Source organism: Ursus maritimus, unplaced genomic scaffold (assembly GCF_017311325.1).
Source record: "Ursus maritimus isolate PB19 unplaced genomic scaffold, ASM1731132v1 scaffold_8, whole genome shotgun sequence".
Classification (NCBI taxonomy): Eukaryota; Metazoa; Chordata; class Mammalia; order Carnivora; family Ursidae; genus Ursus; species Ursus maritimus.
In genome coordinates this window covers 17,177,664-17,314,276 of record NW_024426996.1, presented here as the reverse complement: position 1 = coordinate 17,314,276, position 136,613 = coordinate 17,177,664, and the positions used below count along the sequence as shown (strand labels likewise).

At 41.6% G+C, this 136,613-nt stretch overlaps 3 protein-coding genes, 1 long non-coding RNA gene and 1 other non-coding gene across 7 annotated transcripts in view; all 5 read right to left on the bottom strand.

Moving 5' to 3' along the window:
• Positions 1-4,332, bottom strand: part of LOC103665369 (placenta-specific gene 8 protein) — a 24,365-nt gene extending 20,033 nt beyond the window's left edge. The window contains exon 1 of the mRNA XM_008693306.2: positions 4,190-4,332. The gene's annotated coding sequence lies outside the window, so the exon portion shown is untranslated. The remainder of the gene's footprint in view (positions 1-4,189) is intronic.
• Positions 4,333-31,872: 27,540 nt separating this feature from the next.
• On the bottom strand, positions 31,873-54,068 carry LOC103665368 (placenta-specific gene 8 protein-like). Its single transcript, XM_008693305.2, has 5 exons — positions 53,911-54,068; positions 39,933-40,062; positions 38,270-38,394; positions 34,138-34,252; positions 31,873-32,021 (listed from the first exon to the last, which is right to left on the bottom strand). The coding sequence occupies exons 2-4, from the start codon at positions 40,030-40,032 to the stop codon at positions 34,148-34,150; spliced, it is 330 nt and encodes a 109-aa protein (XP_008691527.1). The 5' UTR covers positions 40,033-40,062; positions 53,911-54,068; the 3' UTR covers positions 31,873-32,021; positions 34,138-34,147.
• LOC121101574 lies at positions 45,298-45,428 on the bottom strand. The gene has a single exon (XR_005833566.1). It is a non-coding gene; the product is annotated as a small nucleolar RNA SNORA18 (small nucleolar RNA).
• A 2,454-nt stretch (positions 54,069-56,522) lies between the features above and the next one.
• Positions 56,523-91,576, bottom strand: LOC103665370. Of its 2 annotated transcripts, XR_005833549.1 has the most exons (7): positions 91,271-91,576; positions 89,303-89,419; positions 85,913-86,160; positions 81,920-82,392; positions 61,200-61,254; positions 58,079-58,138; positions 56,523-57,528 (listed from the first exon to the last, which is right to left on the bottom strand). It is a non-coding gene; the product is annotated as an uncharacterized LOC103665370 (long non-coding RNA). The 2 variants fall into 2 exon arrangements; XR_005833548.1 differs by lacking the exons at positions 56,523-57,528; positions 81,920-82,392 and having other exon boundaries at positions 58,106-58,138.
• Positions 91,577-109,536: 17,960 nt separating this feature from the next.
• Positions 109,537-128,298, bottom strand: COQ2 (coenzyme Q2, polyprenyltransferase). 2 transcript variants are annotated; one of them, XM_040625252.1, is made up of 7 exons: positions 128,037-128,298; positions 123,001-123,167; positions 116,790-116,911; positions 115,481-115,566; positions 113,951-114,084; positions 112,722-112,910; positions 109,537-109,919 (listed from the first exon to the last, which is right to left on the bottom strand). In XM_040625252.1, exons 1-7 carry the CDS (start codon positions 128,281-128,283, stop codon positions 109,872-109,874), a joined length of 993 nt encoding a protein of 330 aa, XP_040481186.1. In that variant the 5' UTR covers positions 128,284-128,298; the 3' UTR covers positions 109,537-109,871. The 2 variants fall into 2 exon arrangements, with proteins under 2 accessions (XP_040481186.1, XP_008691529.1); XM_008693307.2 differs by lacking the exon at positions 109,537-109,919 and adding an exon at positions 110,175-110,828.
• Between the last annotated feature and the right edge of the window lie 8,315 nt (positions 128,299-136,613).

The following is a 136,613-nucleotide window of genomic DNA, read 5'->3' as shown; positions in this document are numbered from 1 at the left end:
GAGCGCACAAGCAGGGAGGGCAGCAGGCAGAGGGAGAAGCAGCCTCCGCATTGAGCAGGAAGCCCAAAGCCGGAATCGACCCCAGGACCCTGGGATCATGACCTGAGCGGAAGGCAGTCGCCTAAAGGTCTGAGCCACCCAGGCACCCTCAGTTTTTTATCTTAATCGGCAGCAATCACAGCTCTCTGAGCAAATTCCTTCTGTCAATCTCATGAAAAAGGAAGTAAAGGAATTATGATTTCCTTTTTGTTGCTCACCCCTTTCACAATAATTAGCTTGACTTTGGGAAAAGAAAGCCTCCAGTCTGGAATGGCAGCTCCACGAGGGCAGGGAGTCTGTGGGCTATGTTCGCTGACGTAGCTCGGAAGTTTCGTACAGGGCCTGGCACACAGTAGGTGTCCACTAAACTTTCCACTACCGCGTTCTCGTACTCCCATCTTGCTGAGGCAATGCATGAGGCCAGTCGGAGATGGTGTACATCGGACAGCCGCTAGTGCCCACTTAGGCGAGGGCCCTTCTTCACAGGACCGTTTTAGACTACCAGAGTCCTAGGACCCAGGTTTTCTCTGTATCCCAACGATAGAAGCCATATTTTTGGGTGATAGCCTCCTATATTTAGGGCCCGGAAAGAAGGGGCATTTTGCAGGAAATACTAAACAAATTCATGTTTTCTTTTGCATTTCCTTTTAACAATAAAATATTAGGAAAAAAATATGAAAGACTATACAACAAAGTGTTGGCTGGGTATCTCTGGGTTGATTTTTTTTTTAACTTTTATTTTTATAAATTCGTATACTGTCTAAACAATTACAATCAACACATTTCTTTTATAGTCAACACAGGAAATATGCATTTTGGAAACAAAAAATCCACAGTGAGTAAAAAAAAAAAATTGTAAAGGGGTTATGCTGATTATCCTAAACTGTTTCTATTTTTTTTTCTTTAGCCCCAAGCCAATGCCTGGCACACAATTGGCATTCCATAAATACCAGCTTAGTGAATGAATATTTCCACAATCTCTCTCAGAGGAAAAACATGTTCATGTAACTAGCTTATCTTTCTTCATTTTTTTAAAAAAAGGAATATATATTTTTAAAGACTATTAATTTTAGAGAGCGAGCGAGTGTGAGTGGGGGGAGGGGCAGAGTGAGAGGGAGAGAGAGACTCTAAGGCGGGCTCCATGCCCAGCACAGAGCTGGATGGGGTCTTGATCTCAAGACCCTGAGATCATGATCTGAGCAGAAATCAAAAGTTGGTGGTTTAACTCACTGAGCCACCCAGGTGCCCCTTGCTTATCTTTCAAGAAGTCTGCACTGTGATTTTAAATATAAGAACAATTAGAAGATTTCAGAATAAAAACTTGTCTGCAGTTAAAGAATTGTCCTTTCCTTCACCTAACTGTCTTCACTCAGTATATGCTATATGTATTTGTGAATTCAAACTGGCTGCTGTTAGCCTTGAAAGCAGCGGGAGGCACGTTCTCCGAGTGCCTTTGAAGCCCAATCCCTATATTCCTTCCATAGCAAGCAGCTTCATCCAAAATATTCCTACGCTGATGCCGATTCATTTGTACAAAATTTTACTTTCTCAGTTTACTGACCTGAACAGTCTTCAGCCCAACAGTCAAAGTTTTAGGTTTCTGTTTCTTTCACTACTGTTGACTTCCTCTTTTGAATATGGAAATTGTGGGGACCCAGGTGCTTCCGTGGACTTTTTAGCGCAGATAACTGAGCAGAGAGGGCGGGCCCCAAGAGAGTTCTCATGTTATTGGAAGGAAGTTCATCTCTACTGAAGCTTACCTGCAGGAATGGGGAAGGCTGCTCTGCTCAGCACCCCAAGAAGAGCAGTGCTGGAGGCAACCAGTGTCCCAGACTTTCATCTGACCAATTTAGCTTATTTGGAAAAGGGTTTTGTAAACTCCCACATGAGATTTCTTACTCCAGGAAATACCTCTTTGATAGTTATGAAACTGAGAGGAGAAAGCAAATTCACTCATATGCAGCTCTGTGGTTTAAATATCATTTCAAAATTCTAGAGAACTTCAAGTTGCAACAAAATCTAAAATGGTAACAAATGCATAATGTCCAGGGAACTACAAATCTCTCTGCTTCAGCCTTTAAGTATCCAACAGTTTTTAAGCCCAGGTATTCAAGGTAGGAGAGCAACAGTGTTTGGGGGTGTGGGGAGCCAGTGGTGATAACAGAAGACAAGTTTCCTGAAATCTCTGTAGTGCCAGTAAAGATGCTAAGAATTTCTGAGACCTGATCTACAAGCCTGTCTCCCAACGTCAGTGGTCCTCAATGCTTACTTTGCTTAAAAACTACTTGGAGGGGCGCCTTCGGCTCAGGGCATGATCCGGCGTTATGGGATCGAGCCCCACATCAGGCTCCTCCGCTATGAGCCTGCTTCTTCCTCTCCCACTCCCCCTGCTTGTGTTCCCTCTCTCGCTGGCTGTCTCTATCTCTGTCAAATAAATAAATAAAATCTTAAAAAAAAAAACTACTTGGAGAGCTTTTTACGAGGTAGAATCCTGGCATTATCCTCCAAAATTGGTATTTAGATGGGCGGGGCTGGGATCCAGCAATCTGTGCGAGCGCGTCCAGGCTGCTGCTCCTACGCCAGAAGGTGCTGCTGCGTCAAGTAGAGAAAGGTCGCCCTTTTGTGCAGACGCAGCTTGGTGAGAATTAGAAACACCGCACCCTTTTCTCCGGGCAGATACAGCCTTAGCCAGCGCCTCTGGCTTGCCTGAGGAGCACAGGCTGAACAGCCCCGCTCCTTCCTTTGCTGGCTGCCCGTGCAGGACCCTGGCATCCCAGGACATTCCCGTGCGGGTGGCTTTGCAGAGCACACTTTGTCAGCCACGGCCCTGGGCTTTTTCTCTTCTGTTACAAACACTGCAAATCCAGTCCACTTCAGCAAACATTCGTGGGGCAGCCAATGCAAGTAAAAGCGTTGTGTTCGATTTGGTAGGGACTGAGGAGATGTCTGTAGTTCCCTCTCGACGGCCAGCATCTCTGCCTATCACTAAGTGACCACACAGCTATTTTGTTTTGTGCCATCTTTGATCCCGCAGGAGCACAGAGTGATGGTAAATTCCACTCAGGAAAAAGGAAAAAAAAAAGGAGGCAGGAGGAACTGAAATGGGAATCTTGGTGCACAGGTTTTGAAGAGAGACTGCAACTCTTTTCTTTAGAAGGTTCCTTTCATGGAATGTTCCCAACCCTAGGAAACCTTGCAGAATTTGGCTTGCATTTTAAACATCCTAATTTCACCAATCAGTCTTAGTTACAACTAACCTACACCTGTCTCCCCTGCCTTGGAACACCACAGTCTTGAGAAGAACAGCCCATCATCTTATTAATATTTACCAATAGTATTAATATATTACATTAATATTAACCAATCTAGGTACTAAATATATTGCTTAGAGTTTCCTCTTCTTTCTAGTGTTTACTGATGCTAAATTTTGATTTTTTTCACTTTTTTAAAAAAGGTTTTATTTTTAGGGAATCTCTACACCCAATGTGAGGCTTGAGCTCACAACCCGAGATCCAATAGTCCCATGCTCCCCTGACTGAGCCAGCCAGGCACTCCGATTTTTTTCACTTTTATTGAAACATTTTCATTTCATTATCTCCCATCTCCTAAGTTATCAAATGTAAAAATGTAAAGATAGGTGAGAAGGGTAACATCTCTATGCATGTACATGAAGCAGCAGAATTTAATTTTGAAGCACTCTAGTCTGCTTTCTTACTTTCATACTGAAAATTCAAAGATTTTCATGATTCATTAGCTAAATCCAAAAAATTCTGTTTCCTATTTCTGATATTTTACATGGATAGATCAAGTAAAATATTTTCAAAGCACAAAGAAATTAGGTCAGCACAAAAAAACATGCATATGTATTAATACAAGGAATGAAATTACTGATCAAGTTAGTAAACATAATACCTGATGTGTGTTTTCTGCTGGAAACAGTAGTTGATAAAGATTCAAGGCTACACTATGAAAAGCATGGCACCTAACACATGCTTGGCACATACTTGTTGAATTTGACTATATTTAAAGTAATTAGATAAAAAAACATTGGTCTTTCAGCTGAAAATAAGGAAATAAAATACTTAAAAAAGAACCCCCCCCCAGTGCTAAGATAAGCTTTTAAAGAATTGCTTAATTTCAAAGTACTTACAGTTAAGAAATAGATTCCGAGCAGGAAGTGTTTTGTGGCTTGGAAGAGTATCTCACTAGAAGAGAAAGATATGTGAAAACAGAAGTAAGTGTGTTTCACTTGCAGACGTAGTACAAAGACCAGATTCAGAGGTTTTTATTGGCTAGTATAATTCTGCAGCAAGGTGTGTTCTTGTTATCTTGAATGACATGGATAGAACTAGAGGGTATTATGGTAAGCGAAATAAGTCAGAGAAAGACAAATACCATAGGATTTCACTCATGTGTGGAATTTAAGAAACGAAACAGATGAACATAGGGGAAGGGAAGAAAAAAGAAAAGAAAATAAGATGAACATAGGGACGAAAACCCTAGGAGATGCTTAACTCTAGGAAATAAACTGAGGGTTGGTGGAGGGGAGGTGGCTAGAGGAAAGGGCTTTGGGTGATGGGCATAAAGGAGGGCACTTGATGTAATGAGCACTGGGTATTATATGCAACTGATGAATCACAGAATTCTATCCCTGAAACCGATAATACGCTATATGTTAATTTGAATTTAAATAAAGAATTTAAATATTCAATAAAATATTTAATAAATATTCAATAAATAAAAATTCAATAAAGATTGAATTTAAATAAAGAATTTTAAAAAAAGAAACTGAAAATATTTATTGCTAAAAAAAGGTGTGTTCTTTCTCCTATGTTAAGTATAATCATATACCTTTTTGGGGAGGAAAGGATTTGATTCATTATATAATTTGATTGGTTTTACGTGCCTGACAAAGCTTACCAATTTTCAAAACTTCCTTTCTCCCTTTAACACAGTAAATCATTTTGATTGAGTGCATATTTATTGCCATCTTTATATTGGGGAGTTTGTAGGTAGTATTTGGGAGAAAACAGGCGATCTGGAATTCCATACGTAACCAGACACTTCTTTGTTCCTCTCTTTGTCTGCTTCTTTGGCTGTCTTTCTTCGTGTTCTCTAGCATTGATTAAATGCTGTGTGTTAGGCACTGTTTTAAATGCTGTGCCTATGTTGACTTACTGAATCCTCCCCACAATTCTGCGCAGCAGGAATGACTATAACGTCCATTTGACTGACAAGGAAACGGAATCCCAGCAGCGTTCGGCGGCTACTAGGCGGCAGCTGGAACTGGCCGAAATGGACTCTGCTCTGTGTACTCTGTTTTCTGCACTGCGTACTCTGTTTTCTGCACTACGTACTCCCTCCCCTTCTCAAGGTACAGTTGAACATTAGCTTGGCTCTTGTGGGAAATACTTGCCATTTCAAAAACCCCAGAGTGGGTGAGAAGTTCTTAAAGTTCTTAAAGCCTTAATTATGAATCAGAAACCAAAAGGCTATGAATAAGTATTTCCGAAGGAAAAATACAAATGTAAAAAAATGGCATAAACAACTTGGACTTGAGAGTAAAAAAAGCCATAATTTATAGCGGAGCTGACATGGGATAAAATCCCAGTCATGCAGTTTGTTAGCTGCAAGTCAGCTCAGAAACATGAGCCTTGGCTTCCTTACCTCTAAAATTAGAGAAGGCTAACCCTACCGGTCATTAAGGAGTCACTGACAGTGTGCGGCCCATTTTAATGTTCCATATATGTCAGCCGACATCACTGAAAGATGCTTGAGATAAAATACAATCTGACCCAGTGATATTTTTTTTTTTTTTGTCACAGAGATGACACGCAGTCTTGACAAAGTTTTGCAAAATGGATAGACTTGTTGATTTTGGTGGCATTTTAAATTGGTGCTCTCTCTTTTGGAAAGCTGTGTTGGCTATAAAGTATATAGCAGGATAAAAAAATGTACTTTGGCCCTGCAATTTCACTAAGAGCGAGTGTCTTCTTAAATTTTGACCCATAAGCGCTTCGTTGCCTCAGCCTGGTCCCAGCCCTGAATGAATACATTGAAGGAAAAGCTCAAATCATGTCAAGTCTGTGTTGGGGAAAAAGAGCGGGGACTAAGAGTTTAACCACAGCCCATTTCTTTGAGGCATGCTGGAGGCAACTGGGGAAGAAGGCAAGATGACATACTGCAGACACAAAATGTGGGCAGAACACAATGTAATAGGAATTAACTACTAGTGAGGTTCACCGTGGGCTGGGAAAGTAAATTAATTCTGTGGGAAGTGAACCTTGAAGGATAGGGTTTGAATTGGTGCCAATGCGGAGGTGGAATAGAATGAGGCAAGATGAAGAGATAGGAACCATCAGGAAAGTCAAGTGACTACTTTTCTGACCCAATGCCTTGACTTCATGGGGATAATGGGATGCCTTTGAAATAAGGTCCGTGTCAGAAAGACTCTTCACTTCACATATCCCTTGAATGTCTGTCTCATAGGCATCTCAAGTTCAACATGCCTTCATTGAAACTTTGGATTCCCATCCTCAAATGATGCTTTTATCACCTCTATCACTCAGGAAATTGCCAGGGTTGTAGAGGCTCTGCACCAGGAACTGGGGACAAAGACCAGCTACAATTTTTTATTATGTCACAGTGCTCCAGCCTGGGAAGAGCATGGACATGGGATGGCCACCCTACTGAACTCTATCCGTGGTTCAGAGACCGTGATGGAGGGAAGGCTTCATATGGCTCTGCTTGGCTTTCACAAATGGTTAAAATCATTGTATTATTGCATTAAAGCCTACGATTGAGAGAATTGTGTGGAGCCATCGTCCAGCTTCAATCATAATCAACTCATTGCCAACATTGTTTTATTTATATCCACATCCAATTACAACTTCTTTCTCCCCTAGATGATTTTGAAGCAAATTCCAGACACCATATAATTTCATCAGTGAGGATTTTAGTATGTTATCTCTAAAAAATAAAGGTCAGTAAATATTTTAGTAATATCTCTAAAAGAAACTCTTAAAAAAATCATAAACCAAAATGCTATAGCTAGCCCCTCAATTTCTTAACTCAATCAGTGTTCATATTTTTCTGATTATCTCATAAATTTGCTTTTTTAAAGTTAGTTTGTATCAAGATCCAAATAAGGTATATGCATTGCCACTGGTTGATAAATTTCTTACGTTATTTTAAATCTGTGGGTGTCCTCTCCCTCTCTCTGTTCCCTCCTCCCCTTACCCTCCTCTCCACATAAGTTTTTCTAGGAAATCAACCTAGCTGTTTGTCTAGAGTGTGTCCTACAGTCTAGATTTGATAGATTATATCCCCATGATGTCATTTAACATATTCTTCGGTCCCCAGTATTTCCTGCAAAGTGGTTGTAGATCTAGAAGCTTGATCAGATTCAGGTAAAAAATTTTGGGGCTAGAACAACTCACAGTGTTGCTGTCTACTTCCATAACAAAGCACATAATGTTTTTCTTTCTCTGACGTTGGTTGGTGATCATCGCCTAAGTCCATTCTTTCATTAGAGGGTGCAGAACAATGGTATTCTAATTTTATCATTCTGTGGCAGTCTCTTGGAGACTTGCTACCACACGGAGCATAATGAACTAGGGTCCAGCTGCTGTGCTTTGAAATCCAATGCTGCCTTGCTTGGTACTGAGGTCATGCCTCCCACCAACGGCTCCTCCAGTGACTGAGTGCAGTGCGCGTGTTAAGGCAGACATGGGTTCCTCTGTAAGTTCACTTTGGCCAACCTTCCTTAGACTGCATGGCCCCTTAGAATGCTTTCAATCAGCTTTCTTTCCCTCTCCTTCACTCCCAGTGGGATTTGCATCACAGTCTTGTAACAGATATCGCAGCCTTTTCTCACTCCCTCTCTACTTCCTTTCACATAATCATTTTCCCCAAGAAAATGTCCCCTTGTCCCCTCAGGGGACAAGGACTGACACACATTCCTTCTTCCTTTATTAACTGGAATGCTTCTAAAAAGAGAAAATTCTCCTCATCAACTGTTTGTTTACCTTAAGGTATAATTCCTATAAAAGGGCAAATAAATTATTTGTTCCCTTTATTTACCAATTTGCAAAATGATGAACTACTCCCTAGAATTTTTGCAAGTATCCAATGGGTTAAAATGTGTATCATTATGAACCAATAAACATATTTGGTATATTTCAATCCATTGTAGATATTATTCTTTTTTTTAAGATTTTATTTTTAAGCAATCTCTACATCCGACGTGGGGCTCGAACTCACAACCCCAAGAGTCACATACTCTACTGACTGAGCCAGAGAGGTACTCCTATCACAGATGTTCTTCTTATTGATGCTAAAATTGGTTTTTGATAGATTCCTTGTTTTCTTTATAACACGATGTTCCCAGATTATTTTACATATTTTCTGATATCTATCTATCTATCATCTATCTATCTATCTATCTATCTATCATCTATCTATCTATCTCAGTTCTGAAATTGACCATTTCTCCAGGGAGTCCTGGCTTGTGAAAGTATATTGGGGGGTTAACATCTGTGAGAAAAAAAGAGGAAGAAGAATTGGGCAGAGGAACCATCAGGCCACCATCAGACAAAAATCTATCAGCTAACCACATTCTTCACAGCTGGCCAGCCCATCCTTTCTTGAAGGGAATCTAGGTGGGACATTGCAATGCCAGCAACAGCAAGTGACCCAGCCTTAGCTAATCAAAGGGCTCTATATCCTGGGAAACAATGATTGGACAAAAGGTTGGGCAAATGACCTAAGTAGAGCCCATTCAAATTCTTTCTGAAGATTGCTATAAGCAAGCTGGAAAGTAAAAGCTCTGTCTTCTCTGCTGGAATTGATCAACTGGAATGAGAGCCTGGCATTGCCAGTGGCCATCTTCCTTGGCTATCTGAAGGAAGTCTGACTGTAGCAGGAGAGAATGATTCCAGCATTCAGGCCCAGGTGACAGAGGACAGAAGAGAGTGGGGGCAGCACTGAGGTTCTACTCCTTGCTGCAGGCCCTGACTTCTGGTAGCACTCCCTTAGATTGATTCCATCTGAGGCCCCAATACACCTCCCAGCTATGTGAGCCAACAAACACCCATCCTTTCCCTTTTTAATTTGCTTAAAGAAGCTTAAGTGGAATTTAGTAACTGTCACTTTACAGCTAAAAAAACCTCTTGAGTAATAATTTATTTAAAATTATACTGTCTTAGCAGTGGAAAATTACTCTTTGACAGATCAACAAAGAATGGTTCTTGTCTGAGTTGCACTCTCAAGTAAACAGCAAAACTGTCATTGAGGGAAGATTGTTTTTAGCATTATACTTTCAAAGTTTTGGTGGTTACTGGCTAGTAAGGTATATATATGTAGATATATGTTGCAGAGATATGCAGCAGCTCCTGGCCGAGAGCTTATGCTAAGGATATAATAGGAAAACATGTTTGTGACCTTGCGGGCTTTAGCGTAAATGTCAGAGCACAGGGCTGGGAACGCCCGGCTCGCTCAGGGCAGAATGCTGCCCAACCGAAACTTGATTGCTCTTGACAATAGCCTGTGGGGACCATAGAAACATGTTTAAGAACAGGCCTTGGGGCGCCTGGGTGGTGCAGTCGTTAAGCGTCTGCCTTTGGCTCAGGGCGTGATCCCAGCGTTCTGGGATGGAGCCCCACATCAGGCTCCTCTGCTGGAAGCCTGCTTCTTCCTCTCCCACTCCCCCTGCTTGTGTTCCCTCTCTCGCTGGCTTGTCTCTGTCAAATAAATAAATAAAATCTTAAAAAAAAAGAAAAAAAAAAGAATAGGTCTCACTTGCTGAACGTTACATCATCTAATCCTGTGACGTTCCCCATGACGTATTACTATTCACTAGGATGTAATACGGATCATCCCCTTGATTGTCTTTGATTGTTTATTGCCAATAAATACGCGAGGTTGCAGCTGTTCAGGGCGATCGCACTCTTGGTGGTGGCACACCTGGCGGTCGTCCCCTGCACCCACGCTCTCTTTTGCAAGCTAACCTGTCTGTGCCTCGTCCTTCTCCCGAATCAACGCCGCGGCTCTGCGGGCGGTGTCGCAGCAGAGATAAGAGATTTTTTTCTTCCTCTAAATCCCTAAATATTTTTTAAGTTTTGAAATACTTCTTAAAATTTTCAATTCCAGTAACAAAAGAATAATAAAATAAGATAAAATTTCAATTCCAGTATAGTTAACACACAGTATTATATTAGTTTCAGGTGTACAATATAGTGATTCAACAATTCTATACATTACTCAGTGCTTATCAAATGTACTCTTCATCCCCATCACCTATTTCACCCATCCCCCCATGCACCTCCCCTCTGGGAACCATCTGTTTGTTCTCTATATTTAAAAGACTGTTTCTAGTTTTCTCCTTTTTTCTTTGTTCATTTGTTTTGTTTCTTAAATTCCACAGATGAGTGAAGTCATATGGTATTTGTCTTTGTCTGACTGGCTTATTTTGTTTAGCATTATACTCTCTAGATTTATGCAAGTTGTTGCAAATGGCAAGATTTCATTCTTTTTTATGGTGAAGTAATGTAATATATATATAATATATAAGTAATGTTATATATATAAAAAATAAGTAATGTAATATATATAAGTAATGTATTACATTACTAAGTAATGTAATATATATATGTATAATATATCTCACATCTTCTTTATTCATTCACCTATCAATGGACATTTGGGCTGATTCCATAATTTGGCAATTATAAATAATGCTTCAGTAAGCACAGGGATGCATATATCTTCAAATTAATGTTTTTGTATTCTTTGGGTAAATACGGTAGTTCTATTTTTAATTTTTTGAGAAATCTCCAGACTATTTTTCACAGTGGTTGCACCAGTTTGCATTCCCACCAACAGTGTAAGGAGATTCCTTTTTCTCCACATTCTTGTCAACATTTGTTGTTTCTTAGAGCTTTGATTTTAGCCATTCTAACAAGTGTGAGGTAATATCTCATTGTGGTTTTCATTTGCATTTCCCTGATGATGAGTGCTTTTCATATGCCGGTTGGACATCTGGATGTCTTCTTTGGAGAAATATCTGTGCATGTCTTCTGCCCATTTTTTGATTGGATTATTTGGGGTTTTATGTATTGAGTTATATAAGTTCTTTATATATTTTGGATACTAATCCTTTATCATCATTTACAAATATCTTTTCCCATTTAGTGTTGTTAATTGTTTCATTTGCTGTACAGAAGCTTTTTATTTTGATGTAGTCCCAATAGTTCATTTTTGCTTTTCATTTTGCCTCAGGAGACATATCTAGATGTATCTAGAAAAATGTTGCTACAGCTGATGTCAGAGAAATTAGTGCTTGTGTTCTCTCCAAGGATTTTTATGGTTTCAGGTCTCACATTTAGATCTTTAATCCATTCTGAGTTTATTTTTGTGTATGGTGTAAGAAAGTGGTTCAGTTTCATTCTTTTTCATGTTGATGTCTAGTTTTCCCAACACCATTTGTTGAAGAGACTTTTTCCCACTGTGTATTCTTTCCTCCTTTGTCATAGATTAACTGACCATATAATTGTGGGTTTATTTCTGGGTTTTCTACTCTGTTCCATTGATCTATATATCTATCTTTATGCCAGTACCATATTGTTTTGATTACTACATCTTTGTGACATAACTTGAAGTCTGGAATTGCGATACCTCCAGTTTTGTTTTTATTTTTCAAGGTTGCTTTGGCTATTCAGAGTCTTTTATGATTCCATACAGATTTTAAGATGATTTGTTCTAGTTTTGTGGAAAATGCTGTTGGTATTTGATAAGGATTGCATTAAGTCTGTTAGATCTCTTTGATTAGTATGGACATTTTAACAGTATTTGTTCTTCCAATTCATGAGCATGGAATATCTTTCCATTTCTTTGTGTGATCTCCAATTTCTTTCATCAGTGTTTTATAGTTATCAGAGTACAGGTCTTTCACCTCCTTGGTTAAGTGTATTCCTAGGTATTTTATTATTTTTGGTGAAATTGTAAATGAGATTGTTTTCTTAATTTATCTTTCTACTACTTCATTATTAGTGTATGAAAATGCAATATATTTCTCTCTATATATCCTGAAGCCTTACTGAATTCATTTATCAGTTTTAGTAGTTTTTTTGGTGGAGTCTTCAGGGTTCTCTACATAGTATCATATTATCTGCAAATAGTGAGAGTTTGACTTCTTCCTTACCAATTTGAATGCCTTTTATTTCTTTTTCTTGTCTGATTGCTGTGGCTAGGACTTCCAGTACTATGCTGAATGAAAGTGGTGGGAGTAGACATCCCTGTCTTGTTCCTGACCTTAGGGGAAAAGCTCTCAGTTTTTCACCATTAAGGAACATGTTAGCTATAGGTTTTTCACATATGGCTTTATTATGTTGGGGCCTCTAAACCTACTTTATTGAGGATTTTTATCATGAATGGATGTTCTACTTTGTCAGATGCTTTTTCTGCATCTATTGAAATGATCATATGGTTTTTTAATCCTTTCTCTTGTGCATATAATGGATCACATTGATTGATTTGTAATTATTGAACCACCCTTGCAACTCAGGAATAAATCCTACTTGATCGTGGAGAATGATTTTTTTTAATATGTTGTTATATTCAGTTTGCTAATATTTTGTTGAGGATTTTTGCATCTATATTCATCAGGGTATTGGTCTGAGGTTCTCTCTCTCTCTCTCTCTTTTTTTTTGTAATGTCTTTATTTGGTTTTGGTATCAGAGTAATACTGACCTCATAGAATGAATTTGGAAGCTTTCCTTCCTCTTCTATTTTTTGGAATAGTTTTAGAAGAATGGGTAATAACTCCTCCTTAAATATTTGGTAGAATTCACCTGTAAAGCCATCTGGTTCTGAACTTTTGTATGTTGGGAGTTTTTTGATTATTGACTCATTTGTATTGCTGGTAATTGGGCTGTCCAAATTTTCTATTTCTTCTTGATTCAGTTTTGGGAGGTTATATGTTTCTAGGAATTTATTCATTTCTTCTAGGTTGTCTGAGTTTTTGGCATATAATTTTTCATAATATTCACTTACAATCCTTTGTATTTCTGTGGTGTCAGTTGTTATTTCTCCTCTTTCATTACTGATTTTGAGTCCTCTCTCTCTTTCTCTTACTCTCTCTCTCTCTCTTTATTTTTTTTTGGATGAATCTGGATAAAGATTTATCAATTTTGTTGAACTTTTCAAAGAACCAGCTCCTGTCTTTCAGCTTCTGGCTGGTTTCTTTGATCTTTTCTATTAGTTTTTTGTTTTTGTTTTTATTTTTGTTTCTGTTTTGTTATTTCTGCTACAATCTCTATTATTTCCTTCCTTCTACAGGTTTTGAGTTTTTTTTTCTTTCTTTTTCTAGCTCCTTTAGGGTGAAGTTAGGTTGTTCATTTGAGATTTTTCTTCTTTCTTGAGGTAATCCTGTATTGCTATAAATTAAGTTCTGAAATAATTTTTGACTTCACAGAAAAGTTGCAAAAATAGGATAGAATTCTTATATGCCCTTCACCTAGCTTTCCCTAAAATTAACATCTCATATAACCATAGTAAGATTATAAAAAACAGCATAATCTTCTCTGGTCCCCTAATCCCTTGTCCCACCACACCCCTCACACTCTTTTCCTACCCATCCCCTGTAGGTAACCAATCTGTTTACTTTCTGGTTTATCTTCTTTTATTTCTTTTGTACTCACGTGGAGAGGATCTGAGACCCAGCCCACAAGCCCAACTGAACTCCCAACTCACGGTCAGCACCAACTTGTCATTTATCTTGAAAGCAGAGTCTCCGGAGCTGATCCTGTCTGGAAGTAGATGCACTGCCTCCTCTGAGCTTTGCCTACATGGCGGATTTGTGAACAAAATGAGTAATTGCTAGTTTAAGCCACCAAACGTTGGGCTGGTTTGTTTCCAGAAACATATACCTGATGGAGCAGAGGGCAAACAATGTAATGTAGATGCACTTTAAAAATTTTTTACTATGAAGGAGGGAAATTTGGCACTTGAACAGATTTACTTTTGCCCACTCGAGTTCCCCATAGATAGCAACCTTAAGAAATGATATGAAAATTGAAGAGGGAAAAAATTCACCCTGTACCATTACGAATTCATTTCTAAAGAAACAGATATATTCTTCAATCATCTCTGACCTGTGATCTATATTTACACAAAGCATTTTCAAAATAAAATTAACCTTTTCCTGCTCTGGATATGATGCCAGAGTATGGTGGGTAGGTGGCTGCTATATTTCTATGCTCTTTTCTATTGTACTGTTTTCTATTGTTTTTAAATTTCTTGTCTTCCTTCCTCCAATGTGTGTCTTCATATGTGCCCCTACAACTAGCATGCCCTTATGATGAGAAAAGGGATTTGATAAATGATTGTTAAGTGATGAATGAATAGATGAGTAAACATTATGTATGAGTGCTGTTTTTCAGTTTTTCAGCAATTTATTTAATCTCTTGGTTTATAGTTTACTGCTCCCACTACACACATAAAAATATGTAATGTTTAATTTGGTAGTTTATATAGATCAGGAGAAAAGCCAAACAAAAAAACTGTGAGTTGAGACAGAAGGTAGATTAGTGGTTGGCAGAGGTTGGGGAGAGGGAAGGTAGGAAATGACTGCCAATGAGTACAAATTTTCTAAAAAAGAAAACATTCTGGAATTAGATAGTGGTGATAGTTGCATAATTTTGTGACTATACCAAAAATCTCTGAATGATACTTTAAAGGGGGGAATTTTATAGTATGTGAATTATATATCAAAATTTTAAAAGCTGTGAGTTGGAAATCCTTTTCTTTCCATGTTTAAATTTTATTTATTTTTTGTTTGTTTATTTACGTATTTAATTTAATTTAATTTTTTTAAAGTAATCTCTGCACCCTACATGGGGCTCAAACTTACAACCCCAAGATCAAGAGTTGCATACTCTAACAACTGAGCCGGCCAGATGCCCCTCATCTTTTCTCTTTCTATATGAAAAGAAAATTAACAGATGGAGCTAAACTCTTCATTCAATACACTTTTTTTTTTTTTAAAGATTTTTTATTTATTTATGTGACAGAGAGACAGCCAGCGAGAGAGGGAACACAGCAGGGGGAGTGTGAGAAGAAGAAGCAGGCTCATAGCGGAGGAGCCCGATGGGGGACTCGATCCCGGTACGCCGGGATCACGCCCTGAGCCGAAGGCAGACGCTTTAACGACTGCGCTACCCAGGTGCCCCTCAATACACTTTTCTAATCAGCATTTGGAATAACTAGAGCTATCATTCATATCAAACAGAAGGCCAGTTGCTTGTGAAATCATTATTCTTGTGAAATCATTAATATTCTCCTAACCAGAAAGCTGACCATTACATAAATATTTTCATAGAAAAACTAAACATTTGCAGATGTGAATGAGGACAAAGCATTTATATTCCTTGATAGGCTTTTATCAAGTCATGTGTAAATGAATCTGAATTTCATTCACTTATACTCTGGGCCCATTGTTATAAACATTGTTGGAAATCATGGCATTTCTCCAGATGAAGTAATATCCTAAAAGAACTGATGGCAAAGCTCATTTTGGCTTATTGTCCCTTGTTTTTTAGTTAAAGCATGCAGACTAAATACAAATCATAAAACTTACTGGGAATGGAAGACTGAAGAGTCTACACCTTCTAAATGCTGAGGAACTCACTTTAACAATAAGCATGGTGCAGAGTAGTCTGGTTCACATAGTTATTTCCCTAACCAAACATTCTCTCAGTGGGAAGGAATATGAAATGAACAAAGACCAAATGATTTACATTCACTTGCTAAAGGAGAAGATGAATATTATAGTTTCTGTGGATCTGTTTCTGTGGTGAGAGCCTTTTTCACTTCCAGGTTCTGCCGGCATCTAAAGTCAATTAATTTATGTCTGGTGGAAACATAGTCCCAGAAGGTTATAACCAGGAATATGGTTTTATGATAATGAGTAGGTGCTATGGAAGAGGTTGTGAGATTTGTTTCCTTGGGTAAACTATATCTTTATTGTGGGGCTCCTCCCTGCAGACTAAAATACTCGATGAAAGACTCTCCATGGCTTGGGGAACATGGGCTCCATACTCAGTACGTAGGCCCAGCTTTCTTCATGAAATTTGATAACTCTTATTAGGAAGGGACCACGTACAGGCTACAGGTAACAAACAGAATCCACTTACCGGCCCGTCTTCCTCAAATAAAGCAAAACAAGACAAAAAAGAAAAGAAAGAAGAGCCCGAGGGCAGAGATATAAATAGTCGTTAGAAATAACCAGAACCAAGAAGTTGAACAGGGTTGAGATCTCTATTTGTCATTTTTGTTCTTTTTTATTGCAAACTGGCTTTTTCTGAAATAGTGAGTGGTCACATGGCTCTGGATAGACAAAAAATCATATAAAAAGATGGGAGTCCTTGGAGAGCTTGGGTGGAGCAGTCAGTTAAGTGACTGACTCTTGATTTTGGTTCAGGTCATGATCTCAGGGTTGTGAGATTGGTCCCAAGTTGGGCTCTGCTCTCAGCATGGAGTCTACTTGCGATTCTCTCTCCCTCTCCTTCTGCCCCTCCTGCTTGTTCTCTCTCTCTCCCTCTCTCTAAAAATAAATAAATAAATCTTAAAAAAAAAAAAAAGACGGGATTCCTCAATACAGGCTGGAGCAGAAACTGCAAGGATTCTTTGCCTGGCACTTGGGAGAAGCATGGGGAAGAAGGCACAGGTGCCCCAGTGTGTCTCTTGGTCCTTGTGTAATGGCTTAGGAGGAACCTGGGATCTTAGCTGTGTCTTTCTGGTTTCATGCGCACCACACCGCTGTCAGATATTCTAAGATGATTTAACTCAGCTCTGTTATTAAGCCCACAGACCCTCAAGAGATCTTAAACTTCCTCCCCAACATCAAGGAGGCCTCCTGATTCCTCTTAGCTTCCTCCCCATCCCAATAGGAAAGAAAACTAAGGTGTGTATGAGAAATTGTAGCTATGGTGGAAGCTTCTGGAGGCACTAGAAAACTAATGATTGTGCAAAACTGCTAATTTGGGGGAGGAGGGGGAGAATATAGGATTAAAACAGTCCTCAACCAAGGCTTGAGGACTCCCAGGAAGGTGAGTCATTTGTACCCAACTCCTCCCTGTATCATAGGGAAATTTAATCTTTTTTTTTAATTGAAGTATAGTTGACATGCAATATTATATTAGTTTCAGGTGTACAACACAGTGATCTGACAATTCTGTATATTACACAGTGCTCACCACGATAAGTGAAGTTACTACCCCACGCAATGCAAAGTTATTACGTATTGACTATATTCCTTACGCTTTACTTTTCATCCCTGTGACTCATTTATAATTGGAAGTTTGTACCTCTTTATCTCCTTCACCCATTTTGCCTGTCCCTCACCCCTGAAGGTTTCCTTAAGCAAGGAAGTGATGTGAACAGGCCTGTGTGTGTGTGTGTGATTGTAATTATATATAATCACACACACACACACACACACACACACACACATATATAAATGGGACCAAAAATGGAAGCAGTGGGAGCAGTTATGAAACAACTGCAATGGTTGAGGTGAAACATACAACAAAGTTTCAAACCATTGGAGTGGTGGCTCCTACATACCTAAATTTGGTGCTGGATTGGATGGGCTTGGGCAATCAGTGAAATGGTCATCAAAAAGGACTCCCAGGTTTCTAGAACTTAGAGGATTTTAGGGGAGAAACAATTTTGGGGAAACAAAATGCTCAATTTGATAAATGATCCACTAAAGTGCCTACTACCATTAAGGGAAGGTGTCCCATAAACAGCTATAATTAAACTAGAATGAAGCTTTGTGGAGAGATCATAACTTGGAAATGGAAAAGTCTGGGTCACTGTCTCATGTATAAGAGGTAGCTGACACTTTGAAGGTGGATGAAATTACCTGTGGATATGCTCTGCATTACAGAAAAAGAGCGGCAGACTTGATTGACTTATTTCGCTTGACATAATACCCTCTAGTTCTATCCACATCATTGTAAATGGCAAGATTTCCTTTTTTTTTTTTTGATAGCTGAGTAGCATTCCATTGCATGTACACACCACATTTTCTTTATCCATTCATCTGTTAATGGACATCTGGGATCTTTTCATAGTTTGGCTATTGTGGACATTTCTGCTATAAACTTTGGGGTGCAGATGCCCCTTCAGATCACTACATTTGTATCTTTGGGATAAATACCCAGAAGCGCAATCACTGGGTCATAGTATTTTCAACTTTTTGAGTAACCTCCACACCATTTTCCAGGGTGGCTGCACCAGCTTGCATTCCCACCAACAGTGTAAGAGGGTTCCCCTTTCTCCGCATCCTCACCAACATGTGTTGTTTCCTGAGTGATTAATTTTAGCTGTTCTGACCGGTGTGAGGTGGTATCTCATTATGCTTTTGATTTGTGTTTCCCTGATGCCGAGTGATGTTGAGCAGTTTTTCATGTGTCTGTTGGCCATTTGTATGTCTTCTTTGGAGAACTGTCTGTTCATGTCCTCTGCCCATTTCTTGATTGGATTATTTGTTCTTTGCGTCAGAGGGAAGTAATTTTAACTCACTTGTTTCTGTTTCTGTTTCCTGGGGTTTATCTCTGTATTTCTGAATGATATACGGCTGTGTCTTGGTGAATAACTTGAGGCATTTTCTCTGACACTGCACGATAGAGGTGGATTAGGCAATTATAGTTCTCCCTTCCTCCTCTTTCTCAATATAGCACCAGCTCTATTTTTAGTTCCCACTTTAATTCCTTTATAACTTTAAATGCTATATGTAGACATTTATTTTTGGCTCTGTCTACTTTAGGCAGTATCCCTTGACTTCCTATTTTTTAAAAAAAGATTTTATTTATGTATTTGAGAAAGAGTTAGCAAGCGGGGAAGAGAGGGAGAAACAGGCTCCCCGCTGGGCAGGGAGCAGGACACGGGGACTTGATCCCAGGCCCCTGGAGTCATGACCTGAGCCCAAGGCAAATGCTTAACCAACTGAATCACCCAGGTGCCCTTGACTTCCCATTTCTAGGGTGAGAAGAGCAGTGTACTATGCCCTGCTACTCTCCTCCCCATTTCTATCTCCCAACTTCTGTAAATCTCTACTTTTACTTGTATATTTTCAAAGGTGATAAAACTTATCAGAACATTCTGTTCTGTACCCATAATTAAGTAATTTGTACTTTGCTTGATGGTTGAAACTCAATACTTGAAAAGGCGATATTAACATTATCGTGACTATGAGAATATCGCTAAGGGCATAGCTGAGCTTCAATTTTCTTTTCTTTTCTTTTCTTTTTTTAAGATTTTATTTATTTATTTGACAGAGATAGACAGCCAGTGAGAGAGGGAACACAAGCAGGGGGAGTGGGAGAGGAAGAAGCAGGCTCATACCGGAGGAGCCTGATGTGGGGCTCGATCCCATAACGCCGGGATCACGCCCTGAGCCGAAGGCAGATGCTTAACCACTGTGCCACCCAGGCACCCCCAAGCTTCAATTTTCTTTATCCATTTACTAAACCCTTACTTATTGCTAGGCACTTTTCTAATTGCTCTGTAATTGTTAACTAACTTAGTCCTATAAGAGCCCTTTGAGGAAGCACTATTTTTAACCTCATTTATTAGTGATGAAACTGCCAGGCAGAGAGGTTAAGCAAATTGCCAAAGGTCACAGAATTAGCTGGTGAGTCAGGAATGTTTTTTCTTTGAAGCTTCTATTCATTTTTCCTTACAACAGTTTCCCCCCCTTGTGATGAGAACTTTTAAGATTTACCTTCTATTCAACATCCAAAACTGTGATACAATATTAGAGACTATTGTCCCCATGCTGTATATTATATCGCCACGACCTATTTATTTTATAACTGGAAGTTTGTACCTCTTAACCCCCTTCATACATTTCATTCGCACCCCCCCCCCAATTCCTCACCCCTCTGGCAACCACCAGTCTCTGTATCTATGAATTTTGTTTTCTTTGTTCATTTGTTTTGTTTTTTTAATTCCAGATATAAGTGAACTCATCATATTTGTCTTTCTCTGTCTGACTTGTTTCCCTTAGCATAATGTCCTCAAGGTCCATCGATGTTGCAAATGGTAAGATTTCATTCTTTTTTATAGAAGAATAGTATTCCATTTTACATATATATCACATCTTCTTTTTCTTTTCTTTCTTTTCCTTCCTTCCTTCCTTCCTTCCTTCCTTCCTTCCTTCCTTCCTTCCTTCCTTTTTCTTCTTCTTCTTCTTCTTCTTCTTCTTCTTCTTCTTCTTCTTCTTTTCTTTCTTTCTTTCTTTCTTTCTTTCTTTCTTTCTTTCTTTCTTTCCTTTTCTTTCTTTTTTTAAGATTTTTGTTTTTAAGTAATTTCTACACCCAATGTGGGGCTTGAACTTGAACAACCCTGAGATCAAGAGTCACCCGCTCCACCAACTGAGCCAGCCAGGTGCCCCTATGCCACATCTTCTTTATCCATTCATTCACCGGTGGAAACTTAGATTGTTTTCATGACCTGGCTATTGTAAATAATGCCGCAATAAACATAGAGGCACATATATATTTCCAGACTAATGTTTTTATTTTTTTTGGATAAATAACCAGAAGTGGAATTGCTGGATCATATGGTGGTCTTTTTTTTTTTTTTTACAGAAACCTCCATATTGTTTTTTTGAAGGGAAAACGTCATACTGTGTCAATTTACATTCCCACCAACAGTGCAGTGTTCCTTTTTCCACCCTCACCAACTTTTTTTTTTTTTGTCTTTTTGATAAGAGCCATTCTTCCAAGTCTGAAGTGGTACCTCACTGTGGTTTTGACTGGCACTTCCCTGATGGTGAGTGATGTTGAATATCTCTGCATGTACCTGTTGGCCACCTGTGTGTCTTCCTTGGGAAAACGTCTATTCAGTTCCTCTGCCCATCTTTTAATTGGATTGTTTTTTGTTTTTTGCTTTTTTTTTTTTTTTGGTTGTATGCGTTCTTTATATATTTTGGATATTAACCCCTTATTGGATATATGATTTTCAGGTATCTACTCCCATTCCAGTAGATTGCCTTTTAATTTTGTGGATGGTTTACTTCACTGTGGGGAGGTTTTCTAGTTGATGGAATTCCATTTGTTAATTTTTGCTTTTGTTGCTGTTGCTTCTGGAGTTAGATCCAAAAAGATATTGCTAAGGTCAATATGAAGGAATTTACCACCTATATTTTCTTGATGGTTTCTGGTCTTACATTCAAGTCTTTAATCCATTTTGAGTAATTTTTGTGTCTGATGTAAGACAGTGGTCCAAGTTCATTCTTTTGCACGTGACTGTTCAGTTTTCCCAGCACCATTCGTTGAAGAGACCGTCTTTTCCCCATTGTATATTCTTGCTTCCTTTTTTGTAAATTAATTGACCCTATATGCATGGATTTATTTCTGGACTCTCTATTTTGTTCCATTCTTCTATGTGTCTGTTTTTATGCCAATACCATACTATTTTGATTACTGTAGTTTTGTAGTAGTTTGAAATCAAAGAGTTCACTGCCTTCAGCTCTGTACTTTCTCAAGATTGCTTTGGCTTTTCGAGATCTTTTGTAACTCCATACAAATTTTAGAATTGTTTCTTCTATTTCTGTAAAAGTGCCATTAGAATTTTGACAGGGATTGCATTGAATCCACAGATCGCTTTAAGTAATATGGACATTTTAACAATATTAATTCTTCGAATCCGTGAGGACAGAATATTTTCCCATTTATTTGTGTCTTCTTCAGTTTCTTTCATTAATGTCTTGTAGGTTTTAGTGTATAGGTCTTTCGCCTTCTTGGTTAAATTTATTCGTGGGTATTGTATATTTTTTAATGCAATATAAAGGGGATTGTTTTCTCAATTTCTTTTTCTGATAATTTATCATTAGTGTATAAAAACACAATAGATTTTTGTATATTGATTTTATATCCTGCAACTTTACTGAATTTGTTTATTAGTTCTAACAGTTTTCTGGTGGTGTCATTAGCGTTTTCTATATATAAAATCATGTCATTCTCAATAAATGACAGTTCTACTTCTTCCTTTCCAATCTGGATGCCTTTTATTACCTTTTTTTGCCTAATTGCTTTAGGTAGGACTTCCAATACTATGTTAAATAAAAGTGGTGAGAGTGGACATACTTGTCTTGTACCCGATCTTTTTTTTTTTTTTTTTAAGATTTTATTTGTTTGAGAGAGAGTGGGGAGAGGGGCAGGGAGTAAGGAGAGGGAAAGGGAGAGAATCTCAAGCAGACTCCACACTGAGAGCCAAACCTATAGCAAGGTTTGATCATATAACCCCAAGATCATGACCTGAGCCAAAAGCAAGAATTAGATGCTTAACTGACTGAGCCACCAAGGCACCCCTGTCTTGTACCTGATCTTAATGGAAAAGCTTTGAGCTTTTCACCATTGAGTGTGATGTTACTTGTGAGCATGCCTTATATGATCTTTATTATGTTGAGGTATGTTCCATCTATATCCACTTTGTTGAGAGTTTTCATCGGAAATGGTTATTGAATGATTTTTCTGCTTCTATTGAGATGATCACATGATGTTTAGCCTTCATTTTGCTAAGGTGATGTATCATATTGATTGATTTGTAGATGTTGAACCATTTTTGCATCCCTGGAATAAATCTTACTTGATCATGGTGTATGATCCTTTTAATGGATTGTTGAATCCATTAATATTTTGTTGAGGGCTTTTGCATCTATGTTCATCAGGAATACTGGCTTATAATTTTCTTTTTTTTGTGGTGTCCTTGTTTGGTTTTGGTGTCAGGGTAATGCTGGCCTCATAAAACAAGTTTTGAAGCATTCTTTCCCCTTTAATTTTTTGGAATGATTTCAGGAGGATAAGTATTAAATCTTCTTTTTGAATGTTTGGTGGAATTCACCAGTGAAGCTGTTTAGTCCTGAACTTCTGTTCGTTGGGAAGTTTTTTATTACGGATTCAATCTTCTTACTAGTAATTGGTCCATAGATTTTCAATTTTTTCATGATTCAGTCTGGAGGATCTTATATTCCTAGGAATTTATTCATTTCTTCTAGGTTGTCCAGTTTGTTGGCAAGTAATTGTTCATAGTAGTATCTTATAATGTTTTACATTTCTTTGATATCTGTTGTAACTTCTCTTTCTTGGCTGTTTTTTATATTTGAACACTCTCTTTTTTCTTACTAAGTCTAGCTAAAGGTTTGTCAGTTTTGTTAATTTTTTTCTAAGAACGAGCTCTTAGTGTCATTGATCTTTTCTACTGTCTTTTTGTCTGATTTCAATTATTTCTGCTCTGATCTTTATTATTCCCTTGATACTAATTTTGGGCTTTGTTTATTCTTCCTTTTCTAGTTTCTTTAAGTGTAAAGTTAGATTGTGATTTTTTTCCTTGAGGGAGGCCTGTATTGCTATGAACTTGCCTCTTAGAACTGCTTTTGTTGCATCCCATACATTTTGATATATTTTATTTCCATTTTCATTTGTCTCAAAGTATTTTTTAATTTCTTTCCTTATTTCTTCATTAACCCAGTGATTGTTCAGTAGCATGTTGCTTAATTTCTACATATTTGTGGCTTTTCCACTTTTCTTCTTATAATTGACTTCTAGCTTTATACCATTGTGGTTGGGAAAGATGTTTGATATGATTTCAATCTTCTTAAATTTATCAAGACTTGTTTTGTGTTCTAACATGTGATCTATCCTGGAGAATGTTCCATGTGCACTTGAGAAGAATGTGTATCCTTCCTGTTTTGGATGGAATGCTCTATATACATCTATTCAGTCCATCTGGTCCAATGTGCTGTTTAAGATCAACGTTTCCTTATTAATTTTCTATCTGGATGACCTATCTATTGATGTAACTGGGGTATTAAAGTCCCATACTACTATTGTAATGCTGTCAATTTCTCCCTTTAGGTCTGTTAGTATTTGCTTTATGTATTTAGGTGTTTCTATGTTGGGTGCATAAATATTTACAAATGTTTTATCTTCTTGCTGGATTGATCCCTTTATCATTATGTAATGCCCATCTTTTTTTTTTTTATTAAAGTCTTTGTTTTAAAGTCTATTTTATTCTGATATCAGGGTAGCTACCCCAAGCTTTCTTTTGATTTCTACTTGTATGACACATCTTTTTCTTTCCCTTCACTTTCAGTCTATGTGCATCCTTACATCTGAAATGAGTCTCTTGTAGGCAGCATATAGATGAGTCTTGTTTTTATAAGCCATTTAGACATTTTATGTTTTGATTAGGGAACTTAGTCCACTTGCATTTAATTTTTTTTATGTTTAATTATTGATAGGTATGTACTTATTATCATTTTGTTAATTGTGTTTTGTCTGTTTTGTAGCTCCTCTTTCTTCCTTGATTTCTTTTTTGTTTCTTCCTTTGTGATTTGATGACTTTCTATAATGTTTTGCTTAGATTCCTTTCTCTTTATCTTTTGTGTACCTACTATGAGTTTTTGCTTTGGGGTTACCATGAAGCTCATATATAACAGTCTATTAAAAAAATTTTTTTTAATTTATTTGTCAGAGAAAGAGAGAGAGAGAAGAGAGAGCACACAAGTAAGGGGAAGCAACAGGCAGAGGGATAAGCAGGCTCACTGCTGAGCAAGGAGCCTGATGCAGGGCTTGATCCCAGGACCCTGAGATCATGACCGGAGCTGAAGGCAGACACTTAACCAGTTGAGCCACCCAGGTGTCCCTATAACAGTCTATTTTAAATTGATAGTGGGTTAAGTTTAAACACATTCTGAAATTCTACGTTTTTGCTTACCCCTTATAGTGTATGTTTTTGATGTCATGTTTTACATCTTTTTTATTTTGTGTATCTCTCTTTTCTTGAGAGAGAGCTCATGTGCTTGAGGGGCATAAGGGGCAGAGGGAGAGGGAGAGAAAGAGAGAGAATCTTAAGCAGGCTCCACGTTCAGCACAGAGCCCAACATGGGGCTCAGTCTCATGACCCAGAGATCATGACCTGAGCCAAAATCAAGTCGGATGCTTAACTAACTGAGCCACCCAGATGCCTCTATTTTGTGTATCTCTTAACTATTATAGTTATAGTTATTCTTAGTACTTTTTTCTTTTAACCTTTATAAAGTGATTAATCTGCTTCCTCTACTACATATTTACCTCTACTAGTAAGATTTTTATTTTCATATTTTTTCCTAATTACTAATTACTACCCTTTCTTTCCAGGTTGAAGAAGTCCTTTTAATATTTCTTGTAAGGCTAGTTTAGTGTTGGGGAACTCCTTTATTTTTATCTTTTTTGAAGTTTTAATTAATTAATTAATTTGTCAGAGAGAGAGAGAGAGCACAAGTAGGGGGAGCAGCAGGCAGAGGAGAAGCAGGCTCCCTGTTGAGCAAGAAGCCTGATTCAGGACTTGATCCCAGGACCTTGGGATCATAACCTGAGCTGAAGGCAGACACTTAACCGACTGAACCTCCCAGGTACCTTTGGGGGGAACTCCTTTAGCTTTCATTTGTCTTGAAAGCTCTTTATTTCTCCTTTAATTCTGAAGGATAACCTTGCTGGGTAGAATATTCTTGATCGGAAATTTTTTCATTTCAGCACTTTGAATATATCATCTATTTTCTTCTGGCCTACAAAGTTGCTGTTGAGAAATCTCTGATAACCTTATGGGGCCTCCCTTGCATATAACAAGGTGGGTTTTTTGTTTGTTTGTTTCCCCTTGCTGCTTTTAAGATTCTCTCTTTATCCTTAACTTTCAACATTTTAACTGTAATGTGTCTTGGTGTCGGTCTCTTTAGGTTCACCTTGTTTGGACTTTGTGGGTTTCCTGGATCTGGATGTCTGTTTCCTTCTTAGGTTGGGGAAGTTTTCAGCCATTATTTCTTCAAATACATTTTCTGCCTCTTCCTTTCTCTCTTCTTCTGAAACCTCATAATGAAAATGTGATTCTGCTTGATGTTGTCCTGTAGGTCCCTTAAACTATCTTCACTTTTAAAAATTCTTTTTTGTTGTTGTTGTTGCTCTAATGGGTGAGTTCTATTACCCTGTCTTCTTTTTTTTTTTTTTTTTTAAAGATTTTATTTATTTATTCGACAGAGATAGAGACAGCCAGCGAGAGAGGGAACACAAGCAGGGGGAGTGGGAGAGGAAGAAGCAGGCTCATAGCGGAGGAGCCTGACGTGGGGCTCGATCCCACAACGCAGGGATCACGCCCTGAGCCGAAGGCAGACGCTTAACCGCTGTGCCACCCAGGCGCCCCTATTACCCTGTCTTCTAGTTTACTGATTCTTTTTTTTTAAAAGATTTTATTTATTTATTTGACAGAGATAGACAGCCAGCGAGAGAGGGAACACAAGCAGGGGGAGTGGGAGAGGAAGAAGCAGGCTCATAGCGGAGGAGCCTGATGTGGGGCTCGATCCCATAACGCTGGGATCACGCCCTGAGCCGAAGGCAGACACTTAACCGCTGTGCCACCCAGGTGCCCCTAGTTTACTGATTCTATCTTCTGCTTCATTTAGTTTGTTGTTGAACCTCTGTACTATATTTTTCAGTTTGGCTACAGTTCAGTTCTGTGATTTCTTTTTGGTACTTTCTTATATTTTCTATCTCTTTGTTGAAGTTTTTGCTGTGTTCATTCATTTTTCTGCATTTGGTGAGAATGGTTATCACCATTGCTTTGAATACTTTATCAGGTATATTACTTATTTCTCTTTCATTAAGTCGTTTTCTGGGATTTTATTTCACTTGAAACATATTTCTCTGCTTCCTCATTTCGCTTGACTCTCATGTTGCTTCTATGTATAAGGCAAAACAACTCTCTTACTAGTCTTGCAGGAGTGGACTTATGTAGGAGATAAGGTGGTTTAGACTTGCCCTAGCTCTTTGATGTCTCTTAATCTTTTGTGATTACCTAAGCAGTCCAATTTATTCTTGATAAATTCTAGTTGTTGAGAATGTGCTGAGACCTGTGAGTGTTTCAGAGGAAGGGATCTCAGTCAGCACCTATTTTCAGGCTGGTTGGAAACTAGACCCTTAAGGTATGCAAACATATATAGCTGTGAGATTATAATTGTAGACAATGCTAGTCTCCAGACCAAATGATCTAGAAGTGTTCCCTTAGTGACAACTGCAAAATTTGGGGCTCTAAACAAGTAAACACCTTTCTGGGAGAAGCAATAGTAAAGCCAGATGAGAGCTCAAAAGTGGCATTCCCCCAGCCTGCACCCCTGAGAGAACTTCTGTAGACTCTCAGTGTGTGGTAAACCTGAAGCCTGCCCCTCTTCTAAGGCTCCAGCTCAAGTACATAGGCCTTGTTCACAGGAAGTCTAGGGGTGTGTAGCAGTCTTGTCTATTCTTCACAAATGTATTATTATTATTATTTTGTCTAAAAAGTATAAAGGCTGTCTACTTTTGGTCACTTCTTTGAGTCTCACATGTTCAAGAATTCTTGTATATGTAAAATTAAATTTGTTTTTCTTCTGTTGATTTTTATCAATTTAATTATTAGGCCAGCCAAGAAGGGAAAAGTTCCTCCCAACCCCCAAACTAATTCATTACTGTATAATTTTCTTGATTGTGTCTCTCAGAGTTTTGACCTACATACTCTTGAAGACTAGAAACATTTAAAAAAAATAGCTATTGTTTAACTGCCAGAAATTTGTATCTTTCACACTCAGTGAAAATTGCAAATTTGTAGGGAGGATTCTTCTTTTGTTCTAGGAGAAAAAATTTTGCTTTCAGTTTTAGAAAGAAAAGGTAGTTTCTTTCTCTCTTTTTTTAAAAGATTTTATTTATTTATTTGACAGAGAGAGACAGCAAGAGAGGGAACACAGCAAGGGGAGTGTGAGAGGGAGAAGCAGGCTTCCCACTGAGCAGGGAGCTCAGTGAGGGGCTCGATCCCAGGATCCTGGGATCATGACCTGAGCCAAAGGCAGACGCTTAACGGCTGAGCCACCCAGGCACCCCGAAAAAGTAGTTTCTTGATTTGAACTAATCATCAGGTGTTTTAAAAGCAAATCTTTAACATGAAGGTCTAGAGTGCTCAGAAGCACCTAATGAGTTTTTTAAATTCAATTAGCCAAGGTACAGTAAATCATTAATTTTTGATATAATGTTCAGTGACTCATTAGTTGAGTATATCACCCAGTGCTCATCATATCACATGCCTTCTTTAATGCCTATCACCCAGTTACCCCATCTCCCCACCCACCTCCCTTTCCACATCCTTCAGTTTGTTTCCTGGAGTCAAGATAACCAGAGAAACCCAATTATCATATGGTTTCACTCATATGTGGAATATAAGGAACAGTGCAGAGGACAATAGGGGTGTGTGTGGGGGGGGGAACTGAATGGGAAGAAATCAGAGAGGGAGAAACTATATGAGACTCTTGACTCCAGGAAATGAGTTTGGTTTTAAATGTAAATAACTTAATAGTCATATCTGAACCTGAATACACAAAACAGGAAGTACTTCCCTTCACCAGCCATTCCTGGGTTGCTACACGCCAGACTGAAAAGACTTGGTATGCGCTGTATCCTGAGAGTGTGCAGACTGGGATAGTGCTGGGATAGGGACTAAAGGAGCATAAAGAGATAACCATTTAGGGGAAAGCACATTGGTTTCTGTTCTCAAATTTAAAACTAGAGATTGCTCAATTTCAGGGACTCAGATAAATACATCTCTATTTTGTTTTAGTCAATAAAACAAAAAAGATGAACAAGATGAACATTTTTGGGTATACTAATATAAGACCAATCTTTCTGCCAGTGTCCCCCTTTGCTATCCTCCCCTTTGCTATCCACTTCCTGCCACCATTATCTTTGGGAATATCTGGACTTTGATGAAGTTGTCCAAAGGCAAACAGATCAGATTAGGATGTTAAATATACTGCTTGATAATCTAGAAGTTGGTTCCCTAGTGGTGGTCTGGGGGACGTGGTGGGCAGGGGAAGGAGTACAGCAGGGAGATATTTTTCATAAGATGGCATGAAGCAAAGGGAGAGAGAAAGACATATTTTGGAGTTCTCTGAGTTGGGGGGAAGAGCAGGTGGGAAAAAAGGCTCTAAGAGAAGGTTAGGATTGTTGGGAGCCTGCTTCTATTTTTCTCCATTAAACAGTTCTGTATTGAGGTTATTTCTGAAGACAAGAAGTAGCATTGAATGAATTGCTCTTAAGTGTCCTTGTGTATCCTTAAGCTCATACTATGCTGTGTGGCTTTCAGAGCAGGTGCTCCACCACTTGCTGTTTCTGCGGAAATCACATGGTCACCCACCGACGCATGTCCCCAGCTCATGGGTGTGTGATTCTTCTGCCAGGCCTTCTCTGAGGGTTGTGGCTTTGTGATGAAAGGAGCAGTCTGGATTTGCCTCCAGATGCAAATATTCAGCCCTCACTCTGACATCTTGCGCAATCTAATTTTCTTCTCTGGCCAAAAATTCTTGAAACCAATAAAGGAAACAACCCAAGGGATTACTTTGCAGGCAAAGTCCGCCATGCTGCCAGGCTTCACCGCTCCTGAAGATATCCCTTGTCACTCATTTTTATTCCAAATAAGTAGTTCTCTGGCTACATACGTGGCTATGTTATTATTGTTTTCTCTCCCCTCTTGGCAAATGAATAAGGCCAATGCTCAGTGGTGTTTTTGTGGTGTTGTGTTATAATGACTGAATTATGGAGCATAGTTCATTTTCCCATTCACAGCGTTTGTGACTAAACTCAGGTGAGCCCTTGGAGCCCAGAGTAGGAAGCACCAGGAATCTGTCTTCCCACCCAGACAAAGATTACATTGGCAGAAAAAGGCAACCTACAGAATAGGAGGACATATGTGCAAATCATATCTGATAAGAGATTAATATCCAGAATATACAGAGAACAACTCAAACTGAACATTAAAAGAATAAACAACATGATTCAAACATGGGCAAAGAACTTGAAGACATTTCTCCAAAGAAGATATATAAATGGCCAATAAGCCCAGGAAAAGATGCTCAGTATCACTGATCATTAAGGAAAGGCACATCAAAACTACAATGAGATAGTGCTTCACACTCATTAGGATGGCTACTATCAAAGAAAGAGAAAATAGCAAGTGTTGGTGAGTATCTGAAGAAATTAAAACCCTTGCGTGCTGTTGATGGGAGTGTGAAATGGTATACCCACCATGGAAAATAAAAGGGCAGTTTCTCAAAGAATTAAACAAAATTACTGGATGATCTAGAACAACCTTATCTGGGTATATACCCAAAAGAATTGAAAGCAGGGTCTTGAAGAGATTCTTGGACCTCCATGTTCATATAAGTGTTATTCAAAATAGCTAAAATGTGGAAGCAACCCAAGTGTCCACTGACCTAAGAAAGGATAAAGAAAATGTGGTATGCATACAATGGAGTATCATTCAACCCTAAAAAGGAAGAAAATTCTGGAATATGTACAACATGGATGAATCTTGAGGACAGAAAGTATTATGGTGACTGCCTGGGGCTGAGGGACATCGGGATGGGGAGTTAGTGATTAATGGGTGCAGAGTTTCAGTTTTATAAGATGGCTGATAAGGATGGATGTCATGATGGCTACACAACATTATGAATGTAGTTAAAACCCTTGAGCTGCACACTTAAAAGTGGTAATAAATTTTATGTTATGTATATTTTACCACAACAAAACACTTTGGANNGAGTGGTAGTAGGAGCAGACAGAATCTGCTGCTGCATGGAAATTTGTGGCAGAATCGGATTTATCTACCACCTCCAGATGTTACATGAAAGCCAGAGCTGGAATTGAGTTAAGGCAAGGTTTAGGGGGCAGTTGTAGCAGGCTTGAAGATTACCTTGACAATGACTCCCAGTCAGAAGTGTTTGAGGGGCACTGTCCAGTAAGAGGATGCTGCAAAATCACTTTCCCCAGGGGAAGACCCAAAAACTCTAGAGCAGAAAGCAGATGACTTTAGGGAGGATAGAAATGTCTAAGGGCAATTTCAATTAGAAGTTGTGTGGCTTATGACAGAAATCCTCTCTTTGGTCCATATAATCTATGGTAAACTCTGCATTGCTCAGCAAATACTCCTGGAGTGGATTTACTTTATGGGGCTGTAAGCAGTGCTAATGCCATCTTGGCTCCCAAAGGGAGGTCCAAGGTGGACCAAAATACCACCCTTTCTTGGGGTGACGGATTACACAGGGTGATACCTTGCCTACCAGTGGTCGGAAAGTCTAAAATCAGAAAAGCCTTGGCAACATTTAAAATACTTTTTATTCTGGACATTTCCAAACATATACAAAGACAGAAAATTGGAATAAGGAATGTTTCTGTGTCAACTATACTTAAAAAAAAAAAAAAAACCTTTCAAAATTAAAAAAAAAAAAAGAAAGAAAAACTCTCCATGTACCCATCATTCAGCTTTAGCGTTTTGACAACTTTGGGTTCATTAAAAAAATAATAATATTGTAATTTTTCATAAAGTTGTATTTAAAGACACCGATGAATCATTGAACACTACATCTGAAACTAATGATGTACTATATGTTGGCGAATTGAATTTAAATAAAAAATAACGACACAAGAAATGTTGAGGACATTAATTTTTTAATAGCAGCCATGTTAGAGAACAGCACTGGAAATGTATTTCTTTTTTTTTCTTTCTTTTTTTTTTAAAGATTTTATTTATTTATTTGATGGAGAGAGACAGCCAGCGAGAGAGGGAACACAAGCAGGGGGAGTGGGAGAGGAAGAAGCAGGCTCCCAGTGGAGGAGCCTGATGTGGGGCTCGATCCCAGATCGCCGGGATCACGCCCTGAGCCGAAGGCAGATGCTTAACGACTGCGCGACTCAGGCGCCCCTGGAAATGTATTTCTTTTGAAATAAACTAGAAATTAAAAATGTCTTGAAGCCATTGGAAACCATATGATTAGTTGAATTAGTTTCTAAGATTTGGGGTGAGATAGCACTCAACAGATGCAGTATGTGATTCTAGCATTTTTTTCACCACATTGTGAATATGACCTGTAGAGATCAGAAAAAAAAGAGAGAATAAATGAATGAACAAATTAGAATTTATCAGTTTCATCTTTCTTTACATTATCTTGTTCCAAATATCAAAACTTCCATTGCACCCATCCTCTACTGCCAAATTGCTACATATTTAAGATCTACATCAAATCATGGCCCCTGGTTCAGTACAATCTATTAGAAAGAGTCACAATCACCAGTTAAGATTCAGATGAGTCTCCTAAGTTAGGGCCTCATTATGCTTCCTTGCTTGAAAGTTGCATTGATTTATTCTTTCACAATATTTATTAAGTGCCTACTACGTGTCAGGCATTGTTGCTAGGTGGTTGAAGGAACCAAGAGAATGCTCTGCAGACTGCCAGAGTTAACCTCTGTTATCAAATGTCAATGGGTCATCAACCATGCCAAGGTAAGAGTCTCCAACAGGCGGAGAACAGCAAACAATCTTTTTCATGGACTGTACCAGTAAACTGTCACATCCTCCTTCCCTTAGGGCTATTTTGGCCTCAGATTCTGAGCTAAGTTGTTAATATAGGACTTTTAACAAATGTCACTGCTTGGAAAGAGAGACAACAGTCAATTCTCAGGAGGTAGAGTACAAGGAGGAAAAAGAAAGATAAGAAAACTCCTCATCTTGACTCTGCCTGAAACTGAGTAAAGCACTTTAGTCATTCCGGGAAGCCACCGAAACAATCAGAAGACAAATGTTAGGATACAAAAATGCAACATGAAATGAACTAAAATCGTCGTGAAGAAGACATTATTTTGTGGGGCAGGTGGCAAAATAGCTAAGAAAGAGACAGATCGGGCCAGTGACAACTTATCATACACATGAAGGTACCATCCTGGTCAAACATTCTCCAAGACCTCTTGGGAGAAAGATTTTATAGATCATAGTCCTTTCCAGGTGAAAACTAAACTGTGATTGCAAATTCCAATGGGACTGGCAATAAGAGATTGAAAGACAAGACAAGTAAACCATTACCCGCCTGTCTGAGAGAAACAGGTGCTCACTCAGAAGATTAAAAATGTGACTAAGGGACTAGGAAATAGGTAAATGAGCAACTACCCAAATTCGACAACACAGCCACCAAAAGTCAGTAACCCCTCTTCATAGTGGGGGCTTTGGGAATTCTGGATAACTGGGTGAAATGTCCACACTGAATTTATAGAGACTAAAATAGCTTCCCTTCGCTTTGGAGGAAGGATTTTTTTTAATGATTTTTTATTATATTATGTTAGTCACCATACAGTACATCCCCGGTTTCCGATGTAAGGCTCAATGATTCATTAGTTGTGTATAACACCCAGTGCACCATGCAATACGTGCCCTCCTTACTACCCATCACCGGTCTATCCCATTCCCCCACCCCCCTCCCCTCTGAGGCCCTCAGTTTGTTTCTCAGAGTCCATAGTCTCTCATGCTTCATTCCCGCTTCTGATTACCCCCCCTTTCTTTATCCCTTTCTTCCCCTACTGATCATCCTAGTTCTTATGTTCCATAGGTGAGAGAAATCATATGATAGTTGTCTTTCTCTGCTTGACTTATTTCACTTAGCATTATCTCCTCCAGTGCCGTCCATTTTGCAGCAAATGTTGAGAATTTGTTCTTTCTGATAGCTGAGTAATATTGGAGGAAGGATTATTATACGAATATTCTGGTGTTGTCAAGAACACAGAACTAGGCACCTGACACAGTCGCCCTTAGTGTGACACCTTAACTGGTCAGTGTTGGTAGCAGCAGACCTAGGAACTAGACTTAGGGAAGTGAATGTCTTGTCACACACATATCTTGATTACCTCAAATCATGGTCTAGTTAAGACGTGCTTGGTTGGTATGGGGCATGCTCATCTGGTACATCACACGGCTGTCCTCCTGTGGCGGACAACCTAACAAATCTCAGAATTCTTTCCTATCCTTCCAGGGTTAGCCCTCTCAGCCCATGGAAGCTGACTACCAACCGTTGGTGTAGGCTGGCAATTAAAAATCATTTGTCCTCCATTTTGTAAGGGATGTTTCATGTATTTGTGACAGAGGACCAAGGAAATAAAGGATGTTGTTGAGCGTTTGTTTTGATACTCCTAGATCAAAGAATTCCCACCAACTTACCAAGTCCCTTTTAGAAAGCATTCATTGCTCTTCTCTTGTCAATATCTCGCTTGAGTTGACAAAGGCTGCATAGAAGGCAACATCTCAGCCACAGGAAATCACTGCAGATAGATCCCTGTCAAAAAACAAAGAGTGGATCCACATATAGCCCATAAATAGAGTCAAGCAGGTCCTTGCATTTGCATAGCTTTTCAAAACTCTTTAAAAGGTACATTTTATGTTACTGGTTTATCGTGAGAATTCTCATTATCTCCATTTTTCTGATGACCCAAGTGAAGGTAAATGACTTGTTCAGATCACGTAACAAATTGGTAGCAGCACTTGGTCTTTCTTTTCTCAAGCCAGTGCCCTTAACCATATATGACACGATTTCAACCGATCTGCAGGTTGTGACTCTAGCCCTCATCCTCTAGCTCCTCTTCTGAGATGCTTCCCTTCAAAGCATCAGTTGTGAAATGCACCCATTTTTCTGTAGTTTGTGAGCAGAGCCAGATGAGGCCCCACATTGTATCCCTCCAGCCATTTTCATTGACGTCTCTTAAGTTCTGCAATGGAAGAAGTTTGGCGCAAAGAGGAGATACAGAAATAATGGGCAAAAGAAGAAAGAGCAGAATGAATACTGTTTGGAAAGCCATGAAACAGGGGACTTTGCAAGGATTTGAGGGCCCTCTCAACGAAAGGGTCCAACTGGGTTCTCAATGACCTTCTGGGACACATGCCGTTGAAGGGATTCCTGTTCTGAGGCAGGAGGCACTGAGTGAACCAGAGATAACCTGGTTTTATTACTGCGTGTCTTGACAGATTGAAATAATTTTGAGCTGCACTATTTGATAGCACTTATGTTTTTAAATGTTGAATTTAATATAATTCCCGATTTACAGTGGGAGCTCGTGGGGCAGGGTGGGGGTGGTGGTGTATAGTTAGGAGCTTCTAAATGATGAGATTATGAATGATTTATTTTTCATGAAAAAAATTGTTCCCATTGCTACAATGATTTTGATCGTCATCTGACAGAGTAAGCATTTGGGCCAAAGAGGCAATCCATATCTATAAAGGGAGGTAACAATTGCCACACCATAAGAGTTTGCAAGTGGTAAATGAGCGAATATATGTCAGAATGATATCCCAGCTCATGGTAGTACAATCAGCTCTTGTCTCTTTTCTTCCTCCTTCTCTCCTGCATGGGTCATGCCCTGGCCAAAGGGATGCTCTCTTGGCTGTATCCACGAAGGGAGGGGCAGATCAGAGAGGCTGCGTTGTAGCAGCCCCGTAAAGATTTGCAGAGATATGAAAAGGAAACAAAGCAGAGAGCCTGAATGATACGAATCTGTCCTGGGAATTATTTTTAGGGCTGTTCTAAGGAGGAAATAGAGATACACTGTCTATAAATGTACTGTTTCATTGTATGTTGAGGAAACCTACTATATCTAGAATCCTAGACCTAGAAATCATCTTGCACAACTTCCTCGTGACAGATGAGAAAACTGCTGCCACCACATGGCTCATTAGAGACCGTGCTGAGCTGTTCCCAAAGCCTTTTCTCCAGGATCCAGCCCAATGCCCCTTCCTGTAGACCATGTTGGGGTCTGGGGCTGCTTGGAGAATTTTACCATCACGCCATATACATAAGTACACATGCTTGACACTTTGCATACAATCCAGGAAGTTAAAGGTCCAGGCCCAAGGTTTAGACCGGCTGTGTATTATGCTGCCTTAGGAGCAGTGTGAGTGAGACAGCGTTGAGCGCTGAGCAAGTAGGTAGCTGAGCAAGCACACAGGAGGAACGAGGCCAGGGCCCTGCCCACAGCTCTGCCCTGAGGAAATGGCTGAGTAATTCTCTGAGAAAAGAACAAAAATAAAAGTAGGTGTTTACAGAGCACTTACTACTTGCCAGGTCCTGTGCTAAGCCCTTTCCATACATTATCTCACATGACTCTTGCTACCGCATTAAAGGGGAGGTATTGTTGTGACCATTTATCAGTGACGGGGTCGAGGCTTAGGGAAATTAATAACTTGCTCCTCTTCCCATGGGAGCAGTGAGTGGGGCAGAGGCTATGTTTCCGGGAAAAGAATCCATCATGTCACTTCTTTGTTTAAAACATTTCAGTGGCTTCCCTGCTCACTCCGAGTAACAGCTAAAGTTCTTACAATGGTTCTCAAGGCCCTAGTGTTTCTAAATCTTGCTCTAATGTCATCTTTTTCTATGACAGCCTACTCCCACCCTCTCACTCATTCTATTCCTACCTCTCTGGCCCCTTGCAGTTTCTGGAACATTCCAGATAAACTCTACTTTAAAGCCTTCCCCAGATGAGTCATCTTCTCATCCTTTCACTTTTGTACCAAGAGCTTCCCTGATAACCCTATTTAAAAGTAGAACAACCTTTCCAAAAATGTGGATGGGCATTGAACTTTGTTGAATGTTTTTAGTGCATGAACTGAAATGATCATATGGTTTTTCTTTTGGAATCTGTAAATAGAGTATTCTGATATTGAGCCATCTTTGCATTCCTGGGATAAACCTTGCTTGGATAAAAAGATACTTTGTGATGCTGAAAAAAAAATTAGAACCCTTCAACATTCTTTATTCCTCTTCTTTGCTTTATTTTTTTCTGTACCACTTACCAGCATCCTAAGAGGTTTTTACTTAGTTACAGCATTGCAATCTTCTCCAATTAGAGGGTAAGCTCTACCACTGACAACCATCATAGTAGTAATTTATTCATGTGAGAAGCTTCAACAGATGTTAATCCCAGTGGGTGAAGGTTTGACGAGGAATAGGATTTTTACATCTCTCTACAAGGTCCCTACTCATTATAAAGGAGAAAATGGCAACCTTACCAGGGAGAATCCCAGCAGAAACTACCTTAACTAAGTAATGGAAGTAAACAACAACCATAATGGGATACACTGGTGTCATGTGCCTCTTGGTGGGAAGCACAGCGAATATTGCATGAGTTCTAGGGAGGTTCGGCCCAAGTGTAAAAGTGTAGCCATGAGGACACATTTGACGCACCAAATTGAGGGATAGTCTACAAAATAACTGATCTGTATTGAGGGGGGGAAGACAAGGAAAGACTGAGAAACTATTCCTTATTGCAGGAAACTAAAGAGGAACGACAACTGAATAAAATGTGTGATCCCAGATTGATTTTCTTCTCATCCACAGAATGTTATTGGGTGAATTGGTCAAGTTTAAATCGGATCCACGAATTAGCTAATAGTACTGTATCAGAGTTAAACTCCTGATTTTGGTCATTGTGTTATGGTTATATAAATGAATGTCCTTGTTATTCAGAAATACATGATGTCATAGAAGTAATAGGACATCAAGTTTGTCATTTCCTATCGATGTTTCAGAAAAAAAAAGAACAGACAAATAGGTGGAGGAAAGACTAAATAAAACGAAGATGGCAAGATTTTAGTGTTTGGGGAACGTGGGTGAAGGGTATTCAGGAATTCCTTGTATCGTTTCTCCCCCCCCCCCATTTATTATTTCTGCAACTTTTCTTTAAGTTTGAAACTATGTTAAAATAAAGGTCTCCAAAAGTAAGAACAAGGATGTAAGCTACATGCAGACAGGACTTTTGATTTGCTCGGTTCGCTGAGGCACCTCCAGCCTCAGGAATGGTACTGGCCATCCGTCTACCTACAGGACAAATCGCTGCCGAATGAATGAAGACCAGTTAGGACTCAGCCAGAGGCTAGATGCTCAGTAATCCCTTTTGTATGAATGGACACTGACTTATGAGGCAGATGTGCCAGCTCCGAAGGGATCGACCACACACCCATTGTCTCCCCAAGGCTTTCTAACAAACTATCGTCCAGCCTGCAGTTTGCAGGGTCCTGGGTCTGACCGAGTAAAGCGGGCAGAGGCTAAGGGGTCTCCGTGCCTCACCTACTCCCCTCCAGCAACTGTCTCAGAGACACATCTAACTGGAACAACGGAAGGTTTTATGACTAATACGTTCCACGGTATGAGCAGCAGCGCGGCTTTAAAAATTTAGGCTGGGAATGGAGCAAAGATGAGGGTCAAGCCATGAAGGCGAGCAGGGCAGTCACACAGATGTGGTCAGCCTGACGGGAGCCCTCGGGTGTCCGGGCTGGCGATTCACAGTGCGCGCGGGTGACTCACCGGGATGCCGTATCGCGTCCGATACAAGGTCCTCATAGCGACACTCGCTCCGCACAGACAGCATTCGTTCATGTCAGAGGCGATCTGACATGAAAGGCACAGGGGAAAGAAAGTCCCGCAGAGGCCTGAGTGCGAGGGGAAGCCACACAGAAGAGTTAGTGAAAGTCATCTTGCCTTCGACGAAATCACACCTCTTTCAAAAAAATGCTGGCTCAGGAAATGACTTTAATGGGCACTCGGAGAAAACAATGTTTGTCACCTGGCTCTTTCTGTCTTGCTTCTAGAGCCCTCTGTCCAGGAATTGGGGATAATCTGTGAGTCACTATAGCAGGTCCAATTTAAGGGCAGAAGCTCCTGCCTTGCCAATGTGAGCGTGTTCACATGATCTTTCTCCCCTGCCCTCCTTACATTTGGGTCATGCCTGCAGAGGAAGTTTGTGGCGTCAGGATGTCTGAGAAGCCCTCTAAAAACCATGGGAGGGTTTGAGGGTCAGAAAACACTGAGTGAAGAAATCATTAGGGACAAAGAGTGGAAATAGATTCTAGAAGGTCATTCAAGCAAAAGGACTCTATCATCATTATGAGGACTGGAGCAAGCAGAAATTAAGGGATATGGGTATCAGTTGTTTAAAAAGTTGAGCGCAATTTCACTTTAAAGAGTCTCTGCGAGGCAGAGGAAGGGCCCAAGAAAATAACAAGAAACAGGAAACTCTTCTCAAATATGCTTTGAGTAAAAGTCTATTTTGAACAGTGATGGGGTGGAGCTGTGGTATGGCTGTGCCCCCGATGTGATAACAGAGTCAGTGGTTTTTTTGATTGATTGTTTTTAAGTAAAGGCTATCTCCCAAAACCCTGGAACTTCCGTCATGCACAAAAGAAAGGAGGCTGTTTCTCACACACTATGTCAACACGAGCCCCACAGAGAATGTCTGCGCCCATACGGCCTGAGACTGAAATAAGAAAAAACCTTCTCACACCAAAGTAGAAGTCAGCAAAGCTAACAGCCTGCAGTGCTTCCTGAAACAGAACTGTGACAAGAGTCGCAGGAATGGCATTGAAAGCTGGAAGACAGAACGGCATTGTCGGGAAAGGGAGAGGTACGTAGAAGACAAGCTGGAGCCGTGTGTCAAGAGCACGGTGAGACGAAGAGGTGAAAAATGGCAGACGGAGATTGAGCTCGATGAGGATCACACACTCAAGGTCATGCAGGTACAATGAGTGAAATAGATTGGAAAAAAAACCACAAAAGAGCCAATAGCGGGCATAAATAAAGACAGCAAACTGTAGAACGAGAATCTCTTTTAATGGGATTAGCTAATGCCAAGCCACAGCTGAACTCTGCCATGTGTGATGAAGGCTCATCTTTCCAGATTTTCCAATTTTCGAGAGAAGTTGGAAATCTAGACTGGAAAGCCAGGTTTTTACGTGAAATCTGATTTTTATATGTTTCCTTGCATTTTTAGATTACTACACGAAGCGAGTTCATCGTGTACAGGACAAACAAAACACCTCCGGCGGCTAAATCCACCCATGGGCCTTCAGCTTGTGACTTCCGAGCTGGCCAGTAGAGCAGGAGCTCAGTGACAGGAGAAGTAGACGAGTTTCGTTAGGTCGGGAACCTGCATTATGGGAGTCGAGGAGGAGCAGTAATTAGGTGCACTTACAAATCCCCAGGTCATCAAAGCAGTCAAATATGCCAGTTTGCCAGTCACTATTCATCACACCCCCTGAACCGTATCCTGGCTGGGAAACAACTGGATTCATTTTTCAGGCTAAGTTCCAAAAGGGCACTGCCTGTGAAAATAAAACCAAAAAGGTATTAAACACCTACAGGCATTGGTTGGATATCATGTAGATCCCAGTCGAGAAGACATTTCATCACACTTCTCCTGATTAGGGCTGGCCACCCTCAACTGACTTAGCAAGACCTTTCCAGACTATTGTCAATACTTGGTGATGAGAAACATCAAAGAAATGGGGTGAGGGTGCCTTCCGCAGGTTTTCTGGGGGCTTTGTTGCCCCTTTCTCCGGTCCTTTTTTTCTTTTTATCAGCAAGATGATTTTTTTCTTCTACTTCAAGACAACCATCCTGAACGATGTCTTTTTTGCACATGACGTGTTTTATTTAATAGTGATTGTAATAACTTTTATAAAACTATCGCACAGATATTATCTCAATTGCCCCTTCAGAGAACTTTGTGAGATAGAGTTCTTTACTTGTCCAAAAAGTTGTTATTACACCGATGCTTCTAGCTGATGTCAGTCCTCATTGCATAATTGCTAGTGGTATCCTGATAGCTAAAGTTTTAACAGAAGTCCTAGGTTACTTAAAAAACGATTAACTTCTTTTTGTGAAATTGTCAGTCTAGAATCTGAAAAAAAAGAACGGGGGTGGGGGCGCTTCAAGCTTCCACAGAAAAATCCAGTAGTTGCAAAACCACTAAGAAATAGTGTCCCTCAAACCAAGCAGAGCCTGCATACTTCTCAGATTTCATTCAGGGATCAAGTGAAGTTTCCTGGGCTCTATCCAGTCGGAAGCCCCAACGGAGAGAACGTGTTTGGTTTCGCAAGGGCTAATGTTAAAACTTTCTTCTTTACTACTTCATATCTAACCATACGCTGTGCTCTGTAGCCTTCGCCCCCACTCACCTCTAACACGTCCCTTAGCCAGGTGCAAGGAATATCCGGTCCCATTACCCGTCCACCTGCTCCTCCCTGTTGCCAGGGAAGGCCCCAATCAAAGATGCTTCCAGAGTGCATCTCAGGGCTGACTGGTTTGAAAACACACATACTTGATTCTGATTCAGTAGCTGGGGTGGACCCTGGGCAAGTAAATGTTTAAAGAGGCGACTGTGATGCGGACAGCTCTGGCGACCATTGATGACAGGTCATTTCACTCTCGCTCAGCCCTTACCAGTCGGTCTTCTTAGCTCTTCCCCTGCCCTGTTCTTTTTCCTGATTGATTTTGTCTCCACTGAGATCGTGGCTGTGATCAGTTGATTCCCTCAACAGGTGAGCCCCTGCAAAAGGGGTGGAGGTATTACGGAATAACAAAGGCCAGGGCACTGTGACCGCCCTAGAGGGCTGCCTCTCATATTTATTATCAAGAACCTGCTTTACGACACAAGGGGAAAACCACCAGACAGAGAAGGCTCTGTAATTACTGTCACCTCGCACCAGGAATTACGGTGGAAACTATGGGCTAGATAAACATTTCACTGGAGTCCAAAGGTCTTTCTCCTCTCTGATTATTTAGGAAGACTACGCTATCTTTCCTACTATCATCTAATCGGAGTGGGCACATTGTGAACTCAGTCTACTATCTGAGAAATAGTGACAAAAGTTGAATAAATTGCACAGGTAATGTGTTGTTTGATACTGAACGTTATAGATATACCTCTGGCTTCAAGGATGAATGATCCAATACCTTCAAAATATATACTGGGAAAAGCGTGACACATAACGTACACAAAGCTGTTGCTGCTGCGTGTGTATCATTAAAGAAAGAGAAATACACCAGTAAGGCTGTATTCTTAACAGAAAATTACTTCTTAGAAGAAGCAATGCTTTGGGTAGAAAATTCGCGTAACCAAACAAATCAGTTTAGCCAACGTATCAAAATGGAAAATTATGTTCAAGTTCAAGACCCCAACCCTAAAAATTATTCCAGGGCAAAGACTCTATCTTAACTATTCCTTCAGTGAGTCGTTACCCCTTGTACAGCCCTGGAAACATCTATTTGTTGTGCTCAGTAGTTTACAGTAAGTATAAAATTTGCTGTGTTTCATGTAAAAACAAAATGCCAATGAGCAGGGGCGCCTGGGTGGCTCAGTCGGTTAAGTGTCTGCCTTCGGCTCAGGTCATGATCCCGGGGTCCTGGGATCAAGCCCCCCTTAGGGGCTCCCAGCAGGTGGGGAGCCTACTTCTCCCTCTCCCTCTGCCTGCCTGTCCCCCTGCTTGTGTTCTCTTCCTCTATCAAATAAGTAAGTAAGTAAATAAATAAATAAATAAATAAATCTTTAAAAAAAATGCCAGTGAGCAGGCTGAGGAATCCATTCTGAGAGGAATCCTGAAATGGGCATCTGCTGTGATTGCCTACACGCAAATCACATCCATCCTAAATTGTACCGTGGGTGTTAATTCAATTAATTTAATTCCTAATCTAACACAGGGACTCTTGCCACTTGTTTTGCAACCCCTAAATTCCCTTTCTTAAAGTAAGCGGTTTAGAAGTATATTTTTAAAACACACTATCTTGTATGTGCGTATGCATGTGTTGTGTGTCTATTTATAGGTTTCGTGCTTCTCTGTGTGGACGGATCTACGCCGAGCAGCACCTTACGCCACACCATGAGCAGGACTCACTTGGTATCCTTTTAGAGGGTTGAACCTAATTGAGTAGGTCCAGAATGGGACCTGAGGCTTGCCTTTTAACAAGCTCCGTGGGAGTGCCAGTCCTGCTAGTGTCTGGCCCACACTTTGACTCCTCAGGGCCCAGATTGTGATTAGGAACTGGGTTCAAATCTATCTTCCACACTGTGTGTGTTCTTCAGCTAGTAAACTGACTTCTCTGTGCCTCAGTTTTGACATTTTTAATGTGAATAGATAGCACTTTTCTCACGGGTTGTTGTGTCACTGTGATGAGAGTATGTCAATAGGCCATGTCTAGTCAACAATGTGTTTCCTGTATGTCGGTGAGCTGGCATAAGCACCCATATGTCTATTTGAGGCTAAATGTCCTTAAGTAGCAGGTCCTATTCCTGATTCATCGTATGGGGCCATGCCTGGGACCACAGCTCCAGAGAGCTAACACAGTGTGGTGATAGAATGAGCAATGGGGTAGGAATCTGAAAGCCTGGATTATAGTTATTGCTGGTATTTGGCAGGCTCGAGTAAGATCCCGTTATGTGAAGACATTTTGAAAACCGCCAGTCACCATATACAGGAGAGAGAGTCTACAGAGAGGGGTGGAAAATCTGAATGAGGTCTGTTGCCAATATGACGGCTTACGTTTGCAAGGAGCATTCTACTTTGAAGCATGTTGTTGTTTGATCTCTAGTTTAATATTCCTAGCAGACTGAGGCACGCAGGGAATGAAGGCTGATAAGATGCTTTCTACTGCAGACATGAAAACTGAGACAAAGAGTTTACATGCCAGGGCCAAGGAAAAGTCATGATCACTAGTTCAACATCCTGAATTTATGGATGAGGACATGAGGCTTGAGGACATGAGGACAAAGACTGAGTGTTGTCCCACATCCTCTTCCTGGTCTCACCAGGGAAAAGACATGGAGATGCCTCACAGGAAACGTTACAGAAACCTAAAGACGAAAAGGTGGAGCAGGCAGCATGATCTAGTGGTTTCCATCAAGGACACTGGCCACAGACTCCAGCTTTTCAGTCACTAGGTAATGAATGACCTTGTGCCTCAGTGTCCTCATCTGTGAAATGGGAATATACAAAGTATGTAGCTTCTAAAGCTGTCGGGAGCATTAAATAATATTTGAAAAGCCCTTAGAGCGATGTCTGGCACTGGCTAAATTCTTCACGAGTAGCAATTATATAAAAGACAGTACTTGGCCCTAGAGGGAAATCAGCAGAATCCCTGCCCTTCCCTTACACTCTCTTATGTCTTCCACAAGACCACAGATGAAGGGGAAAGAAACAGAAAGTCAGTCACTTGTCCAGTGGCAGGGCTGGGACTTGAATTGAGTTCTTGGGACTCTAAAGCTCTTACGCTATTTCCACAGAGTCTCTCAATCTGGGATTATGAATCTTGGCCAACTAAAGTGAGCAAGACCTCCTCGGGAAGGAAAGGTAAGCATTTCTTAGGGTGTCCCCTCCCAGGTAAATTCTGGAACTATTGGAAGTTGGACAGTTTGTGATTAACTTTGCTTTCTTAAGTCTGTCTGTCGGTCTGTATATATGTGCTCGTGTGTATTTATCTAGGTAGGTATTTTTAGTATCTTGAACCCAGTCACTCAAAAACTTCCTCTAAGTTCCACCCTACACGTTCAGTTAACTGGTTCACAACCAGGATTATTTTGCACCTCCTCCAGGGGACATCTGGCAATGCTTTGAGATATTTTTGGTTGTCACAATTGGGGGTGAGGTGCTATGGTCATTCTAGTGGGGGGAGACCAGAGATGTTGCAAAACACAGCACAGCCCCCACAACAAATACTGTTCTATCCCCAAATGCCAACAACAGTGCTGCGGTGAGAAACCGTGGTTCGAAAACATCAAGGGCATCGTGAAGCATGAGCTTCCGGAGGGGTTCTAATGGTGCCTGATTCATCTCAGGGGGGCAGAAACCAGGTCTACAGTAGCCAGACAAGCAGTCCTTGTGAGGAATGGGACCTAACACGTTGCTTCCTAGTCACACACGTTTCAAAGGCTAGAACTCAGGGATCATTACATGCCTCGGTTTCCCCATAGATTTGTTCATGCCCTGTTCTGAAATCCCTCTTCTGTATGGCACATCCTGCTAGTGGCTCCCCCCGCACCCACCTGCCTCTTTTCTCTTCCTTCTGCTTCTTGTTCCTATGTGGACAGTGAAACTTTCCGGTTCTACTTTTTCTTCCTCTTTCAATAAACTTTTTTAAAAATTTAAAGTCAATAAATTTTTATTTAAGGAATTTTACGTGTGAGTCCTTCCACTGCCAATCACCATAGTTCCTCCAAAGTCAGAATCATAATCTTCAAAGTAGCCCTTTAAAATTTTGTTCAGTACGGTAGAGTTCTTTCTTTCAGTTGGACTTCTTTGATCTCCACTTGAACATGGACATACTTCAAAAATTCCCCACCTGTAATCTTTGGGGTCCAATTTCTTTACTTTAGGACCATGTTTAAGGTCAAGTAGATGGAGCTGCCTGGTTCTCAGTTTCAGACACCCTCTAAACATGAATGAGTTCAAATCATACTCACCCCTAAACTATCACACCCTAGAGCTGTACAGATTATTGGGATACACCAATACCTAAGTTTTTAAAAATGTGACTATTAGGTCTTTCACATAGTTTTAGCAGATAGATGTCTTACAGTTCCTTCCCACAAATTTAACACATAGTTCTGTGAATAAAGGAAACCACACATATACTCTAGGAGGCGTTTCCAACCATGTGGGTCTACAGAAAAAGCCCCATCAGGGTAGACCTCAACTCATTCAGTAAACTTCGAACTGAAGTGCAATATACATTCAGTAAAGTGCAGAAATCATCAGCATGATTGATGAATTTAACAGTGAACAGTTCTTGTAACCACAGCCTGATTCAAGAAGAAGGACATCACCAGCACCACAGAAGTCCCTCTGCTTCTGCCCGTGTTTGAGCCTTACATATATTGAATTATATGCACTATTTATTCTTCTGTGTCTGGCTTCTTTTGCACAAAATTAGGATTGTGAGATGCAACCATGTGCATACAGCAATAATTCATTTATTCTCATTGACATGTGATAAATGATCACATACCTATAATACAACTTATTTATCCATGTTACCATTGTATTGTTTCCAGTTTGGACTATTAGGAATGGTATCCTAGTGTTATGAACATTCTTGTACATATCTTCAGGTGAACTAGGTATGTATTTCTGTTGTGTCTACACCTAAGAGTAGAACTGGTGGGTCCTAGGGTTGGTAGATAGTGCCAAACAGTGTTGTCAGGTGGTAGTATCAATTTACACTCCCATCAGTAATGGATGAAGAGTTCCATTGGCCTCATCCCTGTCAATATCTGGTGATGCCACCATCTTTCTTTTTACCCGTAGGGTGCTACAAGAATCTGGGAAGTGGAAGACTAGGCTTAAGACTGAGAAAAACAGAAATTATGGTTAAATGATTAAATAGAGTTGCCACATTTCGGAAAACAAAAAATAAAGGAGATTCTGTTAAATTTGAATAAGTAAGTCCCAAACAATATTTGAGACATACTTATACCAAAACATTTTCATTCTTTAGTTGAAATCAAATTTAACTGGGCATTCTCCATTTATCTGGAGGGTTTGGGGAATAACTTTAGAATTAGAGAATTTCATGGTGGGTGGGGTAGTTTCTGCCTCCTGATTTACAGGAATGGGATTGGTGTGGGGGAGGTGAAAACAATGGGGCTTTCCTAGGTTGTGCAGGAGGCTGTCTTCCACCCCCCAGGGAGTGAGCAGAGGCCAAAGGACACTACTGGTGGCCATGATTTATGATTTCTATCTAAATTCTTAGACGAGCAGTTCCTCTGGGAATGCAATTGTTTATTCATGGATAAAGGAAGGAAACTGAAATTTCTTGAGCGGTTTTTACTGCCAGTTCCCATGTTAAGCAATCTTAGGTACATGATGGGACTTTAGCCTCATAACAATCTTTTCTCCTAATTTGAAACCAAATTCCTGGAGCAGCCTAGCCAGGTTCCTAGGCAGGTGAGCTGAAGCCAAAGTCCATATTCTTCCATTCTACCAAGTCCTATCTTCCAAGTCCTATCTTTGGAGGAGTCCCACTGACTGGCCTGGGGCCTGCATGGGCTCCATTTCTCTCAACCAGTCTCTGCTATGCTGACAGGACCCACCAAACCACTGAATATTGCTCACCTTGGGTTTCCCCAGGCTCCTCATTCCCTCTATTTCCATCCCTCCTTTTTCCTCTGGCTTTCAGCTTCCTACCAGATCATTCCATGGGTTATAAAGCAACCCATTTCTGGAAAAGCAAAGTAAATAAAGTCAATTGGGAAGGCCCTGCTTTGAGTCACTCTGAGCTTCTCTAGCACCTAAACTGCCCCCAACAGGCCTATCTTTTAGTGCTGGATCTGAGCCTGCATCTGGAACCAGTTGTCCCACTACCCTGCATCTCAAGCAGAATTCTGCGGTCTCCGCATCGTGAGGGGACTCTGTCTTTGTGCCCGTTGTGTGTAGATCAGAAAATGTCACTCCAAAATATGCCTCTTTGGCATAAGAGTTATTTTGAGTCCATTATTTGGAGAAACAGCACACACAGGAGAAGCTCTGAAAACAGAGTCAGAGTTACTCTTCAAGGGAAATTTTCATTCATAAGGGAAAATTTCCATTTGTAAGTGTCCCCCTGTCCTGTCTGGAAGAGAGAGATGACTCTATACCAGAAGAGACTCTCGTCAATGTAAAACTTATGGACTTAAATCTGCATGTCAAACCTTACCCTTATTTTCCTGCTCCCCTCCCCAGAACTGGCTTCCCCCACACCTTCTCTCCAGTGCCTTTAGCCGAAGCTGGTGTTTAAGTCTGAATTCTAAGCCAGCTCTGAAAGTTACTCATTTTCCTGCGTATCTCCCATGTATATGAGATACACGTGTGATCAACTTCTGTTTTTCTCTTCTTAATCTGTCTTCTCTTTCAGGGGCCATAGTTGAGAACGTGGAAGCTTAGAGGGTAAATTATTTTTCTCTCCTACAGAGTCATTTCTGAAATTTTAGGCAAACCATGAAAACTCTCAGTTATGTGGAAATTTAAAAATGATTATGCATAGTCGGAAGGGTGACATTTTTTCATTTAAACTAAATAATATCTGGAAACAAAAAGCCTCTGGTCACTGTCCAGGGTGATGGCGTGGTGGGAGGAGGGCCTCCTGCCCAACTTAGTGAAGCCGCCATGTTGGGCCTTAGCTGAGGGTGTATCCCTTCTCCTTCTAGACCTGGACTGGGGAAAGGAGGGTCCTCACTTACCAGTATCTGGCTTCTAGGCTTCCCTCCCTCCCCAGACACACTCAGATCCCACTCCTCCCAGTAAATCTCCGTCTTTGGGCTTCTCCAGCACCAGGAAGCGCACAGCAGGCCAGCTCCCAGTCTTGGGTCTGATCGGCACCCGCAGCCGATGATCACCTACAGAGCCCTGCACTGCCTGTATCACAATAGCTTCCTTGACTAATGCATCACCAAGCACATCATTTTCTGAAATTTTAGCCAAAACAATGGAAACCATGCTATGTGTAGATTTAAAACCGATCGTGTGTAATTGAAGTTATGGCATTTCCTAATTGAAGCTAAATAATTTCTATAACCAAAAGGCCACTCCAAAACATTTCCCCTTTTGTTAAAAATGGTGCTCATGCTTGGTCATCCTTAAATGAGGAGCCCCCTCAGGAGTATTTGCATATTTGATAGGGCTCGGCTGGGAACTTTTCTGACACCAGCGTCCTCTATCCCACTTTCACTAAGGAAGTAAAGGTTTTTGCTCACTGAAACATTTAACTGGGGTGAGGGTCGGGGATAGAAAGCACAGGATACATTGGATCCTCCAGGTCTCTCATCGTCCCATCATCACTATTCTCTCTGGTGGCCTAATTAATTCAGCTTCTTCACTACTTTTGTCTTAAAATTTGTTAATCTGCTGGCAGGCATACATGGCTGTCAGGGAAGAATGCCTGTTCACTTCTGAACCATTTCAGGGCACCCTCAGAAAAGGACCCACCGTATTTTTTTCAGTCCTTTGATTACCATTTCTTTCCCTTATCCAGTCAGGCCAAGTGCTCACGTCTGCAGGAATTCCCTCCATCCTGCTACCGCCCTGAGCTCCTGCCCCTTGTTTCCCTACTTATCTGTTAATATCTCATCTCAAATGCCACCTCCTCCATGAAGCCAGTCTTAATCCTCCAAGTGGGATTTGTCTGTCTTCCTACTCAACTTTTTCAACGCTCTCATGATGTGGTGCAGAGCCCGCTGGACCTGGGGGTCAGCACGCCGGGCACTAGCTACACTACATACGTGGCTACCTCTGTGCCTTTTTTGTCTAAATGCCAATAACAGTATCTCTACTTCCTTTTCCCAAGGGTCATCGGGAAAGCACTCAGAAGCTACATTAACTTCAGATACGAGATTCAGAGATGTGCAAACTCAACACTTATATTTTATTTTGTTTTCTTTCTTCTTTTCTTTCTTTTTTTTTTTTTGAAGGTTTTTCTGAGGGTGAAAGTGGGCTTCAGTTGTCTGGGTCCCCCCAAAACAGTGACTTGCACATAGCCTAGAAAATACTAAGTACTGGGGTTCAGGACACACTACCCTAAAATATGGTCGCTTGGCATGTTGAATGTTATTAAGCTGAAGGAGTTTGAGAAAATGGCAGGAGCTGGAAGGCCATTTTTACCTCTTTTTCTTGCCCTTCTTCCCTAAAAGCAAGAGATAAATCCGTCATGTGAAAGGTAACTTCCCAGTACCAGGAACTACTATTGACATCTAGCGGATAGAGGCCAAGGACGCACCCCCCATTCTTTCCTCCAAATCCTCTATTTAATCCCCCATTCCTGCCAACAATAAATTATTTGACCCAACAGTGTCAAGGCTGAGAAACTCTGATTCATACTCTCATTTTGTTCTTAAGAAGATTTAAGCAGCTTACAAACTTAAATATAAAACAAGATACAAAATGAAAAATGAAGAAATCGGTCACAGGGAAAATAAAGTCTGGAGCAAATTTAGCACATGCGTTGAGTCCCCTAGAGCACTGGACATGGGCCGTGTATGAGGTTTGGGGCTTCCTGCCAGGCAAAGCAAGATTGAGACCTAGAGAAATTTCTCATCAAGCTCCTCAAAAAGGAGATGGTATACGACACACGGTGGTCAAAGCCTTTAACAGTCTCTCTGCAGTAAAGCGAACGGTGACTTCTGAGAACTTACTTCCTCCTATAGGGTTCAAGTGCAGTGCTGGAGTAGAATCACTGAGAGCAATCTCCAAGCCATTAAATGATCCCAGAATACTACTTACCTCTCGGATCACCTGGATGAGTCAGGATTAAAAATCAGATTTAAAATGTAAATTGTTCAGAGAGATACATGGATGCATATTCTTGGGCAACCCTCCACGAGCAGTATTTTCACCAGCTAGGATGTGATAAAAATTGGGAAGCAATGGGTCTGAATTAGAAGTCTTTGGTGAGAACCCGAGTGCGGATTCCCATGAGGGCTGCTTATTATGCACAGGAACAGGTGTGCAGAAAGAAAGGCAAATGCATGATTATAAAAATTAAATGCTGCAGTCAGGCCACACACCTGAATAGAAGGCGCCCCGTGTAGCGTGGGGGTGAGCTAATGGGCATCCTAAGTCAACGTGGACATAAGCTAAGGGCATATTTGTGAGAAAGCCTGTGTTTTCCTGGGCCTGCTTTAGCAAGTGGCCAGCGGGGAAACTGAGAAAGGAAAAAAGGTCAATACAGGCAACAACTGACATTTAAATGATCATTTAAAAGAAGCAGAAGAGGTACATCTTCCGCATGTGCTAATAATTTAGTATTATTAGTATAATTAGTAATAAATTAGTATCTGCATGTGACCAGAAGAGTAATCAAATTCCCGAAGTTGTGCACCATAGAACCTGGAAAATGCTTTTATCAGGTGTGAGCAAAACCCTCCCACTGTGACAATAAAAGAAGGCAGTAAACCCCCTGGGAGTCCAATTTTAAGTAACTAACTTCCTGGTCAGCGCCATGGAGATCAAAGAATTGCAACATGGAATCGTAGATAGCGTAAAGTGCTGACCTTTTACAAATACCAACCACTTGGCTCCGCCCTGATTCTGACCCATTAGTCTGGGTGAGGGGGTTAGTGGCCTTGGGGCGGACCTGTTTAATGCTTCCCCGGTGACTCCGAGGTGTGGTGAGGGTTGAAAATCAGTGTATTAAAGAAAGTCTAGCAGAAATGATGATTTGAGTACTGAAGTAGTGGAGCTTAAGTCTTTTACACAAAAATAAAGCACACATCCCCCCCCCCAATTTCAAATTTCCCCTACCACTTGAGTTTTTCCTGCAAATGTGTGTAATTAAAAAAATTTAGCCCAAATAATATGTTCGATGAAGATAGTCTAAAAATCACAAAAATATCAAAAGAAAAAGTCTCTCATAAATCCACCACAGAAAGTTAACCTTATAGGAATCTGTGATGTATGTCCTTATGTTTAGCCCAATAAAAAAATATTCACGCACAGGACCATGTTTTAATGAAGATTCTCCTAATATGGCGATAAGTGCATTTCTCCTACAGGGTAGAGAAGGCTGCTGCCCTTGCTGCTTGTTACACTTGGGGAGCAAGCATTCATCTCTTCTAGAAGTGATATCCAGTCATTGTGCTCTCCAGCTCAGAAGTATTATCTGATTAGTTAAGACCCTTACTATGACTCTTGAGTTGGTATAAAAGAGCAGAGAGCGTCTTTCTTTCTAAGGAAGAGTTTACTTGGAGCTCTTCCAGCTCATCCCACAATCTACTTCTGTCTGCAGAATTGAAGGTTGAAATATTATTGAGTGAATCAATCTTTGAGTTAACTTAAAAGTCCCAACTCCTAGGCAAATATCTTGAAATCCCTCAACTAAAACCAGGTCCTTCACTTAACCAATGGTCTATTTCCCCCGACTCATGTCTTGCCTTTATGCTGTTTCTCTCTTCGTGTCCTTCCTGGGACTCTGTCTCCAGTAGGAGCTCGGCAGAGAGGAATCCCAAAAGGAGAAGAGGGCTTGGCTCCCCCATGCTTAGCCTACCTGGTATCTGGTATCTACCACACCCACAGGACAGCAGTCTCAGATCTAATATTTTGGCTAAAAGAACTAGAAGACCTATGAAGCATAGCGCTCTCTTTTAAATCTTGCTGCGACTCAAGTTTGAATTGGAGTTACCTGTCCTTTTTAAATATGCGGGCCAGAGGTCTCTTACCTGAGCCAATAGCTGCATCCACTTCTGGACAGAAACATCTCCAGCAGACTTTATTATTATTTTTTTAAATTTGGCTAAACAGTCCAGTTTGTTAAGTGATTTTAGATTTCATTTTATTGTAAGTGGGTGGAAGCGTCCCTCCCCCCTCCCCCCTCCATTGCCAACCTACTTATACTGGTGATGGAAGTAAAGAGGGCTAAGATAGTGCTGGTCCTTAACCATAAAATCAACCATCAAAACTTGCAGATTGTTGAGTTTGGGTGGTGTCTGTAATCTAAAACTTGAGCAGGACCCATCCAATACTTCATAGGAAAACAACAAAACCATTTTTCGTGCTCTAGTTGGTATAAATAGATCTCAAAACTCCAATGAAAATACAATTACTCACATCCATGAAACACTTAAATGTTGACAAATTTAGCTCAGGGAAAAAGCAGCAGACTCTACAAACACTTGATTATAAAACATTTTTTTTCTGAAAAGCCTCCAGACGTATTCTTCCAGAACATGGTCAATGAGCTAAGAGGGTCATCCATTGAATTCACACATATTTGTCTCCATTTTCACTCCGCCAGGTTAAACCCAAGTGAGCTTTCATGCAATATTCGGTGCTAATGTCCCAGTAAAACCGATGGCTAACCATGGGGTGTCCGCTCAGGCCGCTGGGCTCCCTCTACATTTTGCCAACACTTCAGGTGCTCTTAAGGTTGGTTACCGACCAGGAGGTAAACTAAGCCCAACCTTAGGGCACCAAAAAAGTTGGGGCAATAAAGTAAAATAAATGAGAGAAAGTTTTAGAAAAATATTAGCCTCCCTGCTCAAATAAATGTAACCCTTGAGGGAAAGAATCATAATTATATTGGACTTTACACTTATTTACATATGAAGGGGTGAAGACAGGTAGCGCAGCGTAACTTTTTCAACGCATTAGGATGTCTAAAGATGCCCATCACATCAGCTGATTCCAGGTCCTTCTCTACTGGAGTCAGGGTCACAGCGCCGCTGGTGCTGGCCATTGAACTTTTTATTCTACTATAGAGCCTGGAGCAGAGTGGATGCTCAATGGGTGTGTTTAAAAAAATAAATGAATGAACAAAGGTATGAAGATAGAAAGTGTAAGTTTCATACACACGATTTTAAAGTCTCTAGCCTAGACATCTAGATGTCAGAAATACCACCTCCCGACGCCCCCCGCCCCACACCTTATAACAACCATTTTTAAGAAATGTGCTTGCCTTAGGGGGTCTGGACAAAAGAGGGAGAAAAAGCCCATCCTTTTCCCTCTTCCTTTAACTCATGCAAGTGAGAAAAGCTTATCATTCCCTCAGCAGGCAAACGACTGAGAGCTGCCTTGGTATTATCGCTGGTAATAACAATGTTACAAATTGGGAAAGGTAACAAGTGGCCAGACCATCATGATTTCAAAAAATTTGTTTTTGTTATATAAAAACAGAGACAGAGTGAATTCTGACAATAAGATAATAATAAACCTCAAAATGAAAGCAGAAACCGTGCCTCCCTATCAGCAAAACTAATTCCAACAGCAATTCCTGAAACCAATTATAAAATAAGAAACTTTCTAGTAGCAATTTAAAATATTCTGTTTAAACACACCGGTCATAATGGTAATACAATGATTCTTCTGTAATGATTAAGAACATTTTTTTTCCTCTTAAAAATGTCTCTCTAGTAGCACATTTTAAAGAAAACAGTCTACGATACATCTAGGCTCTTAAGAATCACTATCGCCAAATTTAATTTAAAAGACAACTGCATGTTGCAGACATATGGGTTTTCAAAAAAAAAAAAATTCACTGAGGCAAATAATGAGTGCCTACCACTCAATTCTACCCTGGCTTGTGTTAATTACATGCTAAGGTTATACTGGTTCTATGGTTTATTTTTTAATAATTTGTTTTTCTTTTGAAAGAAGATGGAAAGACAAAAGGTTACACAACTGAAAGCTATTATTTTGTATTGCAGTAATACTTACACACTCTGGTTAACTGGAGGACTGCAGCCCAGGCCAAACAGGAGAAGTCTCAGGAACACAAGTGCTTTGCTGGCTGCGCCTTGGCTGTTACCAGGCAAGGGTGGGGTTAGGGGTGGAGAAAGGAGGTGGGATCTAGTTGTCTCTACTGCCTTGGGTCAGTGTTTTTCTATTTTAGAAAGTGGACACTGCATTTTATCTCATTATATTTATTTTCTGTGACAATTGCCTGATACCCTTGCTCCCTTAGACAGCGAGATTCATTTGTGATTAGGCTGTGACATGTTTTATGAAGCTCCGAGTCTTGTTTATTTATTTAGGGTTTCTCTAATTTATTCACTCCATAAGGCATTTAGGGGGCATGAAATGTGTTTAAAAGTAAGCACTGAGCCGCTGGTCGGAGGTCTCAGAAATGCTAAAGAGATATACAACCTTCCATCTGGCCAGGTGGTTGGGACTTAAGTTCCAAGCTAAGGAGCTGGGTGGCGGGGACAAGAGGGGAGTTTGAAGGATAGGGAGCAGAGTGGGGACGTGGTCAGTGGCATTTCGGGGCCCCCTGTCTGGTGCCTGTGTGGAGCTTGGTTCTCGAAGGCGAGACCGACGTCAAGGAGCCCACGGTGGGAGCAATTTCATAGCGAGTGAACAAGGCAGAGGGCTCTGAGCAGGGATGGAAGGCAAGAGCAGGGACTTAAAAAATCATAATAGGAAAAAGTAGCTCTTTGGAATTGGGTGGAGGAACGGAAGAAGCAATGACTCACCGAGTCATTAGATAGGCACACAGATACCCAATACTGTATATAAAACTTCAATTACTTCCAGGTTGCTAACTAAAAATATGCTTGCGGGGGTTAAAATGTCCTTCATTCCTATCAGTGTGACCCTAACAAGTTGTATTTTCTTTCACGGTGTTTGAACAGAAAGCTTGAATGACTCACATCATTCAAACTGTTTTCTGTTCCCCCAGGTTAGAGGTATGTACAGAGGGAGTTGCTCCTGGAGGCACAAGATAAGTGGAAAAGGGTTCTCGGCTGCTCGGTTCTCCTGAGGGACATTTGCCTAGAGTGTTCGCATTCACACCTACCATTAAGTAGAAAACTCACTATCGGTATAATAAATGTTATCTTTTTTTTTTTTTTTTGAGTTATTTATTTATTTGGGGGGGGGAGGAGGAAGGGCAGAGGGAGGGGGAGCCTGATGCGGGGCTCCATCCCAGGACCATGAGACCATGACCTGAACCGAAATCAGGAGTTGGACGCTTAACCAGCTAGGCCAGCCAGGAGCCCCTATAATAAATGCCATCTTACTTCAGGATCCTGGTATGCGAGCAAGAACCACTGTATACATAGGCCATTTCCCTGTCCTGGAAGAGCGCACAGCCGGGAAGTGAGACGAACTGTACAGCCTGTGTAGAAAATATCGTAGCATCTTACAAAGCACGAGGTCATCATGTTCTAGGCCCCTGACTGTGTGGCTCTTGGACAAATCTCTTGATAAAAAATGCTGTGATTTATTGAGGACTTGGTATGTGCCAAGCACAAAATCGTTTCATTCCAAGGAATGTATCAGTATATGTCTTCACCACTTGATATTCACAGCAACCCCAGTTGTTTTTATCCTCCTAATAAAGACAAAGAAATGTAAGTGCCTTGCCCAAGAGCTCTGGAGTGGGTAATTTGGGAGGGTGAAATTTGAGACCAAGCCTATCGACCTAAAAGCCCATGTTCTGCGCCTACCCTCAACTACGAAATGATGGTAAAAACATTAGCTGTGGGGCCTGTGTGAGCTTGAATGAGATAACATGGGAGAGAGTGTGGATACCAGAAAGGTGGGCAGTAAATAGAGTGCCGTGTCCACCCCTCCCTTGTCATCCCCACTCTTCCTCACGACTCCGCTCCAGTCCCCTAAGTCCCCTCTCCCTCCACAGCAGGAGGCTCACCTGCCCTGAGCCCAGCTCCCCAGCTGGACGCTGAGCCTTTGAGGAAGGTAGGGCTTTGTCATTAGCACCACTTGACAGCTGGGGCCAAGCCAGAGAGAGGCATGAAGTTCAAGGTCTCGTGGGGTAACATGAAAATGTTTTCAGACAATTTGCGGTAAACGTCTTAGCTGCACAGGAACAGAAGAATCCATCTATCAAATGGAGAAGGATCCAGGTCTGGGGGATTTTGCCCATTTCGCCCATCTATACCAATCAAGCAGGTTAAAAGAACCACACCGGGTCATCTGGGATGGAGGTGAAATCAGCCTCCCAGGACTTTTGTCCTAGTCCCTCATCCTTTTTACCGTTCATCCAACAAATACATGTCGAGAATTTGTTATATACACCAGGCCTGCATGAAATACTGGGGACACGAGAGCGACCACCAGTTTCCTGCTGTCGTGATCCCTATTCGGTCTCATTCTAATAAAGGAGAAAGACAAAAGGAAAACATGCAAACACAAAACCTAGGTACACATACAAACAGGCAAAATAGTTGCACATTGTTCTTTTTTTTATTTTAATGTTTTTTTATTATATTATGTTAGTCACCATACAGTACATCCCTGGTTTTTGATGTAAAGTTCAATGATTCATTAGTTGCGTATAACACCCAGTGCACCACGCAATACGTGCCCTCCTTACTACCCATCACCAGTCTATCCCATTCCCCCACCCCCCTCCCCTCTGAAGCCCTCAGTTTGTTTCTCATAGTCATTGTTCTAAGGGTCTCAAAGAAAATTGTCAAGGGGCTGAGATTCGGACTAAGGGGGTGGTGAGACGGGGGCCTTATCGTGGACAGGGTGGGCAGGAAGGGCCTCCAGGAAGCGGCGCCAAGGGGAGAGCAGGTGCTGGCTGGGTGGAGGAGGTGGGAGGAGCATCCTGGTAGACAGCAAAAGTCCCAGCGTGAGCTCAGTGGATTTTAAGGAACTGAGAGGGGGTACCCGCAGGACAAGCAATGAACATTCTCATTCAATATGAGGAGCCCAGGAATGGAACTGGAAATAGTTTTACAGGACTATTCAGGAAAGACTCCATGGAATGCTGTATTTTAAAGACAGATGGGCAGACTGAATTGTCTGAGGCCTGCATGTGTGTACATGCATGTGAATTCATGCTGGGAAAATCCCGGGCCATGTGTTAGTCTTTTCGTGATTGATTAAAGGAAGTGGCACGGCCATCACCTGGCTTCTGTTTCTTCTCTCTCTGCGAACAGGCTCAGCAAGCTTTGGGGCTGAGAATGGGTAGATTCAGCGATGAATGAGCCATTCCCTGAGAAACACAGTCAGGACGGGTGTGACTCCTGACATGAAAAAACTGCGTTAGGGTCATTGCCATTTTCAAAAAGGACTAAGGAGCCCTGGGCCTGTGCCATGTGGGGTAGAGCCTGGAGCGGGTTCTGTGGGACTGCTCCTGGGGGTAGCCGTTCAGCAAATGTTTATCAAGACAGTACAGCAGAGTGGCTAAGTGTGGCCTCTGGAGTTGGAATCACCAACGGCTCACGGGGCGGCCGGGGACTCATCAGTCACTGTCTCTGAGCTTCCGATTCCTCTCAGGGTTGTTGTCAGGATTAAAAAGTGAACATGTCCTCGCAGTCTGTGAGTACGTAATGGGTATTCGCAAATATTGATTTTCTTTCTTCAACCCTGAGTTAGGGAAATGGAGAAAAGGCATCGTAGTGAGAAGAAACCGAGGAAGGAGAATGCTCAGACTTGCCACATAGCATGTGGACGGGAGAGGGGAAAATCGAAACGGCTCCCATGTTTCTAGCCCAGCACACTGCTTGGTAGCTGTATCATTTAAAGCTTTCTGACTCAGTCACAGAATGTTTTTGTTTGTTTGTTTGTTTGTTTGTTTGTTTAATTTATTCAACAGAGATAGAGACAGCCAGCGAGAGGGGGAACACAAGCAGGGGGAGTGAGGGAGGAAGAAGCAGCCTCCCAGCAGAGGAGCCTGATGTGGGGCTCGATCCCAGGACTCCGGGATCACGCCCTGAGCCGAAGGCAGACGCTTAACAACTGAGCCACCCAGGCGCCCCTCAGTCACAGAATGTTAAACAAAAAAGGGACTTATTGTCTGATGTCTGAAAAAACCTGGGCACGATCAGCTTTGGGACCAACTTGTTCCAGGGCTCGAGCCTGTGAAGGCCCTGGGTCTGTCCTCCCCTTGGCTCTCCTTTTCTTCATGTGGACTCACTTCTCCTCAGACTTCACATGCCCTGGGCTGCCAACCGCTCCAGGCTTGTCCTCTCAGGTCCTGGGGCAAGAGAAAATGACAACAGTTAAGACCCATATTTGCACACCATATCATAAGTCCTGTTCTAATTTTTTTTTTTTTAAGTAGGCTCCACACTCAATGTGGGGCTTGAACTCTCAACCCTGAGGTCAGGGGTCACATACTCTACAGACTGAGTCAGGCAGGTGCCCCCTGTTCTAATTTCTTTATATATATTTTTAAAGATTTTATTTATTCATTTGACAGAGATAGAGACAGCCAGCGAGAGAGGGAACACAAGCAGGGGGAGTGGGAGAGGAAGAAGCAGGCTTCCAGCAGAGGAGCCTGATTAGGGACTTGATCCCAGAACGGCTGGATCACGCCCTGAGCCCAAGGCAGATGCTTAACGACTGAGCCACCCAGGCGCCCCTTAATATATATTGATACTTGTAAGTGTCACAGAAATGAGGTAGGTAGGAAAACTGCGACAGATTAAGTAATTAACCCAAAGTTACAAATAAAGGACAGAGCTAGGGTTTGAACTAGTGGTCTAGTTTCAAAGTCTGTGCTCTGAAGAGCCTCTTCTGAACAAAACAGAGGAGCATAGAGGAAAGGAGGGAAAAGTCAAACAAGATGAAATCGGAGAGAGAAACAACCATAAGAGACTCTTAACTCTAGGAAACAAATTAAGGGTTGCTGGAGGGGAGGTGGGTGGGGGGATGGGGTAACTGGGGAATGGGCATTGAGGAGGGCACGTGATATAATGAGCACCGGGTGTTATATAAGACTGATTAATCACTGCCCTCTACCTCTGAAACTAATACTAGATTGTATGTTAATTAACTGAACTTAAATTGAAAAAAATATTATGGTTAAAAAAAAAAGAGAGTCTCTTCTGAAAAACAGCCACCATCTTTTGGGACCCATTTGTACTATGGTAGTTGTGTTTGGGTCCCTAAGGATGGAAAAAGGTGATGTCTACTTGGCCAGTGGCAGTCACATGGCCATCCTGATGTGGGCACAAGGAAACACCAAGCCTGGGCAAGGGGAGGGACTGTGGGGCAGGAGGGGATCTGGATACCCTATTCAGACCAGACAAACAAAACGAGAGCTTTTCATCACGACCGAGATGGAAAAGAAAGAAGAGGAGGGGGCTTTAGGGAGAAAATGACGAGCTCAGTGTTAGAGAGCTAAAGTTTGAAGCGCTCGGAAAGCATTCATGTGGAGATACGACCCATTGGACATACTGATTCATACTTGAAATGAGATGATGATAAAAGGGTGAGCAAAGAGACACCGGACAAATGAAGACAAACAGAAAGCAAGAGTGGTAGCATTAATGTCAGACAAGGTAGAACTTCGGGCTAAAAGCGCTTAGAGTATTAGGAACATCGGTATGTAGTGATAAAGGCACAAATAATAAAGAAGGCATAAGTCAAGATAGGCATCAAAGAACATAGCAACCAAATACGTAACGGCAGGAAGAAGACTTTATATACCATTATAATGAGAGATTCTGAAATACCTTGCTCACAGTTAGCCAGAATTAATAGAAAAAAAAAATCACTCAATTCAACAAGTAACACAATGTTATACCAGTCAAAACTTTATTCAGGTGAACTGAATAATATAATCAAATAACTTGGGATAGCACATATTAAGACTTCTTATATCCCACAGATACAGACACATTTTTCATAAAGACGAAAAATGAGGGGCACCTGGGAGGCTCAGTCGGTTAAGCGTCTGCCTTCTGCACAGGACTTGATCCCAGGACCCTGAGACCTCAGGGTCCTGGGATCAAGTCCTGCTCAGGGGGGAGTCTGCTTCTCCCTCTCCTCCCTGCTCATGTTCTCTCTCGTTATCTTGGTCCCTCTCTCTCTCAAATAAATAAATAATATCTTTAAAAAAAAAGAAAAATGATAGATACATGACAGTGATCTAAAAACTTTAAATAGAAGTGAAGGCACAAACTCTTGGGTAAGTCTTGGATCAAAGAGAAAATAAAAGGGAGTTCATTCAATCTCTAGAAACCAGTGAAAAGCAAACCACTTTCTATTGAGATCTATGGGACCCTGAAAGTAATACTAAGAGGAGCGTTCAGAGTTCCAAAATGCCTCAGCGATTTAAAAGTAAAACCAAAAAATAAAGGAATTAAATATTTATCTTAAAAATTTAGAAAAGTAAATGAGGAAACTGGGAATAATAAAGGTAAGAGTTGAAATGAATGATTTATATAGAAAAAATAAGATAAAAGCAGTAAGAAGATAACTCAGTCAAAATCTACTGAAAATGATTCCAAAAAGTTTACTGAACAGACTCTTCCTTCAGATCTTTGCCTCAGTGACATTCCCTGTCTTCCCAGGCGTGGCCCAGGGTCCCTGTCGTGATCTCGAGCTGTCACTGCAAGTCCATATGCTGTGATGACTTGATCCACACCTGTCTCTCCACCCATGGGGGCAGCCTGCTGAAAGCCACAATTCGACTGAGGACATTTGAAAATCAAATTGCCTTTATTAAGCAATTCATGAATCGGGCAGCATCTCGCCTAATAAGTAGACAGATGCTCGGAGGAGCTGTTAAAAAAAAAAAAAAAAAAGGAAGGTTTTAATAACTTCCTGGGGCAAGGAAGTTTTTAGGAAAAGAAAAGGTAGAATTATTTCAGGCATGGTCCCTTTCAGCTCTTCTGTTACTGTTGCTCTAAAGGGGGAAGAAACGGTGGTTTTATCATGTGGATTACTGCATCTTCCTCTGTGGGATCCAGAGGGCGCATCTGACAGATTGCCTCATTGGGACTTACCAGAAAATTCCCCACTGAGCAGTTAAAATTGCATTTCTGGGGGACTTTGAAACTGCAGTTATATTGAGTATTTAGCCTCAGTTTGATGACTTGGCCTGGCATCAGTGGCTCTGTCTTGGGCCTGTGTTTTTCCTTTTACCAACCCCAACAGTGCAGGCTGAACATCTGTTTTGCTCCCCACTGGGAGTATGGTGCTTGGTACACTGCAGTCCCTCCAGAAATATCGAGTGAATACAGGAGAAACAAGAGAGCAAAGACACCAGGAAGGATGGAGTCAGAGAAGGCAGAAGAGAAAAACCATACCTGGAGACGAGTAGGAACTTTCCATAAAGGAAGTCAGGGCCACGATGCTGAACGCCTGAAGAAGCAAACGTGAGTGAGGGATTACTCGTCTTGTTTTCCACCCTGAAGTTCTTTTATAACCCCAGTGCTAAAATCTTGACCACTTCGCTGATTTTGCCTGATGGGCTTTGAATATCTACAAAGTCCTTTCGAGCCCGCAACCACATTTGCTTCTTAGAAATGCCCCAGAGGAGGACAGTATTATTATCACCCTCATCATGTGCATGCAGATGGAGAAATAAAAGCTCAAAAAGGCCAGGTAACTTCTCCAGAGTCACAGAGGGAGAAAAGGTGGAGTCAAGGATGACACTCAGCTGTTCGGATTAAACATCCCCACAGGTGTTGGTCACAGCTAGAAGGTCGGCAGTGGCTTGGTCCTCAAGACACCCATTTGTTGAGCACGTCCTGTGCCAGGCATCCAGTATAGGGTAGTGAATGCGATGCAAGAGAGCCAGTCCCTTCCCAAGGCAGAAACTCCCAACCCCCACTAATGCTAAGCATCGCAAAGGGGGGGGGGTGGGAAAATAAAACACAGGAACCACCCCTAGGCTGGGGTGGGGTTGGGGGTGGGGGTGTGGAAGGTGTCACGCACTTTGTTTTCCTCAGAAAACAAAGTTTCAGGACCCTGTCCTTGTTTGCTGTTGGCTGCAGCCAGACACAGCCCAGCTCGTTTTGTTCGGGGGAGGGTTCAGTTAGTGCACAGGTGGGTTCAGCAGAATTGTGGGCAGAAACTCTGATCCCCACCCAGACCAGCTGAAACCGGTTTCAGTTTTTCACAGCCTAGGAAATACATACTCTGTGAAGTGTGTCTGTTTAAATACACTCAGTGTGAACCAAAAGTTGGAATTAGGCCCCCTGGGTGGAGAAGTGACCCGGGACCCATCTCCGATTCTGTTAGCCTTACTTTAAGCAAGGGACGGCCATCTCTCACCTCTGTGTGAGGAAAAAAGTGCTGTTTGACTGCATGCAAATCTTGAAAAACTGACTTCTATCTACATTCCTCCCTTTCCCCAAATTGACATGTAGAAAACATTGACAGGAAAGTACTCACAAGACAATCGCAGAAGTTAACATGAACACCAGAAGGAATTCATTTCTGTTAAAGCAAAAAATAGGGGAACAAGTTTGTCTTGTCCCTTGGTTCAGCGTGTTTGCATATTACACGTACTTAATAGATGAATTGTGTGTCTGACAACACAGAAATCAGAGTCACCACAATTTGCAGCAGACGTTTAATTAGGCCAGAGTGTCCGTGGAGAATCGCCGTTCATTCGTTTGCTCGTGTACTGAGAACCGGTTACGGCGTGCCTGCACCGAGCCACACGCTATCGTAGGTGCGAGGGGAGCAGAAGGCAACGAGACAAAATGCCTGTCCTTGTGAAGCTGACGGCCCAGGAAAATAACGTAGGGGAGGGAAATGGGAAGTATAGCAGGGGGGCTCTTAGCAGTTTTCGATAGAACAGTCAGGACACTGGCATTTGAGCAGACATCGGAAGGAGTTTTACAGTGAGCCATCTAGAAACCCAGAAGAACCTTCTGGGCAGAGAGACTGCATATCAAAGCATGAGGCGGGACCACGCTTGACACTTACAAGGAAGGGCAAAGAGGTCAGGGTGGTTTGTGCGGTGATGGAAGCAGGAGATAACTGGGTTCAGCTCCCGTAAGAGTTTCATAGGCCATTGTAAAGACTTTTACTCTGAGTCAGAGGGGAAGGTGCAGATTTTTGATGAGAGGATATTGATGCTGATAACAGTTAACATTCATATAGCATTTCCTAGATGCTGGACACTGTTCTAAGTACCTTATGTATATTAACTCATTATCTCCTGTATCAACCCTATAGGTATCATTCTCATTTATACAGATGAGGAAACTCTGATTCTAAAAAATTAAGGAACTTGTTCAAGGTCACACAACCAGTAAGTAATGGAACCATAATTCAAACCCAGGCAGTTTGGCTATGGCCCATTTCCTCTTTTCCAGGCCACCCAGTGAGACTGCATTTCCCAGCCTCCCTTGCAGCTAGTGTGTGGCCATGTGACTGGGTTGTGGCCCGTGGAACGTGAGCAGAAGTGAAGCACGCTATCTCCAGCTTCTGCATGCAGTCCTTCATCCTCTTACCTCCTCTTCCTGCTGGATATAGAGAACTTCAAGGTCCTAGCGGAAGGTAGACAAGATGAAAGGAGCCTAGGTTTCTAAATGACCAGGTGGAAGCCTTCCTGCTGATCAGTAATTGTCCTTTGAAATTCACAATGAACTTCTATTGTGTAAGCCACTGAGAATCAGGCATTATTTTAAAAGTCCTGAATTTAGGGGCACCTGGGTGGCTCAGTCAGTTAAGCATCTGCCTTCAGCTCAGGTCATGATTCTGGGATCCTGGGATCAAGCCCCACATCGGGCTCTCTGCTCAGCATCAGCGGGGATCCTGCTTCTCCCTCTTCCTCTGCCAGCTGCTCCCCCTGCTTGAGCTTTCTCTCTCTCTCTGTCAAATAAATGAATAAAATCTTAAAAAAAGAAAGTCCCGAATTTAGGGTTGAAGGTGGCATGGCCCTCACATGGAAGAGTGCATAGTCTATTAAGGGAGACAGGCCTGTGAATGATGGCAACGCACTCCTCTAATACAGGCATTAAGAGAGAAGTCTGCTGCTCAGAGGGAGGAGTTCTAAACACTATCTAGGTATGTGGGGGGTATCTCTGGCCTGGTGACATTTGAATAGGGTGATGAAGGATGCCTAGGAGTTTGGGGTGAGGAAGTGTGGGGAACAGTGGTGGGGCCAATTCAGTGACAGCTGGTGCAAAGGGATAAGGAGTCTGGGAAGGATGAGATGTTCAGCCATCCAGTTTATCTCATTTCGTGCTAACTCCTGCTTTCCAGCCTCCTACCTCTGATTCTTCACATCTTCAGCTCTCTGACCCAAGGAGGCAGTATACCCCAGGGGTTAGTTATGTTAAAAATTTATTCTGATACTTGTCAAAATGGTAAAGAGGGCTTTATTCAGGACTATTGTCACAGGTGTCAGGAAAAGAGAAAACAGGGGAAAGAAATTGAGCTTAACTCCAAACACAGCAAGGCAGCTGGGGAATGACAGTCAATGAGCAGACTGTGCGTGGAAAAGTACTAAGAGAAGACATTAAGGATGGGGGTTCCTGCTGAAGACTGGCCAGACTGATGTGATATCAAGGGCGGGGGATGAGGAATTTGATCAGATGTCAAGGGGGGGAGGATTCTCTCAACTGACTTAGCAAGGTTCTTGTTACAACTAGACACAGCAAGGATAGGGTGGGGGCAAGGTTGAGGCCTAGTGGAGAAGGGGGTTCAGAGGAGTTTCAAGTTGGGTTAAAGAGAGCGTCTTTATTAGGTACTTGGGCTCTTGAACAGGAATGACTGGATCTGGATTCTCATTCTGTATCATCTTGAAATAGTTGCTCTGATCTCTGATCTCTTTGTGCCTGTTAAATAGGGATGATAATACCTATTTCATAGGGATACTGTGAGAAATAAGGGAGTTGAATATACAGAGCACTTAGAACAGGGCTGGGCATATGGTAAGTGCTCAATAAATCTTAGCTGCTGATGCTGGTGCTGCTGCTTCTTATAATTATTATTCATTTCTTTGACCATAGAACAAGCATTCAGAAAACACGGAAAGTGCAGTTTGGTCAAAAGACCTTATTTAAGTCTCAACTGGGCCATTAACTTAGGTTATCCAAAGGAACTTGCTTGACCTATGTTGAGTCTTTGGTTTTATCACTTTTAAGTGAGGTCATTGACTGTTAAAGCTCATGCCTCCTCCCTGCAAGCTTCCTGTGAGAGTCACTTTTGCAAAGTTGTAAAGCTCCATTCAAATGGGAGAGATTATAAAAGGTACCACACCTACCGTTGATTCACTTCCTGGCCCAGCCTTGATTCCACAGGCCCCACAGCAACATCTCAACAGCAGCCCCTTCCCTTAACCTCCAAACTTTGCTGGAATCTACCTTGATACTCATTCTATTAGGCCTCACTCTCTGGCCTTCCCTCCATGGAGCTGCTCATTCCATGCCTATCGCTCACAACCCAGTCTAGGTTTCAGGCTGCCCTGATCCCCGTCTCTTATGCTCGAGTTCTGAGCAGCTCAGAGTGAAGGTGTAGGCAGAAAGAATTAGGGGTCCCCAGAAAAAGAAAGACAAGACATAGCTTTCTTGACATAAGAAAATTCATTTAGGGCCCCAGCCATCTTATGAAAGAGTATAAGAACAAATAGGAGATAACCTAATCATACAGGGACAAAAAAATCAGTGGTAAAATTCTCAGTATTGGTTCAAAGATCGATCTGACACACATACTTAAGTCATCTTTGTAAGATCTAAACCCATTTGAGCACTCGGATACTAGACCAACTGAAACCAGAGAATTGATAATACTGACCCTTCCAAGCCCTCGTGACTTCAACCTGGACTCTGTCACCTTAAGATGGCTTCTGCCCCAATTCCATGCTATATTCCCATTGCTCAAGCCCCTTTATGAATATGTATGCACTCTTAGCTTAAAATTTCCCTAATTTTGTTGTTCAGGGAGACTTGGCTATGGAAAATACCCCCAGTGCTCTCCTTTACTTGTTGCAAATAAAACCCTTTATTTTCCTATTCTTTGACTTGGTTGTGTCTTCCAGCTCAGCACCCACCAAGAGTTAGAGCCGGTTTTGGGTAATAAAGGTGCCCTCTGGTACCATTACCAGATGAGATACCGGAAGCCTAGTTAAATTTGAATTTCAGATAAATAATGAATACGTTTTTAGCATAAGTATGTCCCAAATATTGCATGAGACATACTTTAAAAATTCTGATTGTTGAGAGGGAGGAGTTAAGATGGCGGAGGAGTAGGGGACCCCTTTTTCAGCCTGTCCCCCGAGTCGAGCTGGGTAGGTACCAGACCAGCCTAAACAACCACGGAACCAGCCTGGGACGCAGGAAGACGCATCTGGATCTCTACAAATGAACATCTCCAGTGCTGAGTATTGAGGTACGAAGCGGGGAGCCATGAAACCGCGCACAGATATCGGAAGATAAACGGAAGGGGTAGGGAGCCACCGCGTTTGGGCACCGGGAAGCGGCAGCCACTTGCACGGGGGAGCGGGCGGGGCTCGCGGACGGCACCCGCAAAACAGCAGACTGAGACCGTGAGCCGGGTGCGCGCGACACCAGGCATCTCGCGGAACCCCGGAATCCCGGTGCGCTCACTGGATCCAGACTGAGACCGGGAGACCCGGGAGCGCGCGCGGGGCGGCTGGCGGCTGATGGTGTTAGAAACACAAAGGACAGAGACGCGCCGGCCCTGGAGGTGAGGGCTGGGACGCCGGGTGTGGGGCGCACATCCCGGACGCTGCAGGGTCGAGCAGCACCAACAGTAACGGAGTTAAAGTGGCCAGAACATCAGTGGAGAACGGGCCGCAATCCTTCTGTTCCGTGACAGAGGCTGAAATTTGGCCGCTGCTGCTCTGACTCTCAGAAGAGGCACAACAGACCGCCAGGGAAAGCCGCCAGAGAACAAAAGCCTGGAAATACTGGCTCAGGGAGTGCCCATCCCCATCCCCCCTCGCAGGGGACGCGGAGACTCTACCCAAACATGGCTGCCTGAGTATCGGCTCAGCAGGCCCTTCCCCCAGAAGGCAGGCTGAAAAATCAAGAAGCCCACAACCCGGGGCGCCTGGGTGATGCAGTCACCGAGCGCCTGTCTTTGGCTTAGGGCGTGATCCCGGCGTTCTGGAAAGGAGTCCCTCATCGGGCTCCTCCGCTGGGAGCCTGCTTCTTCCTCTCCCACTCCCCTGCTTCTGTTCCCTCTCTCGCTGGTTGGCTGCCACATAAATAAATAAATGAAATCTTTAAAGAAGAAGCCCACATCCCTAAGATCCCTATAAAACAAGGGGCACGGCCTGGGACCCAGTCAATAATTTGGGCTCTGGAAACCCCGCAACCTCTCCTCATCAGAATGACAAGAAGGAGAAGCCCCCCCCAGCAAAGAAAAGACAGTGATTCTGTGGCCTCTGCCACAGAAATAATGGATATGGATGTAACCAAATTATCAGAAATGGAATTCAGAGTAACGATGGTCAAAATGATGAGTAGAATTGAAAAAACTATTAACGAAAAGGTTACTGAGAATATAGAATCCCTAAGGACAGAAATGAGAACGAATCTGACAGAAATTAAAAATTCTATGAGCCAAATGCAGGCAAAACTAGAGGCTCTGACAGCCAGGGTCGCAGAAGCAGAGGAACGGGTTAGTGAATTGGAGGATGGGTTAATAGAGGAAAAAATGAAAATAGAAGATGGTCTTAAAAAAATCCACGCCCACGAATGTAGGTTACGGGAGATTACTGACTCAATGAAACGATCCAATGTTAGAATCATCGGCATCCCCGAGGGGGTGGAGAAAAACAGAGGTCTAGAAGAGATATTTGAACAAATTGTAGCTGAAAACTTCCCTAATCTAGCAAGGGAAACAAACATTCGTGTCCAAGAGGCAGAGAGGACCCCTCCCAAGCTCAACCACGACAAACCTACGCCACGTCACGTCATAGTGCAATTCGCAAATATTAGATGCAAGGATACAGTATTGAAAGCGGCCAGGGCAAAGAAATTTCTCACGTACCAAGGCAAAAGCATCAGAATTACGTCAGACCTGTCTACACAGACCTGGAATGAGAGAAAGGGTTGGGGGAGCATATTTAAAGCTCTTTCAGAGAAAAACATGCAGCCAAGGATCCTTTATCCAGCAAGGCTGTCATTCAGAATTGATGGAGAAATAAAGACATTTCAGAATCGCCAGTCACTAACCAATTTTGTAACTACGAAACCAGCCCTACAGGAGATATTACGGGGGGTTCTATAAAAGTAAAAAGGCCCCAAGAGTGATACAGAACAGAAAGTCACAGCCAATACAAACAAAGACTTTACTGGCAACATGGCAACATTAAAATCATATCTCTCAGTAATCAGTCTTAATGTAAATGGTTTGAACCATCCCATAAAACGCCACAGGGTTGCAGATTGGATAAAAAGAAATGACCCATCCATTTGCTGTCTACAAGAGACTCATTTCGAACCCAAAGATGCATTCAGACTGAGAGTAAGGGGATGGAGTACCATCTTTCACGCAAATGGTCCTCAAAAGAAAGCTGGGGTAGCAATTCTCATATCAGATAAATTGGATTTTAAACTACAGACTATAGTTAGAGACGCAGAAGGGCACTATATTATTCTTAAGGGAAGTATTCAACAAGTGGATATGACAATTATAAATATATATGCAGCAAGATACACAAGATACACAAGCCAACTCTTAACCAGAATAAAGAGACATATAAATAGAAATACATTAATAGTAGGGGACCTCAACACTCCACTATCAGAAATAGACAGAACACCCTGGCAAAAACTAAGCAAAGAATCAAAGGCTTTGAATGCCATACTCGACCAGTTGGACCTCATAGATATATATAGAACACTACACCCCAGAACCAAAGAATACTCATTCTATTCTAATGCCCATGGAACATTCTCAAGAATAGACCATGTTCTGGGACACAAAACAGGTCTCAACTGATACCAAAAGATTGAAATTATCCCCTGCATATTCTCAGGCCACAATGCTCTGAAATTGGAACTCAACCACAAGGAAAAATTTGGAAGAAACTCAAACACTTGGAGACTAAGAACCATCCTGCTCAGGAATGACTCGATAAACCAGGAAATCAAAAATCAAATTAAACAATTTATGGAGACCAATGAGAATGAAAATACAACAGTCCAAAACCTATGGGATACTGCAAAGGCAGTCCTAAGGGGGAAATACATAGCCATCCAAGCCTCACTCAAAAGAATAGAAAAATCTAAAATGCAGTTTTTATATTCTCACCTCAAGAAGCTGGAACAGCAACAGAGGGACAGGCCTAATCCACGCACGAGGAAGCAGTTGACCAAAATTAGAGCTGAAATCAATCAAGCAGAAACCAGAAGTACAGTAGAGCAGATCAACAGGACTAGAAGCTGGTTCTTTGAGAGAATCAATAAAATTGACAGACCACTGGCAAGACTTATCCAAAAGAAAAGAGAAAGGACCCAGATTATTAAAATTATGAATGAAAAAGGAGAGGTCACGACGAACACCATTGAAATTGGAAGGATTATTAGAAATTTTTATCAACAGCTATATGCCAATAAACTAAGCAATCTGGAAGAGATGGAATCCTTCCTGGAAACCTATAAACTACCAAGATTGAAACCGGAAGAAATTGATTCCTTAAACAGGCCAATTAATTATGAAGAAATTGAGTCAGTGATAAACAACCTTCCAAATAACAAAACTCCAGGCCCGGACGGTTTTCCTGGGGAATTCTACCAAACATTCAAAGAAGAAATAATACCTATTCTCCTAAAGCTATTTCAAAAAATAGAAACAGAAGGAAAGCTACCAAACTCATTCTATGAGGCCAATATTACCTTGATCCCCAAACCAGGCAAAGACCCCCTCAAAAAGGAGAATTACAGACCGATTTCCCTAATGAATATGGACGCCAAAATCCTCAACAAGATACTTGCTAATAGAATCCAACAGTACATTAAAAGGATTATCCATCACGATCAAGTGGGATTCATACCTGGGATGCAAGCGTGGTTCAATATTCGCAAATCAATCAGCGTGATACATCATATCAACAAGAAAAGACTCAGGAACCATATGATCCTCTCAATCGATGCCGAAAAAGCATTTGACAAAATACAGCATCCTTTCCTGATTAAAACCCTTCAGAGTGTAGGAATAGAAGGTACATTTCTCAATCTCATAAAAGCCATCTATGAAAAGCCTACTGCAAATATTATTCTCAATGGGGAAAAGCTGGAAGCCTTTCCCTTAAGATCAGGAACTCGACAAGGATGCCCACTCTCGCCACTATTATTCAACATAGTACTAGAAGTCCTTGCAACAGCAATCAGACGACAAAAAGGGATCAAAGGTATTCAAATTGGCAAAGAAGAAGTCAAAATGTCTCTCTTTGCAGATGACATGATACTCTATATGGAAAACCCAAAAGAAGCCACTCCCAAACTATTAGAAGTTATAGAGCAATTCAGTAACGTGGCGGGATACAAAATCAATGCTCAGAAATCAGTTGCATTTCTATACACGAATAACGAGACCGAAGAAAGAGAAATTAGGGAATCCATCCCATTTACAATAGCACCAAAAACCATACGTTACCTTGGAATTAACTTAACCAGAGACGTAAAGGACCTATATTCTAGAAACTATAAATCACTCTTGAAAGACATTGAGGAAGACATAAAAAGATGGAAAGATATTCCATGCTCATGGATTGGAAGAATTAACATAGTTAAAATGTCCATGCTACCCAGAGCAATCTACACTTTCAATGCTATCCCGATCAAAATACCGAGGACATTTTTCAAAGAACTGGAACAAATAGTCCTTAAATTTGTATGGAAACAGAAAAGGCCCCGAATCTCCAAGGAACTGTTGAAAAGGAAAAACAAAGCTGGGGGCATCACAATGCCGGATTTCGAGCTGTACTACAAAGCTGTGATCACAAAGACAGCATGGTACTGGCACAAAAACAGACACATAGACCAATGGAACAGAATAGAGAGCCCAGAAATGGACCCTCGGCTCTTTGGGCAACTAATATTTGATAAAGCAGGAAAAAACATCCGGTGGGAAAAAGACAGTCTCTTCAATAAATGGTGCTGGGAAAATTGGACAGCTACATGCAAAAGAATGAAACTTGACCACTCTCTCACACCATACACAAAAATAAACTCCAAATGGATGAAAGACCTCGATGTGAGACAGGAATCCATCAAAATTCTAGAGGAGAACATAGGCAGCAACCTCTACGACATCGGCCAAAGCAACCTTTTTCATGACACATCCCCAAAGGCAAGAGAAACAAAAGATAAAATGAATTTATGGGACTTCATCAAGATTAAAAGTTTCTGCACAGCCAAGGAAACAGTCAGAAAAACTAAGAGGCAGCCCACGGAATGGGAGAATATATTTGCAAATGACACTACAGATAAAGGACTGGTATCCAAGATCTACAAAGAACTTCTCAAACTCAATACACGAGAAACAAATAAACAAATCAAAAAATGGGCAGAAGATATGAACAGACACTTTTCCAATGAAGACATACAAATGGCTAACAGACACATGAAAAAATGTTCAAAATCATTAGCCATCAAGGAAATTCAAATCAAAACCACACTGAGATACCACCTTACGCCAGTTAGAATGGCAAAAATAGACAAGGCAAGAAACAACAATTGTTGGAGAGGATGTGGAGAAAGGGGATCCCTCCTACATTGTTGGTGGGAATGCAAGTTGGTACAGCCACTCTGGAAAACAGTGTGGAGGTCCCTTAAAAAGTTAAAAATTGAGCTACCCTATGATCCAGCCATTGCACTGCTGGGTATTTACCCCAAAGATACAGACGTAGTGAAGAGAAGGGCCATATGCACCCCAATGTTCATAGCAGCAATGTCCACAAGAGCTAAATCGTGGAAGGAGCCGAGATGCCCTTCAACAGATGACTGGATTAAGAAGTTGTGGTCCATATATACAATGGAATATTACTCAGCTATCAGTAAGAACGAATTCTCAACATTTGCTGCAACATGGACGGCACTGGAAGAGATAATGCTAAGTGAAATAAGTCAAGCAGAGAAAGACAACTATCATATGATTTCTCTCATCTATGGAACATAAGAACTAGGATGATCGGTAGGGGAAGAAAGGGATAAAGAAAGGGGGGGTAATCAGAAGGGGGAATGAAACATGAGAGACTATGGACTATGAGAAACAAACTGAGGACTTCAGAGGGGAGGGGGGTGGGGGAATGAGATAGGCTGGTGATGGGTAGTAAGGAGGGCACGTATTGCATGGTGCACTGGGTGTTATACACAACTAATGAATCATCGAGCCTTACATCGGAAACCGAGGATGTACTGTATGGTGACTAACATAATATAATAAAAAATCATTAAAATAAAAAAAAATTCTTATTGTTTATCTGAAATTTCAATTTAACTGGATATTCTGTATTTTTATTTGCTAAGTCTGGCAAATCTACACCCAAAAGGTGGGGCAGATAAAAGTACATAGAAGGAAATGGAATTGAGACAATGAATAGAATGAAGGAGTGAGAGAGTTGTATGAAAGTTTCCAGACCCATTACTCTCCTCGTCTTACAAAATCCAAAGCCTATGGCCCACCGTGGTGGACATTTCTCTGAGCTACTCCAAGGAGAAGCATAGGGAAGACATAATCTTTCCACTACATTGCCCAGAGTGGTCTTTAGAGAATGAAAATCTGATTACTTCCTGCTTTAATGACCTTTGATTTTTCAGGGGTCTGCAATCTATGGCCTCCAGGCAAAATCCATCTGCCTTCTTGTTTTTGTAAATTAAGTTTTATCAGAACACAGCCACGTTCATCCGTTTATGTTTGTCTGTGTCTGCTTCTGTGCTACAGTGGCAGGGTCGAGTGGCTGCAACAGAGAAGCCTGCAGAGCCTAAAATATTTACTATCTAGCATTTATTTTTCAAAAGTCCCAATGTCCTTCTTCCTCCTCTTTTTTTTTTTCCCTAGTGAAATCCTGCACTAAATGTGAGATTTCTCTCTATTCATACCCTAGGATCCCTATTTCTCTGTGCCCCCATAATATTTACACCACTTTAACATTAAAAAAAAATCTTTGTAATTACAGGTTTGGTATCTGTCCTCTCTACTAGCAGTGTTTCCTTGGATGCCAGGAGCCATCTCTTGTTTTCCTTTGTAGCTCCCTGAGATCCTAGCACAGGGCAAGTACATAGGAGATATTTGTTGAATGAATGGGAAAGGTAGCTGCAATGGAAAGAGTCTGGGTGTTAGATCCAAAAGCACCTATTTTGAGGTCCAATCACTTCCTCTTACTGTCTGCTTATTTAACTGTGATTGAACACGTTACTTAACTGAGCCTCAGTTTTCTCAACTATAAAATGGGAAGAGTAATACTTAGTGAGGCTTCAATGAGACAATTCATATTAAGTGCATGGTATATTATTTCCTCTCTTTCTTCCCCCTTTGAATGAAGGAAGGGAGTAGAGAGAAGAAAGGGGAGCAGTGGTTTCCAAGGAAGGGGTAGGTAGAGGAAGTAATAAGGAGACCAAATGGACTATCTCCCTATCTGTGGCTAGTTCTCTCTGAACTTGGGGACAAGTTTAGGTACAGATACATCTGTGCTATGCAAGGGACAGTCATTGCACTACAAACCAAAGCTCTGTCTGGACAGAACCACAAATAGACACAAAGCCTCCCATGGAGATAAGCATCATGGTTTCCATAGCTGGTTCTGATGACACTTCTTCAAACTGGGCATTTCACAGCCTGCATCTTCTGAGTCTATACTGTGCAAGAGAAGAGCTCTGACATGTTTGCACCTGGTCTTCTAATCATTTGGATAGAAATGTCCCCCCAACCCCAAATTGGGAAGTTAGCTCTTGAACCAATGGGTCAAAGAATAAATCACAAGGGAAATTGGAAAATATTTTGAGAGAAATGAAAATAAAACACAACATACTGAAAACTTGTGGGATGCAGCAAAACATAAGAGATAAGTTTTACAGTGAAAAATGCCTATATTTAAAAAAAAAAAAAAGAAAGACCTCAAATCAACAACCTAATTTTACACTTCAAGGAACTAGAAAAAGAACAAACTAAACCAAAGTTACCAAAAGGAGGGAATAATCAAGATTAGAGCAGAGATAAACAAAATAGAGAATAGAAAAACAATAGAAAAAATCAGCAAAACTAAGAGTTTTTTAAAGATCAATAAAATTGACAAACCCTTAACTAGACTAAGAAGAAAAAGAAATAGGACTCAAATAACAAAAATCAGAACGAAAGAGGAGACATTACAACTGATAACCACAGAAATACAAAGGATCGTAAGAGACTAAGACTACCATCAACAGTTATATGCTAACAAATTTGATAACCTAAAAGAAATGGATGAATGTCTACCAATATACAACCTAACAAGACTGAGTCATGAAGAGTTAAAAAATATGAAAAGACCTATTATTAGTAAGGGGATAGAATCAGCAATCAAAAACCTTCCAACTGGGGCGCCTGGGTGGCTCAGTCATTAAGTGTCTGCCTTCGGCTCAGGTCACAATCCCAGCATCCTGGGAATGAGCCCTGCATCTGGCTCCCTGCTCCGCGAGGAGCCTGCTTCTCCCTCTCCAGCTCCCCCTGCTTGTGTTCCCTCTCTCACTATCTCTTGCTGTCAAATAAATAAATAATAAAAATCTTAACAAAAACAAAAAACCTTCCAACAAAGAAAAACTCAGGACTAAATGGCTTCATTGGAGAATTCTACCAAATATTTAAAGAATTAACACCAGCCTTTTTCAAAATCTTCCCAAAAATTAAAGTAAAGGGAACTTGTCCAAATTCATTTTATGACTCCAACATTACTCTGAGATTAAAATCAGACAACAATACTAAAGGAAAAGTGCAGACCAATATCCTTGATGAATATTGCTGTAAAAATCTTCAACCAAATACTAGCAAACTGAATTCAATAACACATTAAAAAGATTAAACATGATAACTAAGTGGGATTTATCTCTGAAATGCAAGGATGGTTTAACCTACAAAAATTAGTCAAGGTAATATACCGTATTAGCAGAACGAAGGAAAAAACCCACATGTCTGCCTCAGCTGATGTAGAAAAATATTTGACAAAATTCAATACTCTTTCATTTACTCAACAAATTAAGGTTAGAAGGAAATTACCTGACCATAATAAAGGCTATATGTGAAAAGCCCACAGCTAACATCATAGTCAATGGTGAAAAACTGAAAGTTTTCTTTTTAAGATCAGGAACAAGGGAAGGATGCCCATTCTCACCACTTCTATTCAACATAGTACTAGATTCAGAGTAATTAGGCAAGAAAAAGAAATAAAAGGCATTCAAATCAGAAAAGAAGAAGTAAAATTATCACCATTTAAGATGACATGATCTTATGTGTAGAAAAATGTAAAGACACCACCAAAAACTGTTAGATCTGAGAAACCAATTCAGCAAAGTTGCAGGATACAAAGTTAACATGCAGAAATCAGTTGCATTTCTATACACTAACAATGAATAACCTGAAAAGGACATTAAGAAAATGATATCATTTACAATAGCATCAAAAGTAATAAAATACTTAGAAATAAACTTAACCAAGGAGTCAAAGGACTTGTACATTGAAAACTACAAAACATTGTTGAAAGAAATTTAAAAAGACACAAATAAAATGGAAAGAAATTCACATTCATGGATCAGAAAACTTAATATTGTTAAAATGTTAATACTACCCAAACCAATCCACAGATTCAATGTAATCCCTATAAAAATACCAATGGCACTTTTTCTTTGTTTGCAGAAATAGGAAAATCTATCCTAAAATTCATATGGAATCTCAAAGCACCCTGAATAGCTAAGACAATCTTGAAAAAGAAAAACAAAGCTGTAGGCCTTACACTTTCTCATTTCAAAACATATTACAAACCTACAGTAATCAAAACAGTATGGAACTGTCATAAACACAGATATATAGACCAGCAGAACAGAATAGAGACCTCAGAAATAAACCCTTACAAATGTGGTTTAACTTATCTTCAACATGAGCGTCAAGACATCGCAATGGGGAAAGCATAGTCTTTTCAATAATTGGTGCTGGGAAACCTGGATATTCACTTGCAAAAAAAAAAAAAAAGAACTTGGACCCTTACCTTACACTATATATAAAAATTAACTCAAAATGGATTAAAAACCTAAATGTGAGACCTGAACCATAAAAAATTCCTAGAAGAAAACATGCCATACATTACAATACTGTATTTGGAATGATTTCTTGATAAGATGCCAAAAGCACAGGCAACAAAAATAAAAATAGACAAATATGAACACATCAAACTTTGAAACTTCTGTGCAGCAAAGGAAACAATCAATAGAGTAAAAAGGCAACATAGAATTGGGAGAAAATATTTACAAATCACATATCTGATGAGGGTGTCATATCCAGGGTATGTAAAGAACTCCTACAACTCAACAACAAAAGCCAAACAACCTAATTCAAAAATGGACAAAGGACCCGAATAGACATTTCTCCAAAGAAGACATACAAATGGCCAACAGACACATGAAAAGATGCTCAGCGTCACTAACATCAGGAAAACGCAAACATAAACCACAATGAGATGTCACTTCACATCTAACAGGATGTCAAAACAATAGAAAATAGCAAGGATGTGGAGAAACCGGAACCCTTGCACACTGTTGGTGGGAATGTAAATTGGTGCAGCAACTCTGGAAAACAGCATGGAGTCGCCTTAAAAAATAAAAAATAGAATTACCATATGATCCAACTATTCCACTTCTGGATATGTATATGTATAAAAAAAATCCTGAAAACAGGATCTCAAAGAGATATTTGCACATCCATGTTCACTGTAGATTATTCACAATAGTCAAGAAGTGGAAGCAACCTAGATGTCCTTTGATGGATGAATGCATACAAAAATGAGGCATATACATAAACTGAAATATTTTTCAGTCTTAAAAAATAAGGAAATCCTGGGGCACCTGGGTGGCACAGTCCGTTAAATGTCTGACTCTCAATTTCAGTTCAGGTCACAATCTCAGGGTCCTGGGATTGAGCCTCGAGTTGGGCTGCTCACTCAGTGGGGAATCTGCTTGAGATTCTCTCTCTCTCTCTCCCCCTGCCCCTCCCCCTGCTCATGCTCTCTCTCTCTCTCTAAAATAAATAAATAAATCTAAAAAAAAAAGGGAACTCTTGTCCTATGATACAAAGGATGAACCTTGAAGACATTAAGATAAGTGAAATAAACCAGTCACAAAAAGAAATACGGGGTGATGTCACTTACATGAGGTATCAAATATGGTCAAATCCACAGAGACGGAAAGAATGGTGGTTGTCAGGGGCTGGGGGAGAAAGGACTGGGGAGTTCTTGTTTAATGGGTACAGAGTTCAGTTTGGGAAGATGAAAAAGTCCAGGAGATGGAGAGTGATGCCAGTGACACAGCGATGTGAGCTTAATGGCACTGCGCTGTAGAGCTGAAAATGGTTAAGATGGTGAATTTCATGTTATGTATATTTTACCACACACACGCACGCACACACACAGTTATTCCCGACTATCATCTCCAGAGATCCTGCTTCTGTAATCCGGGGCCCTGGAATCTGCATTTGGAACAAGCAGCGGAGGGGATTTGTCTAGGGGTAAACAAGCGGTTAGGCGTACAGGGAGGTGAACCTTTGCTCACCATCTGGGAGCCCTGCGTGGGGGGCGAGCCGCGGGGTGGAGCTCTGGGTGACTGAGACGCTTCCCGCTGTGCTGATCACTTGCTGTCAAACACCATCTATGCATGAGGTGCTGTGCTAGAATATGGGTGGGGAGCAGAGAATCTAGTTTTAATCTCAGGGGAGCTGGTCAAAGTATGGAGCCCCAAAGCCCAAAGGGACCCTTTGTGACTTATGGCGTTTCAACACTCCCTTTCCTCTTCTGGGCAGTGAGGCCATGATGCGGAGTTCACAGGGCGGTTTTGCAGACAAAATGAGATCAAAGATGTGAAAGTGGTTTTTTATTTATTTATTTTTATTTCTGTAGTCGCTTATTCAGTGTTTACTTACAGGGTGCGTGCTGGGATCTGGACACCGTAAAATGCCAGGGCAGAAGTTCTTAATCCTGAGTCCATATTTAATGCTACTGGGGAATTTTTTTTTTTTTTTAAACGTCCCTGTTGATCTCCTCCCCTCTGAGATACTCATTTCGTCGGTCTGGGGAAGGGCCTGAGCAGGGGTATTTTTTTTAAAAAAGCTCTCCGTTGGGACGCCTGGGGTGGCTCAGCTGTTAAGTGTCTGCCTTTGGCTCAGGTCTTGATCCCTGGGTCTTGGAATGGAGCCCTGCATCGGGCTCCCTGCTCCGCTGGGAGCCTGCTTCTTCCTCTCCCACTCCCCCTGCTTGTGTTCCCTCTCTCGCTGGCTGTCTCTATCTCTGTCAAATAAATAAATAAAATCTTTAAAAAAAATAAAAAGCTCTCCGTTTTTTCAACAGGCAGTCAGGGTTGAGAACCATCGCACTACAGAACACACAGGAAAGACGGGTGCACTCAAACTGCAGGACGAGACGCACTCACAGAGAAGGCTGTGTTTGTGCTAGACAGTTAAAGGACATGTAAAATTTGGGGAATCATGTTTTGGACCAGGCAACATGGACACATAAGATAAAATTCCGAAGTTCTAAAGTATCTATCATGAAAGGCGTATCTTCCTCTCTCTCTCCGCCTCCTCCTCTGTTCTCTCTGGAGCAAACATGACTTACCAGTTCTTGTTTATACTACCAGAATATTCTTTCAGTTGCTATTAAGAAACTTGTTAGTTTGGTAAGGGGAAAGGAGAAAAAAGGAACGGGTGTCATTTTCTCTTGCACCACCTTCCACTAGGCACAGAATGGCAATTATGTGGGAATAGTGTGATTGAGGAAGTTCATCTAATAAAAAACCAAAAAGTTGATTTTCAGAATGGGGCTTTTGGAGAGGGGGGAAAGATGGCTGAGGAGTAGGGGACCCTATTTCAACCAGTCCCCTGAGTCGAGCTGGATATCTACCAGACCATCCTGAACACCCACAAAATCTGCCTGAGACGTAAGAAGATCTGTCTGGATCTCTACAAACAGAACATCTCGGTGCTGGGTCCCGAGGTACGAACCGGGGAGCCGTGAATCCGCGCACAGATATCGGAAGATAAACGGAAGGGGGAGGGAGCCACCGCTCGGGCGCGGGGAAGCAGTAGCCACCTGCACTGGGGAGCGGGCTGGACTCGTGGACTGGTAGCCACGGGGAAAGGTCTTTAGGACGCTGCACCGGACTGAAACCTTGAACTCGGGTGCATGCGCGGGAACCGGAGGCGGCTGGCGGTGTTAGAAGCACAAAGGACAGAGACGGGCCAGCCCTGGAAGCGAGGGCTGGGGGGCGCACAACCTGGGACGCTGAGGGGTTTTAGCAGCACCGACAGAAACAGAGTCCGTGTGGCCTGGAGAGCTCAGTGGAGAGCGGACTGCGATCTCTCTGTTCTGAGACAGAGGCTAGGATATGGCCATTGCTGCTCTGACTCTCAGAAAAGTCACAGAAAACTGTCAGGGAAAGCCACCAGAGAACAAAAGCCCCCCAAAACCGGTTCTCACTGTGTGCATCCCCCCCCCACAGGGGGCAGGGCAACCCTGTGGGCAGCAGACCCCTCCCCCAGAAGGCAGGCTGAAACAACAAGAAGCCCACATCCCTAAGGTCCCTATAAAACAGGTACATCTTGCTTGGGTCCTGGTCAATAATTTGGGCTCTCTGCATCCCCGCAACCTCTCCTCATCAGAATGACACAGAGGAGGAACCCCCAACAAAGGAAAGAAACAGAGGCTGCGCCCTCTGCCTCAGAACTAATGGATATGGATATAACCAAGATGTCAGAAATGGACTTCAGAGTAACAAGTATGAAGTCGATATCTAGGCTTGAGAAAAATATTATTGACAATATAGAACCTCTAAGGGCAGAAACAAGATCTAATCCGGCGGAACTTAAAAATGCTATGAATGAGATACGGTCTAAACTGGATGCTCTGACGGCCAGGGTAAACGAGGCAGAAGGACGAACTAGTGAGTTAGAGGATGAGATGATAGAAAAGAAGGAAAGAGAGATAACGTGGGGGAAAAAACTCCATCTTCATGAAAAAAGCTATGGTAGATTACTGACTCAATGAAATGTTCCAAATGTCAGAATCATCAGCATCCCCGAGGGGGTGGAGAAAGAGAGAGATCTAGAAGAGATATTTGAGCAAATTGTAGCTGAGAACTTCCCTACTCTGGGGAAGGAAACAAGCATTCATGTCTCAGAGGCAGAGAGGACCCTTCCCAAAATCAATGAGAACAGACCGACACCACGTCATATAATAGTACAATTTGCAAATCTTAGATCCAAGGAAACAATCTTGAAAGCAGCCAGGGTGAAGAGATTTCTTATGTACAGAGAGAGGAACATCAGAATAACGTCAGACCTGTCCACAGAGACCTGGCAAGCCAGAAAGGGCTGGCAAGACATATTCAGAGCACTAAGTGAGAAAGCACGCAGCCAAGGATACTGTGTCCAGCAAGGCTGTCATTCAGAATGGATGGAGAGACAAGGAGCTTCCAAGACCGGCAGAAACTAAAGGAATTTGTGACCACCAAGACAGCCCTACATGAGCTATTAAGGGGGGGGGGGTTCTATAAAAGTAAAAAGGCCCCAAGAGTGATACAGAACAGAAATTTACAATCTATAGAAACAGACTTCACAGGCAACATAACATCATTAAAATCATGTCTCTCAATAATCACTCTCAATGTGAATCGCCTAAATGCTCCCATAAAATACCACAGGGTTGCAGATTAGATAAAAAGACATGACCCATCCATATACTGTCTGCAAGAGACTCACTTTGAACCTAAAGATACATCCAGACTGAAAGTAAGGGGTGGAGAACCATTTTTCCTGCCAACGGACTTCAAAAGAAAGCTGGGGTAGCAATTCTCATATCAGACAGATGAGATTTTAAGTTAAGGACTGTAGTTAGAGATACAGAAGGACACTATATTATTTTTAAAGGGTGTATCCAACAAGAGGCTGTAACAATTATAAATATCTATGCCCCCAACACCGGAGCAGCCAACTACATAAGCCAACTATTAACCAAAATAAAAAGGCATGTAGCTAATAATATGTTAATAGTAGGCAACCTCAACACTCCACTCTCAGCAATAGACAGATCATCTAAGCAGAAAATCAACAAAGAAACAAGAGTTTTGAATGACACACTGGACCAGATGGACCTCATAGATACATACAGAACATTCCACCCTAAAACAACAGAATACTCATTCTTTTCAAACGCACGTGGAACTTTCTCCAGAATATACCATATACTGGGTCACAAAACAGGTCTCAACCAATACCAAAAGACTGAGATTATTCCCTGCATATTCTCAGACCACAATGCTCTGAGACTGAAACTCAATCACAAGAAAAAACTTGGCAGAATGGGGCTTTTTTTTTTTTTTTTGGAGGAGTGAGTGGGGTTGCTATTTCTTTCTTCCTGTTGTAGGTCATTCTGAGAAGCCTGATGTTTAAAATTGCACTTTTTATTTTGAGAAAACTGTAGATTCACATGCAGTGGTAACAAACAACACCGAGAGAGCCCATGTACCCTTTGCCTGTGGGACTTAATTCTAATTCTGGTACTAATCAAGGTATTTCAAATCCAATTCTCTGGTACACCAGGTTTTGAAAAACTGTGGCTGGGAACTGGGAGCGAACTTGCAGGGAAGGGGTGGGGAGTGGAGGGGAACAAAGTGTTTCGGTTTCCCTGCGTGGTTGCTGGGAAATCAAAACTAACATGTGAACTTGCTTACTTCTTCACAGTGACAGGTGCTGCCCCTCTTTGATACCATTTCCCTGTGTGTGCTGTGAGTCATGGCCACACCGGGCGACAGACGCCAGCTGGAACAGAGGCTTTCTCTAGTGGAGCCGAACCAGCAATTTCTACCTGTGTCCAGGCTCGAGGTCAGGAAGCGAGCCCTGCTCTTGCGAATCCCATCTTTCTGATTTCCAGACACGCGGGAACAAACAGGTGTAGGCAGAAAGCCATTCCCGACTCTCAGTTTTCCACTTTCTTTCTGAACTGTTAATGGATTCCTAAACAATGCAGCCGCTCTGTTAGAAGAATCATAAAGGAATCACAAAATGATAACAGGGTAGCCCTGGTCCCTTCGCTGCCTCCTCCTTTTTGAACTGATTTGGCAGGAAGGGACACTGCTTGGAAAGCTTAAAAGGGGGTCGATCTTCCCTATTTACCTGTGTCCTGCATGGCTGGTGTCTTACTGATTGAAAATGCAGATTTCCAGGGTTGAGATTCTGTCAGTTGTATGAGATTTCTTGAGTTATATGTCCCCTCGCCGTGGCTGATCTCGGCCCAGCGTCTGGTTCTTACGCTGACCTCGTTTGCGTTAATTCTTCCGGCTGCAATAATATTTAGTATTTTTGTGGTGCATTTTGGTGAGGAGACAGGCACAGACACATTGGGTTTCATCATCTCTATTCCTCAAGATATTTAAGGTATACAACAGGGGGAAAGAGTGGACCCCAACCATTAATAAACGTGATCCCTGGACTTTGTAACCATGTGAAATAAAAAGCGTGCGTATGTGTGAAATTCGGGCACATTCTTTTCTCTATGGATAAAAGCTACCATTTACTGGGTGCTTAATACAATCCAGCAGAATGTTAATGTTTTATACGCACGAGCTCATTTAATCCCTACAGCAGGTCCTGGAGACGGGCTGTTATCATCTCCATTTCACCGTTGGAGCCGCCAGTGCTGGCAAAGGTGAAGGGATTGCTCAGGGACCACATGGCTGGGAGGCGAGGCAGGGTTTCAATCCAGATCTGTCTAGCATAGAGCCGGGACTCTTAACCTCGTCACGCTACGTGTAGCTAGAGAAGCCCTTGGACCTCTTCGTAGACTAATGTGTTTAAATTCAAAAAATAAAATACAAAGAATCGCAAAGAAAAGCAATTATATTGAAACATAGTTGTCAATTGTGATATGCGGCCTTGGAGGTGACCCTCAGTGGTCCTGCTTTTGGTATTTGTACCCTCGATGAATTCCCTCCTTTCGGGAATGAGCTGGACCCAGTATAATGACTCACTTCTAATGACAAAACATGACGGAAATGATGGGATGTCACCTCTGAGATTAGGTTATAAAAAGGCTGGCTTCTCAGGTGTGTTCGCTTGCTCTCCCTCGGGTCACTCTGTACAGCGGGGAGCCAACCGCTCTGTCCTGGGGCAGCTCCGTGCAGAGGCCCGTGTGGCAAGGGACTCAGACTTGCCCACGACCACACGCGTGCGCTTGGAAGCAGATTCTGCCCCGTTCAGCCTCAAGAAGTCTGAGACCCTGGCTGATACCTCGAATCTGTCGCCGTGAGAGAACCTGATCCAGAACCGCCTGGCTAAGCTGCACCCGAATTCCTGACCACACACACCGTGAAATAGTAAGTGTTTGTGGTTTTCGATCACTAGTTTTGGAGTAACTTGTTACGCAGCAGTGAGTAGCTAAGAGGTCAACACATTAAAATAAAGCAAATTTGGGATACATGTGTGGTATTTAGTGATGAGAAAGTATGTTTCCGATATAGGCAAATTAAAGGTAAGATTGTATATTTTATAGGACACATCAGTATGAAGGCTGTTGTTCTTCAGCTTGAATAAGAACAGTAAAAACTGGGACAAACGTTGACATGTGTAATAACCACATTTTCTAGTTTCTGTATTTGATGCTATGCTATCTGGGCCTTGCTGACCACGGAGAGGCTGCCCCTCCCGGGCTTAGCCACTTCCTAGAGATGGTAAATGACAAGCTTTTCATGTGCAAACCAATCACTCCAGATCCCGTACACACCCTCTCCCACTCCACTATCTTCTATCCACTGGCCCTAATCACCCCGGGCCAGGCACCAGACAGCTAGGGACGGCTGCTATGCCCAGGGACCACTGAATGGACTCAAACTAACCAATCCTTTTTTTTTTTTTTTAATATTTTATTTATTTATTCGTCAGAGATAGAGACAGCCAGTGAGAGAGGGAACACAAGCAGGGGGAGTGGGAGAGGAAGAAGCAGGCTCATAGCGGAGGAGCCTGATGTGGGGCTCGATCCCAGAACGCCGGGATCACGCCCTGAGCCGAAGGCAGACGCTTAACCGCTGTGCCACCCAGGCGCCCCCCTCTCTTTTTGCTTCTTGTTCACATGCACCGAGGAAAGGCCCTGGGAGCCTACAGGGAGAAGGGGACTGACTGTCTCCACCCCAAGGGGAGAGATTGCACCAGTGCTAACTCTGCTGAAAACTTGACTGGGGACTTCTACCTTCTCAAACTGAGAGAAATAAATTTTCTGTTGCTTAAGCCACCCAGACTGTGGTGTTTTGTTACAGTAGCCTGAGCAGATAAATATAATAAACAGCTATCTTGTCAAGGGCAATGGTCTCTGATGTACTGGCCAGCCATACCTGAATAATAATAAAACCTATGTTTTAAAGCAACAAGGCAATATGCATGTCATACTAGACTTTCAGTGCATTTTAATTTTATGATTTGATATTCAAGGGCTAAGAACACTGTTTCACAAACATATTATTTCAAAGGAAATGAAACCTCCCCTATCTCATTTTACAAAGCAAACACAGGAGGCTTCTTGCAAGGAACAACAGAATCATCCAAGACTTAAGTACAACTCTACTTGAAATAAGCATTTTGTCAAAGATCAATAGATGAATGTCAATAGATTATCAATAGATCAATAGAGCGACTTATATTAAAAAGAAAATGATTGTAAATTCATGGTCACCTTTGATGCCATTATGACAGAAATACGTTTTGAAAGATTCTAAGTGTTTGTAGATGTTCTCAGCTCAGTTCAGATATTCTTTCTTTTTAAAGAAATCGAGAATTTTGTAGATGTGAAGAGCCAAGAAGCACTGTATATCTCTGACAACCAATGTAGAATGCGGGACATCTGGGCTCATATGGCTCAATGGCAATGACACACGAGAATACTGCACCACACAGGATCTGTTAGGGATCTGAACACCTCCGCACATTGAAGCAGTGATGAGTGGAGTGATATTTCAAGATATTTCTTTTTTTTTTTAAGACTTTATTTATTTATTTGACAGAGATAGAGACAGGCAGCGAGAGAGGGAACACAAGCAGGGGGAGTGGGAGAGGAAGAAGCAGGCTCATAGCAGAGGAGCCTGATGTGGGGCTCGATCCCAGAACACCGGGATCACGCCCTGAGCCGAAGGCAGATGCTTAACTGCTGTGCCACCCAGGCGCCCCTCAAGATATTTCTAACAACTGAATTGGATATGAGAATATCTTGATTTCTAACTGGTGAAAATGTCCTGGGTTCTGTTAAAATGGCTGGAGTGTGTTGCCTACATTCATAATTGAAATACATGCTAAATTTCATTTTAAGGCTAGTGAGAAAAAAGATGTATTTGTCCCTCATCCATGTTCCAGGACCCCAGTTGAGAACCTTGCCTTCAAGCCGTGGTGTTCATACTTCCTTTTCCAGGGTTAGGGACTAGGGTGGCAGTGAACTTACCCATAAGCTTGGTTCTCATGGTCAGAAGTACCCAACCATGGTAGCTTCAAGGGTAATGGACCACAAGTGTATTTTCAACAGGGTTACAGAGAAGGGAACTGTAGCTATGCTCCGAACCTGTGGCTTTTCTAATAGTATGCAGAAGAGTGATCACACAGGATTAACCTGAGCTGGGCCAGTGAGGGAAGGGTGGTTGGTGTGTTCTAGAGGCCTTCACAGCCGGAGCCCTATTAAGACCAGCAGAGACCTTGAGACAGAAGAGATGATTTCTCCTTTCTTCCCCTTCTATGTAATTAAAATTTAAAACCATGCCAAATCATAAAATAATTATTAGGCAGTCAAAATTTTATTTTGGAAGGAAATATCTCATTATCTTACCCAAAGCATTGTTTGGAGGCCTCTGCTTTAGTCGTCTGTTGGGTAATTCAGCTCTGGTTAGGGTATGGCAAAGCAGGGAGATCCATTTTCATCTTGGATCCAATCAAGCTCCCAGCCCAAAGGAGCAGAGGGCGCCAGTGACGGCGCCTGGCTGTAACGTGTCCGCTCCCTGGATCGGTGATCTGCTGGGCTGCCTGGACAGGGAGGGCTGATCCAGGAAGAGCACGCATTAGCGTGAGGTGCCATTCCTGACATAAGAAAGACACAGGAGAGGTTAGAATTGGAATAACTCACATAGGAACAAGGGTGATTCTTTCAGATGCCCTAGAAGACTAGAAGAAAGGTTCCCACCAGTTCCTCATGGGCAAAATACAAATACAGACTCTAAAGCCAACCGTTCTCAGACTTCTGCACTGACATACCATTACGGATAGAGAATTGGAAAAGCACCTCTGGGAGTTTGGAAGAAATAGGCCAAAGCAGCCTATTTTGAACTCCCTAAGTTCAAAATTTCTTTGAAGTTTCACGCTTGATTTAAAAAATATGTGTAGACACTGCATTTTACCCACGGATACAGATCTACAGTTGTTTCGGGATAAAAATGCTTTCACATTGCATACCACCACATAAAGTCGCTCCTGTAAGATCCGACCCTGCCTGTGCCCTTGCCCCCCTGAGCCTTCCACCGCATCTCCCTGCGAATACGGGTCCCCTAATTTGAGAAGTAGGACCTTGAGTTATGTATAATAAAATGGAGATGTCTACATGTAAAAATTCTCAATAAAGCCTTTGTTATTTTCATAAAGAAAATAAAGAGCTCCTCCAGGGATCAATCTATCTATCTATAAACATACTCATTACGTATGTATATGTCTATATATGCCCATATATAATACAATATACATAATAATATACCATATTATTACATTGTTTCCAGAGCTAAGTGAACACTACTCGACCATCGTAATGAAAATATTACATTACTTTACACACAAGGTAAATAGTGTTCTGTACAGAATGTTCCCTTAATGAGGTTCATGGAGGTTTTAACATATGGCCACAAATTCTTTGATACATTTCCCTTCAAAAGGTGGAGCCCAATTCACCTTCCTTTGAATGTGGGCCAGACTTAGTGACTTGCTTTTAACAAATGGAATGTTCTGGAAGGGATAGTATGTGACCAAGCTAAGTTGTAAGAGCCATTGATGTTTCTATCCAGCTATCTGGATTAGGTGCTGGGGGCGGGGGAGGTGGCATTGAGTTGCCATGTTGCAGGGAAGCTCTAGCAGCCTGGGGATGAGGCCTGTGGAGACGATCTTGTCAACAATCAGCACCAATGGGGGAGGTCTGGGAGTGAGTCATCTTTAAGTGGCTCAGCAGGCCCCAGTCAAATCTGCAGATGAGTGCAGCCTCAGCCAACATACTGACTGCAGGAGACTTTGTAGCTGTTTGAAGAGAATGAGAAAGAGCTCTATGAAATCATATAGAATAATTTCCAGGTTATATTGTTACATGAAAAAAGCAAGTTCAGGTGGGTGCATCTCCTACGCTACATCTTGTGAAGGAAAAAGTGGAGATTACGTAAAGCACTCATACATACGTAACACACTGTTGGGCTAGTCTAAGCCTATCCACAGCGGTGCTCTCAGCGAGGAGTGCCCCGGGCCCTTTTACCTGTAGTGAGCCTTCGTAGACTTTCCCTGACTACAGCCAACGTTGGCATTGACCAGTCTTTGTGGGTCTTTGACTGCAAGATGCACCCCTCAGCAACGACCAGCAGAGGATTCTGAATAACAAGATTTATTCTCACAGGTTGTGAGGGGTACACGGCTCGGCTCGCCTGGGGCCCGCACAAGTTTGCAGGTGAAGGGAAGGGGAGGGATCTGGGGCTCTGCTCCAGGGGTGTGTGCCCAGGGTCTCATGGGTTCACTCTTTACTGCCGAATGTATAACATAAAGAGCGGGAATTAGGGAGTGGGAAGGGAAAAGCAGGTCACTCAAGTGTCAGCTCTCTAGGTTACCAGGGGCTTTCTCAAAGGGCAACTTCATGGGTGGGAGCAGCCTGGTCGGTTTGCTAGTAGCTGCCATACAGTTAGCAATGTGCTTATTCAAGGTGGGTATCTTTGAAATGGATGCCTGGACAATCAAGAGCTTAATGTCAGGCTCTTACCCTACAAACACTTATTTATGAAAAGAAAAAAAAATTAGAGGGGCGCCTGGGTGGCACAGCGGTTAAAGCGTCTGCCTTCGGCTCAGGGCGTGATCCCGGTGTTACGGGATCGAGCCCCACATCAGGCTCCTCCGCTATGAGCCTGCTTCTTCCTCTCCCACTCCCCTGCTTGTGTTCCCTCTCTCGCTGGCTGTCTCTATCTCTGTCGAATAAATAAATAAAAATCTTTAAAAAAAAAAAATTAGAGAGACCAGAAACTAATGAAAATGGCTACCCACAGGGGATGGAGGAGGGAGTGGGGAGCGGGAAAGAGGAAGGGGGTGCAGATGTTTCTACACAGACTTTATATAGTTGTGACTTTTGAACCATGTAAATGTTTTATATATTCAAAAACACAATTGAATGAAAGTAACAAAAAAATAAACTCTAAAATTGAGCACACACAGGAGCATATAAACTCTAACTCTGTATCCAATGGATAGCATAATCACACAAAGAAAAGTATTATTTCAAGCAAATTTTAATAGAGTATTCTGATTGTATATATTTAGTGGGATATATTCGAAGGGTATAAAGAACTGCAAGGAAATTTTAGACTTCTCCCACTGGAGACTTGTTAGTAGTGATATTGGTATCATAATTTTCAAATAATTTTATGTATAATATAAAATTAAAAAATAAGTAAACACATTAACATCTTTAGGATCGTGATTTTCAGTGCAAGAGGAAATAAATATAAATATGAAATAAGCTCAGTTAAGAAAAAATTCTTTAAATATAAATTTGAATTGAAAATATCCATATGAGCTTATTAATTAAAAGAAATAGTCCATAGGTCTGTCCACTGAAAGGGTCTAGAAATGATGACACTCTAGTAGCAAGAAGTATGGCTAGCACCCAGATCTTGGTTTCTAAAAAACATCCCTCTCAGTAAAAAGAAGCAGGACTTCAGGAAATAGCCGATTCCATGTTCAGGGCCAGGAAAGGACAATGTGAACCTGGAACATTTTGTTGTGTTAGAAAGTAAGGAAAGAAAAATAGAATTCAAAAGTCATTTTGTGCTCCAATGCAGTAATAAATTTAGGCAATGACCATCAGTGAATTAGGCGAAGCTTTCTTAGGGAATGCAATATCCCCATGATGCCAAAGGATCACTCCATAGTTTGTTTACTAACTGCGAAGGGGCGAAGCGCTGCTACCGTAGACAGACCCGGCACTCACCATCTTAGCCAAGGGACCAAACACAGCATCATTAATAATGCAGCGTTTTCTGCTTCTGGATGAAGTGCAGGATGAAGCACGTGGCATCGCTGATGGAGTACAGGTTTCTCCCACTATCTGAAAGGAGAATGTTCCTATGAAACCTTTTGTAAACTGAAATGGCATAAAGCGAGAAGTATCTCTTACTTTCTGAAAGTCTGCCTCATGCCGCTTCACCTTTTCGAAAGACCTACACAATTGGCACGGTAGCAACTTTTTTTTTTTTTAAGATTTTATTTATTTGAGAGAGAGAGAGAGCATGAGCGAGGGGTGGGGCAGAGGGAGAGGGAGAAGCAGACTCCCCACTGAGCAGGGAGCCCGATGTGGGGCTCGATCCCAGGCCCCTGGGATCATGACCTGAGTGGAAGGAAGATGCTTAACCCACTGAGCCACCCAGGCACCTCCTCATGGTAACAACTTTTTTCATAAAAGCAAAAATCCTCTTTGGATTTCTTTTGGTTAGCAAAAACAGGTGCTACCGGAGGTCTGTTGTGAAGCGGCATAACGTGGACTTTTAGAAAGTGGGGGATACTTGTATTTCACCCCAATTAACATGGATCAAATTAAATTAAGCTTTAAGACCGAACTTCTAGTTTGACTGTGATTCCATTTTAAAATGGTAAAGGGAGGGGTGCCTGGGTGGCTCAGTTGGTTAAAGGTCTGCTTTTGGCTCAGGTCATGATCTCGGGGTCCTGGGATTGAGCCCCACATCTGGCTCCCTGCTCAGTGGAGAGTCTGCTTTTCTCTCTCTCTCTGCCTCTCTGTCTGCTTGTGCTCTCTCCCTCTCTCTCAAATAAATAAATAAAATCTTGAAAAAATAAAATAAAATGTCAAAGAGTGTAATTATTTACACTTTTAAGTCAGATTCTTATTAACTTTCTTAATTTAAAAATCACCATGTTTATAAATTTGATTTATTAGATTTGTGTTCATTATTTAGATTCCCAGGAAAGTTTTAATATTAATCAAATAGTTCTATATTTATGAGGAAAATAAAATATTAGATTTCTAAAGGTACTTTAAAAGGTTTGGGGGAGTTTATTTAATAACATTTATAAATGGCAACAGATAATATTTAAGGGCCTTAAAAGTGGTTTTTAAATTTTTCTCTATTTATAAAAGAACAATAAAAATTCTAAGTTGAACTTAAAATCAAGCTAAGTTTTTAAATTGTAACACTAGTAAATTAAATAGTAATTTCTAAAGCTAACCTCTGAATAATCTTTTTCTATGCACAAAAGCTACGCTCAAGGGCACCAAAGACTCACACTGACAATTTATATTTGAACTCTGTGACCCCTGGTTAATGTGTACAGCATGCCTTCTGGAACTGGAAGGACCATGTATAATGGGTAAACTGCACTCAAAGGTCGAAAAAATGCAGCATTCTTCTTTTCTGTAATATGCTCTGGTTCTGAAAGTGCCATTTCCTCTTATGGGGAGCTGGGATGGTAGAGTGACGATAGATCACTGAGCACACACTTTTCAGTTAAAGATAATATCAGAGACAAATTTTGGGTTAACCCAATGTCTTTTGTGTAAGTGCTTTCAGGTGTTTTCCTCTTTCCCCCTCCCCCCAGCCAAAATGGTGTCTGGGAGGCGAAAAGTTTATCCACCCACATGGCACTGGGTGGAGTGAATACTGGTCACAGCGGGACTTTGTTTTACCCAGTGGGCCCTTACTGGGGGCTCTTGGTTGCAGTGCCTTATCCCATGTAGGCCGGGACATTGGTCTCTGCTTTTATTGAATCCTCTTGGATTCCAGTACCAACTTTGCATTGACTTGGGTCTCTGCAGGTCCACTAGGCCTTTCTACTTTTGCCCACTCATCCAAGGCACAGAGGAGGCACCCTACAAAAAGACATCTCCCGTTGTCTCAAGGAGCCTTTCCAGGCTCTGCCTCTCAACTGCTCTCTCTGTTCTGCTCACCTCCTACTCCAGACCTTTCCCTTGGGATTAAGTTCTTGTCTCCTTGGACCACGTCCTTTATATCAGACTGAAAGCTGAGTTATGGGTGGCTGAGGCTTAAGCCTTCCTTTGCTCCTGCCCCAGAGTCCTGGGACAAATCTCATTCCAAGCGGAGTCCCTGGCCCGGCTCTGCAGAAATAAAGTATATCAAATCTATGAATGTCCTGGATTGCTTAAGAACTCACAAAACAAGTGTGCCTGGGTGGCTCAGTTGTTTAGGTGTCCAGCTCTTGATATCGGCTCAGGTTATGATCTCAACGTTGTGGGATGGAGCCCCACGTAAGCGAGGAGCCTGCTTAAGGCTCTCTCTCTCCTCTCCCTCTGCCCCTCCTCCCTGCAGCATGCACTTGTGCTCTCTCTTGCTCCCTCTCTCTCTTAAAAAAAAAAAAAAAGAATTCACAAAACAGCATTTGAAAAAGATATAATAAAAATTGTTAAGATCTATGAATGTTATAGGATATTCTTTTAAAATAAAAGTGCTACTGTATGGTGACTAATATAACAAAATAAATATTACTAATAAATAAGTAAATAAATTCTACCTTTAGGAAATAGCATATGAGCTGCAATAAATAAATAAATAAATAAATAAATAAATAAATAAATAATAAAAAATAAAAAGATAAAATAAAAGTGCTAAATTTCTTCCTGATAAAATTTTAAAAAATAAACGTTTACATTTGAAATAATTTGGAAGAGAAGTTTGAGGATAGATCACAGCCACTATTGGCCAAATGGTGCTTTTATGAAAATTAGAGGGAGGCTGTCCCTGTGAGGCGGGGGAGAGCCTCCAGCAGGGCCCAAGCTTGGCGAAGGAAGCGGGGCCCACACTAACTTCAGTTCCCACTCAGCCCTCGGCTGGTTGCCCCCCGGGCAATAAACATCCGGCCCAACAGTACACAGTGGTCTGATGAAAATGAGGGTTCAGCGTAGAGTTTTATTCACTATCTGACTTTGGGCAAACACCTCCAACCCTTAAGGACCTTAGATGTCTCATATAACACAGTAAAGCAGCGGTTACTGACCTCAAAAGTCTTTTTTATCTAAAAACTATCATGCCCTAGGGAGCCAGCACTTTTTTTTTTTTAACGTGGAAGTTTTCTCAGAACGTAGAGGAAGTAAGTACCAAGAGCTCACCACAAAAGGAACTGGTCAGAGAAGTAGAAGTGACACGAACTCATGGGAAAAAAAGTAACCCGGTGACTCTAGGGTTCATGGTGGTCAAGAAGGATTGGACATGATTGGACACATAGCCTAGACTTCAGGAAACAGACCTGAAATTTTTTTTTAAGATTTTATTTACTTTTTTATTTTAGAGAGACAGAGAGCGGGGGAGAGAGAAAAAGTGGGGGAAGGAGCAGAGGGAGAGGGACAAGCAGACTCCTTGCTGGGTGCGGAGCCCGATGCAGGGCTCCATCTCACGACCCTGAGATCAGGACCTGAGCTGAAATCAACAGTCGGACGCTCAACCGACTGAGCCACCCAGACGCCCCCAGACCTGAAATTTTTTAATAAATGGGAGGAGTCGCTAGACAGACCCTCAAACGGAAGATGACGAGTGTCTAGAAGTGCTTCAGAATTGAATTCTAAATCTTGCAGGGGCGCCTGGGTGGCACAGCGGTTAAGCGTCTGCCTTAGGCTCAGGGCGTGATCCCGGCGTTATGGGATTGAGCCCCACATCAGGCTCTTCCGCTATGAGCCTGCTTCTCCCTCTCCCACTCCCCCTGCTTGTGTTCCCTCTCTCGCTGGCTGTCTCTCTCTGTCAAATAAATAAATAAAATCTTTAAAAAAAAAATAAATCTTGCAAACAAGGATGATCTTGGATAGGAAGAAAAGGGAGAATTATCTAAAGTGACACACTGGCAGCCTAGCAAATTCTCTAGAAAACTCAGCTATCAGAGGACATACACAAAAGATGGATGAGGGTTAGCTTCAATTGGTCCTGAACTGAAAGACAATTGTTAGGAAGCTCAATCCTTAGAATGATGTGATGCCTGTGAAAAATGTCCAAGGCAATAAAATGGACTTAAAAATCAAATTTATTGAGATATAATTTACATACAATAAAACACATACATTTAAGTGGGCAGTCTGATGACTTTGACAAATGACAAAATACACAACATTTGCAACAACCTCAAAGTTCCCTGGGTTCCGTTGCAGTGAGTCCTCCCCCCAGTCCCCCAGGAGACCACTGACCTGGCTTCTGTCACTATAGATTAGTTTTGCCTATTCCAGAACTTCTATACATAGAATCATACAGTCGCATGCCTCCCTTTGTTTTCTTAGAAAAGACCTAGAGCAAAGAAAGGGTTTGCCCTTAAAGCTAAGGATTCTTTTTTTTTTTTTTAAGATTTTATTTATTTATTCGACAGAGATAGAGACAGCCAGCGAGAGAGGGAACACAAGCAGGGGGAGTGGGAGAGGGAGAAGCAGGCTCACAGCAGAGGAGCCTGATGTGGGGCTCGATCCCATAACGCTGGGATCACGCCCTGAGCCGAAGGCAGACGCTTAACCGCTGTGCCACCCAGGCGCCCCGTAGAGCTAAGGATTCTGAGTTAATAAAAAATGAGGAAGCATGGGATTCCTTTATGCTGAGCTAGGATACTCTGAGATGAAGGCGGACTTTGAGACCACACGTGTAAAGTCTATAGAGCTTAAAATTGAAGCCTCATAAAACTCACCAGCGTAGGGCTCCTGCCTCACAAACTCCCGCCATTTCCCCATTGACAAGGAGGAAGGAGGAGGCAGTAGAAGATTATTTAGAGACCGTGGGGGACCAAGGCTGGCTGTTGAAGGCTGGTTTCAGAGTTTTGACTATAGACATCATGTAAGGCAGATGACTGCCTCCAATCTAGAAGAGGAGTTGACCTGTTTTATCTGTTCATGCTATTGGACCAGACCAATCACAACTGAATGTGACTGCTATGAGTGCCTCCTAAGAATGTCCCCTGCCCTGAGTGCGAGGACACTTCGAGTTGAGAAATCCTAGGTATCTCAGATGGGGATGATGACTCAGGTAGCAAAGGATCTGGGACCTCACTTAATGGATTTCCAGATTACCAATGTGAGATACGGCACAATCCAATGCTAATGCCCTGTGTGGTAGAGCAGGGGCCCCGTGTGAGACCTGGCTTTGATCCCAGGACCGCAAGCTTCACGTAGGATTTGCCGCTGAGAAAGCCAAAGAAATCTCTGTATGATCCAATAATTCCACTGTGGGATATCTACCCAAAGAAAATGAAAACACTAATTCAAAGGGATACATGCATCCAGCCCTATGTTTACTGCAGCATTCTTTACAATAGCCAAGGTATAGAAGCAGCCCAACCCTTTTTATCCATAAAAGGATAAAAAAGATGTGGTATATAAAAACAATGGAATATTATTGAACCATAAAAAAGAATGAGATCGGACACCTGGGTGGCTCCGTTGGTTGAGTGTCTGCCTTCGGCTCAGGTCATGATCCCAGGGGTCCTGGGATTGAGGCCCCCATCAGGCTCCCTGCTCAGCCTCTCTCTCTGCCTCTCTCTCTCATGAATAAATAAATAAAATCTTTAATAAAAAAAAAAGAATGAGATCTTGCCATTTGCAACAACAGGATGCAGCTAGAGTGTATAATGCTAAGTGAAATGTCAGTCAGAGAAACACAAACGCCATGATTTCACTCATATGTGGAATTTAAAGAAAAAAACAAATGAACAAAGAAGAAAAGAGATAAACAAAAACCCCCAGCCTCTTAACTACTTGGAACAAACCAGTGGTTTCCAAAGGGGAGGTGGGGGCGGGGGGATGGATGAAACAGGTGATGGGGATTAAGAGCACACTTAACATGGTGAGCACTGAGAAATGTAGAGAATTGTTGAGTCACTCTATTGTCCACCTGAAACTAATATAACACCGTATGTTAATTATACTTCAATATTAAAAACCTCAAAACTGTAAAAAAAAAAAAAAAAAAAGGAAAGAAAGAACGAACGAACGAACGACTGAATCCACTCTGCACTTTACACAATTCTAAAGGTCCTGATGTCAATTTCCAGTTCCTCTCCTCTGAGAAACTGGCCGTAACAGTTAACCTCTGTGGCCGGGGGAATATTTCCGGGATGGCCTGGATCCTCTTTTTGGCCTTTTACACTGCTCTCACTGCACAGTTTAGGGATGCCAACTTCCTCGTTCTGGGTCTTTATTATACATAAAAGTGGTTCTTGCTTTTTGTTTCAACTCTTGCTCAAGATAGTCTGTGACCACTGAGTCCTTCTCCATCCGCTGGTGTGTGATCGCATGAATGCCTGTGAAGGGGCAACGTGACTAACATGTACAGCAAGGACTCTGGACTCTCTGGTCACGGGGACAGAATCCCAGCATCACCACTTACCACCTGGACGGCCTGGTCCCTCTTCCTCCATTTCCTACTGATAAAATCAATTAATAAGTGGCAACTGTTTGTGCCCTGAGTCCTGGCACACGGTGGCACTATGGTTTGGGGTTCTTATCATCAGTTTCTCCCGTAGGGGTGAGAACTTAAGTCTTCTCTTTTTTATTTTATTTTATTTTATTTTATTTTATTTTATTTTATTTTATTTTATTTTATTAAGAAGGAAACCAGTAACAAGTACTTCTATACTTTAATTATCACTCTTAGTATGTCCCATGACCTACCTCTCCGTTAGGTAACTCGGCAGCCAGATCAGATGGCTGCTAGGGTTGTTTTGTGGTTTCATGTGCTTGAACCTGTGATTCCAGCATGAAAGAAAATTGCTTCTTTATTGTCCTTTATCTGTGGCCTGCCTTCTAAACATTTACATGATTATTAGTCTTTCTATAGGAAGAATAAAAGGGTAAAAAAATATGAAAACTGCAATAATCTTTTGTATTATTTTTTTAAAGATTTTTTATTTATTTATTTGACAGACAGCGAGCGAGCACAAGCAGGGGGAGCTGCAGGCAGAGGGAGAGGGAGAAGCAGGCTCCCCACCGATGCCAAGCAGGGAGCCCGATGCTAGACTCAATGCCAGGACCCTGGGACCGTGACCTGAGCCGAAGGCAGATGCTTAACCAACTGAGCCCCCAGGTGTCCTTGAAATAATTTTTTAAAGAAAAAAAGGCTCAGTGGGCAGGTGTTGAAAAAAGTCTGAAAGAGTTTCCACATTGTCCGTGCATTAAGTTTATCTATAGACGATTTGTTCCCATGAAAAGCTGTAGATTTTTTAATTGGTGTTAAGATACGCTGAACATTCTGAGGAAACTATTTTGAAGTCAAGTTTGTTTATGACGGACTTTATGTAACGTGGGGCCACGAGGCTGCTTCACATGAACTATTCATCCGTTGCGTTTATGGTAAATATTTTACCATCAGACTGGAATCAATACTAGTGGCTAAGATATATATAAAATTTAGAGTGTATTTTATCAAAAACATTACACATAGATTGACATACTTCATTCAATCCTCAAGGAGAATCCAAATCAGGTAAGATCTGAGCGACTCATTGTTCTGTGTCCTTGGCCTCCTAGGCAATGCAGCTGCTGGATGGGGGCAGGACACCGGGATGATAAGGGAGATAAGAGATAACAGTGGTTAAGAGTAGCGGCTGGCATTCAAATCCCTGCCTTTCCCCTTACTAGGTGGGGGGGCCCAGAATTCCACTCCGTGTACAGCTCTGGTTCGTGTGGGCCACAAGATCCTCACCCTCTTCATTCGAGGACCTCTGACTCTGTAAATTCACTTAGCTCGAAAAACTGCGTACATGGCAGTGAGATGCCAGCAAAATAACTCAAGCCTGCTACCAGGGTTGGAGTTTTCCCGGCGGTACGGATCAAGCCACATGGCAGCCTGCCCAGCTATTCCGATCACTTAGCTGCTGCCAGATCCGTGTGAGCCAAGGCATTCTGATTACTGATACGTCCCTGCCGTCCTTTACGGTGATTATGCCCCCACAGCAAGTTCTTGCATTTGGGGACACTGGGGTGGCTCAGTCAGTTAAGCATCTGCCTTCTGCTCAGGTCCTGATTCCAGGGTCCTGGGATCAAATCCTGCATCGGGCTCCTTGCTCAGTGGGGAGCCTGCTTCTCCCTCTCCCTCTCCCACTCTCCCTGCCTGTGCTCTCTCTCTCTCTGACAAATAAACAAATAAAATCTTAAAAACAATAAATGCTGCCAGTTGGCCTCTGATTCTCTGGGATCCCATCCATCATCCCATCCCGTTGAAATCAGCTAGCCCCTCTCCATGCTGACGCCCCCTAGTCACACCCAGCCTAAAGAAGACGGTAACCGCAGAGTTTCCAAGGGCGCAGACGCCTTAGTGCAGACAGCTGTCTTCTGGGCCTTTTCCTGCAACGTAGATGGCAGGGGGATGCGCAGCTTGCACGTGATAAACCCAGTCCAGTGTCCCTAACTCCCTAAGGTTTGGACTCCCTCCCCCTCGCCATGCCGGGAAGGCTCTTAGGAAGCACACTCCCAGCGGTGAATTTGGCCTGGCCCAGTGTTGTAGTTCCCACTTCTTGTTCTCACATCTTTAAAATGAACTCCCACACATGTTCCCCAGGTTTCTACGATACATATTAGAGAAGGGTGGCCGTTCTTTGGGCACGTAAACTCTCTCTTCCTGGGTCAGAGGGCTCCCCTGGCCTCTGGGAACACACTGATTTCACCCGAGCGGATGCATCTAGTGTAAAGGGGGGTGGCTGGGCTGGGCTGGGCCTTGAGGAGAATCAAAGTCCCCTTCCAAGAAATCGGCGCCGGACGAGGTTTTCACGGGTATTTAAGCAAAGGAAGGCTAGTTTGCTTGGACTTAGTTTGCGAGCTGCTTCCACAGCAAAGAAAGGCTCAGAAACAGTAACTTCAACCATTGTTGTAATTCAGCAACCAAGACAATTGCAAGTTATGTTTAGTTTTCAGCAATATCAGCCCTCTGGGTAAAAAGAAAAGAGTGTTTTAGGGCTATCATGGAAGCTTTCTGGCTTGAGAAACCTGAGGGTTCAAAGAGTCGCGTTTGTCATTTTATGAGCGTTCAGGTGCCCTCCCCACACTCGATCTCACACCACACTCCTCGTTGTCCTCATCAGCTGCCTCAACAGTCAGATGCAGTGACCACTTGGGCTGCTAAGACCCTTGCTTCCGTTTCCATCACAATCAAACACGGGTGATGGTGTGGCCGTGATGTCCCCGCATGCCAGGGATTCCTCGCTTACCGTTTCTCACTGGCAAGGAGCTCGGCGCTGATCTCTAACCAAACAGCATGACCAAGCCAACCCCCAAATCCCCATTGCAGGCCTCCCTCCTGGGGCTGCCCCCAGTGCCAAATCCGTATCTGTCCGAGTGTACCAGGAGAGTCCAAGCAACATCTGAACAGGGAAAGCTTAATATAAAAATTATTTACTAGGGGCGCCTGGGTGGCTCAGTCAGTTAAGCGTCCTACTCTTGGTTTCTGCTCAGGTCACAAGCTCAGGGTCGTGAGACCGAGCCTTGCTCGTGTGGGGCTCCGTGCTCAGCACAACGTCTGCTTGAGATTCTCTCTCTCCCTCTTCCTCTGCCCCTTCCCCTGCTAGTGCCCTCTATAAATAAATAAATAAATAAATAAATAAATAAATAAATAAAATCTTTAAAAAAAAAGAATTATCAAAGATAATAGGGTAATAACTCTAAGGAATAGAGAGTGCTGAAGAATGTCCTAGTGTGGAGAAAAGTACCCAAGGAAGAAATAAACTTGGAAGGGGTCCCTCTCCCGGAGCTGGGACACGAACCTGGTTGGAGGAGTGGTTTCAGCCCACTAGATGGTGACCAAGTTGCTGGGTAGCCCTTGGCCAGAGCTGGTCTATAGACACTAGGCAAGCAGGGAACACTCTTCTGGAGGGTAGGAGGGCTGAGCCTGGCTCGGAAATCATGGGCCAGGACTCGCGAGCAGGAAACAACCTCTGGGGTACATGTGGGCAAGGCCGGCGAACCACTCCAGAGTGCAGTAAAATGAACGCTGGTGGACGGGACTGTGCAGGCATTTGGGGCATCGAGAAGCCCATTTTCCAGCTGAGAGTCAGGGTGGCTGCAGCTAGGTGGTGGCTGGGCTGCAATGGGGCTAGGGCTTGCCCTAATGTGCACTAATGGTATATTCGTTTACTACAGCTGCTGTAACAAAGCACCAAACTGGTGGATGGAACAACAGGAATTTATTTCCCCATAGTCCTGAAGGCTAGAAGTCCAAGGAAAAGGTGTTGTCAGCGTTGATTTCTTCTGAGACAATTCTCCTGGGCTGGTGGATGGCTTCTTCTGATGTCTTCACATGGTCTTCCCTCTGTGTGGTCTCTTCTTCTTATAAGGACACTAGTTATATTGGATTAGGGCCCATCCTAATGACTTCATTTAACCTTAATCACCCTTCTAAAGACCCTATCTCCAATACAGTCACATTCTAAGGTACTGGGGGTTAGGACATCAACCGGGGAATTTGAGGGGTTCACAATTCAGTTCTTAACACCTAGGAAGGAGCATTACTGGATGTCCCCATCACATGCTGCTGACAGCCACACGTAGAAACAAGAAGCAAAGGGAAACACACCTGAATCAGGAAGAGGAGCCCTTCCTCATGCAGGGTCCCTCCAGCGCCCTCTACTGACAAAGCTTCGTATCATGCTCATTGCCAAGGAGAACTGCTTACAGGGTCCACCTCCATTATTGCAGAGCAGATAATGAAGACTGAATTTAGAGCTGAGCGGCAATAAATTAATAATCAGCATACTGGTTCTTCATTTCTGGGAACTTCCTGATATTCTCTTGATAAATCGTCAGCCTAGTTTGCAAGTAGGAACACTGATAAATTTGTTACAGCTTCCCAGTTTTCTTTTGACAGTAGTTGTGCATATCTTCAAGTAATCATTTTGAAAGAGAGAGACCGAATTTTTCTCAATATTTTATAATTTTGATAAGTGTTAATTGGTGCTCCAGTTGTTACACAGCTTCCCCCATCACATCACGGAAACTTCTGTCCAGCTGTCATTCAGGATAGTCTCCCTGGCATCCTATTAAATATCCTCCCTTCTTGTAACTCTTTCCATTTACCAAGCTTTGTTTTTCTTCATAATAACTTACCACTATGTCAGATTATATTATTTTAAATAGTATATTTACTTATGTACCCATGCATACTTATTTCCCTATTCACTTCTTTATTTCTTATTAAAATGCCAGGTTTAGGAAGGTAGGTCTCAGGAAAGGGGTAGTTCTTCTGGAACATAAATCCATATGCAGACAGACTTACAGCAACAGAAGTTTAGCTCCTAACTGAATGAGCACAGCAACAATGTGTTTGCATTTGGGCTCTTCTCACCCCAACTTGATGAAAATGAGTCCCGTTCACTTTGTGTGTGGTATAATTAACATACCGTAAAATTTACTTTTGTGTGTGTGTGTGTGTGTGTGTGTGTGAGTGTGCAGTTCTGAGTTTTGACAAATGCGTACAACTTTGTAAAATCACTGAAATCAAGATACAGAACAGTTTCATCACGTCCCAAATTCCCTCGTGCTCTTTTGTATTCAACTCTTCTCCTGACCCCGTTTCTGGCAACCACTGCCTGGTCTTCCGTCCTCATAGTTTTGCCTTTTCCAGGAATCCTCCAGTACGTTGCTTTGGGAAGCCTGGCTTCTTTCACTTAGCATTTGAGATCGATGCAGGTGGCTGCATGTATCATCAGTTTGCTCCTTTTTATTGATGAGTAATATTCCATTTCCTATCTATATATGTACACAGCCACACCCACCCACACACACCAGTTTGCTCACCCTGCACCCATTGAAGGACCTTTGGTTTTTTCCAGTTTGGACTGATTATGAATCAAGCTACTGTAAACATTCATGTGCAGGTCTGTGTGCGAACCAAGTTTTATTTTCTCTAGTATGTAGGTGTGAGATTGCTGGATCATATGGTAAATGCATGGTTAACTGCAAGAAACTATTTTCCAAAGTAACAGCACCATTTTGTCTTCCACAAGCGTTCTCACTACTGCTTTTTATAGTGTAGCAAAGCTATGGAAATATGATCAGAAATTTGACCTTTTTGTTCTGCTTGATCTGTCCCTATTGTAAGGCTTCACACTTGTGGTTCCTTCTTTCTAGAACACATTTACATGTGTTACTGTAACTTTCACTGACATTGACTTTAGAGGAGGGCTTGTCTACACACATGAGAAAGACCAGCCAGAAACAAAAGGAAGAAACCAGAAACACGAATGGGGAAAGATGATGAAGCCATATGCCTTTTTCCTACATTCTTCTGCATATCCTGAGACCTCAACAATTTTCAAGGAATAGTTGATTAGTTTGTGCTAAAAACTTTCTTATTTGTAATGTTTTCAAGTGAGTTTAAAGTATTTATGGAGTGTTTATTTTTAGTACTAAAATACTGGTGATCACAGACATAAACTCACTCTTGATTCTAAAGTGTTAATGTTGTTCTTATCTCTCGTGGAGGAAATAACATAAACGGAAAGCAATTTGTGTTTATGAAGCATTCCTGAAACAGGACCTGACCTCGGATCCCAGTAATTCTCTCACAGATAGTGTCATATTTCTACTGCCTAAGTATAAAGGAAGGAAGGGTCATGATAACTTACTTTTGTTGCAATGCTCTATGTTGCCTAAGGAAAAAAATTAATACATTTTATTTTATTTTTTTTTTTTAAGATTTTATTTATTTATTTGACAGACAGCCAGCGAGAGAGGGAACACAAGCAGGGGGAGTGGGAGAGGAAGAAGCAGGCTCATAGCGGAGGAGCCTGATGTGGGGCTCGATCCCATAACGCCGGGATCACACCCCGAGCCGAAGGCAGATGCTTAACCTCTGTGCCACCCAGGTGCCCCATAAATTTTATTTTTAAAAGAAGATTCTTAGAGTTTTAAACTAAGTAATCAAATAGAAATCCAATTAGCATTTTGCATCGCTTTCGAGTTCTTCACACTGAATTTATACTTTATTAATGGGTAGGATATCCCTTTGAGAATTCATCCATAATTTTAACAAGTTCTCCATTCTTTGTTCCATATTCCCCACCCCTAATAAATCAAAACCATTTAAGAAACTCAGGCTTAGGAACTGAATATTAAAATTGTTCTCCTAATAGCACCTTAGGGGCGCCTGGGTGGCTCAGTCGGTTAAGCATCTGCGTTTGGCTCAGGTCGTGGTCCCACGGTCCTGGGATCGAGCCTGGTGTTGGGCTTCCTGCTCAGGGGGGAGTCTGCTTCTCCCTCTCCCCCCCTATTTGTGCTCTCTCTCTCTCAAATAAAGAAATAAAATCTTAAAAAAAATAACACCTTAAAATCAGCTGTCTCTTAAGTGAGTAGTTCCTCCTAGATGGCTTTTAGAAAGCAAGAGCGTTTGGAGAGGGAAACCAGTGCTGAAAATGGTTGCAAATGATGACAGTATTTAATGAGCGCATAGCGTGCTGTTAAAAGCTCTCCATATATGATTCATTCAACAAGTATTTAGGGAGTGCTTACTCTGTGCCAGGCACTATTCCAACATTGCAGATAAAGTATTGATCACAGCAGAAAACATCTACGCCCTCATGCAGCTTAGGTTCTAGACAATGACGACATAAAACTATACCGTGTGTTTTACCACGGAGGAAAATAAAGAAGACAAGGAGAAAAGGGCATCTGTCTGTGCAGACCGTGCCGATTTAGAGGGGAGACCAGGCTGCGCTGCGGTAGTGCTCTTTGGGCAAGGACGGCAGGAGGTGAGGGCGGCCTGGACGACCCCCGGAAGATGCCTTCCAGGAGCTATTGTGAGGCCGGTGAAGGCTGGAGCCACTTTGCAAGGGAGAGGGCAGTGGGAGAGCCAGGAGGTGACAGGCAGCTGGGTCAGACAGCACCTGAGGGCCATGCTTGGGACTTTGGCTTGACACTGACAGAACGAGCAGCCGCTGAGAGGTTCCGAGCTGAGGCATGGCAGGTGCTGGCTTATGTCTTAACAGGATCACCCTGGCTCTTGTGGTGAGAGTGGAATGAAAGGGGAAGGGAAGAGGAGGGAGACCAGCTAGGAAGCACTAATCTGGGGAGAGAAGCTGGTACTTGGACCAGGGTGGTACAGTGGAGGTGGTAAGAAAAGGTGGGGTTCTGCATACATTTTGAGGGTACAGCCAAGAAGCTCTTCTAACGTCTTGGACATGGAATGTGAGAGAAAGGGGGCATCGTGGACAAACCCAAGGTTCTGGGCAGAGCAACAGGACAAGGAGATGCCATTAGTGAGATGGTGCGGAGGGTGAGAGGAGGTTTGAAGGGGAAGGTCGGGAGCTCAGTTTCAAACAGTTAAGTTAGAGATGTCTGTTTGGCACTCAGAGAGAAATATCGAGTAGGCAGTTCAATATCCAATTCTGCGCAGTTCAAGTCCAAGGGGGAAGTTAGTCTGGAGGTACAAATTTGGGAGTAATCAATATACAGAGGACATTTAGTCATGAGACTGGAGATTATTTTATTTTCTCATGCAATCCTTACACTGCCACCATAAGGTAGATGTTATTTTAATCCTCATATCAAACAAACTGAACCCAGAAAAGTTTAAATATTTTGTTCTAAGTCATACAGTTAATAACTGTATGAATTTAAATGTTCATTCTTTTTTTTTTTTTTAAGATTTTATTTATTTATTTGACAGAGAGAAAGATAGCCAGCGAGAGAGGAAATACAGGCAGGGGGAGTGGGAGAGGGAGAAGCAGGTTCATAGCAGAGCAGGGAGCCTGATGCGGGGCTCGATCCCAGGACCCTGGGATCACGCCCTGAGCCGAAGGCAGACTCTTAACCCAGGCGCCCCTAAATGTTCATTCTTATCTCAATTCTCATATGACAATAACTTATGATTATAAGTAAATTATTTCTCTAGGTCTTGGTTTCCTCACAAGCAAAATTAGGGGATGAACAGTTTTCAAGCGGGGTTGTGTGAGAATCCCAAGGCTCCCCGGAAGTCCAGCAGGGGCTCTCTTCAACAAGAAAGGGATGGTCAGAAGGGAGGATTCAGGCCTCTTCACTCAGGTTAAAGTGACATGTCTCTGCTTTCCTGTGTTTATATATTGGGGCCTATGTCAGATTTTATTTGAAAAATGTATTTCTGTTGCCTATTTAACAAAAGAGAAATTCACGGGTCTAGGTACTCTCTATGACCCCTACCTACTCCAATTGTTCCATTTATTCACCCAAAAAGCAATTAGCGCCCACTCATGCTCTTCTAGTCACGGTGCTCTCTGCTCTTACGATTCTAGCTCATCCTGAGATTTCGGATTAAAATGTCCATAGATGAGGAAGAGTAACTAAATATCTCTGTACCTAAGTGGAACAATGTATTATCTTGCCTTGTAATTGACAGGGATTAAAAAATGACTTAGTATTTCTAGACTCCGAGGAAAGACGTCCTCATGTTCTGCAGATAAAAATATAGACCTTTCTTTAAAATGTGCATACCGCCATGTCTAACCTTCTCATCCCACACCACGTTCCCTGGAAATATGCACACAGAGACATTCTGCTTCTAGTAATTTACCCCGTGGAAATAATCAGAGATGTGCCCAAAGATATGAATCTATTCGTAGCACTACTGTTTGTGAGGGAGGAAAAAAGTAAAAACCCTATGTAATCAATAATAGGATTAAAAAATAGTACAGGCATATGTGATAACCTATGCAACCAATAAATGCTCATATTTTGAAAGAAAGTTTAGTGACATGGGAAAATATTAAGTAAATAGAAGTAGATTTTGAAAAAGAAGTGCAACGCAACTCCAATTTTATTAAAAATGTTTATATGCCTATTAAAAATATAGAAAACTATCAATCTGGTAATAGTGCGTACCTTTGGACAATGATATTAAAATCAATTCTATGTTCCCCTTTGTGCTTTTCTGTATTTCTAGACTTCCCACACGTACATGTTACTTTTGCACTAGAAAAAAAATGTGGTTAATATTATTTTTAAAAGATAGAAGAAAAGAGGGCTATCAGCAACATTTCATTTCATGCCGTTTGTCAGTTATTCCCAAGGACAAAAAGGTGGTGTTGCTTTTCCTGGCCATATGTTTCTGATAACGAGGAAGGTGTGGCGACTCATTGCCCAACATTACAAGAAGCCTTTGGACATCACTGATTAAGAAACTACGTTGACTCCATAGGGAGATGGGGAAGTGACAGTTTTACAGTGTGACTTACTGGTAGCCAAAAGGATGTTACAACTTGGGTACTCTGTTGGGGTTTATTTTCTTTGTTAGAACCGTAATTCTTTTTCAGCTGTGGGTAACGATGATCACTTAAATGAAGGCATGAAAGTCCGAGACTGCAGTTCTAGACCTTCCAATAGTCTGTAATCCTATCCTTTATTTTGGAAAGAAGTTATTAACATAATGATAATAATCTTCTTTTGTTTTTATAGGGACTACATAGAGGTTGTGTTGAAGTCTATTTTTTAAATGTAAATATTAGTGAGTAAAAATACTACTGGAAGAACTGAATGTTACATTCATAAATTAGCTTAAAACATGAAATTTAGGGCCAATGCCCCCTTAATTTTGTTATAAAGCAAAATTATAATGATTTACTACCCATGACATAGCTTTCTATTTTTGTTCCTTTAATCTCTATTATATATATCTTTACAGTTTTAATCACATGTACATGAAAATGTGTATTTTTATTATGGTGCCTCGCGTGGTGAATTTTTTATATGTTGTTGTATGGCATTGATAATTTGTAATGGTTGCACCTAACGGATGTGGCAGGTACTCAAACGTTAGCACACTAGCATTGCATAATGTATAGAACTGTTGAAACAACTATGTTGTACACTTGAAACTAATGTAACATTGCATGTCAACCATAGTTCCATAATAAAGACGAAAAAAAGCACACTGACGTACGATAAATTACAAATATTTATCGAGTGTCTATGGTATGGTGTATGGGGGCTATTTTAGTGACTAAGACAAAGTCCCAGTTACCATGGACTCTGCATTCTAGTAGATGGAGACTGACGATTTCCATGAGAAGGGCACCATCGTTAGTCCCATTTGAAGAACTGAACCCCATAGAGATCGCGTAACTGGCTCAAGTTCATCCAACCAGCAGGTGTGAGAGCAGAGATCCCAATCCACAAGATGTTTCCTGGACTTGCGTTCTTAGTGACTGCCCCGCTGGTACTGAGCACACGCTCGGGCAGTTCAGAGGACAGGTCACTCAGAGCTTGACTGGTTCTTGTATTAGTTTACTTGTTGCTGCTATAACGAATTACCGCAGATTTAGTGGCTTACAACAACACACACTTACAATCTTACAGTTCTGGACTCAGAAGTCCAAACTCAGTTCCACTGGGAGGAAGTCAAGATGTCAGCTGGTTGGTTCCCTCTAGAGGCTCTGAGGAGAGAATCTGCGTCCTTGTCTCTCTGGGCTTCTAAAAGCCATCTGCATTCCTTGGCTCGTGACCCGCCCCTTGCGTCACTTTTACCTCGTTCTTCCATTGTTCCACCTCTTGCTACTGACTTTGGTCTCCTTGCCTCCCTCTTACAAAGAGCCTAGTGATTACAATGTGCACACCTAGATAACCATGATAATCTGTCTCAAGATTGTTCTCAATCACATCTGCAAAGCCACTTTTGTATATATCCTATATATTTAGTATAAAAGGTAATACACAAACTGCTTCTGGAGGTTAGGACATGGACATCTTTGGAGGATTTTATTCAGTACACCACTGTTGTAATTACTAGAAGGGCTAAAACTTGTGTTTTAGGACAAAAAGGTAGGATTGGGTAGAAAAGAAGAGCTTTCTAGTGAACTGCATTTGAAGAGTGTCTTTTTCTGTGCTAAGTTAGGTACTGGGGCTTTGCATTAAGTTTGCTAGGGCTGCCATCACAAAATATCAGATTCAATGGCTTAAAAAAGAGAAACTTACTTTTCTCAGTTCTGGATGCCAGAAGTGTGAGATCAAGGTGTGGGCAAGGTTGGTTTCTTCTGAGGCCAATCTCCTTGGCTTATAAGTGGTCATCTTCTCTCTGTGCCTTCACACAGTCATCTCGGGATGCAAGTGTCTGTGTGTCCAGACTTCCTCTTATAAGGACACCCATCACAGTGGATTAGGGCCTACTCTTATGGCCTCTTTTTAACTAAATAACCTCTTTATAGACTTTATCACCAAACATGGTTCCAGTCTGTTACTAGCGGGGGTAGAATCTCGATATATGAATTTGGGGGCAATACAATTCAATCTACAACAGGCTTGAACACATGCTACCTCGGTCTCATGCTCCCAACAGCCCAGCTTGGGCAGATGAGAATGCGGTGGCTGAGGGCAGTTCATCACTTGCCAGAGTCTCCAGCTGACAAGTACAACAGGGAGGACTCACACATGGGGCTGCCTGCTCCAAAGACCAAGCCCTCACCATGTCCCAGCTGCCAGGACAGTTATAATGGCAGAGCTGGGCAGATGAGCATGGCCTGGGGCTAGTGAAGAGACTAGCCTAAGGGGGAGAGTGTATGTTGATTTGGGGGAGATAGCAGGTTGTGACCCGAGGAGGGCTTTACCATCTGGAAGAGGCATTGAGTGATTTAGCAAAGAAGTCCAGGAAGGGGAGAGACAGCACTCGTGATGGGTTATTTTCCGACTCTGTGGTCAGATTTCCTGTAGCTCCCAAGCCACGTACACCCTCACCATGAACTTCTACTAGGTAACTGTTCAGTCTACAAAGTTCTTTCACATGCTCTTGACCTCACAGTGATTCTACAGCAGCAACTTAGGGCAAGGGCCCTCTCCATGGAATGGATCTCCCCAAAACAAGATGTAATTTCACTATCTGAAGCTACGACACCCCTCATGGCCATGCAGGAAGGAGACCCCCTGGCACTAGATGATTGGATGGATGACAGCTGCACCTCTTTCCATCTCTGAATTGTTTAAAGTCCATGATTTAGAGGCTAAAAATCTACTTCATCTCTCCCAATAATCTGCCCCTTATGTATTTATACTACTTTTTCAGCTTTTCTACCTGGCAGAAGAAAGAAGAAATTAAATGTAAAGGAACTAAAATAATTAAGTTTAAGCAACTTTTTGAAGGCAAGACAATCTCTGAATTTTAATCTATATTCTCTCCTGTTCCTGTTTATCATTAATGGCTGCAATTTTGCTGATTCTAGGATTTGTCCCATATTAATGTTCATCAACCAACTTAGGAAAATAAAATTGAAATACATTGTACTTATCTTCCTCTAATTGGAATTAGTGCTAATGGGTTAAGATTTTAAGCATTTTAAAATACAGGGTGATCTGCAAATTATGCAGCCAGTCTAGAACAGCTTATGTAGACTTTGGCAAATCATACAGTCAGTCCTCAACAGAGTTATTGCTCTTTTAGACACTGGAACGTTTTCCTAAATGGAAAGGGATTCTGCTCTCAGGTGTCCTTCAGGGTACGATGTAGGGGATGCCATACCAGGCCTCGCTGCGCTAAGCACAGATTCCCACCGGCCGTGCTCCTCCACCATTTAACCTGGCCAATGTTCTTCTAGAGCCCATGCCTGGAAAAAGGCATTTAGAAATCAACATTTTTTGCTACGAGAAACAGTATTTTTTTAAGAGGCATAACCCTTTTCTACGTTCAATTTTTTCTGTTTCTTCATTTCTTTCATTATTGAAGACATCCCTCCATCTGTTTAAACTCAGTATTTTTACTATTACTGAATTTTTTAGAAAACTGTATATTTCCCTAAATAATTTTTTTCCGAAGGATAAAATATATGTATTTGTAAAACAAACAAAAACCAACCCAGAAATCAACAGATTTAAAGTTTATCTATCCTGATACAACGTGAGAATTAAATAGAAGCCGATCATATTTCCCTTAAAGTAGGATACATTTCTATTCTCCCCTTCGACTCATTGCTGCTATAGTAGAGTAGAATTATGGCCGCTACTACTGCTGTAAATCTAAACACTCACTTTTGGTGATTCAGTATTTGCTGAATAAACAGTTCACTACATTTTCCTGTGCTTATTTATCGGGGCTTGGCACACGTAAGTGCTCTGTCAGCTGCATAATCACCACTAACATTATCACCATTACACAACTGAGTGTTTCCTGCCACCCACAATCCACATACACAAACAACGGCCTCCCCTGCACCCCACTATCCACGAGAGCCACTTAAATCAAGCAAAACATATTTTAGGTTAATAGTGTTAAGTTCTGAAGAGAAAAAACAGTAAAGGAAGCATAGGTAGCATTTATTATGTAATTTTATAAACAGTGGCCAGAAAAAGCCTCTGGCAAGGTAACATTTAAGAAAAGACCTGCTGTGAAGGACTGACATAATTCAAGGACAGCATTCCAGGAAAGAGGAAGTGTACATGCAAAGGCCCTGGGGCAGAAGTCCACCAGCCTGCTGAGCAGCAGTGAGGAAGCCAGCGGGGCTGGAGAGGGGTGTGGGAAAGTACCTGCAGATAAAGCCAGATCACAAAGGGCCTGGCAGGTGACAGGACTTTTGGTCTGTACTGAGGAACCTGGGAGATCCTGGAGGGTTCTTAATAGAGGAATGACGGAATCTCACATAGATTTTAAGGAAATCACTCTGGCTGCTGTGTTGAGAACATTCTGAAGGGGGCAAGGGAAGAAATTTTTAGGACACTTAACCAACATGCCATTATTCTATATATCACAATCTGAGAAGATAAAAAAAGAAAAGAAATCAACAGAAATTAAAATAGTCCCTGGGACTATGTTGATCAATTTGCTTTCGGAGCAATTCAACTCAACCCACAACCTCTGGTCACCATGGCTATACACAGAGACCGGATGTGCGAAGTAAACGTCGGGACTGGTAACAACAGAAGTACGTATGGATGCAAATTTTTATTTGTATAAATTTTTATTTACTTATTTAAATTCTCCTAAGATATAAAAAACAGAATGGTTTCCTCAATTACAACTTTTGGTAGTGAGTAAAGGCCACAACAAAGAACAATAAACCCCAACTTTCTACAGCAGCTTTTATTTTTCCCTAAAAATAAAGTCCGTTTTCCTACATTCATTCATTTAGATGAGATACAAATCAGGCGTCTTGTAAAGTGCCCAAAGTCATATCATTCCCGTCATAATGAGCAGAAGACTCAAGGTCACTCAAATCCTAAAGAGTTCCTGGTTTCTGAGACAGGGGAAGGATTTTGCTAATAAATACTTGAACTAAATCCAGGCAAATATGGTCTACGTCTTCATCTTCTGGTTCTTAATTCATTAACATATTGCAAGACTGCTTGTTCAAATCTAACTATGTGCTAACAAGACCTGAGAGTGTTTTGCCAAAGTCTGTTTTAAAGATTCCCAGATCAACGTCATTTGCTACTTTTTTATTTTACTATCTATACTTTTCTTTGCTTCATCTGTCTTCTTTTCCTTCTGCAAATTCCCAAGGACAATCCCTAACAGAAATATTAGTCCTAGTGTTCGGTTGGAGGTAAATTTATCCCAACAATCCTCAGGTCTGTGGATGTCTAGAGTGTAAATCTGTAAGAGAAGATATCAATGCTGCATCAGCACTTAGTATAAACTTCTCGCATCGCCAATAAACACATCAGTACGGAGAAGATAACAGCACTTTGTTACAGGATCTTAAGCAATGGGAAGCCCTTAATGTACCCTAAGCTGTTTCCCTGTGTAGAAAAATCTACCATATCTCTACTGGGTAACATCCAAACCGTGTCCTAACACCTTCCACTTGAGCGGTGCATGAATGCTCGGAGAGGCAACCCCTGCTATTTGTACTTCTCTTTAGAAAGCTCTGAACTAGTTACACTGACTGATCTAAAATCTGCCTCCTACCAGTCCTACCCTCCAGTTCTAGCTTTACTCCTTGCAGCCATGTTTCTTAACAGGTGGACAAGTCACCTTTGGGAAGGACAGCTCCCTACTGTGAAGGGCTGTCTAGTGCATTGAAAGATATTTAACATATCTGGCCCCACTCACTAAATGGCTGCAGTGACTTCTGCCCAGTTTATGTATGATAACCAAAATACCCCTATGCAAGTGTAAATCTCCCTCCCATCCCCACATAGAGAAAGGAATCCAGCAACCTAGATCTGCTACTAGTCACCTAGAGCAAACATATTCCTTCTTCTCCATAGTAGTCCTGTAAAAATATCAAGAAAGTCCCATGTCCCTGTCTTAGTCATTCCTAGGCTTATTAAGCATTAGCATCCCTCATTTTCCCAACTATTCTTTATTATATGGCCTGTGAACTTAAATCATGATTATTTCCTTTTTTTCCAAATCTGAGAAGGCTATGTCCATCTTAAAGTATTGTGTCAAGGACTAGATAAAAGACCACAAATGCCATTTAGAATTATAAGGTGGGTTCCAAATGTTTCTTATGGTATTTGTAATTTTCCTTGTAATTTCTGCCTTCCTCCACTAATATCCAGGTGCTTAAATATGGCTACACATCCATTATCCTGATCAGACAATCAATTGATGGTGACAACCCCCGCAGAGCTGAGTTATGAGTAAGAGAGGGCTACAAAATTTTGAGGAGGAAAATGGTGAAATCTAGAGAATGCTGGAGAATCACCAGTTTCTGTCTTTTAGTTTTCCTTGTGAGGAAAACAATGAAGATGATACAGCATGGGGTTTACTTTATGGACACTGGAGTTTAGTTTCCGTCATACTGCTATGCAAGTCTGGCTTATACTGGTAAGTAATCTGCAATAATCTGTATAAAACAGATCATCTACATACAGGCTAACATCTTTTTGGATCCATCTGAAGAAAATTAAAGTAACACTGATACAGAACTAGAGTCCAATTTCAAGCAATCTATTTCATTAAGATTAGATTTAGTTCATTCATTTTACAAAAGTCACTAAAGTAGATTCACAATATAAGCTTGTGGGTGCTGGCTGGATATCTTGAAATGACAGCTTCCCTCTATCTAGGCAGAACTCTGACAAGTTAGCACTTCATGTCTTATCTGGCCTTGGTTGCTAATGCCAGGGGACCCAAACTTATGAATGATTAGTTTCCAAACTACCATATCCATCACTGAAGACCACATAGTAAAAATACAGTTATGTTGATCAGAGTTTGCTTTCAGAGCAATTCAACTCAACCCACAACCTTCAGACATTGCTGAAATTTTTCCAGACATGAATCAGAAGAAATTCCAGAAACATCAGAGGGGAAAAAAAAAGTCTAGGTTTTGTTTTAGAGTATTTCTCTAAAATAATACAGGTAGCTTTGTTAGATGACATGTTGGGAGCAGGGAAGGGATGGTTCAAGGTAGCATAAGCCAAAGTTGTTTTAAGAAGTACCTTGCTTGGTAAACACAGAGGCTGTTTTGGTTAAACAACTTTTACAATTTATACCAAGGAAAAATGAGGGGGAAAAGTAAGAAAAAGGTCTAACCTGGTGTGCCAGATGGGCTCCTACAGCGGCCAGAGCAGTGTAGTAGGGCGCCGTCTGACCACTGTTCACTCCCACCAGGCTCAGAGCCCCCAGCATCGCCACACCAAAGCCACTGAGCCACTGCTTCGTGTTTTCACGGAACCGCAGCGCCGTGGACTTGAGGCCAATCAGAGCATCATCTCTTTTGTCCTAACATCAGAAAGCAGTAAGACACTGTCCGGTTTTTATTGACATGCTATAAAATTCACCATTGTCGTATAACCATCACCACTATCTGATCCCAGAAAAAAAAAAGAGTCTTTCAAAGGACAGAAGCTATGAAAGCCGACAGAAACCGAGACACAGGCTGGTTAGCAACGAATGTGCAGGCCGAATCGAAGGTGTCACTGCTAAGATGTCTTCCAGCTCCATTCCCACATGTCGTATTTCTTATAACCCTATTAGTGACTCTTAACTACACAGTGACTACATTCAAAGTAAAACGCAAGTCTGTTTGCAAAGCTTCTTCTTACCTCAGAGTTCTCAAATCTCAACAATTTCCTATACATTTTAGTTTCAATGTTGCTAAAATCACAGATGTAGAAAAATGCTCAACTGCCACCTAACCAAATCCATTCACGTTTCACTTCTAGCTCAATTTATTCCTTGCCTCTCCCATCAAATCCTTTCTGTGTATGCAGAGCTGGGTTTTGGTGATACACTCACATCTGACTGATCTCCTCCAGCAATTTAATTTCCAAGCATTTCCACATACTGTTGGAATTCTGGTCATGTGTTATCAGAGGCTGCACGCTGAACTCTGCACCCACCTACAGGCAGACGGCTATCCAATACACTATCTTCTGGACACCAGATCCAATAACGAACATGGGCTTAGTGTATGTGTTTCTTTTCATACTGTGAGCTCAGAGAGGAGTGTGCTTCTCTCCCTTTGCCTCCCCCCGCCCGCACCACTCTCACACTCTCTCTCAATCTTTAAAAGAAAAAACAACAACAAACGTATTTATATGCCTGGCACATACTGTTTGAGTGCTTGTAAATAAGAGTAGATTTCTTTAGTAAACATATATTACACATGAAACAAAAATATTTTGCTGGTATCAAGGAAGCGTGAATGATTTTCTTTTCAGAAAAAATACTTTCCCCTTAATGTGGTTCATAAAGTCCTTAAATGGCAACAATAACTAAACCAAAGTTAAGAAAAAAGTGTTGTTGTTGTTTTTTTTTACCTGGTGGGCGTAGATAGTATCATATATTAGAGTCCACATAATTCCAGAAAAATAAAGAGGCAGGCAAACAGATGGATCGCAGGAGCCCTTGACAGCAGACCATCCAAGTAATGCTCCCCAATTAAAAGTCAGCCCTACAGATGGTGAGACAGAGGACAAGTCTAAATGCACTTTCGACTCCCCAGAAGAGGAGGGGGCATCAGCATGTAGTAAGTGCTTCTATGCATTAGGCTCTGTGCACTGTTTTCTACTATGTCTCTTCCTGAAATTCTCTTGGCTCTCGTGGTGGTGACTAACTACACTGAACAAAAATGGAGACAGGCTCAGAAAGGTGAAAGGACAATTAAAATAACAAAGGTAACAGAAGGAATAATATCACCCTGATAAACAGGAGGTTTCGTGAGAACAACATTTACCCTCCCTAGTATGGTGCCTGGCACAGTCAATGAGTAGTAGAAGCTAGGGTTTCAACTTAGACCTACCTGAGTCAAAACCTTGTGTTCTTTCCTTTATGACTCAATTTCCCCCCTAAACTACAGAAATAAGAGTACAGGCAGGTACACTTATTTATTCTGTAAGCATCTTCTCTGAGGACTATAAACAAATATCCTCATGTGAACAGCTCCTAAATCTCCTTGTGCAACCTGATCCCTTCCCTCCACTTCAGACTAGACACTGAACTGTCTGCTGACATCTCTACCTGCAAGTCCCTCAGGTACCTCATACTCAGTGGGTCCCACATGTCTTTTCTCAGAAACCCCTTTTCTTCTTTTATTCACTAAAAAAATAGTTCGAACAACTAGAATAGTTCTAGGAATATTCTTATTCTAGGAGTAGGTGTTTCTGCAATAGATTGTGATTTCCCTACCTATCTACCTTTTGCTCCCATTGCCAACAAATATTTATGGAATACCCGTGATATACCAAGTGCTATGCCAGACCCTGGGCCATCCCCATGCAAAGAGAGCTTTATCTGTTAGGCATTTACAATTTACAACTGGCGGGACAGAGGCAGCCCTCAGCATCTTCTCTTGTAGTTACTGCCGGTGAAACGAGTACGTGCCACACTAGAGCACCTTGGGAGCCGGAGGCAAGACTGGCTTACTTTCTCCTGGGACGTCTAAGGAAGGCCTCACAGAGATAGGCTAGCTAAGCTTTCACATACTAGCCCTGGTTCTCTTGTCTGACTCTGCTTTCTACCCCACTCCCCCAAGTCCTCAGGGCATCCAGGTTGGTGACCTAAAGAGAAGGGTAGGGTCCAATCAGTTAATTTTTTCTTCATGACATACCTCGATTTTTAAAAGAGAATTTCAGAAAATAATAATGATGAGAATCTTAATAATACGCAAAATTCCTTAGCCAATAAATATGGCTAATTGTCCTCCCTTAAAATATGAAAATCTACTCTTGGTTTAGAAAATTTCATGACTGACTTGACATTTTATCTCTACCACATTACACACATACACACACACAAAAGTACAAGTTTGAGGGTATCGAAGGAAACACTTGTAGTTATTTCAAGCTCACCCAGGGCTAATTGAGGCCAGTATGTAATTCTTTTCATTAGTGGGTAGGTGATGACAAGAAGGAGGGACGCTGCTCCCAGAGCTATACTGAAACCAAGAAAAACCATTGAAGATTAGTATCCCCATCTCTTAGAAATCACTAAAGAAGACAACAGTAGTAATACTAACTGGAAAATGACTTAAGTTATCTTTTTTGTTATGTAAAATTATTTTCTTACACTTTAATTAGGATAAAAGGTGATTAGAAAATATTTTAGGTGTTACAAAACAACTGAACAAAACAGTAACACATATAGTGCTTTCATGTATTAGGCGCTATTCTAACTGCTTCACATATGTTAACTCATTATCTTCACCACAAACCTAAGAGGCAGACAGTTTTATTCTATTTGTTTTTTGCAGATGAAGACACTAAAGCACAAAGCGATTAAGTACTCTGTTGACTGTCGGTAGCAGGGCCAGGATTCAAACCTAAGGCAGGATGGCTCCAGAGTCCAAGTTAAGAGCCACCATATGCTACTGCCTCTCTAAGTGCTGTTTTCCAACAGAACCGGCGTCAGGATCCCCCTCCCGATATGCACGATGGGTGTTACTTCTCGAGGAGAGGGCAGAGCAGCTATAAAAGCATGACAGCATAAGGTGTTCCTAGGTATTGCACGGCTCACCTAACACCGTCCTTCCAGGAAATACCTTCCAAAAGCATTTTCACGTGAAGCTATCAGGGCAAAGAATGCAATTAAGTCTAGTCTCTATAAAGTGACACTTATTTTTTATCTTTTTTCTTTCTCATTTCTATACTTTGCAAGCAGCCATCTGATAACCAGAAGTTTAAACCTGTCTCTATTGAAGAGATCTAGGAATGAATCCCTCCACTTTTCCCCTCTGTCATCAATTATGAGTGTGACTCTGGGAAAGACCTGGTTAATCTTTTTGCAAAATGAGTCAAATCACTTCTATCTACTTTAGAGACACTGTCAGGATAAATAAAATTATACATAAGGGCATATACACACATCCATGTATGCATCTGGAAAGGCTACGAAAGTGCCATGCGTTTCTTCGGGAACACGTAACCGAAGTACAATGGTGGTGCAGAATAAATGAAATGCTCATCTTCTCATTCCTTTGGGTGAAAGCATTCTTGATTTTAGGACATGTGGTGATTTCTTTATACTTGCTAATTTACAGATGCTCCATAAGTAGTCAATAAACAATTTTGTGATAAAGATATCTCAACTTTATTTATTTCTACTTTCTCCATTTCAAAAGAGAGCTTTTATACGTGATTCTGAAAAACACATTTACTATACCTGTAGTAATTCAGACACAGAAGAACACCCAGTGCCAAGGTCAGCTGTCCCCCGAGGAAAATAAAGGATCGAAAAATGGAAATGTCTCCAGCAGCTATTGGGCGACTTGCTGTTCTTATAACCTTAATACATAAAAACACATACCTTAGCCGCATGTAATGGTTCAATCATGGATTTAAACATGCAATCAAGAGAATGGCCCAAGGCAGGCACGAAGGCAAAAATACAAATAAAAAGTGAAATCAACATTGGAAGCACTGCCAAATATCAAATCCTCATATTTAAAACAGCTTTGAAAAGCACTAAAAATTCCCACCACTCATTCCCCTTTCTTTTTATTTCCCATCTCCGACCACACAAAACGAAGCAACTTCCTTATCTGGCTAGTTAGCTACACAGCTTATTAGCAAGTATATGTTTAATTTCCACAGAGAAAAAGGAGACAATAATACTGGTAATTCTCAGGAAAGAGGAAATTGCAGTGAATGTTTTGATTACAGGAAGCACTGCAATCAGCAAACAAATGTAAATAAAGAAAGAAGACAGATTATCTGGGTTTGAAAAGGGAGTGCTATTGCCAGGCCATTTAAAGATGGATCTGTAATCTAATATTAGTTGTACCCAAATATAAAGGGCAGACTCAATGTAAGAATATGAACAGACAGAGCTATTATGTGGACAAATAAGATATATTAGTTGTTCTTTTCCTGTCTAAAGATCATGAAATGTGATTATTCTAAACTGAAGCATAAAAAAAAGAGCATAACCAAAATTTTCAACATGGTTAGAAGAACTCAGGATCTGCGATCCAAGAGCCCAGCGTGTGAGTCCAGTTCCATCACCTACCAGTTGGGTGAATTTTGGCAAATTACCTAACCTCTCTCAGACTCAGGTTACTTACCTGTTAAAAGAAAAACAGAGAGGAAGAAGAAGAGAAAGAGGTAATAAGAGTACTACCTCACAGAGTAAATGCAGTGTCTAATGCACGTAAGTATGCAATAAATGTTATTGCTATTAATATAACATATTTCCATTTTGATTTTGATTTATATCAAGGGTTAGCAAGCTATGGTCTTTGGGCCAAATCCAGCCTACTGCCTATTTTTATATGGCCCGTGAGCTAACAAGAATGGTTTTTGCTTTTTTAAGCAGTTGAAAAACAGTTAAAAAGAGAGTACTAGTATTTTGACACATGAAAATAATATAAAAGTCAAGTTTCAGTATTCATAAATAAAATTCTTTTGAAACAGAGATATCCCCATTTGTTGACCTATTGTATATGGCCACTTTCATGCTCCAACATAATCAAATAGTTGCAACAAAGATGGTACGGCCCACAAAGACTAAATATTTACTATCTGTTCCTTTACAGAAAAAATTTGCTGACCCATTTTATAGCATGCTTCACTGTGCAATAAAACAGTTTGTCAAAAATTATAATGACTCACCTTGGTTAGAGTGCCAGACTTGGATCTTTTATCTTTGATTTGATCCCTATACTTTTAGTTAGAAATACAGTCATGTCCTGTATTTGTTTTAGAATATTATGATTATTCCAGCTAGTACGTGAGTGCTCACAATGTACCACTATTCTAAAAGCTATGTATGCATCACACCATTGAGCCCTCATAACAACCCTGACTTTTAGCCACTCACAAGTTCCTGCCATTTCTGTTTTAGGAAACTGAAGCAGAGGGTCAGTAACTTTCCAAGGTCACGGATGGTAGGCAGCACCGTCTGTCTAGTCCCCCTGACCACACTACTAACCACAGATTACACTGTCCCTTCAGTAGTGATAATTACCTGGCTACATTCAAAAGCTGAAATTAACAAGCACTCCATCAAAAGACTAAAAATGTTGTAATACGATGATCAAAACATACTCTATGAGGTTTTTAATAAAACCATTTGCTCATAGCTTATAAAACTAAATCACTGGGGCGCCGGGGTGGCTCAGTCGGTTAAGCATCTGACTTCAGCTCAGGTCATGATCTCGGGGTCCTGGGATCTTTGGACTCCCTGCTCAGTGGGGAGTCTGCTTATCCCTCTCCCTCTGCCCCTCCCCCTCGCTCATGTTCTCTCTCCGAAATAAAATATTTTTAAAAAATAAAATAAAACTAAATTATTAATACCTGTATGTTGAGATTATTTCAATGTTTATGGGCCTAATGCTTATGACATGGTTGGGAGAGTATACAGAACATCAACAGAACACACTTAACTCATATACCCGAATAACAATTCACTTATCATTTAATATATTAACAATTTACTTATTATCTAACATACTAAGCAAAACCCTGAGCCACAAACATATCCTTAATGATATACAGTCTTTAAGAAACTGTGAAATAAGCATTACAACTTGGCCAAGCTTTTTAACTCATCCTTTAAAAATCTGTTGTGTTCCTTTACACTGATAATGAACTATCGGAAAGAGAAATTAAGAAAACAATCTCATTTACAATTGCAATAAAGAATAAAATACCTAGAGACAAACTTAACCAAGGAGGTGAAAGACCTGTATACTGAAAACTACAAGACATTAATGAAAGAAATTAAAGAAACAAATAAATGGAAAGATATTTCATGCTCATACACTGGAAGAATTCATATTGCTATAATGTCCATACCTCTCAAAGCAATATATAGATTCAATGTAATCCCTATCAAAATTCTAATGGCATTTTTCACAGAAATAGAATGATCCTAAAGTTCCTATGGAACCACAAAAGACCCCAAGTAGCCAAAGCAGTCTTGAGAAAGAACAAGCCTGGAGGCATCACACTTCCTGATTTCAAACTATACTACAAAGCTACAGTAATTAAAACAGTATGATTTTGGCATAAAATAGACACATAGATCAATGAAACAGAATAGAGAGCCCAGAAATAAACCCACACGTTTATGGTCAACTGATTTATGACAAAGGAGCTAAGACTATAGAATAGAAAAAGAACAGTCTCTTCAATAAATGGTGCTGGGAAAACTGGACAGCTACATACAAAAAGAATAAATCTGGACTCCTATCTTACAGTATACACAAAATTAACTCAAAACGGTCTAAAGACTTGCACGTAAGACAAGAAACCATAAAACTCTTAGAAGAAAACATAGCAATAAGCTCCTTGACACAGGTCTTGGCTACAATTTTTTGGATCTGACACCAAAAGTAAAAGCAACAAAAGCAAAAAAAAAAGTGGGACTCCATCAAACTAAAAATCTTCTGCACAGCAATGGGAACCATCAACAAAATGAAATCAACCTACTGAATGGGGGAAAATATATGCACATCATATATTCAATAAGGGGTTAATATCCAAATATATAAAGAACTCCTATAACTCAAAAAAAAAAAAAAAAAAAAAAAAAAACCCAAAAATCCGAATAAAAAATTGGCAGAAGACATGAATGGACATTTTTCCAAAGAAGACATATAGATAGCCAGGAGATGCATGAAAAGATGTTCAACATCGCTAATCATCAGAGAAATGCAAACAAAACCACAATGAGGTATCATCTCACACCTGTTAGAATGGCTATTATCAAAAAGACAAGTAAAGTTTTGGTGAGGATGTGGAGAAAAAGGAACTCTTGTGCATTACTGGTGGAATGTAAATTGTTGCAACCCCTGTGGAAAACAGTATGGTGGTTCCTCAAAAAATTAAAAATAGAACTACCATATGATCGAGAATTCCATGTCTGGGTATTTATCCAAGGAAAACAAATACATGAATTTGAAAAGATATATGTACCCCCATGTTCACTGCAGCATTATTTACAATAGCCAAGAAATGGAAACAATCTAAATGTCCACTGACGGATAAATGGATTAAAAAAACGGTGGTACACACATACATCCACAGAATGGATGGATCTCAAGGGCATTATGCTCAGGGAAATAAGTCAGACAGAAGACAAATACTAAATACTGTACGATCTCTCTTACACGTGGAATCTAAAACAAAAACTCAGCTTGTAGAAAGAGAACCAGGTTGGTGGTTGCCAGAGGCAGGGGCTGGGGAGGGGATGGTGGTTGGGAGAAACTGATTTTTTTTTCCTTCTGTTTAAATACATTGAACAAAAATTGGCAAAAAAAAAAAAAAAAGAAAGAAAGAAATTAGGTTAAAAAAAGATGAACATAACATTTTAAGTCATGTTAACAAAACCTCCTCAATAGCTATAAAACACTCATTTAAGAGCTCTGTTGTATGTGTATACAGAATCTGGACTCTTCTAATCAGAGAAAAATGTCATAGGGGAGATAAAAGGTAACATTTTACCTAAGGAGAAAAAAAAATCACTCAAGGGGAAACTAAAATGATCATATTTTGTTAATTAAAAGTTGGTTGGTCTGAATATATTATTTTTTAATTAACCTTTTTCTTTTGAGATAACTGTAGATTCACAAGCAGTTTTTAAAAAATGTAAAGATCCCACGTACCCTTTATCCAGTTTCCCCCAAGAGTAACATCTGCGAAACTTTACAGTTTATTTTTTTTTTAATATTTATTTATTTTTAAAGATTTTATTTATTTGACAGAGAGAGAGACAGCCAGTGAGAGAGGGTACACAAGCAGGGGGAGTGGGAGAGGAAGAAGCAGGCTCCCAGCGGAGGAGCCTGATGTGGGGCTTGATCCCAGATCACCAGGATCACGCCCTGACCCAAAGTTAGATGCTTAACGACTGAGCCACCCAGGTGCCCCGAAACTTTACACTTTAATAAAATATTACAACCAGGATTTTGACATTAGCTGCTCCAAACATGTTCAAGACTTAACTAGAAGCCTCAATCATATGGTTATGAACCCCAGATCAAGAAAGTATGCATCTCCTGGCATGAACTGACTTATCCTAGCTGGGTCAGCGGGGCAGAGAGATGTGTTCACCATACAGTTCCTGCCACAATCCTATCCTCCAGCCACACACAAACCCCATCGCTGCGGTGGTTAAGCTTCACACTTTATCTCACAGCCATGCCTCTATATCTGTTTCCTCTGACCTTCCCTCGCAAGCCCACCCTTTTTTTGCCATCTTATTCTGACACAGTTCAAAGGTCACCCCCCTGGAAAGTTCTCTTTGCTCCCTTCGGCAGAGGTAGGGGGGTCTTCAGCAAGTTCCCCTGTGGGTACGACTCTGACAACAGTGCTGCTGGAGTGTAACCAGGAAACTGTGAGGTCAGGAATACTGTCTTTCATCCACGCACTCCTCCTAACACCTGCCACTGTGTCTCACACACGGCAAGTATCAATCAATATTTTTTTGAATTAAAAAAGACATTGTGATACTGTTCTTATAAACTAAAAATTATTACAGGTGTGTCTTGCTAAAGGAAAATTCAGACCAGTATGAAAGACAAACTAGGGATGATTATTCACTTTACATAAGTGTATACAAGATCATTCATTTTATATAATTCACCATGGGTTTCTTTTAAACTGAAAGTTTACTTGATTATTTACTCAAGCATTTAATGAATGATCTTATACTTGTTTATGGCAGAGTCGCTAGGATAAAAGGCAAACAAGATGGACGCTTCCCTTGAGAAAACAGCTGTCTGTTGACGAAGAAATAATTATACACATGCATTAGAATACGCATAGAAAATAATCCAGAGAAACAAAATGCAACAAACTGTTAAGTGAAGCTTCTCTGAGGGTCTGGCAGAGGAGATAAGAAAGACTCGCACTTTCTATACTTTCTGTTTCTGTACTGTCTGAATTTTTCAGATTAAACACGTACTATTTTTCTAAGAAAAAAAAAGAATAAAATTACATTTTTTAAAAAAACAATTATAGCAAATGCTAATAGGGGCTTCCCTGGCTTATTTAAATTAAGATTTGATTTACAGAAGAATAGTTACAACTCCAGTATGTATCTCAAAGGAAAGAACGAAAGTTCTTTTGGATAGACAAAGGTTCAGGATGAACTTTTCACTTTGCTCCTAACATCCTTACCTTGGCCTTCTAAATTCTAATTCATTTTGTAAACATGAAGTACACACCCTGTCTGCATGGCCGCTCTTGTGTTGAGAAAGGAACTACACTGCACTTTGCAATACTAGCTACTCAACTGAAAAACGGCACTTCTCAGGCTGGATTTCAGTAAGTCCACTAAGTGATCCTCTGCCTTCTGTACCTCAAAAGCGATGCCACATGTCACTCTGCAGACTTGAGAAGAGCCTCCCTATTTCTTTCCAGGAAAAAACTACCTTTTTATCATAGTCCCGGTCCCACATGTCATTAATAGTACAGCCTGCTCCGCGCATCAGCACAGCTCCAGTGCCAAAGAGGGATAACATGTACCAATCTGGAAAACAACCTGGTTCAGCTGCTAACCCAATGCTCCAAGTACATGGCAGATACAGCAGCCAGGTGCCTAAGCAAAAATAAAAAGACAAGAAAGGTACACATTCAAGTTAGTTAACTGTCTTCATTTGTTCAAACACTACACCCCAAAGAAGTAAAGAACACAAAATCAAAAACACAAGATAAAACTAGGAAAATAAATGAACAACTCATATCACAAAGGACTCTTTTGCCCAATACATAGGGTTCCTAGAAACTGAAAAGAGATCAATAGTCCAGTGGAAAAACAGACTAAAAAGACTATAGAAGTTCACAGGAAAAGAAATACAAATGACTCTTATTTATATGAAAGATCAACTTTCAGAAATACACATCAAAATTACATTGAGATAACATTTTTCACATGTTAGACTGGCAAAACCCCATCTGACAACACACCCTGGGGAGTCAGATACTCATACATTTCTCATGAGGTTACAAAGCAGTCCACCCCTATGGAGGGCAACCAAACTATTTTTACCGTGCGTGTGCACCCCCACACACCAAATACATACATTTGAATGTCAGTGTGTTCACAGGCCATGTCAGGGAGGATACAGTAGAAACTGATAATGATTTTTGCCTCTGGGGAGGGGAACTGGGTGGCTGGGAGACAGGGGAGGAAGCCTTCGTTTTCCACTCTACACCTTTGCACATTCTGAATTTTGCATTATATGCATGGATTACCTGCTCAAAAAGAGTTAGCAAAACTTTCTTCTGTTGTTAGCACAATAAAATAAAATGGTCTTGAAGCAAGGAGGTCATTAACCTACTGTTTTTTAAACATTTTGCAGCTACATGCACAAATGGCATTAGTTCTTGGTACTCAGCCCATAAACTAGATGAAATTAAGCTAAAACCAAATAGATTGTACAGAAAAGAGATTTTACATGTAAATTTTGATATTCTACTTTCAAAAGAAAGTCTTTCAACAAATGTTTGGAGATGGTGCCTATTATGATAAATTCTGACCTTTACTTCCCAATTTAGACACATAAGAGAAAAAGGAGATGTGGCTAAATAAAGAAGAGATCCTATACAAAAACGGCCGAGTGCCAAAGTGCCTATAATCATATTTAGGGGCAGCCGGGTGGCTCACTCGGTTAAGTGCTCATCTGCTTTCGGCTCAGGTCATGATCCCAAGGTCCTGGGATCAAGCCCTGCATCAGGCTCCCTCCTCAGCGGGGAGTCTGCTTCTCCCTCTGCCTGCTGCTTCCCCTGCTTGTGCTCTTTCTCTCTGTCAAGTAAATAAATAAAATCTTAATAAAAAAAAACAAACAGGGGCGCCTGGGTGGTTCAGTCGTTAAGTGTCTGCCTTTGGCTCAGGGCGTGATCCTGGCGTTCTGGGATCGAGCCCCATGTCAGGCTCCTCCACTGGGAGCCTGCTGCTTCTTCTCCCACTCCCCCTGCCTGTGTTCCCTCTCTCACTGGCTGTCTCTCTGTCAAATAAATAAATAAAATCTTTAAAAAAAAAAAAAAACAAAGTGCCTATAATCATATTTAAACTTTTTAAGTTTAAGCTTTTTTCATTTATAGATATTTATAAAGTCCATACAGGAACTGAGAATACAATAGTGACTAAGGGAGAGAGGCTTATAAATGAAAAGGAAGAAACACAGTTAAACAAACAAAAACAACAAAATCGATCAATTACAGGGTCCTACAGAGGCATAAAACAGTGCCACCCAAGTCACTGGGGAAGGGACCAGGGAGGACACAGCAGAAAAGGCAAGGAGACGCTGAAAACAAGCAAAGGCCAGTTCAGACTCGAATTCAGGCTCAGGTTGTCCTGGACAGAATCCTATTTGGTGTGTCCCACATAAAACAAAAGCAACAAGAGCTAACATTTACTGAAATGTTAGCTACTGTTCTAAATGCCTTATACACACAAACTCACTCAATCCTCCACCACACCCTTACAGAGTGGGAACTACTACTGTTCCTATTTGACAGAGGAGGAAACAAACACACAGAGAGGTTAAGCTTTAACTACTTCTTTTTTCCTGGATCTACCAGTATAGCTCAGAGGGACAGAGGGACCCTGCCCTGACAAAAACAAAAGAACACCACTTCAAAGGCATGATTTTCCTGGTGCAATTAGAACTGAAGGGTCTATTTAAAAAACAATTCTGGAGAGAAAAGATGTATAGTCACCTACAGCATTTTTGTGTCAGCAACAAAATTTCCTTTGCCATTACTCTACATTATAGGTACTATATTCACTTACCTATAGGAATCTGTAGGGCACCCTTATGGATGGGGGGGGGCTTCCTATAACAAAGGGGAAAGTCAGACATTTGGTCTGATGTCTGCTACTAATAAATGGAATGATGCTAGACACTAAAATATATTAAACTTTAAGGTTCAGTCTTCTTCATGTATACATGAGGGGAAAGACTATCTACCTCTCAGAACTGTTATGAGAAAACAGTGCTGGTGATGATGAAAATAAAAAACAGTAAGAGCAAACATGTAACTGTTACTATGTCCCAGGTGCTGTCATGCAACACTTTTGGTTCTCGTGACAAACCTAAAAGACAGGCAGTGTTTTTATGATACCCACTTAACAAATACAAAACTGAAGCACAGAGGAAGTAATTTGCCCAAGGTCACAAAGGCCAAGAGTGGCAGAAGAGAAATTTAAACGCAGGTAGCCTGGCGCGAGTCGTCTAAGGCCAATGTTATCACTCAGTATACCTAAATCTCTACATACGCTGAAGTTCTTACTGCTCCTCTGCGCTCCCGATTCTCAGCCACGGTTCTTGCCACTCTTCCCTATGGCACTTTCATTATTCTCTCTTCCCTGAAGAAGGATGCAGACGTGACAAGGATGCAAACAGGTTACAGTAAGAAATGTCTATTGTAGAAAAAGGAAAAAATCCTCTGGGAGATGAAATAAAATGAACAAGTTCTGAGAGGTGGTGGGCAGACCAAAAAGCCTGTGAAAATGGAACCTAAGATTCTTTACTAATCACATATCATCTTCAAGACAACAATAATCACCCATAAATGCAGTAAAACAAAAATTACACCACCAATTTAGTGTAAAGAGTGCCACCTCCTGGAACTTTCTGAAATACCGTCGTTTGTGACACTGGAAGTTGTAATCTGCTCTGAAAAACAAGGAATTCCACTTTGGTTTACAAAAACAAGACCTAACTTCAACAAAGTAAAACAACAAACATAAAACTGCCCCATGAAAGAATAATTTAAATAAAAAAATATCAAACTTGCGATTCTACTGTCAATTTATTGTCCCTGGCATATAGGAGGGGCTCAAAAATGTTTGTTGAATGAATCGTAACATAGTACCATTAGTAAATTGTCTAAAAAACCCTGCAATCATCATCTTCCTCAGAAATAAAGCATGCAGGCTGGTATCTTCTTAACATACATAACTATTAACCCAGTCTTCTTCAATTCCCTCTTCTTGAGTACTAATGCCTAACTTTCTTGAGCACTTATTATGGCAGGCACTGTTCTAAGGACTTCACACACACATATATAAATGAATTCTCATGACAACCTTATAAAGTCAGTACTATTAGTATCTTCATTTTATAGGTGAGAAATGTAGAGGGCTGGTTCCAGAGCTTTACTCATAACCTCTTAGTAGCTACACCCTCGTTATGTGGTGCAGTGGTTTAGCCACTAATGTAAAAGCCAGAGGTTTATGGAAATGGGAGTAACGGCAGCTGTTGATCTGTCCTGGATATTTGTAGGCCTATACTGCTGCTCTGTGACACAGACACCAGGACAGAATCATAGTCATGCTTCAGATTAGAACTGGGCTTGGAAATTTATGCCTATCAACTTTTATCGGGCCCCAAAATGCAAGGAGTTGTGATGGCAGGACTGTGCTTTTAATTTGCTTTTATACTTTAATAGCTAATTGTTATAATATTTAGTGCTCTGATCCCAAATAAGTAGTGCATAAACCTAGAATACCATAAGCAAGACCTAATTTGGGGTCTTGCCTGGGCAGAGGTAGAGTGACTATATCTAGGGATTTCCATGCACTGCCACGGCAAATGTCATCATCTAGATTACCTGGAGTTCAGGCTCCGCCCCTCCCTCCCCACTGTCCATCCTTCTTCTGTCCAGCTCTTATCCAGACTTGCCTCCCAGTGTTTTCTACACCCACCTGCCATTCCAGATCAGCTCATATCCTTGGTGTTTCAACTCTCCACCCTTGAGTCTTTACAAAAACATGTCCCCCACCCATTAAGTTTTCTTCTCTCTTCTGTAAAATCTACCTGCCCTTTGAGATCCAATTTGTTCTTGACACTTTCTAGCAATGGAGATCCATGGTAACTACTCTTTTAACTGTAGCACTAGCCATCTGTACCACTAACATTTGATCTCCTACTTTCCTAGCTCACCCAATAATTTTTCTTGTTCAACTAGGCCACGAGTTCTTGAAAGCGGGGAGTTTCCAAAGATCTTTCTGTTCCTGAGACTAGGCGATGTGGTAGGAATTCGTCTGATACTACTGCCAGGCTTTATAGTAGGCCCTAGATAGAAATGTCCCATATATAGTTCACCCGGTCTGGCTCTGCTTTCCTCAACGTCATTACAGTTTTAGTTCTTTGCTTTGGGAGCCTTACAGAATTATGGGGAGGATCAAACAATAATGAATGTGGAAGTGCTTCAATGCTGTAAATCTGTGCAAATAAAGGGACACGAGAACGGAATTTCCGCTAGATGCACTGTTTAAACAAGGACTGTGGAATGAGCCAAGTTTTCGCTCGGAGCCCTCCGGATTAAGGGGGATGGGAAAGCCGGAGGGCCACTTCGGAGTCCGGGTGTCCCGAGAGCACGGGGCACCTTGGTTTCCACTACACCCGCAATCCCCCTTACCTGCGGCGCCGCGCGCCACGGCCCGTCCGCCCACACTCACCAATAGGCTTGTCCAACCGCATGAGGCGCAAGTAGGGCTGCAGAGGGCGGGGCGCCGAGTTCACGACCGCCGCGGCCGACAGGCTGAGCCGACGCCTGCGCGGTCCCGGCCCGGCAGAAGGCTGCCAGTGCCCCGCGCGGGGCGCGCTCACAGCGCGCGCCAGGGCCAGGGCGCGGGAGTCCCGCCGCCATGAGTGCGTCAGGACCTGCAGGCCCCGCGCGAGGGCCGCGCCACGAGCGCCCAGCATGGCGCTTGGGAGGGCGTGGCCCCGCACCGGCCTGAGGTCATTCCCTGGCGTCAGGTCGCGCCAGGCCTGCGCAGTGACGTCAGTGGATGACGGTCCACGCCAGCCTGGTCTGAGTGGCGGAGTGGTCCGAGCCTTTCTAGTAACGGTAAAGGAGGGTTATCGTGGTCGCTTTAACCTTAGGGGGCGGGGTTCCCCGAGGTACTTAGCGTTAGGAGGAATTCCTATTATCAGCTTTCCCAATAAATGAACAAGGAAAAAGAAAAAAGAAACAGAACAAGAAAAAGAGAAAACCTCGAAAAACCTACCAAAATACTGGTCTGCGGGCAGGTGTTTCCTTTTTAAAGCTAAAAGGGCACCAAGCGCCAAATATAAGAATGCAAATTAAAACCGTGCTCAGAGGTAAGGGACATTCATTACACAAGTGAAAACCTTAAATTTGACAGTCAATTCAGAAGAGTTTGTGTTATCAAGCTTGTGGGATGGTAGAAGCCTGCAGCTAAAACATCTGGTCGTGCTCATAATTATAGCCAGTTCTTGGATAGCGCTGGCCACCAGGCACTGTTACAGGCGCTGCGCATGTATTATCTCGTTTAACCACTTACTTAGTAACCATGGGTAAGTCACTCATTTGCATTGTAGTGTTCTAGAGAATTGGGTTTGTCTTTAAGCTCCTTTCCTTAAAACCAGAACAGTGATTCTGTGCTATCTTGAGGCTCCGATGGTGGTGAGGAGGGGGTGGCCCTTCATAATTCTCCAAAACTAGCTCACCACTTGTGCTCTGATTGTAGACAGAGGGATCAAGGCATCAGGATATTTTGCTATATAACTGTAAAGGAGAAAACACACTCCCTCCGGTATATGTTACCTCTACTCTCAGTACTCCGCTACAATGTTTCTTCACTTCTGAAACCAGATGGATGGGTTTTCCACATATTAAGCAATTCTGTGACAACTTGTGGTATCCTCTAATTTAACCCAGTGCTGGTACTAACTACCTGGAGACACCATCAGACCCCACAGCTTAAGGGCCTGGGCCCACAAGACAGCCCCTTGTGCCACTTCAGATGCTGAATGCAAGTCCAGATCATTACCCGTGCTTCGGACCTATTGGCCATAGATTGGACGTTCCGAAGACCCCTTCTGGCATTTGATTAATAAACTAGAGTGGCTCACAGAACTTAGGAAAACATTTTACTTACTATATTCCTGGTTTATTATAAAAGGGTGTAACTCAGGAACAACCGGATGGAAGAGATGCATAGGGCAAGGTGTATGGGAAAGGGCACAGAGCTTCCATGCTCCACTCTCCCCAAACCCCTGTGTGTTCACCAACCCTAAAGCTCTCTGAACCTTGTGGTTTTGGGTTTTTCGTGGACACTTCATTACATAGGCATGGTTGGTGAAATCCCTGGCCATTGGTGACTGAACTCAATCTCTAGTCCCTTTCCCTTCCTTGGATGTTGGGTGTTGGGCTGAAAGTTCCAATCCTCTAATAACACATGGGTTAGTTCCTCTGGCAACCAGCCCCCACCCTTCAGGATTTTCCAAAAGTCCCCTTGTTAACACGACTGAGGTGTGCTCAAAAGGGGCTCCTTACGAATGACAAAATACATTCCTATCACTCAGGAAGTTCTAAGGGTTTTTGAAACTTTGTGCCAGGGATTTGAGACAAAGTATATGTCTTATATAAATTTTCAATATATTCTATAAATATTTATTTATTTAGAGAGAGCTGAGTGGCATCTGGAAATTTACTTGTTCCTGCTAGCTTTGCAACTTGCTCTCAGAAGTTGAAAACTGATGAGCTCACTTTTAAGGACAGATAACTGGAGGACATTGATAAACAGTAACCTAGAGACTCCCAGTCTTTTGCAGCCAAAATAAATAGATCAACCTCAGGTAAAACACTTCAATTAATAATTTATAAACTCACCTCTAGGGGTGAGGAAAGCTCTAAAGTGACAGCCTTTGCTGATTCGGACATGTGGCATGGACTTTTCCTGCTTATCCTCACCCAGTTATAAAAGTTACAATATTTTGCTGGATTGGACTTGCTATAGAGGGACAGAAGGTCTTGCAACCCTGGTTATTGGAGAACAGTGAAGAACTTCTGAGGCTGCATTAGCTCTGGATAAGGGTACTTTTTGGGGATCGCACCTTCAGGGGATGTCACTGCAGTTGGAGGACAGGTAAGATGTTTAGGCAGAGGGCCGCCTTGCTGGAGGGGAACTCCTGTCCTTCCAGCCATCCTCAGTCATGTGTTTGGCTAAATTAATTAAACAAGGAGGCCATTAAACTGATGTGGCTTGAATGCTGTGACAGGCAAAAATCCAAGCTATAAATGCTACAGGATTATGAATTCAAAATGCTAAGAACAACCAATCACAAGTAGCCAATTAGGCTTTAAACTGTAGCCAATCAAATAATTTGCTTCTGCACTTTTTCCATGTAAAAGTGGCTCCTGTCCAGGGAGCATTCCTAACCACTTCCATTTGGAGCTGCCTGATTCAAACCAGTAAAGGCTCAAGTAAACTCTTAAAATTTTTAATACGTGTCAAGTTTCTCTTTTAACAGTTTCAATGCCTTCTTCATCTGAATTCTCAAACTCAAACCCAACAAAGACATTGCCTTGGCCTTTGGAAAGATGGGTTTCTGTAGGCATATCAAGGATCTAGATTGTTCCCAAAGTGGAATATATCTATGTCATGTGATCCTTAGTTACACTTCTTGGAAGCCTTTCAGTGTATATTTATGTAGAGGGGAAAATCCCACCTTTTCCTTTCCTTTTTATTTTTAAAGATTTTATTTATTTATTTCAGAGAGAGAGAGGGAGGGAGAGTGCGCAAGCATCAGGTGTGGGAGGAGAGAGGGAGAAGCAGACTCCCTGCTGAGCAGAGGGCCCTGGGATCATGACCTGAGCTGAAGGCAGATGCTTAACTGACTGAGCCACCCAGGTGCCCCTTTCTTTCCTTTTCATCATTTTTAGGAGATTTAAATTTGAGGTGAGAATGCTGTACATTGTCCTGTCTCTGATGAAAGGAACTCAGGGGAGGTACAGAGAAAACTGAGACTTCCAGAGTGGATAGCCCTTCCTCTGCAGCTTGGTGCAAAAGTGCTCTTCCCAGACATGGTCCTGCAATTGTCACCGTCGATGAGAGTGCCCTTGTCTGGAGCTAAGCTTCTAGTTTCCTTGATGGGCTCATTACTTTAGAGCAATCATTGGACCTGTCATCAGAGCAGTTTTTGTGTTTGTTGGAGAAAAAGCCCTAGAGCTGGATTGGGATGGGGGAGGTGAAGGGATGAAGGTGAAAGTTGAGTTTCTGAGTTCACTATTTTGTTTATTACACTATCTACCACTGAAAGTTACATGAGAGAGCAGCAGCTTTCCATTACTACTGCTGTAGCATTTGGAATTGTAGACATAGTCCTTAAACTATATATAATTTTTTTCTCCTTAAACACTAGTAGAACTTTGCTTTTTCTGTTTTACAGAACTTAAGTAATTTTCCTTTGTATTATACTAATTTTATGTTCTCATTTTGGTTGTAAATTTCTTAGATAATTAACTAAATTTAACGAAATATTTATTGAATTCTTGTTTCACAAGAGCACCGTACTTAGCACAGGGTATGCCAAAGGCGGAAAGTCCTATTGTCAAGGAGCACACAGACTAGAGGGGAAAACAGACAGTGTTCGATTCTGGGTGACAGCACTGTGTTCTCTAGACCCACGGCACTCTGGGTGCACTCCGGAAGAACATCCTGCTGAGGCTGGTGTGGTGAGGTCAAGAAAGTCTTCCAGAAGAAGCGATGTGTGGTCTGAAATCTGAAGCTCAGGTCCCAAGTAACTAAGCCAAGATAGGATAGGAGGTGGAGAGGGATGGAAGCAGGATGTGCTAGTCCAAGAGCACATACAAAGTTCTGCAGAGTAAGGAAAAAGATCTTCTGAATTGCTCGGTGCTCCTATAAAAAGCACTGGCCTCCTGGGATACTGAGATGTATATAGTGTAACGATAGAGAATGTTTGCCTTCACTTCCCCTAGAAGCATTTTATTTTTTACATACCATGAAGATCCGATTATAGCCATTTGTCTAGTGAATTGCTCTGCTCCAGAAGGGTAATAAAATTTCTTATCTCCCTGGGGGCGCCTGGGTGGCCCAGTCGTTAGGCGTCTGCCTTTGGCTGGGGTCATGATCCCGGGGTCCTGAGATCGAGCCCCACATCAGGCTCCCTGCTCGGCAGGAAGCCTGCTTCTCCCTCTCCCACTCCGCCTGCTTGTGTTCCCTCTCTTGCTGTGTCTCTCTCTGTCAAATAAATAAAATCTTTAAAGAAAAATTTCTTACCTCCCTGGAAGGGACACATAATTACAGGCCAAACTAGGCTCCTAGGTTAAGTTCTGTGTTGTTTCCCCAACAATTACCAATTCTCCTATTCTCTGAAACCACCTGTGTGTCCTACAATTCAATTCAATTCTGTAACTCATTGGACAGAGTTGGTGCAGACCCCATAAGTTAAAGGCTCAGTCCCCCAAGACTGCCTCTACCTCAGATGCCGGTAACAGATGGGGTCTTCAAGCTAACTGCACTTCTGCCTTATGGATTACAAATTAAGACATTCCTGTGATCCTCCCTCAGGTTTGATAATGCTCTAGAATGACTCACAGAACTCAAGGAAGCAATAGATTTATGATTATAGTTTATCGTAAAAGATGTAAATGAACAGCCAGATGAAGAGTTACATAGGGCGAGGTTCAGAAGGGTCCAAAACACAGACGGATCTCTGGGGAGTCAGAGTGAACCATCCCCCTGCCACATCAACATGTCCAACAACCAGGAAGCACTCTGAATCTTGTTGTTGAAGAGTTTTCATCGAGGCTTCACTTTATAGGCACTATTGATTAAATCATTGGCCATTGTTGATTGAACTTTGTCTCCAGCCTCCCTCCTCTCTCCTGAGTCTCTTGGGGCTCTTTCCTGGGTCTCTAGCTTGCTGTTCTACTCTAAAGATGTTGGACTCGTCAACCTCCATAACCATGTGTGCCAATGTCTTAAAATAAATCATATCTATATATTTATATTTTTATATAAATTCTCCTATAGAATCTCCTGGTTTTATTTCTCTAGAGAACCCTGCCTAACACAGGAGCATAGTACCTAGTAGATGGTGAATAAATTCATTCCACAAATATGTGTTTAAATGATGAGTCAAGCAAAACATTTCACTTATCGTAATCCCTCCCCCCACCCCCGTTCTCCAAGCTTTCACTTTCCATGGTTTCACTTACCAAGGTCAAACGTCATCCAGAAGCAGATGATCTTCCTTCTGATATATCATCAGAAGGTCAATAGGAGCCTAATGCTACATCACAATGCTACATAATTTACTTCACTTCATCTCATTGTACAGGCGTTTGATCATCTCACAAGAAGAAGGGTGTCCTACAAGAAGAAGGGTGAGTACAGTACAATAAGATATTTCGAGAGAGAGAGAGGGAGACCATATTTACATAACTTTTATTATAGTATATTGTTATAATTGTCCTATTTTATTAGTAGTTATTCTTAACTCTTTATAAATTATAAACTAAACTTTATCATAGGTATGTGTGCATAGAAAAAAATAACTTATTTAGGGCTTGGTATTACCCACAGTTTTAGGCATCCACTGGGGGTCTCGAAAACCATCTCCTGTGGATAAGAGAAGGCTAATGTAAAAGTGTCCTTCATTTTTATGGATTTACGTATTTTAAGTACTTCTATATTCATCATAATATTTGATCCTTGGAACAATTTTTACTTCTCTACTGTGTTTCATCTGATTTGGGGGTGAGTCCTAAAAAAGGTATTTTAGATTAAAAAAAAATCATTTGGGGCGCCTGGGTGGCTCTGTCGATTAAGCGTCTGCCTTTGGCTCAGGTCATGATCCCAGGGTCCTGGGATCAAGCCCCACATCAGGCTCCCTGCTCTGCAGCAGAACCTGCTTCTCCCTCTCCCTCTCCCTGCCGCTCCCCCTGCTTGTACTCTCTCTCTGTCAAATAAATAAAATCTTTCAAAAAAATAAATAAATGTTTAAGGAACTCGATCTACTAAGTTTGTGTGTGATTTATTAGCTGTATAAGAGTTTTTAGAATGTGCTTAGAAATAATAAGCTAAATATGCAAGTTTGCCTTATTAAGTTTGGAGTGCCGCAGAGTGGAATAAACTAGCCTTGTTATTGTCCTTTGAAAGGTCTATGGTAATCTAAATAAATATGTAAGCTGGACTTAACAAAGTAAACTATCCCCCCCCCCCAAAAAAGGAACCTAAAAACCAATTTAAAAACTAGTGGGCTGTCATCAAATGTATGAAAATAAAGAGCAGATTTGATTTAAATCGAGGGTATCATAAAAACCTATAGCATTTAGTAGGCATTTAATCTTGAAATAATAATAATTACACTGATAGAAAAGTTTTTTTAAAAAAATACTGTTTAATCTTTAAGTATCTAAATTTCTCCAGGGTTTTCCAACCCATGTCGGTAAAATTGAGAATGGAATAAAATTGGAAAAGGACAAGACTGAGTGTCCTACCTTGGAAAAAACCTCAACTCTGACCCAGACATGGAGCAAGTATGGGAATTGTTATTATCGCTATTATGTTTTTCTAAGGCATGTGCTGCGTGAGCTGGTCTACACATCATCAGTAACGTTTTCTAAAAGATCATTGAAGATATTTACAATTGAAACTAGTTATTCATTCTGCTATTTATTTTTAACACTCCTGCTTTGATTTTGTATTGCACTGTCAGATAAGACAGATGGGTGTTTATGTTAGTTTCGTTGGTAATCAAAATTCTGGTTAGAAGGATAATTAAAAGATTTACCAGTTGGGAGGTGATTCAGCAGCCTGATGAGACACATCAGAGTTTAAAAAAAAAAAAAAAGGAAAATGAATGCCATTACTGAACAGACAAGCCCTTTGAACACACGAGCTTCACAACAGGACTTAGAATTTCCTGGTACCAGGGAGATGAAGAGGCCCACAAGGCCAAAATAAAAGACAAAAGTAAATTGGAACCAATATGATTTGTAGGAAATAAATGTATATGATATGTAAATGATATGTGAGGGCTCAAAATGTCTCACCAACAGGACAGGCAAAAGCTTTCTCTAAGGAAACTTAAAACCTTAATATTAATTCATGTAATATTCATTAATATGGGGGCACATGTGTGGCTCAGTTGGTTAAGTGGCTGGCTCTTGATTTCGGCTCAGGTCATGATCTCAGGGTCCTGGGATGGAGACCCTCTGTGGGGCTCCATGCTCAGTAGAGAGTTGGCTTCAGGATTCTCTCTCCTTCTGTCCCCCCCTAAAATGAATAAATAAATCTTTGAAAAGATATTTATTAATGGATAACTAAGAGCATTCCTTTCTTCATATAACAATGCCCCCCGTTTTTCACATAATCATCTGCCATTAATAAGAGCTCATTAGTGATGATTTTTAAAAGACTCTTTAAAGGTAATAGACAATACCTTCTCAGGTTGAAATATTATTAACTTTTTCTGTATATTAAAAATCAAAACACCTCAGCTAGTTTCAAATGTGTTCTCTGCTGTCATTAAGGAACATTTGAATGGCTGCTGTGTGCCAGAAAATATGTGAGCCACAGGGAATAGGAGATGATTTAAGATATTGTAACTCTTTCTTAGGAGCCTAGAGTCAAGTTAGAAAGATACATGGATACAATTAAAATGCACCATAAGTGCCATAGTAAACGTACAACTGCCAAAGGAACAAAGAAATGGGACTAAAACTACTTAAAGGACAGGGGAGTTGCGGGAACTGGTGTTTGGGAAGGTCTTAATAAATGTGAAAGTTTGCCACAGAGAGAACAGAAGGAGCAACACCAAAGGTGCAAGGGGCTGTAGGTTCAGACCCCCAACCAGGGGGCAGGCAGGAGAACAGCATACTTTTTTTTTTTTTAATATTTTATTTATTTATTTGACAGAGAGAGCGCGTGAGCTGGAGGGAGGAACAAGGGGACAGGGAGAAGCAGGCTCCTGATGAGCAGGGAGCCTGATATGGGACTTGATGTGGGACTTGATCCCAGGACCCTGAGATCATGACCCAAGCTGAAGGCAGATGCTTAACTGACTGAGCCACCCAGCTGCCAGGGAAAAGAGAATTCTTGGCAAGAGTTAAGAGTTGAGGCTGAAGAAAGAGGCAGGTGCCGGGTTATGGAGCACCTTATTGTGACTGTAAGAAATGGAGAGCCATGTAAGAATTTTATGCAAGTCAGGGAGGACAGTTAAGAGATTATTATAATAATAGAAGTGAGAAATTAGGCTTT

Coding starts and splice junctions, on each gene's coding strand:
- COQ2 (XM_008693307.2), bottom strand. CDS start 128,283: ATGCTGGGCGCTCGTGGCGCGGCCCTCGCGCGGGGCCTGCAGGTCCTG. Junction 112,911..113,950: donor ATACTATCTACGCCCACCAG/GTAAAAAAAAAC, acceptor TTCTGATGTTAG/GACAAAAGAGATGATGCTCT. Junction 110,829..112,721: donor GAGCCCATCTGGCACACCAG/GTTAGACCTTTT, acceptor CTTCTCTTACAG/ATTTACACTCTAGACATCCA.
- LOC103665368 (XM_008693305.2), bottom strand. CDS start 40,032: ATGAATCCAGTTGTTTCCCAGCCAGGATACGGTTCAGGGGGTGTGATG. Junction 38,395..39,932: donor CTTTGATGACCTGGGGATTT/GTAAGTGCACCT, acceptor CCTCGCACTCAG/GCCTCTGCGGGACTTTCTTT. Junction 34,253..38,269: donor GGACGCGATACGGCATCCCG/GTGAGTCACCCG, acceptor GTTTTTTGACAG/GGATCTATCTGCAGTGATTT.